Genomic DNA, 144179 nt, shown 5'->3' with positions numbered 1-144179 from the left:
AGTGAGGGGAGGGGGAGAGAAGGGTGAAGCTGGCTGGGGGGGCAAGCATTGAGTTTTGGGTTCGCCAGAATTACAAAAAAAAAACACTCACGCGACGCACAGAGTACACCACATGTCTGATTAATAAGTGCATGCATGAACCATTATGTGTGAGTGTGTGTGTGTGTGTGTAGGAGAGAGAGAGAGAGAGACACGTATCTGACCTACATTGTATTAGTGTGTTCAGATAGCTGTATTCAATCAGTAATAATTAAATAACTGCTATAATAATAGACTATAATAAAGTTAGGGATATATGTACCACAAATATTTACCACCATCCCCTTCATCGCCATCATCACCACCACCACCACCACCATCATCATCATCATCATCACTCACCCAGCGCTTTGAGAAGCTCCTCGAAGTTCTCTGAGCTCTTCATCTTCCAGGTACCAGCGAAGTCAGGGATTTTGCGCTCCATGGTTCAGAGTATAGGATGGCTGGATAGATCAATTTGACTTCTTTTTCAAAACTGATTGTTTTACTCTCCAACTCTGCCCTCTTTTCAATTTTCAAGGTCTCGAGGTGGTCGGTTGGTCCTGTCTCCCTAATCGGTTAAGAGGTGATCTGGATTGGATTTAGACTTTCCGGTCCCGTTAGTTTTGCCCCCTCAGCAGGTTGTGATCGTGTGTCTCTCAACTGTTTGACTGAGGTGGCTATCAGTGCCCTAATCCAACCCTCTCTCTGTCTCTCTCTCGCTGATCCCTATCTCGCCTATGCGTCAGTGCACGTTATGAGCGGTTGCGCTATGAATGGATGGAATGGAAAACTAGCCACTTCCTTTGACCGCTGATAACATGCCCACTTTCACACTTCAGACACGCCCGACCCACGTCTGTCATATCCAGGAGCCAACGGGAATCGCTTATGGTTCCTAAACCCCGCCACGACCACGCCCGGAGAGAACATGTGCGTTCTAGGACCGCCCAGCTAAGCCACTTGCCACGCCTCTTTATCACCGCGCACCTTTAATGTGCCAATGGAGTGACCGCGCCCTAGACGCACGCGCACAAGGGCATAACCTCATGGAAACATTATTTTATGAGGTGCAATATATTATTTAATTTGTGGTGTTTGTCAGACATGTGGTTCGTGGTTGAAGCCATTGTGCTGTATTTGAAACCGGAAAAACTGTTCTGAGTGCCAGTTTCGGATTTAGCCAATTTATCATTGGCATGGATGCAGTGTTGAGTGTCAAGGAAGTCAGGTACCAGTCCGTGTGTTGATGTAGGGGAGATAGAGAGAGACTTGGTGGTTCAATTCTTGGAGATGATCGAGGGCCAGCGATTGGATGGAATGTTGAGAATATTTCCCACAAGTTCACCCCCCCCTTTCTCCTTTCTTCCTCACTCCCTTTCTCTTTTATCTACCCTCTTCCCCCAGCGCCGCAGCGATGTGTCATAAAAATAAAAGAGGTGGTAACGGGATACAGCCACTGGCCTCGACCAGCGGACTATTTAACCGGACTGCGTCAATAAATTTGACTTCGCGTGCAGAAACATACTGAACTCATGAGAGAGCAAGAAAGAGACATGAGAGGTGTTTCATGTGTTTCCCATGCCAATAAAGCCCTTTGAATTGAACTGAGACACACAAACAGACTAACACAAACAGACCCCACAGAGCCTCAGGACAGAAACACAATTAGACCCAACAAAATCACGAGAAAAAATATATATAATTACTTGACACATTAGAAAGAATTAACAAAAAAACTGACCAAATCGAATGCTATTTGGCCCTAAACAGAGGGCAGAATACCTGACCACTGTGACTGACACAAATTTAAGAAAAGCTTTGCCTATGTTAGCTTTGACTCAGTCTTGTTATTGAGAAAGGCCGCCATAGGCCGCCATAGGCAGACCTGACTCTAAAAAAAAACAGGCTATCTGCACACTGCCCACAAGATGAGGAGGAAACTGAGCTGCACTTCCTAACCTCCTGCAAAATGTATGACCATATTAGATACACATATTTCGCTCAGATTACTGAGACCCACAAAGAATTCCAAAACAAATCCAATTTTGAATAAACTCCCTATTGGGTGAAATACCACAGTGTGCCATCACAGCAGCAAGATGCGACCTGTTGCCACAAGAAAAGGGCAACCTGTGAAGAACAAACACCATTGTAAATACAACCCATATATGAAACTCATTTATGTTTATTCATTTCCCCTTTTGTACTATTTGCACATCGTGACAACACTGTATAGAGACATAATATGACTTTTGAAATGTCTCTATTCCTTTGGAACTTTTGTGAGTGAGTTTACTGTTCATTTTTTATTATTTATTTCACTTTTGTTTATTGTCTATTTCACTTGCTTTGGCAATGTAAACATATGTTTCCCATTCCAATAAAGCCCTTTGAATTGAGAGAGAATAGGAGTTGGAGAGGTGGAGAGAAGGGGGGGAGCGGTAGCCTCTCAGTGCCTTTGGTGTACCTCCCGCTGTTTGGTTGGAAGAAAGGGGTGAGAGGGAGGAGAAGAGTGAGGGACGGGGATATTTGGCACAGAGCTCCGGGCGGGGCTCGTGCTGGGTCGGGGGGGCGCGGGGTCGGGCGGAGGGTCCCAATAAAGACACACACTGTATGATGGATGACTGCAGGACAAAGGGGACGTTAACTATTGACTCTTGATGGATGATCCCATCCACTACACTGCACGCTGGATTAACTCGAGGGTAACCGTGGCGACCAGGGGGGCACTTTCCGGAAACCACGCACGCACTTAGAGCCCCACAGACACCACCTCACACATGTCCACATACGTCTGATATAGACACTTTGGCTAAACGCACAGGGAATACTTTAGCATCGCCGCCGAGTTGTAATCTCACCTGCAAATTTACGTTTATATAACTATATGGTAATGTAATACACTTTTTACGCAGAGGCCGTGCGTACAATGAACGCAATCCAACGCCTCGAATAGAGAGTTGTTTCGTTTGAAGTGAACAAAGCGCGCTGCTTGTGTTTCAGCTATTGGCAATGATGGCTGGAGATGAGTATTATTGGACTCACTACGCCACCACATGCATCATCCGCCGCCCCCGACACACGCACACGCACACGCAGACACACACACACCCACACAGACACTGCAGCATGTCCACACAAGTTCCTCCTCTTGTCCAACAGCAGACACGAGTCATTAGCCACACTTATCAGTTCTCTAATCTATCCATACATCTATCTCTCCATTTGTACTTTCTTCTTCTCTTTCTCCGTGTCACACATAACTCTTTCAGGTTTTGCTCGTTGCTGTGCGCTGCACCTATTAACTCTTTGGGTGACATACATTAACCGTGATTAAAACAGAAAACCACATTATTATCAAGATTAAGTTTATAATAATTGTCAAGCATGGTAGTAGCATTTTGTCTCAAGAAGAATACTTGCAATAATTTGAATGCAAAGCCTTATTGCAACTATTATTCTTGGTGGTCATATGAATTCAGACCACAACATTGTCATCCTGTGAGGGATGCGGCTGGTATTGTGCTGTATATTTATGCAGATCATTTGGCCAGTGTGATATTATCCTTAGTGACCTAGTTAGCCTACAGTGTGCATGAATCAAGCCCACAACCCCGCAGTTTCACCAACACATGTTAAAGTGTTGGAACTAAGTTGCCTGCACCGGTTGGCACAGGTAGAATCAGCTATTCATCTTACATCCACAATCCTAACCTTTAGAAATAGGGGGGGACGAAACTGATCTTAGATCAGTGTGTAGGGAAACGTTATCCCAGCAGTGGAACGAGGGGTTGATACAGCCTTGTGAATGTGTGTGTGGGATGTGGCACGTCAGCACGTGATGACAAAGCAGCCCTCAGCATTGATCTGCACTCAACCATGCAATCGTCCTCTCAACCTTTCTCTTATTCTTTCTCCTTCTCTCCCTCCTCTGCTTCTCCTTTACCTCACAAACTTTCTCCCTCCCCTCCTCCCTCCCTCCGTTTCTCTTGCTTTTATTCTTTTGTGCTGGTGTGACACATTCCTCAAGCATTTTGAGGAGAGCGAGGGAGAGGGGGAAGACAGAAGTGGAGAGGAGAAGGGGAGTGAAAGGGAGAAGAGAGAGAGTCAGGAACCAGAGAGCAGGTCATTTGTTAGCTCATTGTTCACCTGTAGAAAAGCGCAGGAGTCAGCAGAGAAAGAGAAAGAATGAGAGATCAAAGGCAAACAGAGAGTAACAGAGATGGAGTGAAAGAGAGACGTATGGAAGGAAGAAGACAGAGATGGACAGGTACTAGAGAGGAATAAAGAGAGCCTGGTAAACAGAGGGATGGTGACAGATGTAAAAGGAGACTCCTCTGATTCTTCTGAGGCGTACGGAAATATTTTCCGCCTCATTGTCAAATTTCTGCTCATTTTTCCCTCTCTCTCTCTCCTCTCTCTCCTCTCTCTATCTATCTATCCCTCCCTCTCTCCCTCCCTAGCTCCCTTCCTCCCCCCTCTCTGCCCCTTCACAGTGTTCTCTCCTTTCTTCTCGCTCCTCTTTATCTTGCCAAGAACAGTATTGGTAAGTGATATCTCCAATCTGTCAACTCATACAACCCCAAGCTGAACCACCCAGACACACACACCTAACATTCACCAACATTCATGCAATAACAATCGGTGCCTTTTACCTGTTCAGAACAACGTTGCCAATGAGGCCTTATAACTATAGGGTTTTTCCAGGTCAGTTTTTCCAGGTCAGGCCACATAGACAGGAACAACTCAAGCCCTATAGGTACAACCGACTGACTGATATTGCTCAGTCTTGACCCCATCATCTCTGGTTCTCTCCTCCCTCCCTCCTTGCACCCTCTCTCATCACCTCCTCTTTTTATTGGGACCCTTTTCTCCTCTCTTTGTCATTATAACTCAAAATCCCTCTCTTATCCTTTCATTTCCACCCTCTCCTCCTTTACTGTTTTCCTTCCCTCCCTCCCTCTCTCCTCCTGTCTCCCTCTCTCATTCAAATCAGGCTCAGTCTTGTGTCAACACTCTCCCCCAATACTCTAACAGATGACCATCCCCTATCTCCACTGTGACTTCCTCTTCTCCCTGGTATCACTTCCTGGTTCCCCCTCAGTCAAATGACACAGGGTTCCACTCCACTAATAGAATGGTTAGAATGGACTTGGCTCATACTGACTTCTATTTACATTCCAGCAGAGAAGGATGTATATGCAGAGTAGACAGTCATCAGGGTCATATAGACGTATGGTTCTGGATAGTCTCTAACAGTTCTATGGTGGTTCTGAAGCTCTCTCTTACTCACAGCCTCCCAAGCTCCTTGAACGACTGAATGGGGAGTGTGTGTCAGGCTGAGCATGTGTGTCTGTGTCTGTGACCGTATGTGTACTGCCAGCCTGCAGTAAAGTCACACGTCTGTGGCGTTCTCCACCTTATCATCCAGTTGACCCCCAGTAAAACCAGTCACCCCGGTAACCCCACCAGAGATGAACTTGACCCTGACCTATATAGCCTTTGACCCCTGACCTTCATTACCGCCTTTATTCTCACAGGAAACTACTGAGAGCCACACACATATATATACACTGAACTCTGAACCCTGAACCCCATTACTTTCCTCTAATTTTAGAGAATGCTTCTGAGAGATGGTTGTCCCTCTATTCCGATTCTGAGAGAGAGAGAGAGAGAGAGAGAGAGAGAGAGAGAGAGAGAGAGAGAGAGAGAGAGAGAGAGAGAGAGAGAGAGAGAGAGAGAGAGAGAGAGAGAGAGAGAGAGAGAGAGAGAGCACGAGATCTGACTTTCCTGTAAATATGTCTGTTTGTTTCTGATAGCTGAGGTTTATCCCACTGTAGCACAAGTAAACTCATTCACCCACACAGCACACACACACAAACACACACGCGCACACACACAAACAGCAGCAGTGACTCTTTAGCTCGTTGGGTTGCTGGCAGGCTGACCCAGCATGTGGGTTTGATTAGAGAAGAGGATGGCAGAGTTTTAAAGACACAAGGAGCAAGAATAAAAGAGAGAGATCGAGGGGGGGTGAAGTTGAGCTGAAATAAAGAGGGGGAGAGCCTACAGATAGAAGACAGACAGTTAGGAAGAAAGTATGAAAGGGCTCCCTAGTGGCGCAGAAGTCTAAGGCACTGTGTATCAGTGCTAGAGGCATCACTACAGACACCCTGGTTCGATTTCAGGCTGTATCACAACCGGACGTGATTGGGAGTGCCATTGGCTGGCACTCAATTGGTCCAGTGTCATCTGGGTTTGGCCGGTCTACGCCGTCATTGTAAATAAGAATTTGTTCTTAACTGGCTTGCCTAGTTAAATAAATAAAAATAAAGAGAGAGAGGAACTATGCTACTGAAAATGAAATGTCAACCTCACTGATCATCAGATGATGATTGAACCATGGTGTGTGTAGAAACCTCACTCTGCCAAACATTTGTGTCGGGGATCAGTGATTTTTTTCTCTATAACTTGAAAAGGTGAGAAAATGTAAAGTAAATCAAGGCCAGACCTTTGTGAAAGACTGTGTGTGTGTGTATGTTTGTGTGTGTGTATCAGTGTACAGGATCTGTGGGTGTGTGTTGAAATCTGTCTCTGCTAAACATTTGTTTCTTGTTTATTCTCCCTCCTGGGTAGAATCTTATCTTACAGGAATTAGTCAGAGAATAATAGAGGATACTGGAGACAGTTCTCTGGGACTTCCCAACCACACAACCACTTACCTCACAGACCATCACACACACACACACACACACACACACACACACACACACACACACACACACACACACACACACACACACACACACACACACACACACACACACACACACACACACACACACACACACACACACACACACACACACAGCTGTATTATTATAATAACAATTATTATAGATGTATTGTGTGTGTGTGAGAGAGACCTGAGCTCCAGATGAGTGGCCAGTTGGGTCCAGATGCCTGCATTACTCACACTCCTTTAATCCTTTCATTATTCCCCCTTTTCCTCCCCCCATCTAATTACCTCCCCCCATCTAATTTCCTCCCCCTGTCTCTTTGTGGTTCAAATTATCACCCGCATTTGTCATGAGCTAGTCTGGACAGAGAGAGAACAGGAGGAGGGCAGGAGGGTGAGCAGGAGGGGGGGCAGGAGGGAGAGCAGGAGGGAGAGCTGGAGGGAGAGCAGGAGGGGGGTAGGAGGGAGAGCAGGAGGGAGATCAGATGGGGGGGCAGGAGGGAGATTAGGAGGGAGAGAAAAAAAGGGGGAGAGCAGAAGGGAGATCAGGAGGGGGAGCAGGGGGGTGAGCAGGAGGGGGGGCAGGAGGGGAGCAGGAGGGGGAGCAGGAGGGTGAGCAGGAGGGGGGGTAGGAGGGGAGCAGGAGGGGGAGCAGGAGGGTGAGCAGGAGGGGGGGCAGGAGGGAGAGCAGGAGGGTGGGTAGGAGGGAGAGCAGGAGAAAGATCAAGAGGGGGAGCAGGATGGTGAGCAGGAGGGGGGGGGGGTAGGAGGGAGAGCTGGAGGGAGAGCAGGGAGAGCAGGAGGGAGATCAGATGGGGGGCAGGAGGGAGATTAGGAGGGAGAGAAGAAAAAGAGGGAGAGCAGAAGGGAGAGGCATTTGGGGAGAGAGGAGGAGGGGTGAATTGAGTGATAGAAGTAGAAGTTGCCCTTTGGGACAGATCTAGGATCAGCTTACTCTCCCCAAATCCTAACCTTATTTGTTAGGGGTAAGTTGGCAAAACTGGCTATAGATCAGTGTCTAGGTGCAACTTCAACTCTACAACTTCCCCCTGGTCCCAGTCATCTTCTCTTTATTTGCTAATCTACAGTTATACGATCCTGTCAGCCAGTTCAGATAGAAGAAAGACAGTTCTGAAGTGCTCTCTGACAATGGCATTGTAAAATTGCATTGTACAAAGTTACAGCTGAATTGCACTCGATTGCATTGTACTCAACAACGAGACAGTGAGGAGGAGGGAAGGATGAAAGGAGAAGAGGAGGAGGGGGGATGAAGGGAGAAGAGGAGGAGGGAGGATGAAGGGAGAAGGGGAGGAGGGGGGATTAAGGGAGAAGAGGAGGAGGAAGATGAAGGGAGAAGAGGAGGAGGGGGAATGAAGGGAGAAGAGGAGGAGGGAGAATGAAGGGAGAAGAGGAGGAGATGGGATGAAGGGAGAAGAGGAGGAGGGGGGATGAAGGGAGAAGAGGAGGAGGGGGGATGAAGGGAGAAGAGGAGGAGGGGGGATGAAGGGAGAAGAGGAGGAGGGAGAATGAAGGGAGAAGAGGAGGAGGGGGATGAAGGGAAAAGAGGAGGAGGGGGATGAAGGGAGAAGAGGAGGAGGGAGAATGAAGGGAGAAGAGGAGGAGGGAGAATGAATGGAGAAGAGGAGGAGGGGGGATTAAGGGAGAAGAGGAGGAGGGAGAATGAAGGGAGAAGAGGAGGAGGGGGATGAAGGGAGAAGAGGAGGAGGGGGATGAAGGGAGAAGAGGAGGAGGGAGAATGAAGGGAGAAGAGGAGGAGGGGGGATGAAGGGAGAAAAGGAGGAGGGAGAATGAAGGGAGAAGAGGAGGAGATGGGATGAAGGGAGAAGAGGAGGAGGGAGAATGAAGGGAGAAGATGAGGAGGAGGGATGAAGGGAGAAGAGGAGGAGGGGGGATGAAGGGAGAAGAGGAGGAGGAGGAATGAAGGGAGAAGAGGAGGGGGGATGAAGGGAGAAGAGGATGAGGGAGAATAAAGGAAGAAGAGGAGATGGGGGATGAAGGGAGAAGAGGAGGAGGGAGAATGAAGGGAGCAGAGGAGGAGATGGGATGAAGGGAGAAGAGGAGGAGGGGGGATGAAGGGAGAAGAGGACGATGGGGGATGAAGAGAGAAGATAAGGAGGGGGGATGAAGGGAGAAGAGGAGGAGGGGTATTAAGGGAGAAAAGGAGCAGGGAGAATGAAGGGAGAAGAGGAGGAGGGGGGATGAAGGGAGAAGAGGAGGAGGGGGGATGAAGGGAGAAAAGGAGGAGGTAGAATGAAGGGAGAAGAGGAGGAGGGGGGATGAAGGGGGAAGAGGAGGAGGGGGGATTAAGGGAGAAGAGGAGGAGGGGGGATGAAGGGAGAAAAGGAGGAGGGAGAATGAAGGGAGAAGTGGAGGAGGGAGATTAAGGGAGAAGAGGAGGAGGGGGGATTAAGGGAGAAGAGGAGGAAGGAAATGAAGGGAGAAGAAGAGGAGGGGGGATGAAGGGAGAAGAGGAGGAGGGAGAATGAAGGGAGAAGAGGAGGAGGGAAATGAAGGGAGAAGAGGACGAGGGGGGATGAAGGGAGAAAAGGAGGAGGGAGAATGAAGGGAGAAGAGGAGGAGGGAGATGAAGGGAGACGAGGAGGAGGGGGGATGAAGGGGGAAGAGTAGGAGGGAGAATGAAGGGAGAAGAGGAGGAGGGGAATGAAGGGAGAAGAGGAGGAGGGGGGATGAAGGGAGAAGAGGAGGAGGGAGATGAAGGGAGAAGAGGAGGAGGGGGGATGAAGGGAGAAGAGGAGGAGGGGGATTAAGGGAGAAGAGGAGGGGGGGGGATGAAGGGAGAAGAGGAGGATGGAGAATGAAGGGAGAAGAGGAGGAGATGGGATGAAGGGAGAAGGGGAGGAGGGGGGGTGAAGGGAAAAGAGGAGGAGGGAGAATGAAGGGAGAAGTGGAGGAGGGATAATGAAGGGAGAAGAGGAGGGGGGATAAAGGGAGAAGAGGAGGGGGAGAATAAAGGGAGAAGAGGAGGAGGGAGAATAAAATGAGAAGAGGAGGAGATGGGATGAAGGGAGAAGAGGAGGAGGGGGGATGAAGGGAGAAGAGGAGGAGATGGGATGAAGGGAGAGGAGGAGGAGGGGGATGAAGGGAGAAGATGAGGAGGATGAAGGGAGAAGAGGAGGAGGGAGAATGAAGGGTGAAGAGGAGGAGGGGGGATGAAGGGAGAAGAGGAGGAGGGGGGATGAAGGGAGAAGAGGAGGAGGGATAATGAAGGTAGAAGAGGAGGAGGGGGGATGAAGGGAGAAGAGGAGGAGGGGGGATGAAGGGAGAAGATGAGGTGGAGGGATGAAGGGAGAAGAGGAGGAGGGAGAATGAAGGGAGAAGAGGAGGAGGGGGGATGAAGGGAGAAAAGGAGGAGGGAGAATAAAAGGAGAAGGGGAGGAGGGATAATGAAGGGAGAAGAGGAGGAGATGGGATGAAGGGAGAAGAGGAGGAGGGGGGATGAAGGGAGAAGAGGAGGAGATGGGATGAAGGGAGAAGAGGAGGATGGGGATGAAGGGAGAAGATGAGGAGGATGAAGGGAGAAGAGGAGGAGGGAGAATGAAGGGAGAAGAGGAGGAGGGGGGATGAAGGGAGAAGAGGAGGAGGGGGGTTTAAGGGAGAAGAGGAGGAGATGGGATGAAGGGAGAAGAGGAGGAGGGGGAATGAAGGGAGGAGATGAGGTGGAGGGATGAAGGGAGAAGAGGAGGAGGGAGAATGAAGGGAGAAGAGGAGGAGGGGGGATGAAGGGAGAAAAGGAGGAGGGAGAATGAAGGGAGAAGAGGAGGAGGGGGGATGAAGGGAGAAGAGGAGGAGGGGGGATGAAGGGAGAAGAGGAGGAGGGGGGGATGAAGGGAGAAGAGGAGGAGGGAGAATGAAGGGAGAAGAGGAGGAGGGTGGATGAAGGGAGAAAAGGAGGAGGGAGAATAAAGGGAGAAGTGGAGGAGGGATAATGAAGGGAGAAGAGGAGGGGGATAAAGGGAGAAGAGGAGGGGGAGAATAAAGGGAGAAGAGGAGGAGGGAGAATAAAAGAAGAAGAGGAGGAGATGGGATGAAGGGAGAAGAGGAGGAGGGAGGATGAAGGGAGAAGAGGAGGAGATGGGATGAAGGGAGAAGAGGAGGAGGGGGAAGAAGGGAGAAGATGAGGAGGATGAAGGGAGAAGAGGAGGAGGGAGAATGAAGGGAGAAGAGGAGGAGGGGGGATGAAGGGAGAAGAGGAGGAGGGGGGATGAAGGGAGAAGAGGAGGAGGGATAATGAAGGTAGAAGAGGAGGAGGGGGGATGAAGGGAGAAGAGGAGGAGGGGGGATGAAGGGAGAAGATGAGGTGGAGGGATGAAGGGAGAAGAGGAGGAGGGAGAATGAAGGGAGAAGAGGAGGAGGGGGGATGAAGGGAGAAAAGGAGGAGGGAGAATAAAAGGAGAAGGGGAGGAGGGATAATGAAGGGAGAAGAGGAGGAGATGGGATGAAGGGAGAAGAGGAGGAGGGGGGATGAAGGGAGAAGAGGAGGAGATGGGATGAAGGGAGAAGAGGAGGATGGGAATGAAGGGAGAAGATGAGGAGGATGAAGGGAGAAGAGGAGGAGGGAGAATGAAGGGAGAAGAGGAGGAGGGGGGATGAAGGGAGAAGAGGAGGAGGGGGGATGAAGGGAGAAGATGAGGTGGAGGGATGAAGGGAGAAGAGGAGGAGGGAGAATGAAGGGAGAAGAGGAGGAGGGGGGATGAAGGGAGAAAAGGAGGAGGGAGAATAAAAGGAGAAGGGGAGGAGGGATAATGAAGGGAGAAGAGGAGGAGATGGGATGAAGGGAGAAGAGGAGGAGGGGGGATGAAGGGAGAAGAGGAGGAGATGGGATGAAGGGAGAAGAGGAGGATGGGGATGAAGGGAGAAGATGAGGAGGATGAAGGGAGAAGAGGAGGAGGGAGAATGAAGGGAGAAGAGGAGGAGGGGGGATGAAGGGGAGAAGAGGAGGAGGGGGGTTTAAGGGAGAAGAGGAGGAGATGGGATGAAGGGAGAAGAGGAGGAGGGGGAATGAAGGGAGGAGATGAGGTGGAGGGATGAAGGGAGAAGAGGAGGAGGGAGAATGAAGGGAGAAGAGGAGGAGGGGGGATGAAGGGAGAAAAGGAGGAGGGAGAGGGATGAAGGGAGAAGAGGAGGAGGGGGAAGAAGGGAGAAGATGAGGAGGATGAAGGGAGAAGAGGAGGAGGGAGAATGAAGGGAGAAGAGGAGGAGGGGGGATGAAGGGAGAAGGGAGGAGGGAGAATGAAGGGAGAAGAGGAGGAGATGAGATGAAGGGAGAAGAGGGGGAGGGGGAATGAAGGGAGGAGATGAGGTGGAGGGATGAAGGGAGAAGAGGAGGAGGGGGGGATGAAGGGAGAAGAGGAGGAGGGAGAATGAAGGGAGAAGAGGAGGAGGGGGGATGAATGGAGAAGAGGAGGAGGGGGGATGAAGGGAGAAGAGGAGGAGGGAGAATGAAGGGAGAAAAGGAGGAGGGGGGATGAATGGAGAAGAGGAGGAGGGGGGGATGAAGGGAGAAGAGGAGGAGGGAGAATGAAGGGAGAAGAGGAGGAGGGGGGATGAAGGGAGAAGAGGAGGAGGGGGGATGAAGGGAGAAGAGGAGGAGGGGGGGATGAAGGGAGAAGAGGAGGAGGGAGAATGAAGGGAGAAGAGGAGGAGTGGGGATGAAGGGAGAAAAGGAGGAGGGAGAATAAAGGGAGAAGTGGAGGAGGGATAATGAAGGGAGAAGAGGAGGGGGATAAAGGGAGAAGAGGAGGGGGAGAATAAAGGGAGAAGAGGAGGAGGGAGAATAAAAGGAGAAGAGGAGGAGATGGGATGAAGGGAGAAGAGGAGGAGGGGGGATGAAGGGAGAAGAGGAGGAGATGGGATGAAGGGAGAAGAGGAGGAGGGGGATGAAGGGAGAAGATGAGGAGGATGAAGGGAGAAGAGGAGGAGGGGGGGTGAAAGGAGAAGAGGAGGAGGGAGAATGAAGGGAGAAGAGGAGGAGATGGGATGACGGGAGAAGAGGAGGAGGGGGAATGAAGGGTGGAGATGAGGTGGAGGGATGAAGGGAGAAGAGGAGGAGGGAGAATGAAGGGAGAAGAGGAGGAGGGGGGATGAAGGGAGAAAAGGAGGAGGGAGAATGAAGGGAGAAGAAAGAGGAGGAGGGAGATGAAGGGAGAAGAGGAGGAGGAGGGATGAAGGGAGAAGAGGAGGAGGGGGGATGAAGGGAGAAGAGGAGGAGGGAGAATGAAGGGAGAAGAGGAGGAGGGGGGATGAAGGGAGAAGAGGAGGAGGGGGGATGAAGGGAGAAGAGGAGGTGGAGGGATGAAGGGAGAAGAGGAGGAGGGAGAATGAAGGGAGAAGAGGAGGAGGGGGGATGAAGGGAGAAAAGGAGGAGGGAGAATGAAGGGAGAAGAGGAGGAGGGAGATGAAGGGAGAAGAGGAGGAGGGGGGATGAAGGGAGAAGAGGAGGAGGGGGGATGAAGAGAGAAGAGGAGGAGGGGGGATGAAGGGAGAAGAGGAGGAGGGAGAATGAAGGGAGAAGAGGAGGAGGGGGATTAAGGGAGAAGCGGAAGAGGAAGAATGAAGGGAGAAGAAGAGGAGGGAGAATGAAGGGAGAAGGGGAGGAGGGAGAATGAAGGGAGAAGAGGAGGATGGAGGATGAAGGGAGAAGAGGAGGAGGGAGAATGAAGGTAGAAGAGGAGGGAAATATAATGAGAGGAAGCGGAGGAGATAGAGAAGACACTGGAGAGAAAGACAAGAACAGAATGTGAGGGGGGGAGAGGTAGAGTGAGCCGAAGAGGAAAACAAGAAAAACAAGCAGTGTTTCTCATGTTCTCACCTCCTTTACATGCAGTGTTTCCCATGTTCTCACCTCCTTTACATGCAGTGTTTCCCATGTTCTCACCTCCTTTACATGCAGTGTTTCCCATGTTCTCACCTCCTTTACATGCAGTGTTTCCCATGTTCTCACCTCCTTTACATGCAGTGTTTCCCATGTTCTCACCTCCTTTACATGCAGTATTTCCCATGTTCTCACCTCCTTTACATGCAGTGTTTCCCATGTTCTCACCTCCTTTACATGCAGTGTTTCCCATGTTCTCACCTCCTTTACATGCAGTGTTTCCCATGTTCTCACCTCCTTTATATGCAGTGTTTCCCATGTTCTCACCTCCTTTACGTGCAGTGTTTCCCATGTTCTCACCTCCTTTACATGCAGTGTTTCCCATGTTCTCACCTCCTTTACATGCAGTGTTTCCTATGTTCTCACCTCCTTTACATGCAGTGTTTCCCATGTTCTCACCTCCTTTACATGCAGTGTTTCCCATGTTCTCACCTCCTTTACATGTTGCAGTTTTCATTACTTTGATTTTTTTCTTTAACTAGAAAAAGGTTCAATAAAAGTGCAGGCCAGTTTTTATCACCTCAACCTCCTCCTCTCCCTGCACCCCTCCTCCCTCCTCCTCTCCCTGCACCCCATCTCCCTCCTCCTCTCCCTGCACCCCTCCTCCCTCCTCCTCTCCCTGCACCCCACTTCTCCCTCACCCCTCCTCCCTCCTCCTCTCCCTGCACCCCTCCACCCTCCTCCTCTCCCTCACCCCTCCTCCCTCCTCCTCTCACTGCACCCCTCCTCCTCTCCCTGAACACCTCCTCCCTCCTCCTCTCCCTGAACACCTCCTCCCTCCTCCCTCCTCCTCTCCCTGCACCCCACCTCTCCCTCACCCCTCCTCCCTCCTCCTCTCCCTGCACCCCTCCTCCCGTCTCCTCTCCCTGCACCCCTCCTCCCTCCTCCTCTCCCTGCACCCCTCCTCCCTCCTCCTCTACCTGCACCCCACCTCTCCCTCACCCCTCCTCCCTCCTCCTCTCCCCGCACCCTTCCTCCCTCCTCCTCTCCTTTCACCCCTCCTCCGCTCCCTGCACCCCTCCTCCCTCCTCCTCTCCCTGCACCCCTCCTCCCTCCTCCTCTCCCTGAACCCCTCCTCCCTCCTCCTCTCCCTGCACCCCTCCTCCCTCCTCCTCTCCTTGCACCCCTCCTCCCTCCTCCTCTCCCTGCACCCCACTTCTCCCTCACCCCTCCTCCCTCCTCCTCTCCCTGCACCCCACCTCTGAAAAGTTATGTGCTTCGCTTCATGAAAGATTCAAGAGTGTTGGTGCATGAATAACAACTGGAGCCCTCACTCCACCTAGTGGTGACAGCATGGTAGTGTAGTGTCCCATGTGTCCCAATGGCTGGAGGTAGCCTTAGAAGCCCATGTTTCTCACCTTTGGAAGGATGGCCCGCCCCACTAAGCTGGGTTGGAGGTAGCCTTAGAAGCCCATGTTTCTCAGCTTTGGAAGGATGGCCCGCCCCACTAAGCTGGGTTGGAGGTAGCCTTAGAAGCCCATGTTTCTCAGCTTTGGAAGGATGGCCCGCCCCACTAAGCTGGGTTGGAGGTATCCTTAGAAGCCCATGTTTCTCAGCTTTGGAAGGATGGCCCGCCCCACTAAGCTGGGTTGGAGGTAGCCTTAGAAGCCCATGTTTCTCAGCTCTGGAAGGATGGCCCGCCCCACTAAGCTGGGTTGGAGGTAGCCTTAGAAGCCCATGTTTCTCAGCTTTGGAAGGATGGCCCGCCCCACTAAGCTGGGTTGGAGGTAGCCTTAGAAGCCCATGTTTCTCAGCTCTGGAAGGATGGCCCGCCCCACTAAGCTGGGTTGGAGGTAGCCTTAGAAGCCCATGTTTCTCAGCTTTGGAAGGATGGCCCGCCCCACTAAGCTGGGCTGGAGGTAGCCTTAGAAGCCCATGTTTCTCACCTTTGGAAGGATGGCCCGCCCCACTAAGCTGGGTTGGAGGTAGCCTTAGAAGCCCATGTTTCTCAGCTCTGGAAGGATGGCCCGCCCCACTAAGCTGGGTTGGAGGTAGCCTTAGAAGCCCATGTTTCTCAGCTTTGCAAGGAAGGCCCGCCCCACTAAGCTGGGTTGGAGGTATCCTTAGAAGCCCATGTTTCTCACCTTTGGAAGGATGGCCCGCCCCACTAAGCTGGGTTGGAGGTAGCCTTAGAAGCCCATGTTTCTCACCTTTGGAAGGATGGCCCGCCCCACTAAGCTGGGCTGGAGGTAGCCTTAGAAGCCCATGTTTCTCACCTTTGGAAGGATGGCCCGCCCCACTAAGCTGGGTTGGAGGTAGCCTTAGAAGCCCATGTTTCTCACCTTTGGAAGGATGGCCCGCCCCACTAAGCTGGGTTGGAGGTAGCCTTAGAAGCCCATGTTTCTCACCTTTGGAAGGATGGCCCGCCCCACTAAGCTGGGTTGGAGGTAGCCTTAGAAGCCCATGTTTCTCAGCTTTGGAAGGATGGCCCGCCCCACTAAGCTGGGTTGGAGGTAGCCTTAGAAGCCCATGTTTCTCAGCTTTGGAAGGATGGCCCGCCCCACTAAGCTGGGTTGGAGGTAGGCTTAGAAGCCCATGTTTCTCAGCTTTGGAAGGATGGCCCGCCCCACTAAGCTGGGTTGGAGGTAGCCTTAGAAGCCCATGTTTCTCAGCTTTGGAAGGATGGCCCGCCCCACTAAGCTGGGTTGGAGGTAGCCTTAGAAGCCCATGTTTCTCAGCTTTGGAAGGATGGCCCGCCCCACTAAGCTGGGTTGGAGGTATCCTTAGAAGCCCATGTTTCTCAGCTCTGGAAGGATGGCCCGCCCCACTAAGCTGGGTTGGAGGTAGCCTTAGAAGCCCATGTTTCTCAGCTCTGGAAGGATGGCCCGCCCCACTAAGCTGGGCTGGAGGTAATGTTATGAAAGATTGTTTTTGTGTGTTTTTTTTCCTGCTCCATTCTCACACAACTGGAGCACCTAAGCATTTCGCTGAACCTTTTATACCTGCTGTAAACTGTGTAAGTGATGAATAAATTATATTTTTTATTTGATCTTGCAGCAGAGGGCTACTCAGAGGGCTACTGCAATTCTACTCATTTTGCCATTTTTTCTTCTTCTTCAGTTTTACAGCTAAATTCCTGCAATGCTACCCATTTGCCATTGGGTGGAGATACATTTTTGCAGTTTTAAAGCTCATTTCCTGCAATTCTACACATTTTGTAATGACTTATGTTAATATAATATTTGAGTGCGAATGACTAACAAAATCCATGGGGGCCACCTGGAGGTAAGAGCCCCTGGGCACGTGTCCTGCATGCCCGTTGGTATTCGGCCAACGTTTAGATAGATGAGTAGGATAACTACCAATCTGTCACGTCCTGACCTTAGAGTTCCTTATTATTTTTTATGTTTGGTTAGGTCAGGGTGTGATGTGGGGTGGGCATTCCGGAGGGCAGTCCGGAGCCTCCAGCGACGATACCCAGATCCCCAGTCCAGCGACGATCCCCAGTCCGGAGCCTCCGGCGACGGTCTGCAGTCCAGAGCCTCCGGCGACGATCTGCAGTCCAGAGCCTCCGGCGACGATCTGCAGTCCAGAGCCTCTGGCGACGATCTGCAGTCCAGAGTCTCCGGCGACGATCTGTAGTCCAGAGCCTCTGGCGACGATCTGCAGTCCAGAGCCTCCGGCGACGATCTGCAGTCCAGAGCCTCCGGCGACGATCTGCAGTCCAGAGCCTCCGGCGACGATCTGCAGTCCAGAGCCTCCGGCGACGATCTGCAGTCCAGAGCCTCCGGCGACGATCTGCAGTCCAGAGCCTCCGGCGACGATCTGTAGTCCAGAGCCTCCGGCGACGATCTGCAGTCCAGAGCCTCCGGCGACGATCTGCAGTCCAGAGCCTCCGGCGACGATCTGCAGTCCAGAGCCTCCGGCGACGATCTGCAGTCCAGAGCCTCCGGCGACGATCTGCAGTCCAGAGCCTCCGGCGACGATCTGCAGTCCAGAGCCTCCGGCGACGATCTGCAGTCCGGAGCCTCCGGCGACGATCTGCAGTCCGGAGCCTCCAGCGGTGGTTCCCAGTTCGGAGCCGCCGCCAAGGGTAGATGCCCACCCGGACCCTCCCCTATAGGTTCAGGTTTGCGGCCAGGAGTCCTCTCCTTTGGGGGGGGTACTGTCACGCCCTGAATTTAGAGAACCGTTTAATTTCTCTATTTGGTGAGGTCAGGGTGTGATGTGGGGTGGGCATTCTATGTTTTGTATTTCTTTGTATTTGGCCAAGTGTGGTTCCCAATCAGAGGCAGCTGTCTATCGTTGTCTCTGATTGGGAATCATACTTAGGTATCCTTTTTTTCCACCTATGTTGTGGGATCTTGTTTTGTACAGCTCTTGTAGCCTACGGAACGGTACGTTCGTTTTGGTTTCACTTTGTTATTTTGTTGCTGGTTCTCATTTAAATAAATATGATGACCACAAATTACGCTGCGCCTTGGTCTCCTTCAAACAACGAACGTTACAGTTACAGAAGTTTCCACCATAAACGGACCAAGCAGCGTGGACAGGATGAATGGACATGGGAGGAAATCCTGAATGGAGAAGGACCCTGGACGCGGGTTGGAGAGTATCACTGTTCAAGGGAGCAGATGGAGGCAGCAAGAGAGGAACGGCGACGATACGAGGAATTAGAACAACAATGGAAGCCCGAGAGGCAGCTCCCCAATTTTTTGGGAGGGGGCACACGGGGATTTGGCAGACCTGAGCCAACTTCCCGTGCTTACCATGGGGAGCGTGTGACCGGTCAGGCACTGTGTTATGTGGTGATGCGCACGGTATCTCCAGTGCGCATTCACAGCCCGGTGCGCTCGTTGCCAGCTCCTCGCATTTGCCGTGCTAGAGTGGGCATTCAGCCAGGACGGATTGTGCCGGCTCAGCGCTCCTGGTCTCCGGTGCGTCTCTTCGGCTCAGGATATCCTGCGCCGGCTCTGCGAACTGTGTCTCCGGTGTGCCTTCACAGACCAGTGCGTCCTGTGCCTGTGCCCAAAAGTAAGCATCCAGCCAGGACGGGTTGTGCCAGCTCTACGCTCGAGACCTCCAGTGCGCCTCCACGGTCCAGTGTATCCGGTGCCTGCTCCACGCACCAGGCTTCCAGTGCATCTCCCCAGTCCGGTGAGACCTGTTCCGGTTCCACGTACCAGGCTTCCAGTGTGTCTCCCCAGCCTGGTAAGCCCTGTGGCAGCTCCACGCACCAGGCTTCCAGTACGTCTCCTCAGTCCGGTGAGACCTGTTCCAGCTCCACGATAATCAATAGCCCGGAGCCTCCAGTAATAATCCATGGCACAAAGCCTCCAGTGATGATCCATGGCCCGGAGCCTGCAGTGAAAATCCAGGGCAAGAAGCCTCCAGTGATGATCCATGGGCCGGAGCCTGTAGTGATGATCCATGGCACGGAGCAGCGACGGTCCCCAGTCCGGAGCCTGCAGCGACGGTCCCCAGTCCGGAGCCTCCAGCGACGGTCCCCAGTCCGGAGCCTCCAGCGACGGTCCCCAGTCTGGAGCCTCCAGCGACGGTCCCGAGTCCGGAGCCTCCAGCGACGGTCCCGAGTCCGGAGCCTCCAGCGACGGTCACGAGTCCGGAGCCTCCAGCGACGGTCCCGAGTCCGGAGCCTTCAGCGAGGGTTTCCAGTCCGGAGCCTCTGGCGACGACCTACGGTCCGGAGGTCCCGGCGACGATCCCTGCACCAGAGGCGCCACCGAAGTGGGGGGAGCCTCAAGCGGAGCGGGGTCTGCGTCCCACACCGGAGCCTCCACTGAGAATTAGATGCCCACCTGGACCCTCCCCTATAGGTTCAGGTTTGCGGCCGGAGTCTGCACCTTTGGGAGTGGGGGGGGGGGTACTGTCACGTCCTGACCTTAGAGTTCCTTATTATTTTCTATGTTTGGTTAGGTCAGGGTGTGACTCGGGTGGGAAAGTCTATGTTTTCTATTTCTTTGTTTTTGGCCGTGTGTTTCCCAATCAGAGGCAGCTGTCTATCCTTGTCTCTGATTGGGGATCATACATAAGTTGTCATTTTCCTTTTGGGGTTTGTGGGATCTTGTTTTCTGTTTAGTGTTTCTGCCTGACAGAACTGTGCGCTTTCGTTTTCACATTTGTTATTTTGTTTGAGTGTTTTTTTTAAATAAAAGTAATCGTGAACACTTACCACGCTGCGCCTTGGTCCACTCTTCATACCACCAACGAGAGCCGTTACACAATCCCCCAAAATGTGTTGACATTGCTAATTGAATGACTAACCAGGTTTACATCCAAACTTTTTATAGGAGTAAAGTACATGTCAGATAAAAAAAGTCACTACAGGCCTAATGGAAACATTACATTTGTCAGTAAACTTTCCAAATGTCCACAAAACAATATAAGCTAGACAAGGTGGGATCTTTTTGAGTTATCAAAATTATGCCAGAAACGGTGGTGGAAACGACTTTATGCACAAATATCATATCACATCATATCGAAGTAAACTCGGAGTCACCTGGTGATGGTGTGTGGTCCGCCCACTACGACTCAGGAATTAGGCTACAGATTAAATAAATGATAATGAACTTCACCGGGATGTGAAAGTGCACCCAATGAGCTTTATGCTTCTTTTCAATAAATATCGAAGGTCTAATTCTGGTGACATGATTGGCTGCCATTTGACAAATAAAAATGATCTTTCTCTTTTGTAATGATCTCATCATGTAGGCTATACTGGATCTGCACGCTGTTCGATAGAGCGCTCGTGCGAAGACCTGGGGCCTGTTGCACAAAAGTAGAATTAAGACATCCGGGATAAATGACTCAGCTGAGCTCAATGAAGCCAAAACATGTGCGTCCAGGCTTAATTGGTTGCACAAAGACCAAGCCAGGATGAGCAGACACGGATTCATTAAGCCAGGTGAAACCAATCCTGGATAGGTGCGCGCTCACGGCTCACTCAAATAGACCCCGCCACAGATCACAGATTAACTGATTTACCATGGCAACTAGAGCCGCGTACTTTTCCCCGTCGGAAGCACAAATCCTCATGGAGGCATACGAGGAGGTAAAAGATATAATTAAGAAGAAAGGCAACACCGCCACAGTGATAAAGCAAAGAGAAAAAGCGTGGCAAAGTATTGCAGACCGCCTGAATGCGTAAGTAGTGCACAATTACACACTCACCGCTCCGCTGAAACATCACAATTACAATTCAAATATTTAATTCACATCTCCAAAAATGCAGTTGTACTGTAATTATGAAACGGTTAAATTTTTAATTGAAATGCACTGCAGATATGAGTGAAATTGTGTAAAGTAACTCCATCACACTGTATAAAGCTATGATAAATTTTTTGATATTTTTACTGAAAACAAGACAAAAATACCAAGTAATTTTTTGCAGTGTGACTCCATTAAATGTGTGTGTGTGTGTGTGTGTGTGTGTGTGTGTGTGTGTGTGTAGATTAAACATGAACGGGCCAAAACGGACATGGCAGCAGGTCAAAATCAAATACAAGAACATTCTGCAGAATGGTATGGTCCCTGACTAATATTTAACAAAGCACAAGCATATATTGTACCCAGAAGGTGCCTGCTCACACATTGTCTGTACTGTTTTAGCAGTGAAAAAGAATACCCACAGACAAGGCACGGGTGGTGGGTCACCAAAGGCTGACCTTACCCCAGCAGAGGACATGGCCTTGGAGCTAAATAAAGGCAGGCCCGTCTTAGAGGGGATCCCTGGGGGAAAGAGACGAGCATAGGTTCCTCCCAAGATGCCACCCGCTTCATTCAAGGTATGTCCTTCCATCTCTACATGGGATACAACCACATTCATATTGAATCAATTTGGACTGTCTGACTTTGGTTTACCTATTGCCTTGCAGTGTCTGGCAGCACTGTGTTCCTGTTAGAGCCACCAGCACAAGCACCAGACGATGCTGATCCAGTGAGTACTCCATCAAAGGCATACTGTAGGCCTGGCATGTCTTGTCTACTAGCTTCAATATGAATCCGATTAAATGTGATAGGGTGAAGGCCCCAGTGCAGCAGCAACAGCACATGATGGAGACGATGATGAGGAGGAGACCATCTCTCTGGATTCCAGAAGGCATGAGGTATCATGTTAAGACTGTGAAAGTACTATTTACTCTACAATGGTGAGGAGTCCTCATCAAAATCAAAAAATCTAATTTCTTTTACAGGACCCAGATGCTATACAGTGGGAAAACCAGCCTGGCAACATAGTGCGTATTAATAAAAGGACACCACATCCTGCCAAATTCCAGCTGCGCTAATTGTATTGTGTTCACAGAGCTCACAAGCTATCAGAAAGTTGTATGGCAACCACCTCCGGCGCCAAATAGAACTGGCAGACATAGACATTCAGTACAAGAAGAAAAAGATGGAAAATCTTGCACTGGAGTCCGAAATAAAAAAGAGGACAATTAGGAAACTGGACCTTGAAATAAAAAAACTTGAGAGGGAGGTGAGATATGCCTTCAATGTACACTGTATGCTAACTGTAACACAAATGTATTAATCATTATTTTTCTTTCCTCCCCCAGCTCCAAGAAGATGACACAGCTCAAAATAAAAATTAGGTATATTCTCGTAAAGTCAAGTGAGCCATGACATATGAGCTCTTATTGTGAGCACACAGGACGGTGGCATCTTTCTAAGGTTTTTTTTTATTTTCCCAGCAATCAGTACAACCAAGTCATCGTTATAAGGCATCGCCCTCTTTTGCCCACCCCCCCAGCACCAGGTGTGGCCACTAGCCTATATGAAGGCCCAAAATTGTGTGTTCCTTTCTGCTCTGACAATGGCATGCCCATTCGTGCGAGATGTGGTGGATGAAGAAGCACTTGTGCTGAGGAGAGCCTTCAGGCGAGAAAGGGTCTTCAGGGACCGGTTGGACCCACTGGCCTTCCCTGATGACCATCTATATGAAAGATACAGGTTTTCTGCAGATGGCATCAGGTATCTATGCAGACTACTGGGTCCCAGGATTAAGCACCGCACTGCACGGAGCCATGCACTGAGTGTGGAGCAAATGGTTTGTGTGGCCTTGCGCTTTTTTGCTAGTGGAGCCTTCCTGTACTCAGTGGGGGATGCAGAACAGCTGAACAAGGCCACAATTTGCCGCACAATAAGGAGTGTGTGTCTGGCTATCAAAGCATTAGCAGATGTCTTCATCTCCTTCCCTGGCCACAGAAGACTCTGTGACATCAAAGAGGAGTTCTATAGGATTGCAGGTAAGAGGATCTACAAATTACAGGACAACTGTTAACACACAGTAGGATACTCATTACTTTGTGTGACAGGTTTCCCCAATGTCATTGGTGCAGTGGACTGCACACACATAAGGATAAAAGCCCCCTCAGGTGCCCATGAGGCCGATTTTGTGAATAGGAAATCCTTTCACAGCATTAATGTTCAGGTGAACATAACTTTTTGATATTGTCCATTGACGAACACTCTGCATTGCCAGTGATGTGCATTGATTGGTGTAATATTCCTCATCTTATGATTTCAGATGGTCTGCAATGCTGACTGTGTGATCAGCAATGTTGTGGCAAAATGGCCTGGCTCAGTCCATGACTCCAGAATCTTTCGGGCCTCTGAAATCTATCAGTGCCTATCACAAGGTAAGCCACACAACCCCTATTTATAACCATCATGGCTGTGTCAAGAATATCACTGTGTTTATGAGGTAGTAATGATGAGATTTTGTGTTGACAGGTGAATTCTCTGGTGTGTTGCTGGGAGACAGGGGGTATGGCTGCCAGCCTTTTCTCCTGACACCTTTCACAGACCCCCAGGAAGCACAGCAGGCCTACAACCATGCCCATGCCAGGACCAGGGCCAGAGTTGAAATGACCTTTGGCCTCCTGAAGGCACGCTTTCACTGCCTTCACAAATTAAGGGTCAGCCCTGTTAGGGCATGTGATATTACTGTGGCTTGTGCTGTCCTCCACAATGTGGCCTGCCTGAGGAAGGAGAGGGCCCCCAGAGTGCCACCAGCCATGGACTGGGACAATCCGGCAATCTTCCCTGATGACGACAGTGGTCGGCTGCTGAGGGACCAATATGTGTTGAATTATTTTAGTTAGTATGTGTGCTTTCAATTTTGGTTAAATATGTCCTGCGGTGGCAGAGGAATTTGGTTTTTTTTGGGTTCGTTTTTTGACGAATTTGGCCTCTTATGATGTTTGTGCGGTATACTGTGTGTAATACAAGGCTGCAGGGAGGCTACTGCATCCATTCATTTGTCTGTTCAGTTGATGTGTATGGATTTGTCCTGCATTTATTTTAGTGTGCAGACATGCAGGGTGTGTTATATACAGACCTTTGAATGTGTATGTATCATTTTGTATAATATGCTTGGATTCTGTGCTTTCCATCTTGTAGAGTCACTGTGACTTCAGTTTCGAAAGGAGCTGATGGTTTACCTGCTTTGTTTTGTCCTTATTCAATAAAGGAACATAATGTTACACATTGTGTTTTTATATTCATATGGAATGTGTATTTGTTTATATGACAGAGTACTAGGGCCACACTGAAGAAAAAGGATAAAGTCATAAATTTATGAGGCTGGTTCTTTCTGCAGAAAAGCTACATATTGTTTTTACAGTTTTGATACTTATGACAATGTGATACTTAATATTCTGGCACATCAGCATGTCTTTGTTTATGAAACCATACTGAAGTACAATTTCACGAAATGCCCCACATCTGTCATTTTAACAACTGTCCTCCTTTAAAACAACTGGTTACAATATTATGACTTGTGTTTTTTTCCCCTCTGTGGCCCTAATATTCTATCATTTTATATATAGCCTTATAGTCTATGGGAAACTGTAAATTATCTAATGATAGCAACATCATCTAAAAATCATTTTTTATCCAAAATCATTGAAATTAATGATCACAAACGTTTAAATAATAACAGTGGGTCTAGTTATATGTGATAACAATGTATAGTGAGCAGTGAAATAACTATTGGTTTCCATTTGTGGTGACTGCTGACTGACATTAGGGATGAGATTAAATAGATCCTGGAATTTAGCCTGGTCTGGAGCAGGCTAGCTCCACAGAATAAATCTCCATGGTAATTTATACCATAACATATCCTCCTGCCCCCTATCCATCTTTAGTGCAACCGGATTACGGATCAATTGAGCCAGGATCACCAAGATATCCTGGCTTAATCCCTTATCCTAGTTTTGTGCAACAGGCCCCTGACCGGCACATTCGCTATATAATGCAAACATTTTTGTTACCAAACCGTCAGTATTGAAAATGTGATGGAAACCCATTAAAAAAATACAGTACCAGTCAACAGTTTGGACACACCTACTCATTCCAGGATTTTTCTTTATTTTTTATTATTTTCTACATTGTAGAATAGTAGTGAAGACATCAACACTATGAAATAACACATATGGAATAATGTAGTAACCAAAAAAGTGTTAAACAAATCAAAATATATTTTATATTTGAGTTTCTTCAAATAGCCACCCTTTCCTTGATGACAGCTTTGCACACTCTTGGCAAAACCCCAAAATGAGTAGGTGTGTCCAAACTTTTGACTGGTACTGTATATTCGGTACATGGGAATTTATATGGAAAATGTATGCTTCTGTGTACTGCATCATCACGCACAGGGTTTTATCTGCAACAAGTCAATTTGATGGAAACACATCTCTGATGGGAAAAGGTGCAGATTGTTTTTATGCTGATGTTAGAATATTCACATGAAAATCTGTCACCAATTGGATGGAAACCTGCTGTCAGTGACTGACGTCAGATAAAAAATAATAAGGAAAAACTGATGATGCACAACCAAATGTCGAAATTGCACCTGATTAATTCTACTATTCTTACTCTCAATATTAAGTTGAGACCCTGACTCAATTCAGGGACTCATGTTTGTACCATGTTTTGTGTTGCTACCATGTTGTGCTGCTGCCATGTTGTGTTGCTACCATGCTGTGTTTTCATGTGTTGTGTCCATGCTATTTAGTCATCTTAGGTCTCTCTTTATGTAGTGTTGTGTTGTCTCTCTTGTCGTGATGTGTGTTTTGTCCTATATTTTATTTGCAGATAAAAAAAAAAAAATCCCAGCCCCCATTCCCTCAGGAGGCCTTTTGCCTTTTGGTAAAAGTTGTCATTGTAAATAAGAATTTGTTCTTAACTGACTTGCCTAGACAATTAAAGGTAAAAAAAATATTTAAAAAAAGCCCTTAGTGACCGCTTATGCCTGGAACCGGCCGTGTATGTGAGTTTATGTTGCTTATCCCTGCAACCGGCCGTGTATGTGAGTTTATGTTGCTTATCCCTGGAACCGGCCGTGTATGTGAGTTTATGTCGCTTATGCCTAGAACCGGCCGCGTATGTGAGTTTATGTCGCTTATGCCTAGAACCGGCCGTGTATGTGAGTTTATGTTGCTTATCCCTGGAACCGGCCGTGTATGTGAGTTTATGTTGCTTATCCCTGCAACCGGCCTTGTATGTGAGTTTATGTTGCTTATCCCTGGAACCGGCCGTGTATGTGAGTTTATGTTGCTTATCCCTGGAACCGGCCTTGTATGTGAGTTTATGTTGCTTATCCCTGGAACCGGCCGTGTATGTGAGTTTATGTTGCTTATCCCTGCAACCGGCCGTGTATGTGAGTTTATGTTGCTTATCGCTGGAACCGGCCGTGTATGTGAGTTTATGTCGCTTATCGCTGGAACCGGCCGTGTATGTGAGTTTATGTTGCTTATCCCTGGAACCGGCCGTGTATGTGAGTTTATGTCGCTTATCCCTGGAACCGGCCGCGTATGTGAGTTTATGTCGCTTATCGCTGGAACCGGCCGTGTATGTGAGTTTATGTCGCTTATCCCTGGAACCGGCCGTGTATGTGAGTTTATGTCGCTTATCGCTGGAACCGGCCGTGTATGTGAGTTTATGTCGCTTATCCCTGGAACCGGCCGTGTATGTGAGTTTATGTCGCTTATCCCTGGAACCGGCCGCGTATGTGAGTTTATGTCGCTTATCCCTGGAACCGGCCGCGTATGTGAGTTTATGTCGCTTATCCCTGGAACCGGCCGCGTATGTGAGTTTATGTCGCTTATCCCTGGAACCGGCCGTGTATGTGAGTTTATGTCGCTTATCGCTGGAACCGGCCACGTATGTGAGTTTATGTCGCTTATCCCTGGAACCGGCCGTGTATGTGAGTTTATGTCGCTTATCCCTGGAACCGGCCGCGTATGTGAGTTTATGTTGCTTATCCCTGGAACCGGCCGCGTATGTGAGTTTATGTCGCTTATGCCTGGAACCGGCCGCGCATGTGAGTTTATGTCGCTTATGCCTAGAACCGGCCATGTATGTGAGTTTATGTCGCTTATGCCTGGAACCGGCCGCGTATGTGAGTTTATGTCGCTTATCCCTGGAACCGGCCGTGTATGTGAGTTTATGTCGCTTATGCCTAGAACCGACCTTGTATGTGAGTTTATGTCGCTTATGCATAAAACCGGCCGTGTATGTGAGTTTATGTCACTTATGCCTAGAACCGGCCGTGTATGTGAGTTTATGTCGCTTATCCCTGCAACCGGCCTTGTATGTGAGTTTATGTCGCTTATCCCTGGAACCGGCCGTGTATGTGAGTTTATGTCGCTTATCGCTGGAACCGGCCGCGTATGTGAGTTTATGTCGCTTATCCCTGGAACCGGCCGTGTATGTGAGTTTATGTCGCTTATCCCTGGAACCGGCCGCGTATGTGAGTTTATGTCGCTTATCCCTGGAACCGGCCGCGTATGTGAGTTTATGTCGCTTATTCCTGGAACCGGCCGCGTATGTGAGTTTATGTCGCTTATCCCTGGAACCGGCCGTGTATGTGAGTTTATGTCGCTTATCGCTGGAACCGGCCACGTATGTGAGTTTATGTCGCTTATCCCTGGAACCGGCCGTGTATGTGAGTTTATGTCGCTTATCCCTGGAACCGGCCGCGTATGTGAGTTTATGTTGCTTATCCCTGGAACCGGCCGCGTATGTGAGTTTATGTCGCTTATGCCTGGAACCGGCCGCGCATGTGAGTTTATGTCGCTTATGCCTAGAACCGGCCATGTATGTGAGTTTATGTCGCTTATGCCTGGAACCGGCCGCGTATGTGAGTTTATGTCGCTTATCCCTGGAACCGGCCGTGTATGTGAGTTTATGTCGCTTATGCCTAGAACCGACCTTGTATGTGAGTTTATGTCGCTTATGCATAAAACCGGCCGTGTATGTGAGTTTATGTCACTTATGCCTAGAACCGGCCGTGTATGTGAGTTTATGTCGCTTATCCCTGCAACCGGCCTTGTATGTGAGTTTATGTCGCTTATCCCTGGAACCGGCCGTGTATGTGAGTTTATGTCGCTTATCCCTTGTATGTGAGTTTATGTCGCTTATCCCTGGAACCGGCCGTGTATGTGAGTTTATGTCGCTTATCCCTGGAACCGGCCGTGTATGTGAGTTTATGTCGCTTATCCCTGGAACCGGCCGTGTATGTGAGTTTATGTCGCTTATCCCTGGAACCGGCCGCGTATGTGAGTTTATGTCGCTTATCCCTGGAATCGGCCGTGTATGTGAGTTTATGTCGCTTATCCCTGGAACCGGCCGTGTATGTGAGTTTATGTCGCTTATCCCTGGAACCGGCCCTCTATGTGAGTTCCCTGGAACCGGCCGTGTATGTGAGTTCCCTGGAACCGGCCCTCTATGTGAGTTCAATTACATAGTGTGCACAGAGTGGAGGCTGGTGGGAGGAGCTATAGGAGGACGGGCTCATTGTAACAGCTAGAATGGAATAAATGGAATAGAGTCAAACGTGTGGTTTCCATACGTTAGATGTGTTTGATACCGTTCCATTTATTCCATTCCAGCCATTATACTGAGCCCGTCCTCCTATAGCTCCTCCCACCAGCCTCCACTGGTGTACATGCGTGTGTCTGTGTTTGTGTGTGCATGCAGAACAAGTTTCACCAGGTGAGCTCCACATATGGCCCTCTATTTCTAGACGTCCCTCACACAGTGCATGTGTGATAGAGAAGCTGGACCTGAGTGGCCTATAGAACAAGGAAAGGGGTCACAGTGGAGTCCTGAATAGCCCAATAGTTGAGAATTGTCGAAACCACAAACAAACTTCCTCTTTCACATTGAGCAGAACTAGGCTAAAAGTGAATACTGCCCACCCTATAGAAACACTGAAGAATGGCCACATTCCATCTCAATACTTTGGAAGTTCTTCCTGACCATGGCCCTGCTCCGATACTTTCACGATGCATCCTTATGTGCTCCTATCCTTGTGATGGAAGTTTTAGAGTACATTTTCTGCAATTCTACACATTTTGCCATAGGGTGGAGATAAGATTTGGCAGTTTTATAACATATTTAATGCATTCTACTAATTTTGCCATGGGGCGGAGAGAAACATTTGCAATTTTACAGCAAATTTCCTTCAATTCTACACATTTTGCAATAGGGTGAAGAGAAATGTTTGCAGTTTTTAATATGATATCTAAGTGAGAGTGCCTAACATAATCAATAGGGCCCCCCGGTCCATGATTACTACAAGTTTAGATAGCTGGACACTAGACTAACTTACCAATCTAAAACATGTTAGCAGACATGGCTAATTGGGTGAATGTCAGTGACACAACAAGAGAAACTGCTGATGCACAACCAGATTTCTAAATGTCACCTTGTGTGTTCTACTATTGTAACTCCTACAACATGGATTGGCTTTTGTAGGCCTGCAAAAAAAAGGAGAAAGAAAAAATAAGTAAGTTGGGACTGAGTTCCTAAAAATATTTTTTCTTTCTCCTTTTTTTTGCAGGCCTACAAAAGCCAATCCATGTTGTAGGCTGATGGGGGTGTATTACATGTTTACATGCTCATAGTAAAGCACTTGCCTGCCAACTCGGAATGTGCTGCTTGTGTGTGACCTCTCAGATAAGGTCATGTGGTTTAACCCCTGCTTTAAGGCCTATGGTGCTGGCTGATGATGCTGGCTGATGATGTTGGCTGATGATTCTGGCTGATGATGCTGCTCTTCAATATTCCACCAAAATCAACCTTTATTGAAAGTGCATATATTCAGCATGGTACAATACACTTTTCAAATGAAGTACAAGGTAATGAAATGCTGACGCCAACATTTGGCTGGGGCCCACAGCCATAGACAGATCCCTGACTGGCACACAGGAACGGGCAACACCGTCCATAACATACATATGACAAAACAAATGCCCAGTCTTTCAACTGTTCAGAATAGATGTCGTGAGAGAACAAAACATGGCAGTCTTTTAACTGTTGTGTGTGAAACGTCATAGCCCTAGTCTGGTACGGGTACCAGTCTGTTTAGCTATCATTCCCCTCCTTGCCACTCTTTTTATGCTAAACATCTTTGGCATATGACACAGAGTACAAGGTACCCAGGCTATCATAGCCCAGGGTCAGACCCAGGGGCAGACCTGAATAGATGGCAGTCTTTTAAATGTTGTTAGTGAAATGTTATAGCCCAGGGCCAGACCTGAATACATGGCAGGTTTAAATGTTGTGAGTGAAACGTTATCGCCTAGTGCCAGACCTGAATACATGCCAGTCTACACCCCCTAGAGTCGATGTCCGCGCCCCCCCGCTGAAATCTAATTAGAATAATAAAAAAATCCCCATCAAAATCCCTCTGTTTAAAGATGTACTATTAAGAAATCACTCCGCCATTTCCTGGTTGATAAAACTCTAATAGTTCACCTAATTTCAGTTTATGACAAAACAAGCAGTCATTGTGTAGAGAATCATAGTACCACCTAAACTGCTGTGAAATGTTTTTTCAATAACCAAAAATATTGCTTGTGTACAAAACTGAAAGTAAAAGACGCAAAAATAGCACACATAGAACAGATCTACCGCTTCTTAGACTTGATCTATAGAGATCAATATAGTTATTGATCTATATAAGATCTATAACTCATATTTCTATGTGAATTTGGTTGGGTTGCCCAAAAAGTTACATATTGTAGCTTTAAGCTAGAGATATGTAGCTTTTTGGATGGTCTGCATCTCAATTCACCACATCCGCCAATGGCGTCCTTCCGCATCTGCGGTGGAAGGTGACCAAGCTACTGTTTGTCAGACCATGACACATGGCGAAAATCGTTCTTCTCACAAAAACGTCTGTAGCGTACGAACGGTTTGGCCAACAAACTAGTATGACCCCTCTATGGAAAGATGAGACTCTCACCAACATGATGGTGTTCTCAGATTTTTACGACCCCCACAAGTCGGTACCACCGATCTGCCAACTTCTGTCTGTAGCTTCGGAACAGTTTGGGCTACACACCAATGAATGGAAGTATATATGGAAGTATACTGAACAAAAATATAAATGCAACATGCAATGATTTCAAAGATTTTTCTGAGTTACAGTTAAATAAGGAAATCAGTCAATTGAAATAAATAACTTAGGCCCTAATCTATGGATTTCACATGACTGGGCAGGGGCGCAGCCATGGGTGGGCCTGGGAGGGCATGTGCCCACCTACTAGGGAGCCAGGCCCAGCCAATCAGAATGAGTTTCTCCCCACAAAAGGGCATTATTACAGACAGAAATACGCCTCATTCTGGCTATGGATACGGAGAACATCAACACAATAACATCAACACACCAGAGGATATAGTTCCACTGGACTTGGTGCTCTGCTGGGAGTTTACCTCATATTTAGATTTTTTTATTCTGCTTTGCCACTAAAATCATAATAAACACTGAGAACAATAAAATGTTGTTTTATTGTTGATTTGTTATGCGTATTACTATTATTAATAATAGGGGAGAGGGGTAGTTAAAAAATGAACCCCAAAATGTTCTCTGAGGATCCATTAAAAGGGGTTCTTTAAAGAACTCATAGCGGTTCACCCACACTTTAAATTTGAAGAACCCCTAAAGGATACTCCAGGAACATTTTATTTTTAGAGTGTAGGACAGACACTTTAAAACAAACTTCCTTTTGATGTATTGTTTGACTATCTGCCCCCCCCTCCCTCCCCATTAACTGTTCAGAAAAGGAGTTGTGAGAGAAACATGAGTATCAATAAAGATGCCAGCCACATTCCTGATACTTTGAAGCTTGAGCCCTTCCCTTTCTCCGTGCTGCCACATCCTGCAGCGTTATTGTCGGGCTTGCTCCCCTCGCGGTTCCCCTCGAAGTGGACCGGCACACACCTGTTCTCCAGCACCTCACATGCCAGGATCAAATGCTTGGTCTCTTCCCGCACGCTGGACACGCCGCAGGTCCCAGTCTCGCTCCTCACTGTTAGAAATGTGAATGGGCTTTGGCTGATGCACAGGTTCCCCTGGTACGTCTTTCCCCCAGAGCTGGAGCAGACCGCGTCCACCCTCTCCCGGTCTTTGGGATGTAGGAAGGACTGCGTGGGTCTTGAGCAGTCATTTTTTTCACGTAGATACTTCTCCCACGCGTTGCGGTCCGTCGTTAACGGGGTATTTGGACGCACATGTCGGTATAGGAACTTTTCATGGCAGTTATTGCATCGGGACCGTTGGCAGGGTTCGACATTACTGTAGCCACTCACCCCCAGGTTGCCCAGCAACAGGCAGATGGAGAGAGAGAGGATGAGAAGTTTAAGGTTCTTCATCCTTCAGAAGTCTTGAAGCTGCAGAGAAACAAATAGCTCAGTGAGTGAAGTTGCTTGTAGGCCCCCCCCTTTATTTTTAAAATCTATTACAGATGCCCCTCTGGATTTAAATATGCACTGGAACTGAATGGGGCCGTCCCTATCTGATCCCTGGCTCCCTGTCACTCTCTGACCCCGTTAACACTCAGAGCTTCTACAACTGTTCTACAACCCATTGGTTATTCAATCAAAATGAAATATATAATGTGAACAGGATCTCTCTTCCTCCCATCTACAATCAAACAGGGTTCCAAAACAGGCCATTGTTTACACGTGCACATTTAATCTGGTCATATTAGTCAGGCAGGCTGTCTGCACTGAGGAAAGTATTCACACAAAGGAAGCGCTTGAGTCTGACTCACACACAGCTCTCTGTGCCTTAGGTCTGCTGGTAAAAGTTGAATCATACTACTATTTACACACGTATCCCTATCTAACACACAGAGATATGGGTATACATTAAGTTGTACATTACCTGAATATGGATCCGTAATGTCTGCTGCAGTGTGTCTCTGTAATGGAACTCTGTTCCAGATTGGTGGAGAATAACTTCAGCCCTCAGCTCACACGTCTCATTCTTTTATTTTCCTTACTGGACTGTAGACGGGTGTGTCCCCATGTGTACGTAACGTCCTGCTGAGTGTCTGCGTCACAGTGTGCATGTCTGCATGTCAGAACGGGTTAGTGTGTGTGTCCACGGAGCTAGTTAAAGGCAGGGGTTTTGCAGTGTTGCCTTTATTCTCTGTTGCTGAAGGGATCAGGTTTCAGCTAAAAATACTGTCCAGTGGGGAGGATGGGTGGGGCTAGCGTATGTAGCATGTAGCGTATGTAGCATGCATGTGTGCGACTAAGATTTGTCAATACATGCTCTTCAAGACCTGAATGAGTTAAATTAGTGTTTGTTAGTGCTGGGCTAGAACAAAAGCCTGTTCACCCTGTATCTCTCCATGGTTGGTGACGCTGATGGTGTTCTTTAGCCATCTAGTGTTCGTCCATTGGTACTAAACACATCTAATGACAGAGTCTGTGGAACAACTAGCCTATGATGATCCAAACGATGAGGGAGAATGAGAGAGGAGCTTATTCTAAAAAGAGCAACCTTTCACTACGTAAGCTTCCTATCGTTCTGTTTTTGTTCCTCTCTTACGTAGTGAAACCATCTGTGTTTCTATAGATGGACACAGGATGGAGGGATTTATGGACTATATCTCTGTTCCTCTCTTATGTAGGTGGAGACCATGTGAACATACTGAACATCCTAAAGACTGTTGAGGACAAAGTAATGGGTTTTAGGCATATGACTCAGACCTCATTTCAAATGTGAATTTGAGTATGTGTTATTTAAATATTTTTTTTCTGTGTATTTTGGTATGTCCAAATACACAACCTAAAACAAATACTTTTATTTGAACGTTTATTTGTAAAAACGAAGTAGTTGACCAAATTGTATTTGAAAGTGTTTTGAAATACTATTTAAATACCTGGGAGTGTATTTGAGTACTTCAAACACAATCCAATATTAAACTACTTGTTTTTTCAAATAAAAGGTTATCTGAATACTTGTTTTGAAAAGTAATTGAAATACCTGAAATAGTGTTATAACCCAGGTCTGATGACTAGGCCTACACATTTTATACATAGGAGTGACGTTGTACAATCATCACATTTCTCAAAAGGAACAGTTCAAATGTTACAGTCCCCCGACCCCTAAAATAAACAAATATCCACCCACAAGTTCTTGACAATATAACAATTTAATAGAAAAACCAAACATTTCACTTTCTCTTGTTTAACATTTCATATACATATATATTCCTATATTTGTGTATCTGTGTGCGCTATATAAACTGCAGCTCACATCATTGTAAAAATCTGGACAGGGAACAACCAAAGTGGTTTAAAACAATAACAAGACAACAGTCATCAAACTGCCATTTCCATCGTGTGACTATTGACACATGATGGGTTTACATACAATTCACATGTTTCGGCATGTCTGTGAATTACGCTCACAGACATGTATACATTACCGGACTTAAAATGAAAGGCCTACACAATACAATTTTTGTATTTCAGAACCTTAAAATTCACAGCCCTCTGTTGCCCAATCAGAATTCTTAATTCCCTGTATAAGAGTGTTATAGTGACTTACTAAACATCACAATCGATTTCAGAAAACAAATGTGTTTGATTTAGATCATATTTATGAATGTCAAACTATCTTGATAAGGATGAACTTTGATTGAATCAACTGCAAAATAAAAAGTGTATTAATTGCCAAACTCACAATCAACATCTACTGCTTATTGGTTATTGGGTCATGTGTTTGGAACATGATTAGGATGACTTGAATTTCAGGCCAAACATCATGGCATGATTCTGTGTCATGTTGAATGAGGAATCTTGTCAGTTCTAAACAAGACCTTTCTGTCCTGAACAAGATGCCCTGATCAATATACATCAAAAACAACCTATCACGAAGTAGCAATGGAGAGGGCTACAAAACAGGGAGAGCCAATCAAAAGGCCAGAAAATAAAAACATCAGTTGGGGAAAATTTCAATCAATCAAATCATTACTATTTACTGTGTATTTCCATATTCAAGAACAATAATCAAGATAAAAACATGTAGGACAACAAAGAATGGCTTTAAAAAATAACATCATTCCTGCTCGTAAATTATTGCTTTCCAATGTATTTTTTCCTTTTCCTTTTCCTAGTGTAAGTAGAAGAGAAAAAAAACACACTTGGGAGGGTGATTGAGGAAGAGCGTGAGAGGAGGAAGAGTGTGCTGGGTAACCCTGGGCAACAGAGGAAGGAATACAAACGAGTGAGAAAGGGACCCTGGGATTGCTGTGCATTCAGGTTGAGATCAATAAAGTTATACAAACACCTCCAGTAGACATATAACTGTATATAAACACTTGACTTATATACTGGGTATATGTAGGAATAGATCAGGTTCTAGTTTCATATCCCCCTCTTCCCTTTACTAGTCATAGACATCTCTCTCCCCCTCTATTCCACCTGAAACCACCATAACCACATTCATAGGTGACATCGTCAATGTACACTGTGTACAAATATAAAAGTGTTTGTACAGTGTTTGTATAAATCTGCCCAAAGTTTAAAAAGCCTGCTTGAGGACAGTGTCCTTTTGAACATGCTAAGGGTCGCTAAGCTAAAACAGCGAGGAGAGCAGATAGAGGATATTCACAGGCTTCAGATCAGAATATTCCCATTATATATTGCCACATATTCCCCCAAAGCTGTAGATCACCTGGATTGCCTGAGACTTCAAGTGAATGATTGGACTGATCTATCCATATGATGTACAGACCAGTGGAGCAGCACAGATCTAAACACACAGCTGACTCTGTTAGTGAAAGGCCATGTTTGTGTGTTACTGGTGAAGCAGTGCCTGCCTCAGGGCCTTGTGCATGCTCAGGTGGGATTGTGTGTTACTGGTGAAGCAGTGCCTGCCTCAGGGCCTTGTGCATGCTCAGGTGGGATTGTGTGTTACTGGTGAAGCAGTGCCTGCCTCAGGGCCTTGTGCATGCTCAGGTGGGATTGTGTGTTACTGGTGAAGCAGTGCCTGCCTCAGGGCCTTGTGCATGCTCAGGTGCGATTGTGTGTTACTGGTGAAGCAGTGCCTGCCTCAGGGCCTTGTGCATGCTCAGGTGCGATTGTGTGTTGCATCTCTACAACTAATCCACTGGCTGTGGAGCTTGGGCAGTGCTGGCTACAGATGTGTCATTTTACATTTGCCCAACTATCATTGAACCCTGAATCTCTTCTCTCTCTCCCCCCCCTTTCACGTGTTTATTGAACCTGCATTTGCCTACCTATACTTGATTTCACTCTTTCTTTTCCCTGATTAACTCGCTCTCTCCATCCTGGCCGTGCAATCATCTGACCGATAATTAGACATGCTCTCTTTGGATCACGAAAGGCAAAGAAAGAGAGCAAAAGTGCACCAAATGAGAGAGGAGACATTTGAGAGACAGAGAGGTAAGTGGAAGAGTGTATGTGGGGTCACACGTCGAAAGAGGGGTAGATGGGAATCTCAAAGTCATCGTTGTTGAAGTTGGCCGGCTGGTCCAGCATGGCGAGAACATCCTAGAGAGAGAGAGAGCGAGAGAGCGAGAGAGATTTAACTTCAAAGCAACATGACAACACATAACAAAAGGTACAGTCAGAAGGAGAAAGACAAAAGAGAGATGGAGACATGGGGAAGAGAAAGGCAGATTGATATAGGTAGAGGGAGAGAGACTTACAGGGAAGATGTCAGGCTGGTTGTTCTGTGCGTGGGGGTGCTGCTCTGCGCTGTTCTGAGCTTGCTGCTGGCCCTGCCACTGGCGCCACACTGCCTCCGCTGCCCTGGAGGGGAACTGCTGCCCCGACCCCAAGCCATCTATAAGAGATAGGACAATGTGCGAGTCAGTATCTAACTACACCAGCATACACAAACACATAAAAACACTCTACTGTAGTTGTTGACACACACACACGCACACTCTCTCAGGGTCACGTACCATATCCGTTGGTATTGAGGCTGGCGCGGGGGTTGATATTTGGGTAGTTAGCCCCCGTGGTGGGGGTCGGAGCGGCAGTGGTGGGCATCACCCCAAATGAGGAGGAAGAGCCCCCCACAAAACTCCCCATGGCAAACTGGGGAGACAGGGCCTTCCCTGCCTGGGGCGCCACCTGCTGGGCGGGTGGTGAAAATCACCATGATAATATTCACACTTTATGAACGTACTAGGTTTCTGTTATGCATTTACTGTTGAAACTGTCTGGGTGTGATACTCAAAACAGAGATTACACAGGGGATAAAAGATGAGGTCCTTTACAACGCTAAGATACAGAGATGCAAGAACCTCAGAGCACTCATCCCCATCACGCCAGCTACAGATGTAGGATTTAAATTTGATAACCCTGTTCAGGGAAAACTGTCCTGCAATGCAGCCAATTTTAAACTTATATTGTATTTGAGGTTTAAAAAAAGCTTCTGACATTTGTAATTTCCACCAAAAAATTATAATCCACAAAATAATTCATATTTCCTGTTGCTGCAGGATTATTTTCCTGTTGTAGAAAAGTCTTAAATTAAGATTCTACAGAATCTTTGGGCAACAACAGAGGATCTAAACTTCAGGCTGTTTGGACAGCTTCTACCTGCAGCTGCCAGCTGTCTCACCTGGTTGTTAAAGGGTGGTCTAGCCCTCGCCGCTGGCCCCGGCCAGCCCACCGCTGCCCCTCCCTGTAGGGGGCTGCTGTTGGAGGGGGGTGCCCCGTTCTGACGGGACATCTGAGCCAGCATCTGGCCTGCGGAGTGGGATGGCTGCACCATCTGAGGGGCCATCCCTACTGACCTGGAATTAGTTCATAACAGGAAATTAGAATCGCTTATTCAGTATACATTGCCCTTAGATCAGTTTAAAACAGTACAACAGAGGCTAGTGGTCATACCTGCTGTATGTGTCGTTGGAGCGGTTGGCAGTGGTGTAGTTGTTGTTGTCCTGAGGGTAGATGGGTACTCCGGGGGCAGAGGTGGAGGGCAGGAACTTGGCCTGGTCTGGGTTGGGGTACATGGAGGGGTGCATCTCTGCCTTGTCCATGGTCTTACTGTGGTCAGTTCCAGCTGCGGTCACGGCCTGGACAGGCATCTGACATGGACAATGGTCAACCAGCGGTCAATACTCACTAAAGGCTTGGAGGTAGGTACAACAAAACAACTTGTCCATGTTACAGCGAACAATAGAACGGTCTCGCCCCCAAGACATCACACATACAGTTGAGATAAGCACAGGATCAAGCAGCAGTGCAGCGCCGCTGGATGGAGGGCATGTTGTGGGGTTAAGGCCCCAGTTAGGTGTGTGTTTTAGTCAGTGCTAGTCTTACCTGTGGAAGTGTAACCTGTCCTGCCTCGTACAGACCATCTCTCCCTCCTCCCCCCAACTCTGCTTGCTGCTGCTGCAACTGCCTGGAAAGGGGGGGAAAGGGAGAGAGACAAAAGAGAGACAAAAGAGAGGGAGAAAAGAGAGGGAGTGGTAGAGAGTGGTAAAGGGAGAAAAGAGAGGGAGTGGTAGAGAGTGGTAAAGGGAGAAAAGAGGGAGTGGTAGAGAGTGGTAAAGGGAGAAAAGAGAGGGAGTGGTAGAGAGTGGTAAAGGGAGAAAAGAGAGGGAGTTGTAGAGAGTGGTAAAGGGAGAAAAGAGGGAGTGGTAGAGAGTGGTAAAGGGAGAAAAGAGAGGGAGTGGTAGAGAGTGGTAAAGGGAGAAAAGAGGGAGTGGTAGAGAGTGGTAAAGGGAGAAAAGAGAGGGAGTGGTAGAGAGTGGTAAAGGGAGAAAAGAGGGAGTGGTAGAGAGTGGTAAAGGGAGAAAAGAGAGGGAGTGATAGAGAGTGGTAAAGGGAGAAAAGAGAGGGAGTTGTAGAGAGTGGTAAAGGGAGAAAAGAGGGAGTGGTAGAGAGTGGTAAAGGGAGAAAAGAGAGGGAGTGGTAGAAAGTGGTAAAGGGAGAAAAGAGGGAGTGGTAGAGAGTGGTAAAGGGAGAAAAGAGAGGGAGTGATAGAGAGTGGTAAAGGGAGAAAAGAGGGGAGTTGTAGAGAGTGGTAAAGGGAGAAAAGAGGGAGTGGTAGAGAGTGGTAAAGGGAGAAAAGAGAGGGAGTGGTAGAAAGTGGTAAAGGGAGAAAAGAGGGAGTGGTAGAGAGTGGTAAAGGGAGAAAAGAGAGGGAGTGATAGAGAGTGGTAAAGGGAGAAAAGAGGGAGTGGTAGAGAGTGGTAAAGGGAGAAAAGAGAGGGAGTGGTAGAAAGTGGTAAAGGGAGAAAAGAGGGAGTGGTAGAGAGTGGTAAAGGGAGAAAAGAGAGGGAGTGGTAGAAAGTGGTAAAGGGAGAAAAGAGGGAGTGGTAGAGAGTGGTAAAGGGAGAAAAGAGAGGGAGTGGTAGAGAGTGGTAAAGGGAGAAAAGAGGGAGTGGTAGAGAGTGGTAAAGGGAGAAAAGAGAGGGAGTGATAGAGAGTGGTAAAGGGAGAAAAGAGAGGGAGTTGTAGAGAGTGGTAAAGGGAGAAAAGAGGGAGTGGTAGAGAGTGGTAAAGGGAGAAAAGAGAGGGAGTGGTAGAGAGTGGTAAAGGGAGAAAAGAGGGAGTGGTAAAGGGAGAAAAGAGAGGGAGTGGTAGAGAGTGGTAAAGGGAGAAAAGAGAGGGAGTGGTAGAGAGTGGTAAAGGGAGAAAAGAGAGGGAGTGGTAGAGAGTGGTAAAGGGAAAAAAGAGAGGGAGTGGTAGAGAGTGGTAAAGGGAGAAAAGAGGGAGTGGTAGAGAGTGGTAAAGGGAGAAAAGAGGGAGTGGTAGAGAGTGGTAAAGGGAGAAAAGAGGGAGTGGTAGAGAGAAAAAAAGAGTGTTAGCAGTGACAACAGAAAATATAATTTTCGTCAAGGCCCTCCACCGCTGTTGGGGAAACCAAAACACCTGCCGACCAACAGCACTTGCCCCACCACCATTCACTATGGTAACCAAGAAGAAAAGAGAAGAGGGGAGGGGGATCGTTACCAACACCTTGGTCATGATGAATATCTTACTGCTGTTGAGGAGGGAGAGGGACGGGGAAATCACCCAAAAACAGAAATGCCCGGTCAAGTCAAGTAACCAGTCAAGACCACAGCCCTTACCAAGGGGTGAACTCTGGACCAGAGAGAACAGGAACATCAAGGGAACAAGAGAGAAATAGAGTTGTAGTCTCCAGTGAAGCAGCAGCAGCCCCAGCTGACCCATGCCAGAGGGGGGGTTGAGGGGGTCTCACCTGGCAGCCACCTGCCCTGGGCTGTGGGACACAGGGGGGAAGTTAGCACTGCTCTCCCCCAGCGAGGGGGGCAAAGACACCCCCGAGGACGAGAGGGGGGTGAGGGTGTCCTGAGTTGAGGTTCTACTGGCCCACAACAAAAACAAGGGGTGAGGAGGAAAGGAAGGGAGAGAAAGATATGGAGGGGAGGTGAACATACTGACAAACACACATCCTGGAAGAGATGACATCACATTTCCTAAGGTGGCTCAACAGATTGGTCAGACAGAGTGGAGATATTCAGATGTTGAGGTGGAAGAGAGTTGTGGTGTCTATGTGTTGTAGGCGTCTCACACTCAGGTGACTTGCGTTGGTGCAGATAATACGTGTGTGTGTACGTGTGTGTATGTGTGTGTGTACCTACATGGTGTTGGTGCAGATGATGTGGTTCTGTGTGTGTATACAGCAGGTACTTGACGTTGGCGTTGGTACAGATGATGTGTGTCTGTGTGTGTATACAGCAGGTACTTGACGTTGGTACAGATGATGTGTGTCTGTGTGTGTATACAGCAGGTACTTGACGTTGGCGTTGGTACAGATGATGTGTGTCTGTGTGTGTATACAGCACGTACTTGACGTTGGCGTTGGTACAGATGATGTGTGTCTGTGTGTGTATACAGCAGGTACTTGACGTTGGCGTTGGTACAGATGATGTGTGTCTGTGTGTGTATACAGCACGTACTTGACGTTGGCGTTGGTACAGATGATGTGTGTCTGTGTGTGTATACAGCACGTACTTGAAGTTGGCGTTGGTACAGATGATGTGTGTCTGTGTGTGTATACAGCACGTACTTGACGTTGGCGTTGGTACAGATGATGTGTGTCTGTGTGTGTATACAGCACGTACTTGACGTTGGCGTTGGTACAGATGATGTGTGTCTGTGTGTGTATACAGCACGTACTTGACGTTGGCGTTGGTACAGATGATGTGTGTCTGTGTGTGTATACAGCAGGTACTTGACGTTGGCGTTGGTACAGATAATGTGTGTCTGTGTGTGTATACAGCAGGTACTTGACGTTGGCGTTGGTACAGATGATGTGTGTCTGTGTGTGTATACAGCACGTACTTGACGTTGGCGTTGGTACAGATAATGTGTGTCTGTGTGTGTATACAGCAGGTACTTGACGTTGGCGTTGGTACAGATGATGTGTGTCTGTGTGTGTATACAGCACGTACTTGACGTTGGCGTTGGTACAGATGATGTACTCTATCTCCTCAGAGAAGGGGTTCTGGAAGGTGAAGGAGCTGGTCCTGATCCAGAGCCAGTCTCTGGTCTTGGACAGGAAGCGGAACATGACGGACAGCACCTGACCCTTCAGCTTGACCACCTGCTGGAAGCTGTCTCTCAGCAGACCCTGGTCCTCAGGGTGGGCCAGCTCCAAGACGTTCTTACCCAGCAGTTCCTGGCAAACACACACACACAGGCGCCAACACACACAACACAGAAAAAGTTAGATCAAGCTTACAGCTGTCACACAGTTTAAACACATTCTGTATCCTGACACACAGTTTAAACACATTCTGTATCCTGACACACAGTTTAAACACATACTGTATCCTGATACAGTTTAAACACATACTGTATCCTGATACACAGTTTAAACACATTCTGTATCCTGACACACAGTTTAAACACATTCTGTATCCTGACACACAGTTTAAACACATACTGTATCCTGACACACAGTTTAAACACATTCTGTATCCTGATACAGTTTAAACACATACTGTATCCTGATACACAGTTTAAACACATTCTGTATCCTGATACACAGTTTAAACACATACTGTATCCTGATACACAGTTGAAACACATTCTGTATCCTGACACACAGTTTAAACACATACTGTATCCTGATACACAGTTTAAACACATTCTGTATCCTGATACACAGTTTAAACACATACTGTATCCTGACACACAGTTTAAACACATTCTGTATCCTGACACACAGTTTAAACACATACTGTATCCTGATACACAGTTTAAACACATTCTGTATCCTGATACACAGTTTAAACACATTCTGTATCCTGACACACAGTTTAAACACATTCTGTATCCTGACACACAGTTTAAACACATTCTGTATCCTGACACACAGTTTAAACACATTCTGTATCCTGATACACAGTTTAAACACATTCTGTATCCTGATACAGATTAAACACATACTGTATCCTGATACACAGTTTAAACACATTCTGTATCCTGATACAGTTTAAACACATTCTGTATTCTGATACACTATGAAATGCGATGCTGTGTGTTTGTCCTACTCTAGCCCCAGGCTGTGAGTGAGGCCTACCTGAGGCTGGTAGCCCACTGTGGCCATGCAGCGGTGGTCTACGAAGGTAAAGAGGCCCTGGCAGTTGTGACGAGAGATGAACTCCACCGGAACGCTGATGCTGTTTATGTCTGTGTCGCTCGGGCAAGAGGTCACCTAGACAACAAGGGGAGAACAAGCGTCTGCAAGATGGTCGTTCCATGAGCCCATCCAAACATTGGACATTAAGTTGTCCCATCTTACCTGAAGTCTACCGATGGCGACTAGACAGTAGCGACTCCCCTGAATATTGTCTGCTTCCTCATCTGTTAGATTCACCCCTGAAATGCGCGCACGCAAACACACACACACATAGGACTCAGTATGCAGCAGTAGTGTATACATTGGATATATGCCGGGACAAAGTGGAGTCGCAATTCAACGGCTCAGGCACCAGACGTATGTGGCAGGGTCTACAGGAAATCACGGACTACAAAAAGAAAACCAGCCACGTCACGGACACCGACATCTTGCTTCCAGACAAACTAAACACCTTCTTTGCCCGCTTTGAGGATAATACGGGCCACTGCGGGCCACTGTCGCGGCCCGCTAACAAGGACTGTGCCACCCCCTCTCCTTCTCCGTGGCCGACGTGAGTAAAACATTTAAATGTGTTAACTCTTGGAAGGCTGCTGGCCCAGATAGCATCCCTAGCCGCGTCCTCAGAGCACGCGCAGACCAGCTGGCTGACCTGTTGACCTGTTCACCGGACGTGCTACCTGTCCCAGACCTGCTGTTTTCAACTCTCTAGAGACAGCAGGAGCGGTAGAGATACTCTCAATGATCGGCTATGAAAAGCCAACTGACATTTACTCCTGAGGTGCTGACTTGTTGCACCCTCGACAACTACTGTGATTATTATTATTTGACCATGCTGGTCATTTATGAACATTTTAACATCTTGGCCATGTTCTGTTATAATCCCCACCCGGCACAGCCAGAAGAGGACTGTCCACCCCTCATAGCCTGGTTCCTCTCTAGGTTTCTTCCTAGGTTTTGGCCTTTCTTGGGAGTTTTTCCTAGCCACCGTGCTTCTACATCTGCATTGCTTGCTGTTTGGGGTTTTAGGCTGGGTTTCTGTACAGCACTTTGATATATCAGCTGATGTAAGAAGGGCTATATAAATACATTTGATTTGATTTGTGTGTTTACAGACATATTCAATTGCTCCCTATCCCAGTCTGCTGTCCTCGCTTCAAGATAGCCACCATTGTTCCTGTACCCAAGAAGGCAAAGATAACTGAACTAAATGACTACCGTCCCGTAGCACTCACTTCTGTCATCATGAAGTGCTTTGAGAGACTAGTCAAGGATCATATCACCTCCATCTTACCAGCCACCCTAGACCCACTTCAGTTTGCATACCGCCCCAACAGGTCCACAGACGATGCAATCGCTATCAAACTGCACACTGCCCCAAGAGGAATACCTATGTAAGAATGCTGTTCATTGACTACAGCTCAGCATTCAACACCATAGTACCCTACAAGCTCATAATTAAGCTTGAGGCCTTGGGTCTCAACCCGGCCCTGTGCAATTGGGTCCTGAACATTCTGACGGGCCGCCCCCAGGTGGTGAAGGTAGGAAACAACATCTCCACTTCGCTGACCCTCAACACTGGGGCCCCATAAGGGTGCGTGCTCAGCCCCCTCCTGTACTCTCTGTTCACCCACGACTGCGTGGCCATGCAGGCCTCCAACTCAATTATCAAGTTTGCAGATGACACAAATGTAGTGGGCTTGATTACCAACAACGACGAGACAGCCTACGGTAAGGGCACTCGGAGTGTGGTGTCAGGAAAATAACCTCTCACTCAACGTCAACAAAACAAAGATGATCGTGGACTTCGGGAAACAGCAGAGGGAGCACTACCCTATCCACATCGAAGGGACAGCAGTGGAGAAGTTTTAAGTTCCTCGGCGTACACGTCACAGACAAACTGAAATGGTCCACCCACACATACAGTGTTGTGAAGAAGGCGCAACAGTGCCTCTTCAACCTCAGGAGGCTGAAGAAACTTGGCTTGTCACCCAAAACCCTGACAAACTTTTACAGATGCACAATCGAGAGCATCCTGTTGGGCTGTATCACAGCCTTATACGGCAACTGCACCACCCTCAACCGCAAGGCTCTCCAGAGGGTGGTGCGGTCTGCAAAACGCATCACCGGGGGCAAACTACCTGCCCTCCATGACACCTACAGCACCCGATGTCACAGGAAGGCCAAAAAGATCATCAAGGACAACAACCACCTGAGCCACTGCCTGTTCACCCTGCTATCATCCAGAAGGTGAGGTCAGTACAGGTGCATCAAAGCTGGGACCGAGAGACTAAAAAACAGCTTCTATCTCAAGGCCATCAGACTGCTAAACAGCAATCACTAACTCAGAGAGGCTCCTGCCTACATTGAGACCCAATCACTGGACAATTTAATAAATGGATCACTAGTCACTTTAAACAATGCCACTTTAAATAATGTCACTTCAATAATGTTTACATATCTTACATTACTCATCTCATATGTATATACTGTATTTTATACCATCTATTGCACCTTGCCTATGCCGTTCGGCCATCGCTCATCCATATAATTATATGTATATATTCTCATTTACCCCTTTAGATTGTGTGTATTAGGTAGTTGTTGGGGAATTGTTAGATTACTTGTTAGATATTGCTGCACTGTCGGAACTAGAAGCACAAGCATTTCGCTACACTCATAATAACATCTGCTAACCATGTGTATGTGACCAATAAAATTTGATTTGATATAAGAGCTAAGCCATAGGTTAGTTAGTTAGTTACCTGTGGGGGGCCAGGACTTGATGTATCCAGTGCAGTGGACCACCACATACTGAGGCTCCCCATCCTTGGGTGGACCCAGACCATTCCTACAGGGAAGAGCACTACCAGTCAAGGCATAGTTCACTATACATTGCATTCGGGAAAGTATTCAGACATCTTGACTTTTTCCACATTTTATTAAGTTAAAGCCTTTTTCCTCATCAATCTACACACAATATCCCACAATGACAAAGCAAAAACAGGTTTTCAGAAATGTTTGCAAATTTATTAAAAAAAACTGAAATATGACATTTACATAAGCAATCAGACCATTTACTCAGTTGTTGAAGCACCTTTGGCAGCAATTAGAGCCCAGAGTCTTCTTTACAAGCTTGGCACACCTGTATGAGGGGAGTTTCTCCCATTCTTCTCTGCAAATCGTCTCAAACCCTATCAGGTTGGATGGGGAGCGTCGCTGACCAGCTCTTTTCATGTTTCTCCAAAGATGTTCGATCGGGTTCAAGTCCGGGCTCTGGCTGGGCCACTCAAGGACATTCAGAAACTTGTCTCGAAGCCACTCCTGCGCGTTGTCTTGGCCGTGTGCTTAGGGTCGTCATCCTGTTGGAAAGTGAACCTTCGCCGCAGTCTGAGCTCTCTGGAGCAGGTTTTCATCAAGGATCTCTCTGTACTTTGCGCCGTTCATCTTTGCCTCGATCCTGACTAGTCTCGTAGCCGTTGAAAAACATGTGTTTTTGTATGCTGCCACCACCATGCTTCACCGTAGGGATGGTGCCAGGTTTCCTCCAGATGTGACGCTTGGCATTCAAACCAAAAAGTTCAATCTTGGTTTCATCAGACCAGACAATCTTGTTTCTCATGGTCTGAGAGTCATTTAAATGCCTTTTGGCAAATTCCAAGCAGGCTGTCATGAGCCTTATACTGAGGAGTGGCTTCTGTCTAGCCACTCTACCATAAAGGACTGATTGGTGGAGTTCTGCAGAGATGGTTGTCCTTCTGGAAGGTTCTCCCATCTCCAAAGATGAACTCTGGAGCTCTATCAGAGTGACCGTTGGGTTCTTCGTCACCTCCCTGACAACGGTCCTTCTCCCCCGATTGCTCAGTTTGTCTGGGCAGCCAGCTCTAGGAAGTGTCTTGGTGGTTCCAAACTTCTTCCATTCAAGAATGATGGAGGCCACTGTGCTCTTGTGGAACTTCAATGCTGCAGAAATATGTTGGTACCTTTCCCCAGATCTGTCTCTGGTACCTCGACACAATCCTGTCTCTGAGCTCTATAGACAATTTCTTCAACAACGTGGCTTGAATTTTGTTCTGTCAACTGTGGGACCTTTTATAGACAGGTGTGTGCCTTTCCAAATCATGTCCAATCAACTGAATTTACCACAGATGGACTCCAATCAAGTTGCAGAAACATCTCAAGGATGATCAATGGAAACAGGATGAACCTGAGCTCAATTTCGAGTCTCATAACAAAGGGTCTGAATACTTATGTAAATAAGGTATTTCTGTTTTTTATTTTAATTAATGTGCAAAAATTTATAAAAACCTGTTTTCGATTTGTCATTATGGTATTGTGTGTAGATTGATGAGGAAAAATGTGTATTTAATACATTTTAAAACAAGGATGTAACATAACAAAATGTGGAAAAAGTCAAGGGGTCTGAATACTTTCCGAATGCACTTTTTACAGTAAAATATATAAGAATTATCTCACCTGTTCCTGCTCCGCAGGAAATTCAATCTGTTCATAGACATGGGCTCCACTGGACACGAACCACATCTACAAACACACACATTTCAGAATACACACTCCCAACACAGGTGCATACAGCCATATACACATGCAAGCTCATCACACACACCTCATCCTACATATGAAGGATCGTCTGGCTCCCATACACATCCTCACGGAGGACTGCTGTCCCTCCTTCTTAACTGTTCCTGTCTTCAGGTCTAACATCCTCCCTGAGAAAGAGAGAGAAAGGTCGTTACTCACAGTCATTAGTGTTGTGTGTGTCTCTCCTCCTGTATTATATCTCTATGCAGTAGAGAGCTGCTCCTGTAGTTCATCTGTACCACCTGTATTATAACTCTCTGTAGTACAGAGCTGCTCCTGTAGTTCATCTGTACCACCTGTATTATAACTCTCTGCAGTAGAGAGCTGCTCCTGTAGTTCATCTGTACCACCTGTATTATAACTCTCTGCAGTAGAGAGCTGGTCCTGTAGTTCATCTGTACCACCTGTATTATAACTCTCTGCAGTAGAGAGCTGGTCCTGTAGTTCATCTGTACCACCTGTATTATAACTCTCTGCAGTAGAGAGCTGCTCCTGTAGTTCATCTATACCACCTGTATTATAACTCTCTGCAGTACAGAGCTGCTCCTGTAGTTCATCTGTACCACCTGTATTATAATTCTCTGTAGTACAGAGCTGCTCCTGTAGTTTATCTGTACCGCCTGTATTATAACTCTCTGCAGTAGAGAGCTGCTCCTGTAGTTCATCTGTACCACCTGTATTATAACTCTCTGTAGTAGAGAGCTGGTCCTGTAGTTCATCTGTACCACCTGTATTATAATTCTCTGTAGTACAGAGCTGGTCCTGTAGTTCATCTGTACCGCCTGTATTATAACTCTCTGCAGTAGAGAGCTGCTCCTGTAGTTCATCTGTACCACCTGTATTATAACTCTCTGTAGTAGAGAGCTGGTCCTGTAGTTCATCTGTACCACCTGTATTATAATTCTCTGTAGTACAGAGCTGGTCCTGTAGTTCATCTGTACCACCTGTATTATAATTCTCTGTAGTACAGAGCTGCTCCTGTAGTTTATCTGTACCGCCTGTATTATAACTCTCTGCAGTAGAGAGCTGCTCCTGTAGTTCATCTGTACCACCTGTATTATAACTCTCTGCAGTAGAGAGCTGGTCCTGTAGTTCATCTGTACCACCTGTATTATAACTCTCTGCAGTAGAGAGCTGCTCCTGTAGTTCATCTGTACCACCTGTATTATAACTCTCTGCAGTAGAGAGCTGCTCCTGTAGTTCATCTATACCACCTGTATTATAACTCTCTGCAGTACAGAGCTGCTCCTGTAGTTCATCTGTACCACCTGTATTATAACTCTCTGTAGTAGAGAGCTGCTCCTGTAGTTCATCTGTACCACCTGTATTATAACTCTCTGCAGTACAGAGCTGCTCCTGTAGTTTATCTGTACCACCTGTGTGTACCTGTATTGTTATTCTCTGCAGTAGAGAGCTGCTCTCGTAGTTTGTCTCCGTCGTCCGGGTGGAGCTGGTCGTAGAGTGAGGAGCCTAGCCAGTCGGACTGTGATTGGTTAAGAACAGGGGTCAGGGAGTCTGACACGTAGACGACCCGTCCACTCTCACACGACACCACAAACAGGAAGCCATCAGCAGCTTCCAGGATCAGGTGTTTCAGCTCCTACAAAAGAGAGGGATGGGGGAGAGAGAGAGGAAAGGAGAGGTAGAGGAGAGAGAGAACGATGGAGGGAGAGATGACATGGAAGATACACTCAGTTATTATTGTGCAACAAACACATATGATAGCATTTTTCCCTTTTCATCCCTCAGCCCCCTCTCCCCCCTTTCCGTCCTCCCTCTCTTTCTCTAACCTGGTCGGTGAGGAAGGATGGTTTGTATGTCCCATCTGCTGCAGTGTTGCCGCTCCCTCTCAGAGACTTCATGTGGGACACGGCCATGCGCAGGATGGTCAGCTTATCTGGTTTCCGTGCCAACGCGCTACAGGTGGGAACCATGTCCGACAGCTCTGTGATGTAAGCAGTCATCTTGTTCCTCCGCCGCCGCTCAATCTCACTGTGGTTCTCCCTGGAGCGAGGGAATGAGGGAGGAGAGGAAGAGAGGAGAGTAGAAAGGACAGAGATGGGGTAGAGATGGGAGAGCAGGGGGAGGAGCGACAGACATGGAGTAGGAAGAGGGACAGGGATGGGGTAGAGATGGGGAGAAATAGGAAGGGCAGAGAGGAAGAGGTAGAGGAGGGACGTGGGAGGAGAGAAAGAGGGAGGGATATAAATGGGAAGAGATGGGCAGGTAGGTGGACAACATGGAGTAGAGTTTAGTGTTGGCGTAACCAAATTATATTTTCAGATTAGCATGAGGTAGGTGGAACAAGCATGGATTGATAAATATAACAAGGAGTGAATGATCCATCAATACGATAGATAAATGTAGAGATCGAGAGAGAGAACCTGGTCTTTCAAAGCGAGACGGAGTGATAGAGGAGAGGAAGTGCTGAAAGAAAAAGACTTCAGAGATCCTGAGAGAGAGAAGCAGAGAGGAAAGGAGGGAGAGAAAGGGGTTGTGCTCAGAAGAAAGGGATTGATAGGAGTGAACAGGTGTCCCTGAGCTCAGGGGTTAGTAGTAGTGACAAGAATCACAGTGGTGTGATAGGGATTCTGGTGGCTCGCGATGTGTGCATGCAGAATATCTGTATTATACACACGCACAAACACGCACCAACAACCTCCTTATTCTACCTGGCAAATCGCTCTTTGTCTCCTCCTCCTCCGTCGTCATCACACCTGGTCAAAGACAGAGAAGAAGATCTGTCATCAAAACAACCAACACAATACAGTCAGATCAGATAGAGAGGGAGAGAGATGAGAGAGCAAGAAAGAGTGAGAGACAGGTGTCAGTCCTACCTGAAGAGCTTGCTTCCATCATCATCATCATCATCATCATCATCATCATCATCGAAGTCTGGCCTGTGAGGAAGTAGACAGAATCCATGTTTGTAAAGTTAACACCAAAGAATGGATCAACAACTTATCGGTGTGATTCTGATTCTGCACCTATGGACAACTTCTACCCTGTGCTGTCATAGCTATAGACCGTCTGTTAATTAAAGTTATGTGACATAGTGATTGACTGATTCATTGGCATTGTATACTATACTCACGCAGCTCGCCTCTTATTGGACCCTTTTGGCACAACAGCACTGCTGCTTGCCTGGGCCCCACTGGCTCCCAAACCCAGAGAATCATCTGGTATGTCTGCCACACACACAAACACACAAATTATGCAACATAACACGATGCTACAAGTGTATCCACTTCAGTAACACAACTGTTTGATTAATTGATTTAGCCATAAACATATCTAACGGGACATATGTTGTTCCAGACAGCCATGTAGTAACACACCTGGGTCAACTAACGTTAATCAACCAATCGTAAGAACTGATTAGACGAATAAAATGAAGGTGTGTGAATGCTGGATTGAACCATGCACCTCTCCACGCCAGAGCGTGTGACCACTGCAGTTGTGAGTATAGCGAGCTAGCTATTGCCTCTCTGGTAATGACACTGGCTATGCGTTAATTTACCTAGCCACAAAGCTAGCTAGCTAACAAATACTGTAGCTACAACTAACTCGCTAGCTATGCCAAGCTGAACAAGCTAACTGTTAGCTGGCCAAAAAAAGCTAATCCTTCGTTCAAAATAACACGTGTTTTGATGAAATATCGACACAAACTAGCTAGCTAGTTAACTAGCTAACTTATCTGAGCATAACCTACGCACGTCTGTCACCTAGCAAGCTAGCTAAAAATTATAACTAGCTAAGCTAACATGGCGAGTTGGCAACATTAACCTCAGGTCATGCCAGCTAAATGTAAGACATGCTATTTGCCAAGGTTGGTAGCTAACTTGCTAACTACGATTTTGCAAGAAAGACAGAAACGCCAATAGCTAGCTAAGTAGCTCGCTAGTTAAATTATTCAAGTCAAATATCCAGTTAGCTTGCTTTCGCTGGCCAGTTAGCTTAGCCCCAGCTGAGCTATCTAGCTCCATAATGCTGTCATCAGACGCAATCGGGAGAAAGTGACAGATTCGGTCAAAGGGCCATGGATCGCCAATTTTCCATCTGCATTATCACATGTAACATTTGAACTTATTCCCACAAGGTTAAAACTTTACTGTACCTGGGTTAGAAGAGTCCATGTCCGGGTTGAATAACATAAACAAACCAAGTTACAGTAAACTGCGGAAATGTCCTCAGTCCACAATCCTATTTCCTCTCAGATTTACCGATTTGAACTATATCAGCAAATAAAGAGGCGACGTCATGACTCGTGTTTCTTCATCATCAGCCAGTGGGGGAAATTACTAAATAAGAACGAAAGTATCTATTTTCCTGTCCCTTTTCCTGTTTTCCCCGTTTAAAAACCATCTAGATCCAAGATGGCGTTCACGGCTAACAGCAATAACTGTATAGGCGCCCAAGTCTGCTCTAGCTATGTAACACTTTTATTCAATCACTAGCAGGATACAAGTGACATCCAATAAGAAGGCAACCCCAATGTTTGACCACTTACACAGAATCACAGGCCAGAACCATCTGTATAATATTTTGGTTGAGTCAAAGCAAGATCTTAACCTTTAAGATTATTTGAGTGATATGTTATACTCACATTATAATGTAATTTTGTATTATAATGTAATAAACCTACTACTCCTATTTCAGAAACGTATTGTATGTGTGTACACTAAAATAAGTGCACAATATACAATCCCTGTGTTTATAGAAGGTTATAGGCCTCAGTACCTAAACCAAGACATAGGAAACCTATAGATACTCCCCCCTTATCCATCAGTGAGGAGAACTTCATCATTTGAGTGTGTAAAACAATAGTGATTCATGATCGTTGTTTTTATTATTAATGATAATACTTAAGCATCATAATACAAACAAACAAATAACACTGTAATTACATGACTGTTGTTTATCCAAAGTGACGGGGAAGAGAGGAAGATTTGTCAAGGTTAGTACAAATGAATGAGGGTTGGAATGGGGATGTGAAAGGCTGTGAGGGGAGGATCTCAGAATGAGGGAGGAGGAGGAGATGGATGAGTAGAAGGAGTGGGGGACATATGGAACAATAAGAAGGAAAAGAAAGAGGGAGAAATGAGGATGAGAGGAGCTGAAGAAAGTAGAAAGGTGAGAGGGTAGGCTATCACCTACATTACAGATAAGGCACTTAACATACAACAACAATTGAAAATATATAATGATAAAAATACAATACTTCCATTGTTCCATTTATCATACTTTTGCATACTGAGCAATTGAGTTGCTAAAACCCAAACTCAAGAAAAATCCTAACTTTTCTGAAACAATGATGTCAAACATGAAACATGACTGTAAACCTGTTTCTCATAGGAATCATACCTCAAATCACTCTACAATAACAAAAAAATACATACCACACACACGGGATAATCTAATCCGGGGCAGTATGGCCTAAAAAATCTGCCCTAAATAAAGCCTAAATTACAATGGCCCTTTCCAGTCTCCTGAGAAGAAATGTCCTGTTCTGACCAACCAATCCAGGCCCCCGATGAATATCCATCATGAGGAATGATATCATCAGTATGGGTCAGGATTTTACTGTATCATTGTGCCCAGAAACAGATTGGACTGGACCAAACCAGACTGGCATTCAACTCTGCAAACATTTGCAGAAAACTTTCGTCCTTACAAGGTCATTGTTGGAAGAAAGAGTACACAATCAAGTGTTTTCAATAGAATAGAACAGTTCGCTCCTGTTGTCAAACATTCTTGGTGAATTGGATTGTTGGTGGGCGCTCAGAGTTGGGAGCTTCATAATCGTTAGCGGAGTTGAATGCATCTCTAGTCGATGACATGCGTCATACCACACTGGAATGAAACCACAACTGGTCTATACTGGTCTTAACCGGTCTAGACTGGAAAACAGTTACAATATTGCTTAAAAAAAAAAAACGGAATTATTGACATTCTATTTGGGATCCTGACTGGCTGGACTGTTGTTGTTCTTTGCCTTTACATTTACAATGGCAATTTTTGTTTTTGCAAAAACTATTGAAATATACTGAAAATAAAGTTCTGCCTGTGTGACCTTGGTAAGATGTCAATGATACTCAGAAGATATACTGAATTAGTCACGCACGTACAGAGCGAAAACATGATAAAACTGTTTGATAAAAAGTATTTTCCTCTCCAATGTCAACGGAGAGTGTCTACAGACAGAGCGTTACCACTGGCACATAAACATGAATCAGCAGAGGAAGGAGAGCATCATTCAGAATCAGCAGAATCTCAATATACCCAAAAAACGATTTAACACTTTGTTTGAAGGACTGCTTATAAGCTGCTTATAAACATGATTACATCGTTTATTAACCAGTTAAACATTATTACAGTTTATGAACCAGTTATTCACATTATTACATTGTTTATTAACCATTCAATAAAGCAGTTTATAAACAGGCCCTCAAATCAAGGTCCATACAGTGCAGTATTTAAACCCATGCTACCAGTGAGGGAGACAACCAGACTCCCTCACTATCTTACTGCATGGCTTCTACAAGCTTAGAGGTGTCCCAAACAACGTCAAACAACGCCCATTCAGATGCTCTACAGGAGCTGAGCAGAAAAAAACATAATTGCATAGAATCATAAAAACCAGGGCTGGCGAATCTGTATGTTCCAAATCAACATTCACACAAGGACACATTCACATGATTGTGTATTTGTGTGTCAGGTTAAATCTTGTTGTGTCTCTTTTCTAAAGTCTGTCTTTCATGGCAACTGGAGTATTGCACATAAAGGGACATGGACAAAACATGCTTATAGCAGGTTGAGCAACAACAAGGTAAGTGAAAAATAAAAGAATAAGGTAAAAGCACCATAATCTGGCTGTAAGGCACATGAGTACAGTAAGAAGAGCCATAGTAGAAGCAGCATCACACTTTCTCCCCTTCCTTCTCTTCTTCCCTTCATTCTCATCATTCTGTCCTCTCTTCCTTTCACATCCTTTTGAACACTCTTTAAGAGGGACTGAAATCACACTGACGTTCCCAATGCTAATCCTTAACTTGTGTGTGTGTTTAGGGGGGGGGGGGGGTATTCTCATGAAACCAGTTTTAAAATGTCTGGAACAAATTGAGTGACAAAATTATGATGCATCTGTAAAAATCAACTATCATTCTGAGGACTAAGATGTCTAGTTCTAGGGGAAAGTGTCATGTAAAACTTTTTTTTTTTAAATACATGTTCATTACTGAAATGTGTCCTGATTAAATTCATGGTAATTTTATAAAAATACATCTTTAGAAAAACCTAACTTATTTAAATAAAACAAAATATGTTGCTGTAGTTTGTTCATAAATTATAAAAATGGTATACTAGTTGAAGTTTACATTAAACTATAATATTTATTACATACAAGCAGTGTCTGTGGATATGTCTCATTACCATTATTTTCAAGTTCCTGTAAAACTCCAGTTTTTAAATAAAAATTTCTTCACCCATGATGCATCATCTAGAGTAGTCCTTAGAAAACAGCTAAAGAGCTCAAATTGGGAAAAAGTCTGATTTTAATTTTATAATAATTGTCATTTAAAAATATTTGTATTTTCAGTGTTATGTTTATCTCAGGCATTTTCATTAGGGGAGCAATGTTAAAAAATATTGATTTATTACTTTTTGGACTTCAAAAACGAATGAGAATTTTGTGAAAATGTTGGTATAATATCTGATAAAAAACTAATAATAATTATGAAATAGATACGTATAGATCCTAATTAGATCCTAATCTGTTACACAATTACCCGTGTGTGTGTGTGTGTGTGTGTGTTATTAATGGACTATAATAACAGGTCCATGCCAATTAATGTAGTATATCCAAAATTGTGTGTGTGATTGAGTGTTTATAATGTAGTACAGTGTATCTAACCACAGGCACAGGTCTACCTGTAGTTCTCAGGCTTTAGGAATGCCTTTCCTTCTCCTTCATCCATTTTCCCTACCACTCTCTCCCTTTCCCCTTCCCTCCATCTCTCCCACTCTGCTGAGTGAGGGATGTGAATTCTTCACACTCTTACTTCCTGGCACACGTTTTCATTACTCCGTCTTGCGGTGGTTGTTGTGAGCGGCGTGACCATTCTGCACCGCGCCTTTCTTCTCCACCCCCTCCTCTTCCTCTCCTGACTCGTCTGTCTCTTCTTTATCGCTCCTCTCGTCCTCCACCTTTTCCTGAAGCGAAAGAAGGGAAAGAAAGAGAGGTGTGTTGAGAAACATGTCATCCGTCCAGAGACGGATGACGGAAAGGAAAAGATTACTTTTCCTTTCCGCAAACTGAACCCAAACCAGACTGCTGCTCTTTATCAGCTGGGCTTTCCAACACATATCAACGTGTGATTTCTGAATAAACTTTCTCTCTCCTCCACCCACCCCTCCTCTCCCAGTCTCTCTCCTCCACCCACCCCTCCTCTCCTAGTCTCTCTCCTCCACCCACCCATCCTCTCCCAGTCTCTCTCCTCCACCCACCCCTCCTCTCCTAGTCTCTCTCCTCCACCCACCCCTCCTCTCCCAGTCTCTCTCCTCCACCCACCCCTCCTCTCCCAGTCTCTCTCCTCCACCCACCCCTCCCAGTCTCTCTCCTCCACCCACCCCTCCTCTCCCAGTCTCTCTATGTCTCTACATCTGTTTCCCACATATTCATTTCTCTCTCACATACAAGAAAAACAATAAAGATAGACTGGGTTGTGTGTTCAGTGTTGTCAGGATGCGTGTGCAGTGCTGTAATGGTTGTATATGTAGTGTTGTCAGGATGTGTGTTCAGTGTTGTCAGGATGTGTGTGTGTGTGTTGTCAGGAGGGGGGTGTGTGTGTAGTGTTGTCAGGATGCGTGTGCAGTGCTGTAATGGTTGTATATGTAGTGTTGTCAGGATGTGTGTTCAGTGTTGTCAGGATGTGTGTTCAGTGTTGTCAGGATGTGTGTGTGTGTTGTCAGGAGGGGTGTGTGTGTGTAGTGTTGTCAGGGTGAGTATGTGTGTAGTGTCAGGGTGTGTGTGTAGTGTTGTCTGGGTGTGTGTGTGTGTAGTGTTGTCAGGGTGTATGTATGTGTGTGTGTGTGTATGTGTGTGTGTGTGTGTGTGTGTGTGTGCAGTGTTGTCAGGGTGTGTGTGTGTAGTGTTGTCAGGGTGTGTGTGTGTGTAGTGTTGTCAGGGTGTGTGTGCAGTGTTGTCAGAGTGTGTGTGCAGTGTTGTCAGGGTGTGTGTGCAGTGTTGTCAGGGTGTGTGTGCAGTGTTGTCAGGGTGTGTAGTGTTGTCAGGGTGTGTGTGTGTAGTGTTGTCAGGGTGTGTAGTGTTGTCAGAGGGTGTGTGTGTAGTGTTGTCAGAGGGTGTGTGTGTGTAGTGTTGTCAGGGTGTGTGTGTGTGTGTAGTGTTGTCAGGGTGTGTAGTGATGTCAGAGGGTGTGTGTGTAGTGTTGTCAGAGGGTGTGTGTGTGTAGTATTGTCAGGGTGGGTGTGTGTGTGTAGTGTTGTCAGGGTGTGTAGTGTTGTCAGAGGGTGTGTCGTGTTGTCAGAGTGTTTGCAGTGTTGTCAGGGTGTGTGTGCAGTGTTGTGTACATACATCGCTGCTCAGGAAGCGGACGGCCATACGAAGAATGAGGATGGCCCAGAAGATATGGAGACACTGCAGCACCATCATAAGGAAATTCAGGAAGTAGTATCCAAAGAACGGAGAGTACATAGTCATTGGATAAATGTACGTAGAATAAATGATGCTGAGAGAGAGAGGAGGGGGGGCAAGAAGAGCGAATAACATCAGTAACAACCAACAGACAATTAACAGACATTTATGATGCTAATCAGAATTTGTTGTTAACTGACTTGCCTAGTTAAATAAAGGTTACATAAATAAAACAATCAGAATGGGTGTGAGAGAGACAGATCGTTGGTGTGTGGTGGGAGTGTTCAGGTGTCATCTCACTAGAAGGGGAAGATATAAAGTCTAGTGAAGATGAAGACGGTAGCGAAGAGGAAGAAGACGTAGTTACTGGTGTTTCTCCATCCAGCATAGATGAATATCTTAGCGGACTATCAGAGAGAGGGAGAGAGAGAAAGGTTGTTGTTGTTAGAAAATAATTGTAATGTCATATTTCTTCCACCAGGTGGCAGTACTAAATCTCTCCATATCTCCACTTCTCCAATATCAGTAGTACTTTGTCCACTTCCTGGTTTATCAAATAAAATGGGACTTCCTTGTGGGTGATTCCCCTGTGGGCCCCACCTACAAACCACATGTGCTAACTGTAAGTTGTATTGGATAACAGCAACTACTAAATCACCATAGTATTATTGTTTATTATCGTATCATGGCAGGGATATTATTATCATGTTATGTTGGTGACCCAGCTCTCCTGTAATTGGTTGTACCTCCAGTAAATAGTCGGAGGAGTCGTGCAGCAGCATGATGAGCGTGCCCGCTCTGATGTAGTTGACACACCAGGAGAAACTGATGAGGAAGATGGTGGCCATATGGTGAACCATCTGCTCCTTAAAGTCCTACAGAGAGGAAGGGAGGGAGAGAAGGAGGGAAAGAGAGAAATGCAGAGGGAGAGAGAGAAGGTTAGAGTTTGTGTTTTGTTACCTTGATAACATTCTGATCCTTCACACACACACCTGTGCACATGCGCACACACACACACACACACACACACACACACACACACACACACACACACACACACACACACACACACACACACACACACACACACACACACACACACACACACACACACTATAGTAAATCATGCCAGAGGGCCATCAGGTGATATTTAGCAGGTACACACTGTCTGTACTGACCTGACCCTAGTGGAGTAGAGTCCACTGACAAACTCCCCTTTAACCTCCGGCTCCACACACACAAACACGTCATATCAGTCTAATGTCCACCTCCTGCAGTTGCCCCCTGGCCCCTGTCCCTATACACACTGACACTTACATCAGTGTCATGACAGTAACCCCTGGTCGTCAGCACAGGGGCAACACCATGGCAACAGCAGGAGAGGGATCGGAAAGACTTGCTTACTGCTTTCAATGAATCACTTGTAGCTAACAGAGTGTGCAGGCTTGGTTAACCACTATCCCTGATCTTGTAAACTGCACTCTCCCATGTATGGAAGAATCTTCGGGTGATCTGCGTGCTGTAATTGATTGACTCTTAAAGTGAATAGGACTGTAAGTAAAGGGATTCTGTACCACCATTTTTAGTGGTTCATTTGTGTACTGTATTCTTGATTGTTACAAGCATAGTGTTTCGTAGAGCAGGCACGGTGCACACTTACTTTACGTTTGACGTCTGACGCCACACTGAAGATTAGAGAGACGTAGAAACCCAGCTCTATCATATAGTACCAATACTGAGACGGCAGGAGAGTCTGGGGGAGAGATGAAAGATTGAGGGATGGAGAAAGAAATAGATGAGGGATGGAGGGAAATAGATGAGGGATGGAGGGAAATAGATGAGAGAGGGAGGGATGGAGAGAGAAATAGATGAGGGATAGAGAGAGAAATAGATGAGGGATGGAGGGAAATAGATGAGGGATGGAGGGAAATAGATGAGGGATGGAGGAAGAAATAGATGAGGTATGGAGGGAAATAGATGAGGGATGGAGAGAGAAATAGATGAGGGATGGAGGGAAATAGATGAGGGATGGAGAGAGAAATAGATGAGGGATGGAGGGAAATAGATGAGGGATGGAGAGAGAAATAGATGAGGGATGGATCGATGGAGAGAAATTGATGAGAGATGGAGGGATGGAGAGAAATTGATGAAAGATGGAGGGATAGGGAGAGAGATGGATGGGGAGATTATAGGGGAGAGAGAGAGAGGAGAGAAAGAGCAAGATAATATCAATAACATACATTGATACTTCCATAATATGATTTCTGAACACAGTCAAACACTGGACATAACATGATATGATTGATTATGATTTATGCCTTCCAATGACTTTCCTATGTTACAATGTTACCACTCGTCAATAACCAGAGGGACATACCAGAATAGGGAAGCCCTGCCACATCTCCTTAAAGTCATACAGCCAGGGTTTCTGAGAGAGGGAGAGAGTTATACATAAATCGGAGAGTTCTAACTTCAGTCAAAGAGAAATACAGCATTGAAACAGAAGAAGTGATACATCATTTTCACACCCTCTTTCCCTCTATATATTAATGTGTCTTTATAATTATCTTCCAGTGTCATTTGTAAGTTCTTTATTAATCATGTTAGAAAAATATCAAATTGTATAACATTTGTTTAGGATACTCAGTTGTCCCTGATATAACCAACACTGTTGTTGACAAGGCTTCTATTCTATCTTAGTATCCTGTAACACATTAATGCTGTCAGTGAACAGGCTCTGTTTCTCCCATCAATGGTTTAACTAGGATCTAAAGTTTAAACTATGAGTCATGACAGAGGTCACTTTAAACGATGAGTTATGACAGAGATCAGATGACACGAGTGACCAATGAGGGTGCAGGGAGATTAGCTTGGAGACAGGCGAGAGTTTTAAAGGTCAAAGGTGAAACAGCAGTACTCACGTCAATGAGGGCAGCCAGACCAGCAATGAAAGCAAGAAGGTAAAAGGTGAATCTCCAACTGCAAGAGAACACACAAAATCATTGGACAACACACACACAGACTTTATACTACAGTGCATTCGGAATGTATTCAGACCCCTTGACTTTTTCCAAATTTTGTTACGCTACAGCCTTATTCTAAAATTGATTGATTATGATTATAGTTTTTTTCCCTCATCAATCTACACACAATACCCCATAATGACAAAGCAAAAACAACTTTTTAGATATTTTTGCAAATGTATTAAAAATACAAAACTTAAATATAATATTTACATAAGTATTCAGACCCTTTTCTCAGTGCTTTGTTGAAGCACCTTTAGCAGCGATTATGGCCTCAAGTCTTCTTGGGTATGACCCTATAAGCTTGGCACACCTGTATTTGGGGAGTTTCTCCCATTCTTCTCTGCAGATCCTCTCAAACTCTGTCAGGTTGGATGGGGAGCGTCGCTGACCAGCTCTTTTCACGTTTTTCCAGAGATGTTCGATCGGGTTCAAGTCCAAGCTCTGGCTGGGCCACTCAAGGACTGTCACGACTTCCGCCGAAGTCGGTCCCTCTCCTTGTTCGGGCGTCGGTCGGCGTCACCGGTCTTCTAGCCATCGCCGATCCACCTTTCATTTTCCATTTGTCTTGTCTTCCCACACACCTGATTTCAAATCCATCATTACATGTTGTGTATTTAACCCTCTGTTCCCCCCATGTCCTTGTCCGGAATTGTTTATTGTAGTGCTTGTGCATGTATTGTTCTGTTTACGATGGTTTTGTTTATTAAACTACGCCATTGTAAATCAGTTTTTGCTCTCCTGCGCCTGACTTCTCTGCCACCAGTACGCACCCCCTACAGAATTCCGGACCAAACTTATGGAGTCAGCAGAATAGGGGTGGAGAAGCGCGTCCGGGAGCACGCAGCAATGCTCCACCATCTTGGCACCGCCATGGACCGTGTTGTCCAGACAATGGACCGCTGGGAGAGACAGGGAGTTCTCCCAGCGCCTCCACCAGCACAACCGGGGTCTACACTACACGCCCCTCCTTCTCCTGGCCCCAGTGGGATTCGTCTCTCCCTTCCCCAGGAATACGATGGGACGGCTGCGAACTGCCAGGGGTTCCTGTAGCAGCTGGACTTATACCTGGCAACCGTCCACCCGGCTCCTTCGGGCCGTGAGAGGGTGTCCACACTCGTCTCGTGCCTCACCGGGAAAGCCCTGGAGTGGGCCAACGCCGTGTGGAGAGAGGGAGATGCGGCGTTGGACCAGTTTGAGGAGTTCACCCGCCCGAGGGTAGAGCGGCAGGTGAACGCCTCTTCCATCTGAGGCAGGGGACGAGGAGCGCCCAGGAGTTTGCCCTGGAGTTTCGGACCCTGGCTGCCAGCGCGGGATGGAACGACAGGGCCCTGATCAACCATTATCGCTGCAGTCTGCGCGAGGACATCCGTCGGGAGTTGGCCTGCAGAGACACCCTCACGTTCGACCAGCTGGTGGACCTGTCCATCCGGCTGGATAACCTGCTGACTACCCGCGGACGTTCAGATCGGGGTCTGTTGGTTCCATCCCCCCGCACGCCCTCTCCGATACCCATGGAGCTGGGAGGGGCGGTGCGCAGGGAGACCGGACGGGGTCACACTGCCGGTCGGTGCCGGGTTGGTTCCTCTGGGTATCGAGGCAGCAGGCTCATGTGTCACCCCAGGTGAGCCGGCACCATTCTCACCCAGAGCCCTCTGTTGCACATATGTTTGTGTCTGCCACTTTTCCTGAGTTTTCCTCGCATTCCCAGCATAAGGCGCTCGTCGATTCAGGCGCGTCTGGGAATTTTATAGATAGATCGTTCGCCCATAGTTTAGGGATCCCCATTGTTCCCGTGGCTGTGCCCTTCCCCGTTCATGCCTTAGATAGTCGACCATTAGGGTCAGGGTTGATTAGGGAGGCCGCTGCTCCTCTGGGCATGGTGACGCAGGGGGGTCACAAGGAGAGAATTAGTCTCTTCTTTATTGACTCTCCTGCATTTCCCGTGGTGTTAGGCCTACCCTGGTTAGCGTGTCATGACCCCACTGTTTCTTGGCCACAGAGGGCTCTCATGTCCCGCTGGGCGTCTGTACGTCCTGTCTGCTGTTCGTGCCCGGTTGATCTATTGGGCCCACACGTCCCCCTCCTCTGGTCATTCTGGGATCGGTCGGACAGTGCGCTGTTTGAGCGGGAGGTACTGGTGGCCTACCTTGGCTACGGACGTGAGGGTTTATGTTTCCTCCTGCTCGGAGTGCGCCCAGTGTAAGGCTCCTAGGCACCTGCCCAGAGGGAAGCTACACTCCTTACCCGTTCCACAACGGCCTTGGTCGCACCTGTCGATGGATTTTCTTACCAATCTTCCTCCCTCACAGGGTAACACCGCGATCCTGGTCGTTGTGGATCAGTTCTCTAAGTCCTGTCGTCTCCTCCCTCTGCCCGGTCTCCCTACGGCCCTACAGACTGCGGAGGCCTTGTTTACGCACGTCTTCCGGCACTACGGGGTGCCTGAGGATATAGTGTCTGATCGAGGTCCCCAGTTCACGTCTAGGGTCTGGAAGGCGTTCATGGAACGTCTGGGGGTCTCGATCGGCCTTACTTCGTGGTTTCACCCCGAGAGTAATGGGCAGGTGGAGTGAGTAGACCAGGATGTGGGCAGGTTTCTGCGGTCCTGGCCGGGGGAGTGGGCGGCGTTTGTGCCCTGGGCCGAGATGGCACAGAACTCGCTTCGCCACTCCTCCACTAACCTCTCTCCCTTCCAGTGCGTACTGGGGTACCATCCGGTTCTGGCGCCTTGGCATCAGAGTCAGACCGAGGCTCCTGCGATGGACAACTGGTTCAGGCGCGTGGAGGAGACATGGGAAGCTGCCCGTGTTCACCTTCAGCGGGCTGTGCTGCGCCAAAAAGCGAAACCTGCCCCTCCGCCTGCCCTGCCGGAAGCTGGGTCCGCGGTTTGTGGGGCCATTTAAAGTCCCGAGGAGAGTGAACGAGGTTTGTTATAGGTTACAGCTTGCCCCAGATTACCGTATTAACCCCTCGTTCCATGTGTCTGTCTGTCCTCAGGCCGGTGGTGGCTGGTCCGCTCCAGGAGTCTGAGGTGCAGGAGGTTCCTCCGCCCCCTCTACAAGGACATTCAGAGACTTGTCCTGACGCCACTCCTGCGTTGTCTAGGCTGTGTGCTCAGAGTCATTGTCCTTTCGGTAAATGACCCTTCACCCCAGGCTGAGGTCCTGAGCAGGTTTTCATCAAGGATCTCTCTGTACTTTGCTCCGTTCATCTTTCCCTCATCTCCAAGTCCCTGCTGCTGAAAAATATCCCCACAGCATGATGCTGCCACCACCATGCTTCACCGTAGGGATGGTGCCAGGTTTCCTCCAGACGTGACGCTTGGCATTCAGGCCAAATAGTTCAACCTTGGTTTCATCAGAACAGATCATTTTTTCCAAACAGGGCTGTCATCTGCCTTTTACTGAGGAGTGGCTTCCGTCTGGCCACTCTACCATAAAGGCCTGATTGGTGGAGTGCTGCAGAGATGGTTCCCTGGGCCGTGGATGTCAATTATGGCAGCCCCCCGCATCTCTCTGACAGAATTCCGGACCAAACTTATGGAGTCAGCAGAATAGGGGTGGAGAAGCGCGTCCGGGAGCACGCAGCAATGCTCCACCATCTTGGCACCGCCATGGACCGTGTTGTCCAGAGGGGTTGGGTTAAATGCGGAAGACACATTTCAGTTGAATGCATTCAGTTGTACAACTCAACTGACTAGGTATCTCCCTTTCTGGAAGGTTCTCCCATAGAGTGACCATCGGGTTCTTGGTCACCTCCCTGACCAAGGACCTTCTCCCCGGTTCTTGGTCACCTCCCTGACCAAGGACCTTCTCCCCCGATTGCTCAGTTTGGCCGGGCGGCCAGCTCTAGGAAGAGTCTTGCTGGTTCCAAACATAGTTCATTTAAGAATGACGGAGGCCACTGTGTTCTTGAGGACCTTCAATGCTGCAGACATTTTTTTGATACCCGTCCCAGATCTGTGCCTCGACACAATCCTGTCTCGGAGCTCTATGGACAATTCCTTCGACCTCATGGCTTGGTTTTTGCTCTGACATGCATTGTGGGACCTTATATAGACAGGTGTGTGCCTTTCCAAATTATGTCCAATCAATACATTTGACCAAATGTGGACTCTAATCAAGTTGTAGAAACATCAAGGATGATCAATGGAAAAAGGATGAACCAGAGCTCAATTTCGAATCTCATAGCAAATGGTCTGAATACTTATGTAAATAAAGTATTTCAGTTTTTTATTTGTAATACATTTGCACAAATTTCTAAAAACCTGTTTTCACTTTGTCATTATGGGGTATTGTATGTAGATTGATGAGGGAAAAAATATATGTAATCCATTTTAGAATAAGGCTGTAATGTAAAAAAAATTGGCAAAAGTGAAGGGGTCTGAATACTTTCCGAATGCACTGTATATGTACAGTAAAGTGAACATACACACATACATACATTCTGCTAAACTGTAGTGGAACAGTCCCGTGCAAATTTCCCAGCACACAATGGGAACAGTCATACAGTAGCCTCCCAGTTCAGTCCTGTCACACAGATAGAGACCAGACCTCCAGTACTGTACAACAACAACAACAACCTGCTGACTACAGATAGAGACCTCCAGTACTGTACAACAACAACAACAACCTGCTGACTACAGATAGAGACCTCCAGTACTGTACAACAACAACCTGCTGACTGCAGATAGAGACCTCCAGTACTGTACAACAACAACCTGCTGACTACAGATAGAGACCTCCAGTACTGTACAACAACAACCTGCTGACTACAGATAGAGACCTCCAGTACTGTACAACAACAACCTGCTGACTGCAGATAGAGACCTCCTGTACTGTACAACAACAACCTGCTGACTACAGATAGAGACCTCCAGTACTGTACAACACAACAACCTGCTGACTGCAGATAGAGACCTCCTGTACTGTACAACAACAACCTGCTGACTACAGATAGAGACCTCCAGTACTGTACAACAACAACAACAACCTGCTGACTACAGATAGAGACCTCCAGTACTGTACAACAACAACAACAACCTGCTGACTACAGATAGAGACCTCCAGTACTGTACAACAACAACAACAACCTGCTGACTACAGATAGAGACCTCCAGTACTGTACAACAACAACAACAACCTGCTGACTACAGATAGAGACCTCCAGTACTGTACAACAACAACAACAACCTGCTGACTACAGATAGAGACCTCCAGTACTGTACAACAACAACAACAACCTGCTGACTACAGATAGTGTAACGGCTGTCAATGTCGTTCTCCTCCTCAGACGAGGAGGAGCATGGATCGGACCAAGATGCGGAGTAGGAGGTATTCATGATTTTAATGGCAAACCAACAAACACTACAAATTTAACAAAACAACAAACGTGACTAACCTGCAACAGTCCTGTGTGGCCCAAACGCTGACACAGGAAACAAACACCCACAAAACACCAGTGAAACCCTGGCTGCCTTAGTATGACTCTCAATCAGAGACAAACGATACACACCTGTCTCTAATTGAGAATCATACCAGGCCGAACACAAAACCCAACATAGAAATACAAAACATAGACTGCCCACCCAACACTCACGCCCTGACCAATAAAGACATACAAAACAAGAGAAAACAGGTCAGGAACGTGACAGATAGAGACCTCCAGTACTGTACAACAACAACCTGCTGACTACAGATAGAGACCTCCAGTCCTGTACAACACAACAACCTGCTGACTACAGATAGAGACCTCCAGTACTGTACAACAACAACCTGCTGACTACAGATAGAGACCTCCAGTCCTGTACAACACAACAACCTGCTGACTACAGATAGAGACCTCCAGTACTGTACAACACAACAACCTGCTGACTACAGATAGAGACCTCCAGTACTGTACAACAACAACCTGCTGACTACAGATAGAGACCTCCAGTCCTGTACAACACAACAACCTGCTGACTACAGATAGACCTCCAGTACTGTACAACACAACAACCTGCTGACTACAGATAGAGACCTCCAGTACTGTACAACACAACAACCTGCTGACTACAGATAGAGACCTCCAGTACTGTACAACAACAACCTGCTGACTACAGATAGAGACCTCCAGTCCTGTACAACAACAACCTGCTGACTACAGATAGAGACCTCCAGTACTGTACAACACAACAACCTGCTGACTACAGATAGAGACCTCCAGTACTGTACAACAACAACCTGCTGACTACAGATAGAGACCTCCAGTCCTGTACAACACAACAACCTGCTGACTACAGATAGAGACCTCCAGTACTGTACAACAACAACATGCTGACTACAGATAGAGACCTCCAGTCCTGTACAACACAACAACCTGCTGACAACAGATAGACCTCCAGTACGGTACAACACAACAACCTGCTGACTACAGATAGAGACCTCCAGTACTGTACAACAACAACCTGCTGACTACAGATAGAGACCTCCAGTACTGTACAACAACAACCTGCTGACTACAGATAGAGACCTCCAGTACTGTACAACAACAACCTGCTGACAACAGATAGAGACCTCCAGTACTGTACAACACAACAACCTGCTGACTACAGATAGAGACCTCCAGTACTGTACAACAACAACCTGCTGACAACATATAGAGACCTCCAGTACTGTACAACAACAACCTGGTGACTGCAGATAGAGACCTCCAGTACTGTACAACAACAACCTGCTGACTGCAGATAGAGACCTCCAGTACGGTACAACACAACAACCTGCTGACTACAGATAGAGACCTCCAGTACTGTACAACACAACAACCTGCTGACTACAGATAGAGACCTCCAGTACTGTACAACACAACAACCTGCTGACTACAGATAGAGACCTCCAGTACTGTACAACACAACAACCTGCTGACTACAGATAGAGACCTCCAGTACTGTACAACAACAACAACCTGCTGACAACAGATAGAGACCTCCAGTACTGTACAACACAACAACCTGCTGACTACAGATAGAGACCTCCAGTACTGTACAACAACAACCTGCTGACTGCAGATAGAGACCTCCAGTACTGTACAACAACAACAACCTGCTGACTGCAGATAGAGACCTCCAGTACTGTACAACAACAACCTGCTGACAACAGATAGAGACCTCCAGTACTGTACAACACAACAACCTGCTGACTACAGATAGAGACCTCCAGTACTGTACAACAACAACCTGCTGACTACAGATAGAGACCTCCAGTACGGTACAACAACAACCTGCTGACTACAGATAGAGACCTCCAGTACTGTACAACAACAACCTGCTGACTACAGATAGAGACCTCCAGTACTGTACAACACAACAACCTGCTGACTACAGATAGAGACCTCCAGTACTGTACAACACAACAACATGCTGACTACAGATAGAGACCTCCAGTACTGTACAACACAACAACATGCTGACTACAGATATAGGAGGTGAAAGAACAGAAGACATAGAGAGAAATAATACACTCAGCAGGGGAATAAGGGACAGAGAGATTAAGTGGAAGGAGAGAGAAGGCTCAGAGAGAGTAGTATACCGCAGTGAGAGACAGAGAGACAAAGTGAGAGAGAGAGGGACAGTGAGGCTATGTGAAGAGAAACACTAGACTGATTCAGGACAGGGATGTTGCAATACACACACAGTGACTCACACCATTAACAACGAACAACGCACGCACGCACGCACGCACGCACGCACGCACGCACGCACGCACGCACGCACGCACGCACGCACGCACGCACGCACGCACACACACACACACACACACACACACACACACACACACACACACACACACACACACACACACACACACACACACACAGAACAGAGAATACCGTCTCAATACAAATCACATCCATAATCTCATGAGAATCATCTGTGTGAATTTGACAATAATGACATAATGATATGCTGGTGCCTCTAGCGATTGTGATATTGCAGGTTGTATCTACACTAGTGATTGTAATATTAACTACAGGTTGTATCTACACTAGTGATTGTGATATTAACTACAGGTTGTTATCTACACTAGTGATTGTGATATTAACTACAGGTTGTCTCTACACTAGTGATTGTGATATTAACTACAGGTTGTTATCTACACTAGTGATTGTGATATTAACTACAGGTTGTCTCTACACTAGTGATTGTGATATTAACTACAGGTTGTTATCTACACTAGTGATTGTGATATTAACTACAGGTTGTATCTACACTAGTGATTGTGATATTAACTACAGGTTATATCTACACTAGTGATTGTGATATTAACTACAGGTTGTTATCTACACTAGTGATTGTGATATTAACTACAGGTTGTTATCTACACTAGTGATTGTGATATTAACTACAGGTTATATCTAGTGATTGTGATTTTAACTACTGGTTATATCTACACTAGTGATTGTGATATTAACTACAGGTTGTTATCTACACTAGTGATTGTGATATTAACTACATGTTGTATCTACACTAGTGATTGTGATATTAACTACAGGTTATATCTACATTAGTGATTGTGATATTAACTACAGGTTATATCTACACTAGTGATTGTGATATTAACTACAGGTTGTTATCTACACTAGTGATTGTAATATTAACTACAGGTTGTCTCTACACTAGTGATTGTGATATTAACTGCAGGTTATATCTACACTAGTGATTGTAATATTAACTACAGGTTGTATCTAGTGATTGTGATATTAACTACAGGTTGTATCTACTGATTGTGATATTAACTACAGGTTATATCTACACTAGTGATTGTGATATTAACTGCAGGTTGTATCTACACTAGTGATTGTGATATTAACTACAGGTTATATCTACACTAGTGATTGTGATATTAACTGCAGGTTATATCTACACTAGTGATTGTGATATTAACTACAGGTTGTATCTAGTGATTGTGATATTAACTACAGGTTGTTATCTACACTAGTGATTGTGATATTAACTACAGGTTGTTATCTACACTAGTGATTGTGATATTAACTACAGGTTGTATCTACACTAGTGATTGTGATATTAACTATAGGTTGTATCTACACTAGTGATTGTGATATTAACTACAGGTTGTATCTACACTTGTGATTGTGATATTAACTACAGGTTATATCTACACTAGTGATTGTGATATTAACTACAGGTTGTATCTAGTGATTGTGATATTAACTACAGGTTGTATCTAGTGATTGTGATATTAACTACAGTTGTATCTACACTAGTGATTGTGATATTAACTACAGGTTGTATCTAGTGATTGTGATATTAACTACAGGTTGCTATCTACACTAGTGATTGTGATATTAACTACAGGTTGTTATCTACACTAGTGATTGTGATATTAACTACAGGTTGTTATCTTTACTAGTGATTGTGATATTAACTATAGGTTGTATCTACACTAGTGATTGTGATATTAACTACAGGTTGTTATCTACACTAGTGATTGTGATATTAACTACAGGTTGTATCTACACTAGTGATTGTGATATTAACTACAGGTTATATCTACACTAGTGATTGTGATATTAACTACAGGTTGTATCTAGTGATTGTGATATTAACTACAGGTTGTATCTAGTGATTGTGATATTAACTACAGTTGTATCTACACTAGTGATTGTGATATTAACTGCAGGTTATATCTACACTAGTGATTGTGATATTAACTACAGGTTGTATCTACACTAGTGATTGCGATATTAACTACAGGTTGTTATCTACACTAGTGATTGTGATATTAACTACAGGTTGTATCTACACTAGTGATTGTGATATTAACTACAGGTTGTATCTACACTAGTGATTGTGATTTTAACTACAGGTTATATCTACACTAGTGATTGTGATATTCATCTCAGAATTAGTATAACACAGCCACTGTCTCAGTCCAATAACAATGACACACACTGTTGGGATATAAATTGATACTGCTGATAGGGCCAAACGCTCTCCTGGGACTGGTGAGGGATGCGAGGGGCGGGCGGCGTATGTGTGTGTGTGTGTGGGGCCCGGGGGGTAGGAGGAGCCTTGATAAAACCAGGCTGGCAATATAATGAGTGTCAGATATACTGTAAATAGACTCATGCTTTAACACTCAGACATGTGCTCACAGGCCAATGTCAGCACGTGTGTGTGTCTGTGCATGTGTGTGTGTCTGTGCATGTGGGTGTGTCTGTGCATGTGGGTGTGTCTGTGCATGTGGGTGTGTTGGAGTGTGTATGCATATGGGTATTTGTGCATGTGTGTGTGTGTACCTGGCCTCTTTGAACTTCTTCAGTAGACTGGGTCGGTCCTGGTTCCTGCGTCTCCTGAACCATCTCTGCACCTGTCTCTCTGAACAACCTGTCTGCTTACACAGACTGTCTATAGAACTCTGTAGGAGGGAGGGAGAGCGGGGGATAGGGGGAGAGAGAACGGGAGGAGGGAGAGAGAGAGAAGGGTAGAAAGGGATACAGTTTAGCATAATGATTTGTGTGGTGCTGTATACAGATGTAGGATCTTAATTTGAGTCAGTTTGTATGGTGCTGTATACAGATGTAGGATCTTAATTTGAATCAGTTTGTATGGTGCTGTATACAGATGTAGGATCTTAATTTGAGTCAGATTGCTACAGCAGGAAAATAATTCTGCAGCAACAGGATATGTTAATTATTATATGGATTATAATTAGAGGTTGATACATTTTTCATTAGGGCAAATCAAGTCTGAAATGACAAACCTTAGAAGCCTTTTTAAAACTCAAATACACTACAAGTTTACATTTCCTGCTGTGCAGAATTTTTTTTTGCAACAAAAGACTGAACAAATTAAGATCTGTAGCAATTGTGTAGTGTTAATGTGTTCATGTGTGTGCGTGCGTACCTGTGTGCATGTGTCTCTGTGCTTGCGTACATTGGTATAGTTTTTAAAATGGTGTTACCTGTGAGGGGTTCTTGGTTGTGTTACAGTAGAATGACTCCAGTGTGGGGTTGTGTGACACTGTGAGCCGAACTTTCTCCTTCACCCCCATGACAGCAGCCAGTGGGGTGGCCACTAACCTGCACACACAGAGAGGGGGGAGAGAGGGATGAGATAAGAGGAAGAGTGAGAGAGGGCATGGTATTGCTGGGTGCAATTGTTCAGTTGGAGGATGTGGGTTTGATATTATCATGAGGGAGGATGGAGAGGTATGAAGAGAGGGAGAGAAAGTGATAGAGAGAGTGACAGAGAAAGGTTACGTCTTGACTGATTGCTATTGCTAAGCTAACACACAACATACAGGTGGGTTCTAAAAATATGAGAGCAGAGGAGGAGAGAGAGAAGGAAAGGACACAGAGGAAGCAGAGATATGATCAGAGTGACTCAGTGGAAACAGACCGAGATTAAATTACAGATTGAAGGTTAAATAATGTAATTAAAGATTAGCGGAGGAGAGGACAAGATGGACAGAGGGAAGAGGGAGCGAGGGAGGGAGGAAAGGAGAAAAAGGGTGGAGCACGTGGAGGAGGGGGGGAGAGGCATAGGAATATAAACACATGTAGACAGATGGGGGAAAGAGAAGAGGTATAAACATGTAGACAGATGGTGAAAGAGAAGAGGTATAAACATGTAGACAGATGGTGAAAGAGAAGAGGTATAAACATACAGACAGATGGTGAAAGAGAAGAGGTATAAACATGTAGACAGATGGGGGAAAGAGAAGAGGTATAAACATGTAGACAGATGGGGGAAAGAGAAGAGGTATAAACATGTAGACAGATGGGGGAAAGAGAAGAAGTATAAACATGTAGACAGACGGGTGAAAGAGAAGAGGTATAAACATGTAGACAGATGGGGGAAAGAGAAGAGGTATAAACATGTAGACAGATGGGGTAAAGAGAAGAGGTATAAACATGTAGACAGATGGGGGAAAGAGAAGAAGTATAAACATACAGACAGATGGTGAAAGAGAAGAGGTATAAACATGTAGACAGATGGTGAAAGAGAAGAGGTATAAACATGTAGACAGATGGTGAAAGAGAAGAGGTATAAACATGTAGACAGATGGGGGAAAGAGAAGAGGTATAAACATGTAGACAGATGGTGAAAGAGAAGAGGTATAAACATGTAGACAGATGGTGAAAGAGAAGAGGTATAAACATGTAGACAGATGGTGAAAGAGAAGAGGTATAAACATGTAGACAGATGGGGGAAAGAGAAGAGGTATAAACATGTAGACAGATGGGTGAAAGAGAAGAGGTATAAACATGTAGACAGATGGGGTAAAGAGAAGAGGTATAAACATGTAGACAGATGGGTGAAAGAGAAGAGGTATAAACATGTAGACAGATGGGTGAAAGAGAAGAGGTATAAACATGTAGACAGATGGGGTAAAGAGAAGAGGTATAAACATGTAGAAAGATGGGTGAAAGAGAAGAGGTATAAACATGTAGACAGATGGGGTAAAGAGAAGAGGTATAAACATGTAGACAGATGGGGTAAAGAGAAGAGGTATAAACATGTAGACAGATGGGGTAAAGAGAAGAGGTATAAACATGTAGACAGATGGGGGAAAGAGAAGAAGTATAAACATACAGACAGATGGTGAAAGAGAAGAGGTATAAACATGTAGACAGATGGTGAAAGAGAAGAGGTATAAACATGTAGACAGATGGTGAAAGAGAAGAGGTATAAACATGTAGAGAGATGGTGAAAGAGAAGAGGTATAAACATGTAGACAGATGGGGGAAAGAGAAGAGATATAAACATGTATACAGATGGTGAAAGAGAAGAGGTATAAACATGTAGACAGATGGTGAAAGAGAAGAGGTATAAACATGTAGACAGATGGGGGAAAGAGAAGAGGTATAAACATGTAGACAGATGGGTGAAAGAGAAGAGGTATAAACATACAGACAGATGGTGAAAGAGAAGAGGTATAAACATGTAGACAGATGGGTGAAAGAGAAGAGGTATAAACATGTAGACAGATGGGTGAAAGAGAAGAGGTATAAACATGTAGACAGATGGTGAAAGAGAAGAGGTATAAACATGTAGACAGATGGTGAAAGAGAAGAGGTATAAACATGTAGACAGATGGGGGAAAGAGAAGAGGTATAAACATGTAGACAGATGGGTGAAAGAGAAGAGGTATAAACATACAGACAGATGGTGAAAGAGAAGAGGTATAAACATGTAGACAGATGGGTGAAAGAGAAGAGGTATAAACATGTAGACAGATGGGTGAAAGAGAAGAGGTATAAACATGTAGACAGATGGGGGAAAGAGAAGAGGTATAAACATACAGACAGATGGTGAAAGAGAAGAGGTATAAACATGTAGACAGATGGGGGAAAGAGAAGAGGTATAAACATGTAGACAGATGGGTGAAAGAGAAGAGGTATAAACATGTAGACAGATGGGTGAAAGAGAAGAGGTATAAACATGTAGACAGATGGGTGAACGAGAAGAGGTATAAACATGTAGACAGATGGGGGAAAGAGAAGAGGTATAAACATGTAGACAGATGGGTGAAAGAGAAGAGGTATAAACATGTAGACAGATGGGGGAAAGAGAAGAGGTATAAACATGTAGACAGATGGGTGAAAGAGAAGAGGTATAAACATGTAGACAGATGGGTGAAAGAGAAGAGGTATAAACATGTAGACAGATGGGTGAAAGAGAAGAGGTATAAACTTGTAGACAGATGGGTGAAAGAGAAGAGGTATAAACATGTAGACAGATGGGTGAAAGAGAAGAGGTATAAACATGTAGACAGATGGGTGAAAGAGAAGAGGTATAAACATGTAGACAGATGGGTGAAAGAGAAGAGGTATAAACATGTAGACAGATGGGGAAAGAGAAGAGGTATAAACATGTAGACAGATGGGGGAAAGAGAAGAGGTATAAACATGTAGACAGATGGGGAAAGAGAAGAGGTATAAACATGTAGACAGATGGTGAAAGAGAAGAGGTATAAACATATAGACAGATGGGTGAAAGAGAAGAGGTATAAACATGTAGACAGATGGGTGAAAGAGAAGAGGTATAAACATGTAGACAGATGGGTGAAAGAGAAGAGGTATAAACATGTAGACAGATGGGGAAAGAGAAGAGGTATAAACATGTAGACAGATGGGTGAAAGAGAAGAGGTATAAACATGTAGACAGATGGTGAAAGAGAAGAGGTATAAACATACAGACAGATGGTGAAAGAGAAGAGGTATAAACATGTAGACAGATGGGGGGAAAGAGAAGAGGTATAAACATGGAGACAGATGGGGAAAAGAGAAGAGGTATAAACATGTAGACAGATGGGTGAAAGAGAAGAGGTATAAACATGTAGACAGACGGGTGAAAGAGAAGAGGTATAAACATGTAGACAGATGGGAGAAAGAGAAGAGGTATAAACATGTAGACAGATGGGGGAAAGAGAAAAGGTATAAACATGTAGACAGACGGGTGAAAGAGAAGAGGTATAAACATGTAGACAGATGGGAGAAAGAGAAGAGGTATAAACATGTAGACAGATGGGTGAAAGAGAAGAGGCATAAACATGTAGACAGATGGGTGAAAGAGAAGAGGTATAAACATGTAGACAGACGGGTGAAAGAGAAGAGGTATAAACATGTAGACAGATGGGGAAAGAGAAGAGGTATAAACATGTAGACAGATGGGGGAAAGAGAAGAGGTATAAACATGTAGACAGATGGGGGAGAGAGAAGAGGTATAAACATGTAGACAGACGGGTGAAAGAGAAGAGGTATAAACATGTAGACAGATGGGAGAAAGAGAAGAGGTATAAACATGTAGACAGATGGGGGAAAGAGAAGAGGTATAAACATGTAGACAGACGGGTGAAAGAGAAGAGGTATAAACATGTAGACAGATGGGAGAAAGAGAAGAGGTATAAACATGTAGACAGATGGGTAAAGAGAAGAGGCATAAACATGTAGACAGATGGGTGAAAGAGAAGAGGTATAAACATGTAGACAGATGGGTGAAAGAGAAGAGGTATAAACATGTAGACAGATGGTGAAAGAGAAGAGGTATAAACATACAGACAGACGGGGGAAAGAGAAGAGGTATAAACATGTAGACAGATGGTGAAAGAGAAGAGGTATAAACATGTAGACAGATGGGGGAAAGAGAAGAGGTATAAACATGTAGACAGACGGGTGAAAGAGAAGAGGTATAAACATGTAGACAGATGGGTAAAGAGAAGAGGCATAAACATGTAGACAGATGGGAGAAAGAGAAGAGGTATAAACATGTAGACAGACGGGTGAAAGAGAAGAGGTATAAACATGTAGACAGATGGGTAAAGAGAAGAGGCATAAACATGTAGACAGATGGGGGAAAGAGAAGAGGTATAAACATGTAGACAGACGGGTGAAAGAGAAGAGGTATAAACATGTAGACAGATGGGTAAAGAGAAGAGGCATAAACATGTAGACAGATGGGTGAAAGAGAAGAGGTATAAACATGTAGACAGATGGGTGAAAGAGAAGAGGCATGAACATGTAGACAGATGGGGAAAAGAGAAGAGGTATAAACATGTAGACAGACGGGTGAAAGAGAAGAGGTATAAACATACAGACAGGTGGGGGAAAGAGAAGAGGTATAAACATGTAGACAGACGGGTGAAAGAGAAGAGGTATAAACATGTAGACAGATGGGAGAAAGAGAAGAGGTATAAACATGTAGACAGATGGGTAAAGAGAAGAGGCATAAACATGTAGACAGATGGGTGAAAGAGAAGAGGTATAAACATACAGACAGACGGGGGAAAGAGAAGAGGTATAAACATGTAGACAGATGGGTGAAAGAGAAGAGGTATAAACATGTAGACAGATGGGGTAAAGAGAAGAGGTATAAACATGTAGACAGATGGGAGAAAGAGAAGAGGTATAAACATGTAGACAGATGGGTAAAGAGAAGAGGTATAAACATGTAGACAGATGGGAGAAAGAGAAGAGGTATAAACATGTAGACAGATGGGTAAAGAGAAGAGGCATAAACATGTAGACAGATGGGTGAAAGAGAAGAGGTATAAACATGTAGACAGATGGGTGAAAGAGAAGAGGTATAAACTTGTAGACAGATGGGTGAAAGAGAAGAGGTATAAACATGTAGACAGATGGGTGAAAGAGAAGAGGTATAAACATGTAGACAGATGGGTGAAAGAGAAGAGGTATAAACATGTAGACAGATGGGTGAAAGAGAAGAGGTATAAACATGTAGACAGATGGGGAAAGAGAAGAGGTATAAACATGTAGACAGATGGGGGAAAGAGAAGAGGTATAAACATGTAGACAGATGGGTGAAAGAGAAGAGGTATAAACATGTAGACAGACGGGTGAAAGAGAAGAGGTATAAACATGTAGACAGATGGGGAAAGAGAAGAGGTATAAACATGTAGACAGATGGGGGAAAGAGAAGAGGTATACACATGTAGACAGATGGGGGAGAGAGAAGAGGTATAAACATGTAGACAGACGGGTGAAAGAGAAGAGGTATAAACATGTAGACAGATGGGAGAAAGAGAAGAGGTATAAACATGTAGACAGATGGGGGAAAGAGAAGAGGTATAAACATGTAGACAGACGGGTGAAAGAGAAGAGGTATAAACATGTAGACAGATGGGAGAAAGAGAAGAGGTATAAACATGTAGACAGATGGGTAAAGAGAAGAGGCATAAACATGTAGACAGATGGGTGAAAGAGAAGAGGTATAAACATGTAGACAGATGGGTGAAAGAGAAGAGGTATAAACATGTAGACAGATGGTGAAAGAGAAGAGGTATAAACATACAGACAGACGGGGGAAAGAGAAGAGGTATAAACATGTAGACAGATGGTGAAAGAGAAGAGGTATAAACATGTAGACAGATGGGGGAAAGAGAAGAGGTATAAACATGTAGACAGACGGGTGAAAGAGAAGAGGTATAAACATGTAGACAGATGGGTAAAGAGAAGAGGCATAAACATGTAGACAGATGGGAGAAAGAGAAGAGGTATAAACATGTAGACAGACGGGTGAAAGAGAAGAGGTATAAACATGTAGACAGATGGGTAAAGAGAAGAGGCATAAACATGTAGACAGATGGGGGAAAGAGAAGAGGTATAAACATGTAGACAGACGGGTGAAAGAGAAGAGGTATAAACATGTAGACAGATGGGTAAAGAGAAGAGGCATAAACATGTAGACAGATGGGTGAAAGAGAAGAGGTATAAACATGTAGACAGATGGGGTAAAGAGAAGAGGTATAAACATGTAGACAGATGGGTGAAAGAGAAGAGGCATGAACATGTAGACAGATGGGGAAAAGAGAAGAGGTATAAACATGTAGACAGACGGGTGAAAGAGAAGAGGTATAAACATACAGACAGGTGGGGGAAAGAGAAGAGGTATAAACATGTAGACAGACGGGTGAAAGAGAAGAGGTATAAACATGTAGACAGATGGGAGAAAGAGAAGAGGTATAAACATGTAGACAGATGGGTAAAGAGAAGAGGCATAAACATGTAGACAGATGGGTGAAAGAGAAGAGGTATAAACATACAGACAGACGGGGGAAAGAGAAGAGGTATAAACATGTAGACAGATGGGTGAAAGAGAAGAGGTATAAACATGTAGACAGATGGGGTAAAGAGAAGAGGTATAAACATGTAGACAGATGGGAGAAAGAGAAGAGGTATAAACATGTAGACAGATGGGTAAAGAGAAGAGGCATAAACATGTAGACAGATGGGTGAAAGAGAAGAGGTATAAACATGTAGACAGATGGGTGAAAGAGAAGAGGTATAAACTTGTAGACAGATGGGTGAAAGAGAAGAGGTATAAACATGTAGACAGATGGGTGAAAGAGAAGAGGTATAAACATGTAGACAGATGGGTGAAAGAGAAGAGGTATAAACATGTAGACAGATGGGTGAAAGAGAAGAGGTATAAACATGTAGACAGATGGGGAAAGAGAAGAGGTATAAACATGTAGACAGATGGGGGAAAGAGAAGAGGTATAAACATGTAGACAGATGGGGAAAGAGAAGAGGTATAAACATGTAGACAGATGGTGAAAGAGAAGAGGTATAAACATATAGACAGATGGGTGAAAGAGAAGAGGTATAAACATGTAGACAGATGGGTGAAAGAGAAGAGGTATAAACATGTAGACAGATGGGTGAAAGAGAAGAGGTATGAACATGTAGACAGATGGGGAAAGAGAAGAGGTATAAACATGTAGACAGATGGGTGAAAGAGAAGAGGTATAAACATGTAGACAGATGGTGAAAGAGAAGAGGTATAAACATACAGACAGATGGTGAAAGAGAAGAGGTATAAACATGTAGACAGATGGGGGGAAAGAGAAGAGGTATAAACATGGAGACAGATGGGGAAAAGAGAAGAGGTATAAACATGTAGACAGATGGGTGAAAGAGAAGAGGTATAAACATGTAGACAGACGGGTGAAAGAGAAGAGGTATAAACATGTAGACAGATGGGAGAAAGAGAAGAGGTATAAACATGTAGACAGATGGGGGAAAGAGAAAAGGTATAAACATGTAGACAGACGGGTGAAAGAGAAGAGGTATAAACATGTAGACAGATGGGAGAAAGAGAAGAGGTATAAACATGTAGACAGATGGGTGAAAGAGAAGAGGCATAAACATGTAGACAGATGGGTGAAAGAGAAGAGGTATAAACATGTAGACAGACGGGTGAAAGAGAAGAGGTATAAACATGTAGACAGATGGGGAAAGAGAAGAGGTATAAACATGTAGACAGATGGGGGAAAGAGAAGAGGTATAAACATGTAGACAGATGGGGGAGAGAGAAGAGGTATAAACATGTAGACAGACGGGTGAAAGAGAAGAGGTATAAACATGTAGACAGATGGGAGAAAGAGAAGAGGTATAAACATGTAGACAGATGGGGGAAAGAGAAGAGGTATAAACATGTAGACAGACGGGTGAAAGAGAAGAGGTATAAACATGTAGACAGATGGGAGAAAGAGAAGAGGTATAAACATGTAGACAGATGGGTAAAGAGAAGAGGCATAAACATGTAGACAGATGGGTGAAAGAGAAGAGGTATAAACATGTAGACAGATGGGTGAAAGAGAAGAGGTATAAACATGTAGACAGATGGTGAAAGAGAAGAGGTATAAACATACAGACAGACGGGGGAAAGAGAAGAGGTATAAACATGTAGACAGATGGTGAAAGAGAAGAGGTATAAACATGTAGACAGATGGGGGAAAGAGAAGAGGTATAAACATGTAGACAGACGGGTGAAAGAGAAGAGGTATAAACATGTAGACAGATGGGTAAAGAGAAGAGGCATAAACATGTAGACAGATGGGAGAAAGAGAAGAGGTATAAACATGTAGACAGACGGGTGAAAGAGAAGAGGTATAAACATGTAGACAGATGGGTAAAGAGAAGAGGCATAAACATGTAGACAGATGGGGGAAAGAGAAGAGGTATAAACATGTAGACAGACGGGTGAAAGAGAAGAGGTATAAACATGTAGACAGATGGGGTAAAGAGAAGAGGTATAAACATGTAGACAGATGGGTGAAAGAGAAGAGGCATGAACATGTAGACAGATGGGGAAAAGAGAAGAGGTATAAACATGTAGACAGACGGGTGAAAGAGAAGAGGTATAAACATACAGACAGGTGGGGGAAAGAGAAGAGGTATAAACATGTAGACAGACGGGTGAAAGAGAAGAGGTATAAACATGTAGACAGATGGGAGAAAGAGAAGAGGTATAAACATGTAGACAGATGGGTAAAGAGAAGAGGCATAAACATGTAGACAGATGGGTGAAAGAGAAGAGGTATAAACATACAGACAGACGGGGGAAAGAGAAGAGGTATAAACATGTAGACAGATGGGTGAAAGAGAAGAGGTATAAACATGTAGACAGATGGGGTAAAGAGAAGAGGTATAAACATGTAGACAGATGGGAGAAAGAGAAGAGGTATAAACATGTAGACAGATGGGTAAAGAGAAGAGGCATAAACATGTAGACAGATGGGTGAAAGAGAAGAGGTATAAACATGTAGACAGATGGGTGAACGAGAAGAGGTATAAACATGTAGACAGATGGGGGAAAGAGAAGAGGTATAAACATGTAGACAGATGGGTGAAAGAGAAGAGGTATAAACATGTAGACAGATGGGGGAAAGAGAAGAGGTATAAACATGTAGACAGATGGGTGAAAGAGAAGAGGTATAAACATGTAGACAGATGGGTGAAAGAGAAGAGGTATAAACATGTAGACAGATGGGTGAAAGAGAAGAGGTATAAACTTGTAGACAGATGGGTGAAAGAGAAGAGGTATAAACATGTAGACAGATGGGTGAAAGAGAAGAGGTATAAACATGTAGACAGATGGGTGAAAGAGAAGAGGTATAAACATGTAGACAGATGGGTGAAAGAGAAGAGGTATAAACATGTAGACAGATGGGGAAAGAGAAGAGGTATAAACATGTAGACAGATGGGGGAAAGAGAAGAGGTATAAACATGTAGACAGATGGGGAAAGAGAAGAGGTATAAACATGTAGACAGATGGTGAAAGAGAAGAGGTATAAACATATAGACAGATGGGTGAAAGAGAAGAGGTATAAACATGTAGACAGATGGGTGAAAGAGAAGAGGTATAAACATGTAGACAGATGGGTGAAAGAGAAGAGGTATAAACATGTAGACAGATGGGGAAAGAGAAGAGGTATAAACATGTAGACAGACGGGTGAAAGAGAAGAGGTATAAACATGTAGACAGATGGGTGAAAGAGAAGAGGTATAAACATGTAGACAGATGGGTGAAAGAGAAGAGGCATGAACATGTAGACAGATGGGGAAAAGAGAAGAGGTATAAACATGTAGACAGATGGGGGGAAAGAGAAGAGGTATAAACATGGAGACAGATGGGGAAAAGAGAAGAGGTATAAACATGTAGACAGACGGGTGAAAGAGAAGAGGTATAAACATGTAGACAGATGGGTGAAAGAGAAGAGGTATAAACATGTAGACAGATGGGAGAAAGAGAAGAGGTATAAACATGTAGACAGATGGGGGAAAGAGAAAAGGTATAAACATGTAGACAGACGGGTGAAAGAGAAGAGGTATAAACATGTAGACAGATGGGAGAAAGAGAAGAGGTATAAACATGTAGACAGATGGGGTAAAGAGAAGAGGTATAAACATGTAGACAGATGGGAGAAAGAGAAGAGGTATAAACATGTAGACAGATGGGTAAAGAGAAGAGGCATAAACATGTAGACAGATGGGTGAAAGAGAAGAGGTATAAACTTGTAGACAGATGGGTGAAAGAGAAGAGGTATAAACATGTAGACAGATGGGTGAAAGAGAAGAGGTATAAACATGTAGACAGATGGGTGAAAGAGAAGAGGTATAAACATGTAGACAGATGGGTGAAAGAGAAGAGGTATAAACATGTAGACAGATGGGGAAAGAGAAGAGGTATAAACATGTAGACAGATGGGGGAAAGAGAAGAGGTATAAACATGTAGACAGATGGGGAAAGAGAAGAGGTATAAACATGTAGACAGATGGTGAAAGAGAAGAGGTATAAACATATAGACAGATGGGTGAAAGAGAAGAGGTATAAACATGTAGACAGATGGGTGAAAGAGAAGAGGTATAAACATGTAGACAGATGGGTGAAAGAGAAGAGGTATAAACATGTAGACAGATGGGGAAAGAGAAGAGGTATAAACATGTAGACAGACGGGTGAAAGAGAAGAGGTATAAACATGTAGACAGATGGGTGAAAGAGAAGAGGTATAAACATGTAGACAGATGGTGAAAGAGAAGAGGTATAAACATACAGACAGATGGTGAAAGAGAAGAGGTATAAACATGTAGACAGATGGGGGGAAAGAGAAGAGGTATAAACATGGAGACAGATGGGGAAAAGAGAAGAGGTATAAACATGTAGACAGATGGGTGAAAGAGAAGAGGTATAAACATGTAGACAGACGGGTGAAAGAGAAGAGGTATAAACATGTAGACAGATGGGAGAAAGAGAAGAGGTATAAACATGTAGACAGATGGGGGAAAGAGAAAAGGTATAAACATGTAGACAGACGGGTGAAAGAGAAGAGGTATAAACATGTAGACAGATGGGAGAAAGAGAAGAGGTATAAACATGTAGACAGATGGGTGAAAGAGAAGAGGCATAAACATGTAGACAGATGGGTGAAAGAGAAGAGGTATAAACATGTAGACAGACGGGTGAAAGAGAAGAGGTATAAACATGTAGACAGATGGGGAAAGAGAAGAGGTATAAACATGTAGACAGATGGGTAAAGAGAAGAGGCATAAACATGTAGACAGATGGGTGAAAGAGAAGAGGTATAAACATGTAGACAGATGGGTGAAAGAGAAGAGGTATAAACATGTAGACAGATGGTGAAAGAGAAGAGGTATAAACATACAGACAGACGGGGGAAAGAGAAGAGGTATAAACATGTAGACAGATGGTGAAAGAGAAGAGGTATAAACATGTAGACAGATGGGGGAAAGAGAAGAGGTATAAACATGTAGACAGACGGGTGAAAGAGAAGAGGTATAAACATGTAGACAGATGGGTAAAGAGAAGAGGCATAAACATGTAGACAGATGGGAGAAAGAGAAGAGGTATAAACATGTAGACAGACGGGTGAAAGAGAAGAGGTATAAACATGTAGACAGATGGGTAAAGAGAAGAGGCATAAACATGTAGACAGATGGGGGAAAGAGAAGAGGTATAAACATGTAGACAGACGGGTGAAAGAGAAGAGGTATAAACATGTAGACAGATGGGTGAAAGAGAAGAGGTATAAACATGTAGACAGATGGGTAAAGAGAAGAGGCATAAACATGTAGACAGATGGGTGAAAGAGAAGAGGTATAAACATGTAGACAGATGGGGTAAAGAGAAGAGGTATAAACATGTAGACAGATGGGTGAAAGAGAAGAGGCATGAACATGTAGACAGATGGGGAAAAGAGAAGAGGTATAAACATGTAGACAGACGGGTGAAAGAGAAGAGGTATAAACATACAGACAGGTGGGGGAAAGAGAAGAGGTATAAACATGTAGACAGACGGGTGAAAGAGAAGAGGTATAAACATGTAGACAGATGGGAGAAAGAGAAGAGGTATAAACATGTAGACAGATGGGTAAAGAGAAGAGGCATAAACATGTAGACAGATGGGTGAAAGAGAAGAGGTATAAACATACAGACAGACGGGGGAAAGAGAAGAGGTATAAACATGTAGACAGATGGGTGAAAGAGAAGAGGTATAAACATGTAGACAGATGGGGTAAAGAGAAGAGGTATAAACATGTAGACAGATGGGAGAAAGAGAAGAGGTATAAACATGTAGACAGATGGGTAAAGAGAAGAGGCATAAACATGTAGACAGATGGGTGAAAGAGAAGAGGTATAAACATGTAGACAGACGGGTGAAAGAGAAGAGGTATAAACATGTAGACAGATGGGAGAAAGAGAAGAGGTATAAACATGTAGACAGATGGGTAAAGAGAAGAGGCATAAACATGTAGACAGATGGGTGAAAGAGAAGAGGTATAAACATGTAGACAGATGGGGTAAAGAGAAGAGGTATAAACATGTAGACAGATGGGTGAAAGAGAAGAGGCATGAACATGTAGACAGATGGGGAAAAGAGAAGAGGTATAAACATGTAGACAGACGGGTGAAAGAGAAGAGGTATAAACATACAGACAGGTGGGTGAAAGAGAAGAGGTATAAACATACAGACAGATGGGGGAAAGAGAAGAGGGTAGACAGATAAAGAGAAGAGGTATAAACATGTAGACAGATGGGGGAAAGAGAAGAGGCATAAACATGTAGACAGATGAGGAAAAGAGAAGAGGTATAAACATGTAGACAGATGGTGAAAGAGAAGAGGTATAAAAATGTAGACAGATGAGGGAAAGAGAAGAGGTATGAACATGTAGACAGATGGGTGAAAGAGAAGAGGTATAAACATGTAGACAGATGGGTGAAAGAGAAGAGGTATAAACATGTAGACAGATGGGTGAAAGAGAAGAGGTATAAACATGTAGACAGATGGGTGAAAGAGAAAAGGTATAAACATGTAGACAGATGGGGAAAAGAGAAGAGGTATAAACATGTAGACAGATGGGTGAAAGAGAAGAGGTATAAACATGTAGACAAATGGGTGAAAGAGAAGAGGTATAAACATGTAGACAGATGGGTGAAAGAGAAGAGGTATAAACATGTAGACAGATGGGTGAAAGAGAAGAGGTATAAACATGTAGACAGATGGGTGAAAGAGAAGAGGTATAAACATGTAGACAGATGGGTGAAAGAGAAGAGGTATAAACATGTAGACAGATGGGTGAAAGAGAAGAGGTATAAACATGTAGACATACAGGTGAAAGAGAAGAAGTATAAACATGTAGACAGATGGGGAAAAGAGAAGAGGTATAAACATGTAGACAGATGGGTGAAAGAGAAGAGGTATAAACATGTAGACAGATGGGTGAAAGAGAAGAGGTATAAACATGTAGACAGACGGGTGAAAGAGAAGAGGTATAAACATGTAGACAGACGGGTGAAAGAGAAGAGGTATAAACATGTAGACAGACGGGGGAAAGAGAAGAGGTATAAACATGTAGACAGATGGGTGAAAGAGAAGAGGTATAAACATGTAGACAGATGGGTGAAAGAGAAGAAGTATAAACATGTAGACAGATGGGGGAAAGAGAAGAGGTATAAACATGTAGACAGATGGGGAAAAGAGAAGAGGTATAAACATGTAGACAGATGGGGGAAAGAGAAGAGGTATAAACATGTAGACAGATGGGGAAAAGAGAAGAGGTATAAACATGTAGACAGATGGGGAAAAGAGAAGAGGTATAAACATGTAGACAGATGGGGGAAAGAGAAGAGGTATAAACATGTAGACAGATGGTGAAAGAGAAGAGGTATAAACATGTAGACAGATGGGGTAAAGAGAAGAGGTATAAACATGTAGACAGATGGTGAAAGAGAAGAGGTATAAACATGTAGACAGATGGTGAAAGAGAAGAGGTATAAACATGTAGACAGATGGTGAAAGAGAAGAGGTAGAAACATGTAGACAGATGGGGAAAAGAGAAGAGGTATAAACATGTAGACAGATGGGTGAAAGAGAAGAGGTATAAACATGTAGACAAATGGGTGAAAGAGAAGAGGTATAAACATGTAGACAGATGGGTGAAAGAGAAGAGGTATAAACATGTAGACAGATGGGTAAAGAGAAGAGGCATAAACATGTAGACAGATGGGTGAAAGAGAAGAGGTATAAACATGTAGACAGATGGGGTAAAGAGAAGAGGTATAAACATGTAGACAGATGGGTGAAAGAGAAGAGGCATGAACATGTAGACAGATGGGGAAAAGAGAAGAGGTATAAACATGTAGACAGACGGGTGAAAGAGAAGAGGTATAAACATACAGACAGGTGGGTGAAAGAGAAGAGGTATAAACATACAGACAGATGGGGGAAAGAGAAGAGGCATAAACATGTAGACAGATGAGGAAAAGAGAAGAGGTATAAACATGTAGACAGATGGGGGAAAGAGAAGAGGCATAAACATGTAGACAGATGAGGAAAAGAGAAGAGGTATAAACATGTAGACAGATGGTGAAAGAGAAGAGGTATAAAAATGTAGACAGATGAGGGAAAGAGAAGAGGTATGAACATGTAGACAGATGGGTGAAAGAGAAGAGGTATAAACATGTAGACAGATGGGTGAAAGAGAAGAGGTATAAACATGTAGACAGATGGGTGAAAGAGAAGAGGTATAAACATGTAGACAGATGGGTGAAAGAGAAAAGGTATAAACATGTAGACAGATGGGGAAAAGAGAAGAGGTATAAACATGTAGACAGATGGGTGAAAGAGAAGAGGTATAAACATGTAGACAAATGGGTGAAAGAGAAGAGGTATAAACATGTAGACAGATGGGTGAAAGAGAAGAGGTATAAACATGTAGACAGATGGGTGAAAGAGAAGAGGTATAAACATGTAGACAGATGGGTGAAAGAGAAGAGGTATAAACATGTAGACAGATGGGTGAAAGAGAAGAGGTATAAACATGTAGACAGATGGGTGAAAGAGAAGAGGTATAAACATGTAGACAGATGGGGGAAAGAGAAGAGGTATAAACATGTAGACAGATGGGTGAAAGAGAAGAGGTATAAACATGTAGACAGATGGGTGAAAGAGAAGAGGTATAAACATGTAGACAGATGGGTGAAAGAGAAGAGGTATAAACATGTAGACAGACGGGTGAAAGAGAAGAGGTATAAACATGTAGACAGACGGGGGAAAGAGAAGAGGTATAAACATGTAGACAGATGGGTGAAAGAGAAGAGGTATAAACATGTAGACAGATGGGTGAAAAGAGAAGAGGTATAAACATGTAGACAGATGGGGGAAAGAGAAGAGGTATAAACATGTAGACAGATGGGGAAAAGAGAAGAGGTATAAACATGTAGACAGATGGGGAAAAGAGAAGAGGTATAAACATGTAGACAGATGGGGGAAAGAGAAGAGGTATAAACATGTAGACAGATGGTGAAAGAGAAGAGGTATAAACATGTAGACAGATGGGGTAAAGAGAAGAGGTATAAACATGTAGACAGATGGTGAAAGAGAAGAGGTATAAACATGTAGACAGATGGTGAAAGAGAAGAGGTATAAACATGTAGACAGATGGTGAAAGAGAAGAGGTAGAAACATGTAGACAGATGGGTGAAAGAGAAGAGGTATAAACATGTAGACAGATGGGTGAAAGAGAAGAGGTATAAACATGTAGACAGATGGGTGAAAGAGAAAAGGTATAAACATGTAGACAGATGGGGAAAAGAGAAGAGGTATAAACATGTAGACAGATGGGTGAAAGAGAAGAGGTATAAACATGTAGACAAATGGGTGAAAGAGAAGAGGTATAAACATGTAGACAGATGGGTGAAAGAGAAGAGGTATAAACATGTAGACAGACGGGTGAAAGAGAAGAGGTATAAACATGTAGACAGATGGGGAAAGAGAAGAGGTATAAACATGTAGACAGATGGGGGAAAGAGAAGAGGTATAAACATGTAGACAGATGGGGGAGAGAGAAGAGGTATAAACATGTAGACAGACGGGTGAAAGAGAAGAGGTATAAACATGTAGACAGATGGGAGAAAGAGAAGAGGTATAAACATGTAGACAGATGGGGGAAAGAGAAGAGGTATAAACATGTAGACAGATGGGTGAAAGAGAAGAGGTATAAACATGTAGACAGATGGGAGAAAGAGAAGAGGTATAAACATGTAGACAGATGGGTGAAAGAGAAGAGGCATAAACATGTAGACAGATGGGTGAAAGAGAAGAGGTATAAACATGTAGACAGATGGGTGAAAGAGAAGAGGTATAAACATGTAGACAGATGGGTGAAAGAGAAGAGGTATAAACATACAGACAGACGGGGGAAAGAGAAGAGGTATAAACATGTAGACAGATGGGTGAAAGAGAAGAGGTATAAACATGTAGACAGATGGGGGAAAGAGAAGAGGTATAAACATGTAGACAGACGGGTGAAAGAGAAGAGGTATAAACATGTAGACAGATGGGTAAAGAGAAGAGGCATAAACATGTAGACAGATGGGAGAAAGAGAAGAGGTATAAACATGTAGACAGACGGGTGAAAGAGAAGAGGTATAAACATGTAGACAGATGGGTAAAGAGAAGAGGCATAAACATGTAGACAGATGGGGGAAAGAGAAGAGGTATAAACATGTAGACAGACGGGTGAAAGAGAAGAGGTATAAACATGTAGACAGATGGGTAAAGAGAAGAGGCATAAACATGTAGACAGATGGGTGAAAGAGAAGAGGTATAAACATGTAGACAGATGGGGTAAAGAGAAGAGGTATAAACATGTAGACAGATGGGTGAAAGAGAAGAGGCATGAACATGTAGACAGATGGGGAAAAGAGAAGAGGTATAAACATGTAGACAGACGGGTGAAAGAGAAGAGGTATAAACATACAGACAGGTGGGGGAAAGAGAAGAGGTATAAACATGTAGACAGACGGGTGAAAGAGAAGAGGTATAAACATGTAGACAGATGGGAGAAAGAGAAGAGGTATAAACATGTAGACAGATGGGTAAAGAGAAGAGGCATAAACATGTAGACAGATGGGTGAAAGAGAAGAGGTATAAACATGTAGACAGACGGGTGAAAGAGAAGAGGTATAAACATGTAGACAGATGGGTGAAAGAGAAGAGGTATAAACATGTAGACAGATGGGGGAAAGAGAAGAGGTATAAACATGTAGACAGATGGGTGAAAGAGAAGAGGTATAAACATGTAGACAGATGGGTGAAAGAGAAGAAGTATAAACATGTAGACAGATGGGGGAAAGAGAAGAGGTATAAACATGTAGACAGATGGGGAAAAGAGAAGAGGTATAAACATGTAGACAGATGGGGGAAAGAGAAGAGGTATAAACATGTAGACAGATGGGGAAAAGAGAAGAGGTATAAACATGTAGACAGATGGGGAAAAGAGAAGAGGTATAAACATGTAGACAGATGGGGGAAAGAGAAGAGGTATAAACATGTAGACAGATGGTGAAAGAGAAGAGGTATAAACATGTAGACAGATGGGGTAAAGAGAAGAGGTATAAACATGTAGACAGATGGTGAAAGAGAAGAGGTATAAACATGTAGACAGATGGTGAAAGAGAAGAGGTATAAACATGTAGACAGATGGTGAAAGAGAAGAGGTAGAAACATGTAGACAGATGGGGAAAAGAGAAGAGGTATAAACATGTAGACAGATGGGTGAAAGAGAAGAGGTATAAACATGTAGACAGATGGGTGAAAGAGAAGAGGTATAAACATGTAGACAGATGGGTGAAAGAGAAGAGGTATAAACATGTAGACAGATGGGTAAAGAGAAGAGGCATAAACATGTAGACAGATGGGTGAAAGAGAAGAGGTATAAACATGTAGACAGATGGGGTAAAGAGAAGAGGTATAAACATGTAGACAGATGGGTGAAAGAGAAGAGGCATGAACATGTAGACAGATGGGGAAAAGAGAAGAGGTATAAACATGTAGACAGACGGGTGAAAGAGAAGAGGTATAAACATACAGACAGGTGGGTGAAAGAGAAGAGGTATAAACATACAGACAGATGGGGGAAAGAGAAGAGGCATAAACATGTAGACAGATGAGGAAAAGAGAAGAGGTATAAACATGTAGACAGATGGGGGAAAGAGAAGAGGCATAAACATGTAGACAGATGAGGAAAAGAGAAGAGGTATAAACATGTAGACAGATGGTGAAAGAGAAGAGGTATAAAAATGTAGACAGATGAGGGAAAGAGAAGAGGTATGAACATGTAGACAGATGGGTGAAAGAGAAGAGGTATAAACATGTAGACAGATGGGTGAAAGAGAAGAGGTATAAACATGTAGACAGATGGGTGAAAGAGAAGAGGTATAAACATGTAGACAGATGGGTGAAAGAGAAAAGGTATAAACATGTAGACAGATGGGGAAAAGAGAAGAGGTATAAACATGTAGACAGATGGGTGAAAGAGAAGAGGTATAAACATGTAGACAAATGGGTGAAAGAGAAGAGGTATAAACATGTAGACAGATGGGTGAAAGAGAAGAGGTATAAACATGTAGACAGATGGGTGAAAGAGAAGAGGTATAAACATGTAGACAGATGGGTGAAAGAGAAGAGGTATAAACATGTAGACAGATGGGTGAAAGAGAAGAGGTATAAACATGTAGACAGATGGGTGAAAGAGAAGAGGTATAAACATGTAGACATACGGGGGAAAGAGAAGAGGTATAAACATGTAGACAGATGGGGAAAAGAGAAGAGGTATAAACATGTAGACAGATGGGTGAAAGAGAAGAGGTATAAACATGTAGACAGATGGGTGAAAGAGAAGAGGTATAAACATGTAGACAGACGGGTGAAAGAGAAGAGGTATAAACATGTAGACAGACGGGGGAAAGAGAAGAGGTATAAACATGTAGACAGATGGGTGAAAGAGAAGAGGTATAAACATGTAGACAGATGGGGGAAAGAGAAGAGGTATAAACATGTAGACAGATGGGGGAAAGAGAAGAGGTATAAACATGTAGACAGATGGGGAAAAGAGAAGAGGTATAAACATGTAGACAGATGGGGGAAAGAGAAGAGGTATAAACATGTAGACAGATGGGGGAAAGAGAAGAGGTATAAACATGTAGACAGATGGGGAAAGAGAAGAGGTATAAACATGTAGACAGATGGGGTAAAGAGAAGAGGTATAAACATGTAGACAGATGGTGAAAGAGAAGAGGTATAAACATGTAGACAGATGGTGAAAGAGAAGAGGTATAAACATGTAGACAGATGGTGAAAGAGAAGAGGTAGAAACATGTAGACAGATGGGTGAAAGAGAAGAGGTATAAACATGTAGACAGATGGGTGAAAGAGAAGAGGTATAAACATGTAGACAGATGGGTGAAAGAGAAAAGGTATAAACATGTAGACAGATGGGGAAAAGAGAAGAGGTATAAACATGTAGACAGATGGGTGAAAGAGAAGAGGTATAAACATGTAGACAAATGGGTGAAAGAGAAGAGGTATAAACATGTAGACAGATGGGTGAAAGAGAAGAGGTATAAACATGTAGACAGATGGGTGAAAGAGAAGAGGTATAAACATGTAGACAGATGGGTGAAGAGAGAAGAGGTATAAACATGTAGACAGATGGGGGAAAGAGAAGAGGTATAAACATGTAGACAGATACGGGGGAAAGAGAAGAGGTATAAACATGTAGACAGATGGGGGAAAGAGAAGAGGTATAAACATGTAGACAGACGGGTGAAAGAGAAGAGGTATAAACATGTAGACAGATGGGTGAAAGAGAAGAGGTATAAACATGTAGACAGATGGGGGAAAGAGAAGAGGTATAAACATGTAGACAGACGGGTGAAAGAGAAGAGGTATAAACATGTAGACAGATGGGTAAAGAGAAGAGGCATAAACATGTAGACAGATGGGAGAAAGAGAAGAGGTATAAACATGTAGACAGACGGGTGAAAGAGAAGAGGTATAAACATGTAGACAGATGGGTAAAGAGAAGAGGCATAAACATGTAGACAGATGGGGGAAAGAGAAGAGGTATAAACATGTAGACAGACGGGTGAAAGAGAAGAGGTATAAACATGTAGACAGATGGGTAAAGAGAAGAGGCATAAACATGTAGACAGATGGGTGAAAGAGAAGAGGTATAAACATGTAGACAGATGGGGTAAAGAGAAGAGGTATAAACATGTAGACAGATGGGTGAAAGAGAAGAGGCATGAACATGTAGACAGATGGGGAAAAGAGAAGAGGTATAAACATGTAGACAGACGGGTGAAAGAGAAGAGGTATAAACATACAGACAGGTGGGGGAAAGAGAAGAGGTATAAACATGTAGACAGACGGGTGAAAGAGAAGAGGTATAAACATGTAGACAGATGGGAGAAAGAGAAGAGGTATAAACATGTAGACAGATGGGTAAAGAGAAGAGGCATAAACATGTAGACAGATGGGTGAAAGAGAAGAGGTATAAACATACAGACAGACGGGGGAAAGAGAAGAGGTATAAACATGTAGACAGATGGGTGAAAGAGAAGAGGTATAAACATGTAGACAGATGGGGTAAAGAGAAGAGGTATAAACATGTAGACAGATGGGAGAAAGAGAAGAGGTATAAACATGTAGACAGATGGGTGAAAGAGAAGAGGTATAAACATGTAGACAGACGGGTGAAAGAGAAGAGGTATAAACATGTAGACAGATGGGAGAAAGAGAAGAGGTATAAACATGTAGACAGATGGGTAAAGAGAAGAGGCATAAACATGTAGACAGATGGGTGAAAGAGAAGAGGTATAAACATGTAGACAGATGGGGTAAAGAGAAGAGGTATAAACATGTAGACAGATGGGTGAAAGAGAAGAGGCATGAACATGTAGACAGATGGGGAAAAGAGAAGAGGTATAAACATGTAGACAGACGGGTGAAAGAGAAGAGGTATAAACATACAGACAGGTGGGTGAAAGAGAAGAGGTATAAACATACAGACAGATGGGGGAAAGAGAAGAGGCATAAACATGTAGACAGATGAGGAAAAGAGAAGAGGTATAAACATGTAGACAGATGGGGGAAAGAGAAGAGGCATAAACATGTAGACAGATGAGGAAAAGAGAAGAGGTATAAACATGTAGACAGATGGTGAAAGAGAAGAGGTATAAAAATGTAGACAGATGAGGGAAAGAGAAGAGGTATGAACATGTAGACAGATGGGTGAAAGAGAAGAGGTATAAACATGTAGACAGATGGGTGAAAGAGAAGAGGTATAAACATGTAGACAGATGGGTGAAAGAGAAGAGGTATAAACATGTAGACAGATGGGTGAAAGAGAAAAGGTATAAACATGTAGACAGATGGGGAAAAGAGAAGAGGTATAAACATGTAGACAGATGGGTGAAAGAGAAGAGGTATAAACATGTAGACAAATGGGTGAAAGAGAAGAGGTATAAACATGTAGACAGATGGGTGAAAGAGAAGAGGTATAAACATGTAGACAGATGGGTGAAAGAGAAGAGGTATAAACATGTAGACAGATGGGTGAAAGAGAAGAGGTATAAACATGTAGACAGATGGGTGAAAGAGAAGAGGTATAAACATGTAGACATACGGGGGAAAGAGAAGAGGTATAAACATGTAGACAGATGGGGAAAAGAGAAGAGGTATAAACATGTAGACAGATGGGTGAAAGAGAAGAGGTATAAACATGTAGACAGATGGGTGAAAGAGAAGAGGTATAAACATGTAGACAGATGGGTGAAAGAGAAGAGGTATAAACATGTAGACAGACGGGTGAAAGAGAAGAGGTATAAACATGTAGACAGACGGGTGAAAGAGAAGAGGTATAAACATGTAGACAGACGGGGGAAAGAGAAGAGGTATAAACATGTAGACAGATGGGTGAAAGAGAAGAGGTATAAACATGTAGACAGATGGGTGAAAGAGAAGAAGTATAAACATGTAGACAGATGGGGGAAAGAGAAGAGGTATAAACATGTAGACAGATGGGGAAAAGAGAAGAGGTATAAACATGTAGACAGATGGGGGAAAGAGAAGAGGTATAAACATGTAGACAGATGGGGAAAAGAGAAGAGGTATAAACATGTAGACAGATGGGGAAAAGAGAAGAGGTATAAACATGTAGACAGATGGGGGAAAGAGAAGAGGTATAAACATGTAGACAGATGGTGAAAGAGAAGAGGTATAAACATGTAGACAGATGGGGTAAAGAGAAGAGGTATAAACATGTAGACAGATGGTGAAAGAGAAGAGGTATAAACATGTAGACAGATGGTGAAAGAGAAGAGGTATAAACATGTAGACAGATGGTGAAAGAGAAGAGGTAGAAACATGTAGACAGATGGGTGAAAGAGAAGAGGTATAAACATGTAGACAGATGGGTGAAAGAGAAGAGGTATAAACATGTAGACAGATGGGTGAAAGAGAAAAGGTATAAACATGTAGACAGATGGGGAAAAGAGAAGAGGTATAAACATGTAGACAGATGGGTGAAAGAGAAGAGGTATAAACATGTAGACAAATGGGTGAAAGAGAAGAGGTATAAACATGTAGACAGATGGGTGAAAGAGAAGAGGTATAAACATGTAGACAGATGGGTGAAAGAGAAGAGGTATAAACATGTAGACAGATGGGTGAAAGAGAAGAGGTATAAACATGTAGACATACGGGGGAAAGAGAAGAGGTATAAACATGTAGACAGATGGTGAAAGAGAAGAGGTATAAACATGTAGACAGATGGGTGAAAGAGAAGAGGTATAAACATGTAGACAGATGGGTGAAAGAGAAGAGGTATAAACATGTAGACAGATGGGAAAAGAGAAGAGGTATAAACATGTAGACAGATGGGTGAAAGAGAAGAGGTATAAACATGTAGACAGATGGGTGAAAGAGAAGAGGTATAAACATGTAGACAGATGGGTGAAAGAGAAGAGGTATAAACATGTAGACAGATGGTGAAAGAGAAGAGGTATAAACATGTAGACAGATGGTGAAAGAGAAGAGGTATAAACATGTAGACAGATGGTGAAAGAGAAGAGGTAGAAACATGTAGACAGATGGGTGAAAGAGAAGAGGTATAAACATGTAGACAGATGGGTGAAAGAGAAGAGGTATAAACATGTAGACAGATGGGTGAAAGAGAAAAGGTATAAACATGTAGACAGATGGGGAAAAGAGAAGAGGTATAAACATGTAGACAGATGGGTGAAAGAGAAGAGGTATAAACATGTAGACAGATGGGTGAAAGAGAAGAGGTATAAACATGTAGACAGATGGGTGAAAGAGAAGAGGTATAAACATGTAGACAGATGGGTGAAAGAGAAGAGGTATAAACATGTAGACAGATGGGTGAAAGAGAAGAGGTATAAACATGTAGACAGATGGGTGAAAGAGAAGAGGTATAAACATGTAGACAGATGGGTGAAAGAGAAGAGGTATAAACATGTAGACATACGGGGGAAAGAGAAGAGGTATAAACATGTAGACAGATGGTGAAAGAGAAGAGGTATAAACATGTAGACAGATGGGTGAAAGAGAAGAGGTATAAACATGTAGACAGATGGGTGAAAGAGAAGAGGTATAAACATGTAGACAGATGGGAAAAGAGAAGAGGTATAAACATGTAGACAGATGGGTGAAAGAGAAGAGGTATAAACATGTAGACAGATGGGTGAAAGAGAAGAGGTATAAACATGTAGACAGATGGGTGAAAGAGAAGAGGTATAAACATGTAGACAGATGGGGAAAAGAGAAGAGGTATAAACATGTAGACAGATGGGGAAAAGAGAAGAGGTATAAACATGTAGACAGATGGGTGAAAGAGAAGAGGTATAAACATGTAGACAGATGGGGGAAAGAGAAGAGGTATAAACATGTAGACAGATGGGGAAAAGAGAAGAGGTATAAACATGTAGACAGATGGGTGAAAGAGAAGAGGTATAAACATGTAGACAGATGGGTGAAAGAGAAGAGGTATAAACATGTAGACAGATGGGTGAAAGAGAAGAGGTATAAACATGTAGACAGATGGGTGAAAGAGAAGAGGTATAAACATGTAGACAGATGGGTGAAAGAGAAGAGGTATAAACATGTAGACAGATGGGTGAAAGAGAAGAGGTATAAACATGTAGACAGATGGGGAAAAGAGAAGAGGTATAAACATGTAGACAGATGGGTGAAAGAGAAGAGGTATAAACATGTAGACAGATGGGTGAAAGAGAAGAGGTATAAACATGTAGACAGATGGGGAAAAGAGAAGAGGTATAAACATGTAGACAGATGGTGAAAGAGAAGAGGTATAAACATGTAGACAGATGGGGTAAAGAGAAGAGGTATAAACATGTAGACAGATGGTGAAAGAGAAGAGGTATAAACATGTAGACAGATGGTGAAAGAGAAGAGGTATAAACATGTAGACAGATGGTGAAAGAGAAGAGGTAGAAACATGTAGACAGATGGGTGAAAGAGAAGAGGTATAAACATGTAGACAGATGGGTGAAAGAGAAGAGGTATAAACATGTAGACAGATGGGTGAAAGAGAAGAGGTATAAACATGTAGACAGATGGGTGAAAGAGAAGAGGTATAAACATGTAGACATACGGGGGAAAGAGAAGAGGTATAAACATGTAGACAGATGGTGAAAGAGAAGAGGTATAAACATGTAGACAGATGGGTGAAAGAGAAGAGGTATAAACATGTAGACAGATGGGTGAAAGAGAAGAGGTATAAACATGTAGACAGATGGGAAAAGAGAAGAGGTATAAACATGTAGACAGATGGGTGAAAGAGAAGAGGTATAAACATGTAGACAGATGGGTGAAAGAGAAGAGGTATAAACATGTAGACAGATGGGTGAAAGAGAAGAGGTATAAACATGTAGACAGATGGTGAAAGAGAAGAGGTATAAACATGTAGACAGATGGTGAAAGAGAAGAGGTATAAACATGTAGACAGATGGTGAAAGAGAAGAGGTAGAAACATGTAGACAGATGGGTGAAAGAGAAGAGGTATAAACATGTAGACAGATGGGTGAAAGAGAAGAGGTATAAACATGTAGACAGATGGGTGAAAGAGAAAAGGTATAAACATGTAGACAGATGGGGAAAAGAGAAGAGGTATAAACATGTAGACAGATGGGTGAAAGAGAAGAGGTATAAACATGTAGACAAATGGGTGAAAGAGAAGAGGTATAAACATGTAGACAGATGGGTGAAAGAGAAGAGGTATAAACATGTAGACAGATGGGTGAAAGAGAAGAGGTATAAACATGTAGACAGATGGGTGAAAGAGAAGAGGTATAAACATGTAGACAGATGGGTGAAAGAGAAGAGGTATAAACATGTAGACAGATGGGTGAAAGAGAAGAGGTATAAACATGTAGACATACGGGGGAAAGAGAAGAGGTATAAACATGTAGACAGATGGTGAAAGAGAAGAGGTATAAACATGTAGACAGATGGGTGAAAGAGAAGAGGTATAAACATGTAGACAGATGGGTGAAAGAGAAGAGGTATAAACATGTAGACAGATGGGAAAAGAGAAGAGGTATAAACATGTAGACAGATGGGTGAAAGAGAAGAGGTATAAACATGTAGACAGATGGGTGAAAGAGAAGAGGTATAAACATGTAGACAGATGGGTGAAAGAGAAGAGGTATAAACATGTAGACAGATGGGGAAAAGAGAAGAGGTATAAACATGTAGACAGATGGGGAAAAGAGAAGAGGTATAAACATGTAGACAGACGGGTGAAAGAGAAGAGGTATAAACATGTAGACAGACGGGGGAAAGAGAAGAGGTATAAACATGTAGACAGATGGGGAAAAGAGAAGAGGTATAAACATGTAGACAGATGGGTGAAAGAGAAGAGGTATAAACATGTAGACAGATGGGTGAAAGAGAAGAGGTATAAACATGTAGAAAGATGGGTGAAAGAGAAGAGGTATAAACATGTAGACAGATGGGTGAAAGAGAAGAGGTATAAACATGTAGACAGATGGGTGAAAGAGAAGAGGTATAAACATGTAGACAGATGGGTGAAAGAGAAGAGGTATAAACATGTAGACAGATGGGGAAAAGAGAAGAGGTATAAACATGTAGACAGATGGGTGAAAGAGAAGAGGTATAAACATGTAGACAGATGGGTGAAAGAGAAGAGGTATAAACATGTAGACAGATGGGGAAAAGAGAAGAGGTATAAACATGTAGACAGATGGTGAAAGAGAAGAGGTATAAACATGTAGACAGATGGGGTAAAGAGAAGAGGTATAAACATGTAGACAGATGGTGAAAGAGAAGAGGTATAAACATGTAGACAGATGGTGAAAGAGAAGAGGTATAAACATGTAGACAGATGGTGAAAGAGAAGAGGTAGAAACATGTAGACAGATGGGTGAAAGAGAAGAGGTATAAACATGTAGACAGACGGGTGAAAGAGAAGAGGTATAAACATGTAGACAGACGGGTGAAAGAGAAGAGGTATAAACATGTAGACAGACGGGGGAAAGAGAAGAGGTATAAACATGTAGACAGATGGGTGAAAGAGAAGAGGTATAAACATGTAGACAGATGGGTGAAAGAGAAGAAGTATAAACATGTAGACAGATGGGGGAAAGAGAAGAGGTATAAACATGTAGACAGATGGTGAAAGAGAAGAGGTATAAACATGTAGACAGATGGGGTAAAGAGAAGAGGTATAAACATGTAGACAGATGGGGAAAAGAGAAGAGGTATAAACATGTAGACAGATGGGGAAAAGAGAAGAGGTATAAACATGTAGACAGATGGGGGAAAGAGAAGAGGTATAAACATGTAGACAGATGGTGAAAGAGAAGAGGTATAAACATGTAGACAGATGGGGTAAAGAGAAGAGGTATAAACATGTAGACAGATGGTGAAAGAGAAGAGGTATAAACATGTAGACAGATGGTGAAAGAGAAGAGGTATAAACATGTAGACAGATGGTGAAAGAGAAGAGGTAGAAACATGTAGACAGATGGGTGAAAGAGAAGAGGTATAAACATGTAGACAGATGGGTGAAAGAGAAGAGGTATAAACATGTAGACAGATGGGGTAAAGAGAAGAGGTATAAACATGTAGACAGATGGGTGAAAGAGAAAAGGTATAAACATGTAGACAGATGGGGAAAAGAGAAGAGGTATAAACATGTAGACAGATGGGTGAAAGAGAAGAGGTATAAACATGTAGACAGATGGGTGAAAGAGAAGAGGTATAAACATGTAGACAGATGGGTGAAAGAGAAGAGGTATAAACATGTAGACAGATGGGGAAAAGAGAAGAGGTATAAACATGTAGACAGATGGGTGAAAGAGAAGAGGTATAAACATGTAGACAGATGGGTGAAAGAGAAGAGGTATAAACATGTAGACAGATGGGGAAAAGAGAAGAGGTATAAACATGTAGACAGATGGTGAAAGAGAAGAGGTATAAACATGTAGACAGATGGGGTAAAGAGAAGAGGTATAAACATGTAGACAGATGGTGAAAGAGAAGAGGTATAAACATGTAGACAGATGGTGAAAGAGAAGAGGTAGAAACATGTAGACAGATGGGAAAAGGGAAGAGGTATAAACATGTAGACAGATGGGTAAAAGAGAAGAGGTATAAACATGTAGACAGATGGGTGAAAGAGAAAAGGTATAAACATGTAGACAGATGGGGAAAAGAGAAGAGGTATAAACATGTAGACAGATGGGTGAAAGAGAAGAGGTATAAACATGTAGACAAATGGGTGAAAGAGAAGAGGTATAAACATGTAGACAGATGGGTGAAAGAGAAGAGGTATAAACATGTAGACAGATGGGTGAAAGAGAAGAGGTATAAACATGTAGACAGATGGGTGAAAGAGAAGAGGTATAAACATGTAGACAGATGGGTGAAAGAGAAGAGGTATAAACATGTAGACAGATGGGTGAAAGAGAAGAGGTATAAACATGTAGACATACGGGGGAAAGAGAAGAGGTATAAACATGTAGACAGATGGGGAAAAGAGAAGAGGTATAAACATGTAGACAGATGGGTGAAAGAGAAGAGGTATAAACATGTAGACAGATGGGTGAAAGAGAAGAGGTATAAACATGTAGACAGATGGGTGAAAGAGAAGAGGTATAAACATGTAGACAGATGGGTGAAAGAGAAGAGGTATAAACATGTAGACAGATGGGGAAAAGAGAAGCGGTATAAACATGTAGACAGATGGGGAAAAGAGAAGAGGTATAAACATGTAGACAGATGGGTGAAAGAGAAGAGGTATAAACATGTAGACAGACGGGGGAAAGAGAAGAGGTATAAACATGTAGACAGATGGGGAAAAGAGAAGAGGTATAAACATGTAGACAGATGGGTGAAAGAGAAGAGGTATAAACATGTAGACAGATGGGTGAAAGAGAAGAGGTATAAACATGTAGACAGATGGGTGAAAGAGAAGAGGTATAAACATGTAGACAGATGGGTGAAAGAGAAGAGGTATAAACATGTAGACAGATGGGTGAAAGAGAAGAGGTATAAACATGTAGACAGATGGGGAAAAGAGAAGAGGTATAAACATGTAGACAGATGGGTGAAAGAGAAGAGGTATAAACATGTAGACAGATGGGTGAAAGAGAAGAGGTATAAACATGTAGACAGATGGGTGAAAGAGAAGAGGTATAAACATGTAGACAGATGGGGAAAAGAGAAGAGGTATAAACATGTAGACAGATGGGTGAAAGAGAAGAGGTATAAACATGTAGACAGATGGGTGAAAGAGAAGAGGTATAAACATGTAGACAGATGGGGAAAAGAGAAGAGGTATAAACATGTAGACAGATGGGTGAAAGAGAAGAGGTATAAACATGTAGACAGATGGGTGAAAGAGAAGAGGTATAAACATGTAGACAGATGGGTGAAAGAGAAGAGGTATAAACATGTAGACAGATGGGGGAAAGAGAAGAGGTATAAACATGTAGACAGATGGTGAAAGAGAAGAGGTATAAACATGTAGACAGATGGTGTAAAGTGAAGAGGTATAAACATGTAGACAGATGGGTGAAATAGAAGAGGTATAAACATGTAGACAGATGGGGAAAAGAGAAGAGGTATAAACATGTAGACAGATGGGTGAAAGAGAAGAGGTATAAACATGTAGACAGATGGGTGAAAGAGAAGAGGTATAAACATGTAGACAGATGGGGAAAAGAGAAGAGGTATAAACATGTAGACAGATGGGTGAAAGAGAAGAGGCATGAACATGTAGACAGATGAGGAAAAGAGAAGAGGTATAAACATGTAGACAGACGGGTGAAAGAGAAGAGGTATAAACATATAGACAGATGGGTGAAAGAGATGAGGTATAAACATGTAGACAGATGGGTAAAGAGAAGAGGCATAAACATGTAGACAGATGGGTGAAAGAGAAGAGGTATAAACATGTAGACAGATGGGGAAAAGAGAAGAGGTATAAACATGTAGACCGATGGTGAAAGAGAAGAGGTATAAACATGTAGACAGACGGGTGAAAGAGAAGAGGTATAAACATGTAGACAGACGGGGGAAAGAGAAGAGGTATAAACATGTAGACAGACGGGGGAAAGAGAAGAGGTATAAACATGTAGACAGATGGGGAAAAGAGAAGAGGTATAAACATGTAGACCGATGGTGAAAGAGAAGAGGTATAAACATGTAGACCGATGGTGAAAGAGAAGAGGTATAAACATGTAGACAGATGGGTGAAAGAGAAGAGGTATAAACATGTAGACAGATGGGTGAAAGAGAAGAGGTATAAACATGTAGACAGATGGGGGAAAGAGAAGAGGTATAAACATGTAGACAGATGGTGAAAGAGAAGAGGTATAAACATGTAGACAGATGGGTGAAAGAGAAGAGGTATAAACATGTAGACAGATGGTGGAAGAGAAGAGGTATAAACATGTAGACAGATGGTGTAAAGTGAAGAGGTATAAACATGTAGACAGATGGGTGAAATAGAAGAGGTATAAACATGTAGACAGATGGGGGAAAGAGAAGAGGTATAAACATGTAGACAGATGGGGGAAAGAGAAGAGGTATAAACATGTAGACAGATGGGGTAAAGAGAAGAGGTATAAACATGTAGACAGATGGGTGAAAGAGAAGAGGTATAAACATGTAGACAGATGGGGAAAAGAGAAGAGGTATAAACATGTAGACAGATGGGTGAAAGAGAAGAGGTATAAACATGTAGACAGATGGGGTAAAGAGAAGAGGTATAAACATGTAGACAGATGGGTGAAAGAGAAGAGGTATAAACATGTAGACAGATGGGGGAAAGAGAAGAGGTATAAACATGTAGACAGATGGGGTAAAGAGAAGAGGTATAAACATGTAGACAGATGGGTGAAAGAGAAGAGGTATAAACATGTAGACAGATGGGGAAAAGAGAAGAGGTATAAACATGTAGACAGATGGGTGAAAGAGAAGAGGTATAAACATGTAGACAGACGGGGGAAAGAGAAGAGGTATAAACATGTAGACAGATGGGGAAAAGAGAAGAGGTATAAACATGTAGACAGATGGGTGAAAGAGAAGAGGTATAAACATGTAGACAAATGGGTGAAAGAGAAGAGGTATAAACATGTAGACAGATGGGTGAAAGAGAAGAGGTATAAACATGTAGACAGATGGGTGAAAGAGAAGAGGTATAAACATGTAGACAGATGGGTGAAAGAGAAGAGGTATAAACATGTAGACAGATGGGTGAAAGAGAAGAGGTATAAACATGTAGACAGATGGGGAAAAGAGAAGAGGTATAAACATGTAGACAGATGGGTGAAAGAGAAGAGGTATAAACATGTAGACAGATGGGTGAAAGAGAAGAGGTATAAACATGTAGACAGATGGGTGAAAGAGAAGAGGTATAAACATGTAGACAGATGGGGGAAAGAGAAGAGGTATAAACATGTAGACAGATGGTGAAAGAGAAGAGGTATAAACATGTAGACAGATGGTGTAAAGTGAAGAGGTATAAACATGTAGACAGATGGGTGAAATAGAAGAGGTATAAACATGTAGACAGATGGGGGAAAGAGAAGAGGTATAAACATGTAGACAGATGGGTGAAAGAGAAGAGGTATAAACATGTAGACAGATGGTGAAAGAGAAGAGGTATAAACATGTAGACAGATGGGGGAAAGAGAAGAGGTATAAACATGTAGACAGATGGGTGAAAGAGAAGAGGTATAAACATGTAGACAGATGGTGAAAGAGAAGAGGTATAAACATGTAGTAAGATGGAGAAAAGAGAAGAGGTATAAACATGTAGACAGACGGGAGAAAGAGAAGAGGCATAAACATGTAGACAGATGGGTGAAAGAGAAGTGGTATAAACATGTAGACAGATGGGTGAAAGAGAAGAGGTATAAACATGTAGACAGATGGGGAAAAGAGAAGAGGTATAAACATGTAGACAGATGGGGGAAAGAGAAGAGGTATAAACATGTAGACAGATGGTGAAAGAGAAGAGGTATAAACATGTAGACAGATGGGGTAAAGAGAAGAGGTATAAACATGTAGACAGATGGTGAAAGAGAAGAGGTATAAACATGTAGACAGATGGTGAAAGAGAAGAGGTATAAACATGTAGACAGATGGGGGAAAGAGAAGAGGTATAAACATGTAGACAGATGGTGAAAGAGAAGAGGTATAAACATGTAGACAGATGGGTGAAAGAGAAGAGGTATAAACATGTAGACAGATGGGTGAAAGAGAAGAGGTATAAACATGTAGACAGATGGGTGAAAGAGAAGAGGTATAAACATGTAGACAGATGGGTGAAAGAGAAGAGGTATAAACATGTAGACAGATGGGTGAAAGAGAAGAGGTATAAACATGTAGACAGATGGGTGAAAGAGAAGAGGTATAAACATGTAGACAGATGGGTGAAAGAGAAGAGGTATAAACATGTAGACAGATGGGTGAAAGAGAAGACGTATAAACATGTAGACAGACGGGGGAAAGAGAAGAGGTATAAACATGTAGACAGATGGGGAAAAGAGAAGAGGTATAAACATGTAGACAGATGGGTGAAAGAGAAGAGGTATAAACATGTAGACAGATGGGTGAAAGAGAAGAGGTATAAACATGTAGACAGATGGGGGAAAGAGAAGAGGTATAAACATGTAGACAGATGGTGAAAGAGAAGAGGTATAAACATGTAGACAGATGGGTGAAAGAGAAGAGGTATAAACATGTAGACAGATGGTGGAAGAGAAGAGGTATAAACATGTAGACAGATGGTGTAAAGTGAAGAGGTATAAACATGTAGACAGATGGGTGAAATAGAAGAGGTATAAACATGTAGACAGATGGGGGAAAGAGAAGAGGTATAAACATGTAGACAGATGGGGGAAATAGAAGAGGTATAAACATGTAGACAGATGGGGGAAAGAGAAGAGGTATAAACATGTAGACAGATGGGTGAAAGAGAAGAGGTATAAACATGTAGACAGATGGGTGAAAGAGAAGAGGTATAAACATGTAGACAGATGGGGGAAAGAGAAGAGGTATAAACATGTAGACAGATGGGTGAAAGAGAAGAGGTATAAACATGTAGACAGATGGGGAAAGAGAAGAGGTATAAACATGTAGACAGATGGTGAAAGAGAAGAGGTATAAACATGTAGACAGATGGGGAAAGAGAAGAGGTATAAACATGTAGACAGATGGGTGAAAGAGAAGAGGTATAAACATGTAGACAGATGGGTGAAAGAGAAGAGGTATAAACATGTAGACAGACGGGGGAAAGAGAAGAGGTATAAACATGTAGACAGATGGGGAAAAGAGAAGAGGTATAAACATGTAGACAGATGGGGGAAAGAGAAGAGGTATAAACATGTAGACAGATGGGGAAAGAGAAGAGGTATAAACATGTAGACAGATGGGTGAAAGAGAAGAGGTATAAACATGTAGACAGATGGGTGAAAGAGAAGAGGTATAAACATGTAGACAGACGGGGGAAAGAGAAGAGGTATAAACATGTAGACAGATGGGGAAAAGAGAAGAGGTATAAACATGTAGACAGATGGGTGAAAGAGAAGAGGTATAAACATGTAGACAGATGGGGGAAAGAGAAGAGGTATAAACATGTAGACAGATGGGTGAAAGAGAAGAGGTATAAACATGTAGACAGATGGGTGAATAGGAAGAGGTATAAACATGTAGACAGATGGGTGAAAGAGAAGAGGTATAAACATGTAGACAGATGGTGAAAGAGAAGAGGTATAAACATGTAGACAGATGGGTGAAAGAGAAGAGGTATAAACATGTAGACAGATGGGTGAATAGGAAGAGGTATAAACATGTAGACAGATGGGTGAAAGAGAAGAGGTATAAACATGTAGACAGATGGTGAAAGAGAAGAGGTATAAACATGTAGACAGATGGGGTGAAAGAGAAGAGGTATAAACATGTAGACAGATGGGTGAAAGAGAAGAGGTATAAACATGTAGACAGATAGGGTGAAAGAGTAGAGAAGAGGTATAAACATGTAGACAGATGGGTGAAAGAGAAAGAGGTATAAACATGTAGACAGATGGGGAAAAGAGAAGAGGTATAAACATGTAGACAGATGGGTGAAAGAGAAGAGGTATAAACATGTAGACAGATGGGTGAAAGAGAAGAGGTATAAACATGTAGACAGATGGGTGAAAGAGAAGAGGTATAAACATGTAGACAGATGGGTGAAAGAGAAGAGGTATAAACATGTAGACAGATGGGTGAAAGAGAAGAGGTATAAACATGTAGACAGATGGGTGAAAGAGAAGAGGTATAAACATGTAGACAGATGGGTGAAAGAGAAGAGGTATAAACATGTAGACAGATGGGTGAAAGAGAAGAGGTATAAACATGTAGACAGATGGGTGAAAGAGAAGAGGTATAAACATGTAGACAGATGGGTGAAAGAGAAGAGGTATAAACATGTAGACAGATGGGTGAAAGAGAAGAGGTATAAACATGTAGACAGATGGGGGAAAGAGAAGAGGTATAAACATGTAGACAGATGGGGAAAAGAGAAGAGGTATAAACATGTAGACAGATGGGTGAAAGAGAAGAGGTATAAACATGTAGACAGATGGGTGAAAGAGAAGAGGTATAAACATGTAGACAGATGGGGGAAAGAGAAGAGGTATAAACATGTAGACAGATGGGGAAAAGAGAAGAGGTATAAACATGTAGACAGATGGGTGAAAGAGAAGAGGTATAAACATGTAGACAAATGGGGGAAAGAGAAGAGGTATAAACATGTAGACAGATGGGTGAAAGAGAAGAGGTATAAACATGTAGACAGATGGTGAAAGAGAAGAGGTATAAACATGTAGACAGATGGGGGAAAGAGAAGAGGTATAAACATGTAGACAGATGGGGAAAAGAGAAGAGGTATAAACATGTAGACAGATGGGTGAAAGAGAAGAGGTATAAACATGTAGACAGATGGGTGAAAGAGAAGAGGTATAAACATGTAGACAGATGGGGGAAAGAGAAGAGGTATAAACATGTAGACAGATGGTGAAAGAGAAGAGGTATAAACATGTAGACAGATGGTGAAAGAGAAGAGGTATAAACATGTAGACAGATGGTGAAAGAGAAGAGGTATAAACATGTAGACAGATGGTGAAAGAGAAGAGGTATAAACATGTAGACAGATGGGTGAAAGAGAAGAGGTATAAACATGTAGACAGATGGGGAAAAGAGAAGAGGTATAAACATGTAGACGGATGGGGGAAAGAGAAGAGGTATAAACATGTAGACAGATGGTGAAAGAGAAGAGGTATAAACATGTAGACAGATGGGGTAAAGAGAAGAGGTATAAACATGTAGACAGATGGTGAAAGAGAAGAGGTATAAACATGTAGACAGATGGTGAAAGAGAAGAGGTATAAACATGTAGACAGATGGTGAAAGAGAAGAGGTAGAAACATGTAGACAGATGGGTGAAAGAGAAGAGGTAGAAACATGTAGACAGACGGGGGAAAGAGAAGAGGTATAAACATGTAGACAGATGGGGAAAAGAGAAGAGGTATAAACATGTAGACAGATGGGTGAAAGAGAAGAGGTATAAACATGTAGACAGATGGGTGAAAGAGAAGAGGTATAAACATGTAGACAAATGGGTGAAAGAGAAGAGGTATAAACATGTAGACAGATGGGTGAAAGAGAAGAGGTATAAACATGTAGACAGATGGGTGAAAGAGAAGAGGTATAAACATGTAGACAGATGGGTGAAAGAGAAGAGGTATAAACATGTAGACAGATGGGAAAAGGGAAGAGGTATAAACATGTAGACAGATGGGTGAAAGAGAAGAGGTATAAACATGTAGACAGATGGGTGAAAGAGAAGAGGTATAAACATGTAGACAGATGGGTGAAAGAGAAGAGGTATAAACATGTAGACAGATGGGTGAAAGAGAAGAGGTATAAACATGTAGACAGACGGGGGAAAGAGAAGAGGTATAAACATGTAGACAGATGGGGAAAAGAGAAGAGGTATAAACATGTAGACAGATGGGTGAAAGAGAAGAGGTATAAACATGTAGACAGATGGGTGAAAGAGAAGAGGTATAAACATGTAGACAGATGGGTGAAAGAGAAGAGGTATAAACATGTAGACAGACGGGGGAAAGAGAAGAGGTATAAACATGTAGACAGATGGGGAAAAGAGAAGAGGTATAAACATGTAGACAGATGGGTGAAAGAGAAGAGGTATAAACATGTAGACAAATGGGTGAAAGAGAAGAGGTATAAACATGTAGACAGATGGGTGAAAGAGAAGAGGTATAAACATGTAGACAGATGGGTGAAAGAGAAGAGGTATAAACATGTAGACAGATGGGTGAAAGAGAAGAGGTATAAACATGTAGACAGATGGGGAAAAGAGAAGAGGTATAAACATGTAGACAGATGGGTGAAAGAGAAGAGGTATAAACATGTAGACAGATGGGTGAAAGAGAAGAGGTATAAACATGTAGACAGATGGGGAAAAGAGAAGAGGTATAAACATGTAGACAGATGGGTGAAAGAGAAGAGGTATAAACATGTAGACAGATGGGTGAAAGAGAAGAGGTATAAACATGTAGACAGATGGGTGAAAGAGAAGAGGTATAAACATGTAGACAGATGGGTGAAAGAGAAGAGGTATAAACATGTAGGCAGATGGGGAAAAGAGAAGAGGTATAAACATGTAGACAGATGGGTGAAAGAGAAGAGGTATAAACATGTAGACAGACGGGGGAAAGAGAAGAGGTATACACATGTAGACAGATGGTGAAAGAGAAGAGGTATAAACATGTAGACAGATGGTGTAAAGTGAAGAGGTATAAACATGTAGACAGATGGGTGAAATAGAAGAGGTATAAACATGTAGACAGATGGGGGAAAGAGAAGAGGTATAAACATGTAGACAGATGGGTGAAAGAGAAGAGGTATAAACATGTAGACAGATGGGGGAAAGAGAAGAGGTATAAACATGTAGACAGATGGGTGAAAGAGAAGAGGTATAAACATGTAGACAGATGGTGAAAGAGAAGAGGTATAAACATGTAGACAGATGGTGAAAGAGAAGAGGTATAAACATGTAGACAGATGGGGGAAAGAGAAGAGGTATAAACATGTAGACAGATGGTGAAAGAGAAGAGGTATAAACATGTAGACAGATGGGGGAAAGAGAAGAGGTATAAACATGTAGACAGATGGGGGAAAGAGAAGAGGTATAAACATGTAGTAAGATGGAGAAAAGAGAAGAGGTATAAACATGTAGACAGACGGGGGAAAGAGAAGAGGCATAAACATACAGACAGATGGGTGAAAGAGAAGAGGTATAAACATGTAGACAGATGGGGAAAGAGAAGAGGTATAAACATGTAGACAGACGGGTGAAAGAGAAGAGGTATAAACATGTAGACAGACGGGTGAAAGAGAAGAGGTATAAACATGTAGACAGATGGGGGAAAGAGAAGAGGTATAAACATGTAGACAGATGGTGAAAGAGAAGAGGTATAAACATGTAGACAGATGGGGGAAAGAGAAGAGGTATAAACATGTAGACAGATGGGGGAAAGAGAAGAGGTATAAACATGTAGACAGATGGTGAAAGAGAAGAGGTATAAACATGTAGACAGATGGGGTAAAGAGAAGAGGTATAAACATGTAGACAGATGGGGGAAAGAGAAGAGGTATAAACATGTAGACAGATGGTGGAAGAGAAGAGGTATAAACATGTAGACAGATGGGTGAAAGAGAAGAGGCATAAACATGTAGACAGATGGGGGAAAGAGAAGAGGTATAAACATGTAGACAGATGGTGAAACAGAAGAGGTATAAACATGTAGACAGATGGGTGAAAGAGAAGAGGTATAAACATGTAGACAGATGGTGAAAGAGAAGAGGTATAAACATGTAGACAGATGGGTGAAAGAGAAGAGGTATAAACATGTAGACAGATGGGTGAAAGAGAAGAGGTATAAACATGTAGACAGATGGGTGAAAGAGAAGAGGTATAAACATGTAGACAGATGGGTGAAAGAGAAGAGGTATAAACATGTAGACAGATGGGTGAAAGAGAAGAGGTATAAACATGTAGACAGATGGGGGAAAGAGAAGAGGTATAAACATGTAGACAGACGGGTGAAAGAGAAGAGGTATAAACATGTAGACAGATGGGGAAAGAGAAGAGGTATAAACATGTAGACAGATGGGGAAAGAGAAGAGGTATAAACATGTAGACAGATGGGTGAAAGAGAAGAGGTATAAACATGTAGACAGATGGGTGAAAGAGAAGAGGTATAAACATGTAGACAGATGGGGAAAGAGAAGAGGTATAAACATGTAGACAGACGGGTGAAAGAGAAGAGGTATAAACATGTAGACAGATGGGGAAAGAGAAGAGGTATAAACATGTAGACAGACGGGTGAAAGAGAAGAGGTATAAACATGTAGACAGATGGGGAAAGAGAAGAGGTATAAACATGTAGACAGATGGGTGAAAGAGAAGAGGTATAAACATGTAGACAGATGGGGAAAGAGAAGAGGTATAAACATGTAGACAGACGGGTGAAAGAGAAGAGGTATAAACATGTAGACAGATGGGGAAAGAGAAGAGGTATAAACATGTAGACAGACGGGTGAAAGAGAAGAGGTATAAACATGTAGACAGATGGGGAAAGAGAAGAGGTATAAACATGTAGACAGATGGGGAAAGAGAAGAGGTATAAACATGTAGACAGATGGGTGAAAGAGAAGAGGTATAAACATGTAGACAGATGGTGAAAGAGAAGAGGTATAAACATGTAGACAGATGGGGGAAAGAGAAGAGGTATAAACATGTAGACAGATGGGGGAAAGAGAAGAGGTATAAACATGTAGACAGACGGGTGAAAGAGAAGAGGTATAAACATGTAGACAGATGGGGAAAGAGAAGAGGTATAAACATGTAGACAGACGGGTGAAAGAGAAGAGGTATAAACATGTAGACAGATGGGGAAAGAGAAGAGGTATAAACATGTAGACAGATGGGTGAAAGAGAAGAGGTATAAACATGTAGACAGATGGGGAAAGAGAAGAGGTATAAACATGTAGACAGATGGGTGAAAGAGAAGAGGTATAAACATGTAGACAGATGGGTGAAAGAGAAGAGGTATAAACATGTAGACAGATGGGTGAAAGAGAAGAGGTATAAACATGTAGACAGATGGGTGAAAGAGAAGAGGTATAAACATGTAGACAGATGGTGAAAGAGAAGAGGTATAAACATGTAGACAGACGGGTGAAAGAGGCAGAGGATTAATCTTATTAGGGGTGACAGCCAGACAGACAGCCAAACAGACAGACAGACAGACAGAACAGACGGACAGACGTACCTCTCGAAGATCTGTCGTATTACAAGGAAGGCTAGGGCGATGGGTAGCACCACCCAAAGGTCGCTGGCCTTGGCGTAGACACGGCCATCTTTGTCTTCCAGGTCAGCCCAACCCAGCCCCTCAGGGAACCACAGCCGCTCATTCCAGAACCACTCGCTCAGACTGGACACCATACTGGGGAGAGAGCGGAGAAGACGCTTAATATACTGACATTTACACACACATGCACAAACGCAAAGATACACACACACACAAACAAACACACACACACACAGCACACCGTTGGCAGCATGCTGCCTCAGGGGGATGGGAGGAAGGAGTGGTTACATCATCCTTTGTGGTTATTTGAATTGCCAGTGAATGAAAGGATGTGACCAGTTGTCCCATGTGTAGCCTACTTTCTGGTCTCTTTTATGACACAATGTCTGTCTAATCCTTCTCTATCTCATCCTAGCCAGACACAGGAAGAATGGAAAGGGTTAAAATCACTAACTGAATGAATGTTTATTTATCCATTTCTCTCACCGCAGTTAAACAACAAGAACCATCCCAATCAGTCTAGAGGAAATGTTCATACCTCAACAATCGACTGAAGTCAAATCCATATTCTAATCTATACCATCTGTTGTGTAAACTCCACATAACACACATTGGGAGAAATCTGCAGGCCAAATGAATAGGAAAGATTGGCACCAACTAATTAGATGTAATGACATTGTGTCACGTTCTGACCTTAGTTCTTTTGTTATTTCTTTGTTTTAGTATGGTCAGGGCGTGAGTTGGGTGGGTTATCTATGTTCGTTTTTCTATGTTGGTTTTTTCGTTTGGCCTGATATGGTTCTCAATCAGAGGCAGGTGTTAGTCGTTGTCTCTGATTGGGAACCATATTTAGGGAGCCTGTTTTCTATTGTGTTTTTGTGGGTGGTTGTTTTCTGTGTCTGTGTGTTCCACACGGAACTGTTTCGGTTTTCGTTCGTTCACTTTATTGTTTTTTATTTCAGTGTTCAGTTTGATCCATTCATCATGAACACTTACAACGCTGCGCATTGCTCGCATTGGTTGTGCAAATCTTCCACATTCAATTACAGATGTAGGATCTTCATTTGATCACCCTGTTGCAGGAGAACTGTCCTGCATTGCAGGAAATGTAACACTTGTTGTGTATTTGAGGTTTAAAAAGGCTTCTGAAGTTTGTAATTTCCATTTAGAAATTTCACACTCAATATTCCCTCACGAAAAATGTATCAATACCTACAAAAATGTAAATTAATTATAATCTACATAATAATCACATTCATGTTGATGTAGGATTATTTTCCTGCTGTAGTGTCACGCCCTGACCTTAGTTATCTTTGTTTTCTTTATTATTTTGGTTAGGTCAGGGTGTGACATGGGGGATGTATGTGTTTTTCCTTGTCTAGGGGTTTTGTATGTTTATGGGGTGGGCACTTGTCTAGGTGTTTGTATGTCTATGGTTGCCTAGATTGGTTCTCAATTAGAGGCAGCTGTTTATTGTTGTCTCTGATTGGGAACCATATTTAGGCAGCCATATTCCGTTGGGTATTTCGTGGGTTATTGTGTCTATGTGTAAATTGCCTGTGTCTGCACTTATTGATTATATAGCGTTACGTTCGTTTGTTATTTTGATAGTGTGTTTAGTGTTCTTCGTTTCGGTAAATAAATAAGAAGAATGTATTTATATCACGCTGCGCCTTGGTCCTCCTCTCTTCCACCATACGACGAACGTGACATGTAGCAAACTGGCTCAAATTAAAGATGGAATCCAAAGGTCGCGGGCAACCTCATGCTGCCCCCACTTGTTGTGTTGTTTTCTCACTTTCAACGAAAACAACGGGGTTGAGCCCTAAGCCACCTTGGACTGGCCTTATGGGAAAGGTGTGTCTTTGCCTGAAATCCCACTCACTCAAACGACCCTTGCTGCGCCATGGCTCTGGAGTGGAAGTCACTAGCTAGCTAACTTGTTTGCAGATAAACTGTTTTGGTTGCAGGGACAAAGTTTTCAGAAAATGTCGACAGCAACAAGCACCATTCTCGGTTCTTGGATCTGAATAAACTTGACCCCAAAAGAGAAAAGCGGTCACCAAAGGTCACCAAGCGCAACATAGCTTCAGCGTGTAAATCAGCTAGAAAGATGTGTCGGCATCGAGTAATTGTCTCTGGCCCCCTCCCAGTTAGGGGGAGTGATGAGCTCTACAGCAGAGTCTCACAACTCAATCGCTGGTTGAAAACTGTTTTCTGCTCCTCCCAAAAGATAGAATTTGTAGATAATTGGCCCTCTTTCTGGGACTCACCCACAAACAGGACCAAGCCTGGCCTGCTGAGGAGTGACGGACGCCATCCTAGCTGGAGGGGTGCTCTCATCTTATCTACCAACATAGACAGGGCTCTAACTCCTCTAGCTCCACAATGAAATAGGGTGCAGGCCAGGCAGCAGTGTGGAGTCTTAGTTGAGTCTGCCACTAGCACAGTCAGTGTAATCAGCTCAGCTATCCCCATTGAGACCGTGTCTGTGCCTCGACCTAGGTCGGGCAAAACTAAGCATGGCGGTGTTCGCCTTAGCAATCTCACTAGGATAAAGACCTCCTCCATTCCTGCCATTATTGAAAGAGATCGTGATAACTCACATCTCAAAATAGGGCTACTTAATGTTAGATCCCTCACTTCAAAGGCAGTTATAGTCAATGAACTAATCACTGATCATAATCTTGATGTGATTGGCCTGACTGAAACATGGCTTAAGCCTGATGAATTTACTGTGTTAAATGAGGCCTCACCTCCTGGTTACACTAGTGACCATATTCCCCGTGCATCCCGCAAAGGCGGAGGTGTTGCTAACATTTACGATAGCAAATTTCAATTTACAAAAAAAAAAATACGTTTTCGTCTTTTGAGCTTCTAGTCATGAAATCTATGCAGCCTACTCAATCACTTTTTATAGCTACTGTTTACAGGCCTCCTGGGCCATATACAGCGTTCCTCACTGAGTTCCCTGAATTCCTATCGGACCTTGTAGTCATAGCAGATAATATTCAAATTTTTGGTGATTTTAATATTCACATGGAAAAGTGCACAGACCCAGTCCAAAAGGCTTTTGGAGCCATCATCGATTCAGTGGGTTTTGTCCAACATGTCTCTGGACCTACTCACTGTCACAGTCATACTCTGGACCTAGTTTTGTCCCAATGTTGTAGATCTTAATGTTTTTCCTCATAATCCTGGACTATCGGACCACCATTTTATTACGTTTGCAATCGCAACAAATAATCTGCTCAGACCCCAACCAAGGAGCATCAAAAGTCGTGCTATAAATTCTCAGACAACACAAAGATTCCTTGATGCCCTTCCAGACTCCCTCTGCCTACCCAAAGACGTCAGAGGACAAAAATCAGTTAACCACCTGAGGAACTCAATTTAACCTTGCGCAATACCCTAGATGCAGTTGCACCCCTAAAAACTAAAAACATTTGTCATAAGAAACTAGCTCCCTGGTATACAGAAAATACCCGAGCTCTGAAGCAAGCTTCCAGAAAATTGGAACGGAAATGGCGCCACACCAAACTGGAAGTCTTCCGACTAGCTTGGAAAGACAGTACCGTGCAGTATCGAAGAGCCCTCACTGCTGCTCGATCATCCTATTTTTCCAACTTAATTGAGGAAAATAAGAACAATCCAAAATTTCTTTTTGATACTGTCGCAAAGCTAACTTAAAAAAGCAGCATTCCCCAAGTGAGGATGGCTTTCACTTCAGCAGTAATAAATTCATGAACTTCTTTGAGGAAAAGATCATGATCATTAGAAAGCAAATTACGGACTCCTCTTTAAATCTGCGTATTCCTCCAAAGCTCAGCTGTCCTGAGTCTGCACAACTCTGCCAGGACCTAGGATCAAGAGAGACACTTAAGTGTTTTAGTACTATATCTCTTGACACAATGATGAAAATAATCATGGCCTCTACACCTTCAAGCTGCATACTGGACCCTATTCCAACTAAACTACTGAAAGAGCTGCTTCCTGTGCTCGGCCCTCCTATGTTGAACATAATAAACAGCTCTCTATCCACCGGATGTCTACCAAACTCACTAAAAGTGGCAGAAATAAAGCCTCTCTTGAAAAAGCCAAACCTTGACCCAGAAAATATAAAAAACTATCGGCCTATATCGAATCTTCCATTCCTCTCAAAAAAAATTGAAAAAGCTGTTGCGCAGCAACTCACTGCCTTCCTGAAGACAAACAATGTATATGAAATGCTTCAGTCTGGTTTTAGACCCCATCATAGCACTGAGACTGCACTTGTGAAGGTGGTAAATGACCTTTTAATGGCGTCAGACCGAGGCTCTGCATCTGTCCTCGTGCTCCTAGACCTTAGTGCTGCCTTTGATACCATCGATCACCACATTCTTTTGGAGAGATTGGAAACCCAAATTGGTCTACACGGACAAGTTCTGGCCCGTCACCTCATGTTTCAGCATGATAATGCACAGCCCCATGTCGCAAGGATCTATACACAATTCCTGGAAGCTGAAAATGTCCCAGTTCTTCCATGGCCTGCATACTCACCAGACATGTACCCAATTGAGCATGTTTGGGATGCTCTGGATGGACGTGTACGACAGCGTGTTCCAGTTCCCGCCAATATCCAGCAACTTCTCACAGCAATTGAAGAGGAGTGGGCCACAGGCCACAATTAACAGCCTGATCAGGAGATGTGTCACGCTGCATGAGGCAAATGGTGGTCACACCAGATACTGACTGGTTTTCTGATCCACGTCCTTACAAAGGTATCTGTGACCAACAGATGCATATCTGTATTCCCAGTCATGTGAAATCCATATTTTAGGGCTTAATGAATTGACTTAAATTGACAAGTTCCTTATATGAACTGTAAAATCTTTGAAATTGTTGCATGTTGCGTTTTTATATTTTTGTTTCAGTATAAATGGAGTGTTTTGGATTTACGTACAGAATAATACAAAATGCTCTGAGACCACGTTGCAAGATGATATCACCTTACTTTCAATCAGTTCTTTTCTTCTTTTTCAAGGCCTGAGGCACTTCTTCAGTTACATTCCTGAAGCCCAAGAAACAAACACTTGGCTTCCTGATTTATGACAGGCGCTTCGTGGTTTCAGAGAGAGAAAAGTAGAGAAGCTTTACTTTGACTGTGATTTGGGTGTGTAGGATGGGGACGGGAGTTGAGTGGGGGACAGTATGAATCATGGCTGAATATTTTGCTGTGAATCATCTATCTGTGCTGAGTCAGAATGTCCTCCCACACACCACTCCCCTATCACCACTCAACCCTGCACCTTAAACCCAGCACCTAAACCCTCTCCAAAATACTACCCTAATCCTCTCTGACGCCACCCTCCTACACCCTACCCAACCCACTCCCCCGATTCTCCTCAGCCCCCAAACCCCTCCCCACTCCCCCTCCCTGATCCTTCCAGGACTTGCCTCATTGAGTAGGTTCCCTCCCCAGCTGACGGAAGCTCTGAGAGGCAGTACGAGGCCTCCCTCCATGCCTACCTCGCTGCCTGCCTCCCTCTTTCCTTCCCTGCCTAACATTACTCCCAGACACAGACAGAGCAGGCCTGGCTCTCTTTCAACTATGCAGCTGGATTTACACACACATTAAAGACTGATATACAGCCAGGGAAGGGAGTGCCGCTGACACCCAACGGTAGCATACACTGAGATAAACTGGGCTTTTCACACTGGTTAACATTGAAACGGATAGGAGCTACCGGCTAATACAGAACTGGCCCTTTGAGCTTCAATAAAAATGTTAGCTAACGCTAGGCTAGCTTTGGATAGCTTAGGTTACGTAGGCGTGGATCCCCATACACCAGTCACACTAACAAGACAGTAAATGAAGTTACAAGTTACAACACTAAGTTACAGCTACAGAAGCCTTCCCTTCTCACACACACTCTCCCCTGAGACACTGTCATTGTTCAGTTAATTCCACATCATAGCAGGTTACTCATCAATACCAGACACATTTCCTGTCACAACTCAGAGAGAGTGCATCTCAATCGTCTTCCCCTCCTCATCTCCTGTCCTTCATCAGGGGTGTATCTCAATACTCTAAAATGCCTTCCTCTCGTCATCTCATCTCCTCTATCAGCACTGATCTGATAGAAGTGGACAGGACAGCTGGACCTCTGCTATAAAGCTTCCACCTATCCAGTCTATTGAGATCAGTGCAGATGATGTTAAAAACAAGAAGTGGTGAGATAGACACATGTTGATGTGTCAAAAGTCGTTTCTCAAACGGGGGCTATAGGATGCAGGTTTTGGCAAAAGCCTGCACCCTGTTGTAGAAACGCTGCAAGGTTGATGACACTGAGTCCTGGGGGGTTGCTGCTGCTATTGAGACAGCATTAGTGCTTTTGTTTCCCCCGTCACTCCTCTGCAGCATAGCATTGCTGCTGGCATCATGGGATTACTGATACGACATCATCCTGCTGAACTCAGAGGCAGCGAGGGAGGGAGGGAGGGAGGGTCCATGTATTCACTGGGAAATCCACCCCTCCACAACAGACAGGAGGCGGGGGGGCTGGACAGGTGAATAACCCTGTTGACTTTCTGTGAGCACACTAGCAGAGATATTGAACTCTTGTACTTTCCATGCCTTTAGGGCACATCACCCAGATTGCCTGCTATTCCAGAAATGTAGAAAGGAACTCCGTAAAATGCTGTCACAACACAAACGAGCAGATGTACACAGAGCAAAGAGGAGGGTAGGACACAGTACACTGCTTACAACTACCGCACACTCCTAAGAAGAATTCCAAATGCCCTAGACAATTTCATTCTCACAGACAATTCTTAAAAGCACCATACAGTGTAGATATAGAAATGCCTCTGTCCTACTGTGTTTTAGCCAGTTGATTCTTGTATAGGTGAGTCTTCTAAGCAGAGTTAACCACAACAGCACAGATACAGGGATCTTCCCTGCTACAAAACAGAGCCACAGTGCAGTCCAAAGGTGATCATAACACATCACACACAGCAGAGAAGCAATAAAGGCCGGACTCACTTCCCTGTGTAATAACCACTGGTCCCAACCTAAAGCAGCCGTACCTGCAGTAAACAGTAGAGTAGGCCTAACTGGGGGTTTCAGTATGCTAACGTATGGTCTAGAGGTCTCTCCATGGGAGGAAGCATAGATTTAATTTAACATTAGAAACATGGTGGTGACATTTCAGTCAATACCAGTGTTCTTGAGTCTAAGAGCGTCAGTGTGTGTGTGTGTGTGTGTGTGTGTGTGTGTGTGTGTGTGTGTGTGTGTGTGTGTGTGTGTGTGTGTGTGTGTGTGTGTGTGTGTGTGTGTGCGCGCCTCGCAACAGATCAAAGAAAAATACTTTTTCAGGTCAGCCAGAGGATCCAGCCTGCTACAGCACTTTTCCTGACAGAAGCCCAACTCCCCTTCCTATTGGCTGACAGGATTATGTGACCGGACTCTGGCCATTTTTCTGAGCCAATCAGACGGAGGATGCCTCTCTGGCTGGGTGGGAGAGTGGAAGTGCTATCTCTCTTCCTCCCTCTGTTTCTGTGGCACTGTCTGACAGGAGAATGTGAGTAGTCAAAGCATACTAACAGTAACATAGAGTTTCTCAACCCCTGGGGGGCAGAGGGAGGGGGGGAGAGAGAGAGAGAGAGAGTGCTTGTTGGTCTATCAGAGGAAACCGGCTATTCATGGTGAGTCATAACGCATATCATACATCCTCTGGCACACAGAGACGACCAGGATAGAGTAGAGAAGAGTAGAGCAGTGTAGAGAAGAGTAGAGAAGTGTAGAGCAATATATATATATGAGAGAGAGAGAGAGACCTGTCTAGTTTCAGTGACCTTAATTGTAATTTGAGATCAGCGTTCATAACTGAGACTTCCATGTTGTAAATCATGCTTCCAGTCAATGGGAGGTTTGCGTGACAGGCAGACCTCAAGTTAGGATTTGGCCTACTGAGATAAAATCTCTTGAACAAGATAGACGTTGTCCAACAGTGGGTCTAAATGATGTCAGGCTAAATGATTTAGAGTCAGTGTAATTTCAACATAAAGTAATACAATCCACAACCAGATTAAAGTCCACATTCTGGTTTGGTTAATCTCAAACTAAAAATGGGATTTCATGACCTCGGATTACAAGGTTTAGAGATCCAGAGCGTGATCCTCTGTATCCTCACCAGTCACACACACACACTGATGTTATATTATTATGACTGCAAACTAACTTTAACGCAGGTCATGCCTGAGACATTTTTAAGTGCAATATTCTGTTCTGTTGGTCTCCCTCTCCTTCTCCAACTGGCAGAGGGAGAGGATGTTTGGACTGTACTCCTTGCTGTGACCCTGTAAAAGAGCACTTTACTGAAATTAGAGGGCCACACACAGACAGACATGCAATAAAATGTACACATAAAAAATAAAAATGATTGAAGGAGTAAAGCCTAATGGATAGATGGAGGGTAGAGAGTTAGGACTCAGATCTTTGATGTGTTAACAGTCAGCTATTGATCCATCAGTGTGTTTAAGATCAGTGACATCATGCTGTCTGTGGGAGCACCTCACTTTTTACCTGTTCTTTTTAATAAGGATGCATTTCCGACAGTCAAAAGTTTAAGATATAGTTTCAAATATTTTTTACCGTTATTTTACCAGGTAAGTTGACTGAGAACACGTTCTCATTTGCAGCAACGACCTGGGGAATAGTTACAGGGGAGAGGAGGGGAATGAATGAGCCAATTGTAAACTGGGGATTATTAGGTGACCGTGATGGTTGAGGGCCAGATTGGGAATTTAGCCAGGACACCGGGGTTAACACCCCTACTCTTACGATAAGTGCCATGGGATCTTTAATGACCTCAGAGAGTCAGGACACCCGTTTAACGTCCCATCCGAAAGACGGCACCCTACACAGAGCAGTGTCCCCAATCACTGCCCTGGGGCATTGGGATCTTTGTTTAGACCAGAGGAAAGAGTGCCTCCTACTGGCCCTCCAACACCACTTCCAGCAGCACCTGGTCTCCCATCCAGGGACTGACCAGGACCAACCCTGCTTAGCTTCAGAAGCAAGCCAGCAGTGGTATGCAGGGTGGTATGCTGCTGTTAAAAGTTATGAAGAGTAAATATGAGGTTTAAGCTAATTAATTTGATCTTATTCATTGCTACATGTCACTCCATATGCTTCCCATTCCTACGTTTCGTTTTTACTGCTTTTACCTTTGCTTTTGTACACCTGCTTCAAACAGCTGAAAATTCAATATTTTGGGTTATTGAAAATATATTTATTTCACAGTGGTTTGGATTGTGCAATGATTATCTACACTTGTTTTGTCACATAAACTGAAATTAGGCGAAGTATTAGAATTTTAGCAACCAGGAAATGGCTGAGCGATTTCGGCATATTGTACGTTTAAGCTTTTTTATTTAAAAATTTGTCAGAAGGAGCAAAACACAATATACCGTTTTCAAATCATCTGTGAACTCGGAAATCTCCGACTTCCGACTTCAGTGCATTCAAAACAACTGATAACTCGGAAAAAAAACAAGCTCCCACTCTGAAAAAAACCCAACTCGGAATTCCAACTCAGGAACTCGGACCGCTTTCTAGAACTCCGACTTTTTGACCTAAAGATCACTGACGTCATGATTTGACTTCATATTTTTCCGAGTTCACAATTGTCTCATCATATATGGAACACCGTTTGGGTCTTTGCATGTCAAAAAAGATACACATCAAATAACACTATTTGACACATTAAATAAGCTTTTAATTTGACACGTCAAATAACACAATTCTATTATAGAATGTTGTGTGTGCTGAATTTGCACGTGTAAGCCAAGCGCCACCACTACTGTAGTAGCACTGTCAAAGCTGTACATAAAAAGTCTGCAAACAAGCACACACCGGCCACGAACGATATGTTTACAATATCGCTTTAATTATAAGGCATTATTTGTTAGACCGCAACGTCTAGGGTAGCTAGCTAGCTTTAGCTTGGTACCTAGCTAGCACCAATACAACCAGCCTGAAAACAATGACAAGTCGAAACTGCAGTCATTTTCATTATTCTTTGCAATGATTTAGGAATCCTTGCGAGTAAGTATTAGCTAGGTAGCCACTTATTGTTCGCCTATTGAAATTGAACTTCAGTTCATGAAAATAAATAGCTAGCCAGCTACTTAACCCTGTTGCCCAAAGCTAACGTTATAAGCAGCCAGCTAGCTTCATCAGAGGTCCAGCTGTCCTGTCCACTTCTATCAGATCAGTGCTAATCAAATGGCTACCCAGATTATTTGCATTTTGGACTGGGTATTTTTGCACCCGTGTGTGTGGCGTTGACCGACACTGTTGCTTTGGGAATAAACTATCCACGTATCTACTACCCTGCTCTCTGCGCCTGACTCCTCCACTCACTACGTCTAGAAGTACATGACAAGTGCGACAAAAACAACAGAGTTACACATAAACACATAGTAGGTTGACTATAAATGTGGTTCAATTCACAGATGTTTTAGAGTCCCACAATAAGAGCTACGACGTTTATGTTCTCTGGGTGTCACTGAGTAGACTGATACCCCATGTCATTGATCCACAATCCATAGGTAAGGCCTTTACAGTGAAATAAGAATGCCCCCAATGCAATGCTAAAGTCTAATATATCCAGTGTAATTTCAACATATTTTTTTCAAATGTACAAATTATAATCTGTTTTTGATTTTATATAACAACATTCCAAACTCGTTAAGCATGATCTATTTAATTATGGCATAATTGACATCGATTTGCGTCACTGTCAATGACATACTTTTATTTTGAAGGCTAACCTCAAAGTCCACTATTGAGGCTAATCCTTATTGTCGCTAGCTTCACATAGATGGGTCCGACCACCATTAATCAAATAAAAACTGTTATAAATTAGGGTCCTTTTAAATTATGACACCTAGCTATATAGTTAATTGTCTAACTATAGCTACTGAAACAGATGATGTCGTTTAGCTATGTTTTTGGGGAAGAACATTGTTTGCATCCATCAGCTAGCTAGCTTTTTTATGACTAGCGTTGTAGGTGCGCGAGACAACTTTACCAGCATCATAGCATACGTATCGATGAATCGTTGTGACATATGACATACGAGTGATAGTGTAATCAATGTGTAATACCTACGTAAAAGCTTTATGAACGCGTTAAATTATTATGTGACGTGAAGTCATATTCATTTACATTTTACATTTAAGTCATTTAGCAGACGCTCTTATCCAGAGCGACTTACAAATTGGTGCATTCACCTTATGATCTTATATTCAGGTCCAACAAGCTTATTTGACACATCAAATAGTGTTATTTGAAGTATATATTTTTTGACACGAAAAGACCCAAACGGCGTTCCTTAATAATAGGATAAACGTACGTGGCTTGCGTAATGACGCGTGTCCAAGTGATCGCGCTTCATTGTGGGCTGCATGCCTAGATAACCGAAAGGTTAGCGCAGCCACAAAGTCAAAATTGGCTATTGTAAAAATTCATGAAAAAAAAAGGCTTTTTTTAGTAATTTAATGTTAGGGTTAGGCATAAGGTTAGCCGTGTGGTTAAAGTTAGGGTTACGGGTAGGATTAGGTTGAAAACCTTCAACACTTGAACAGACAACAGAGTAGAGTGCTGGCTATTGTAGAAACACTGCATATTCAGACGAAACCGTTATTCAGTTTATATCACAATAACAGTCTATTGATGTGATTGAGATAACGGTACTTACTTTGGTCCCAATCCCCTCTCACTGAGGTCCAAGGCGATGTATGAGACTTTGGGTTAGAGCACACAGAAGAGACAGCGGTGGCCTATATGCAATTTTCAGAAAGTTCGAAAATCAGTCCAACCGGAGAAAGTATAGCTCCGTCCTGTTGAATATAATCTGCCTGCTGCGCTCGTGACGGCCCGGGTGTGTCGTTGTTTTAGATTAGGGTCCGACCTGACCACTTCCGCCGTTTATCCACATCTTTCCATCCAGTCAAAAACAATTTTAATAGAAAGAAGGATTGAGATAAAAAGAAAGAGTAGGTGGGAGAAGTTGAGAGACCGCGAGACGAGTAAAGGCGGGGTTTCTTTCTGTGTCGATGGATATCCGCTCTGATTGTCCTGGATATATCTAAACTACAAGCTAGGATACTTTATCTTTCGTTGTGTCCCACGTATTCTTTCTCTTCTCTCTGGGGGATAGGGTGGTTGGCCGGGAATAGGCTAGACCAGCCGAGCTGCTGCGCCTGGAGAACGGACCGATAGAGGGGTGAGACTAGGAGTGAAATAGAAAATAACTGGGAGGAAGAGTCACAGATGACGTTTAGGCACACGAGAACACTTGGCTGACACACACACATCCGCATTTTGTTTCCGGACCCCAATAAACACTTTTACCCTTCTCTCTATAATAATGGTGTGATTAAGGCTATTTACATGACCAACTATTAGTGCGTAAACGACAAAAAAAACAATATAGGCTAACCTAGAAAAACAATAGGGGCCAGGGTTCCCCAACTGGCAGCACACGGGGTGGTTTTATTTAGCTGAGTTTTCATTGTTGCCGCCCAACCATCCGCTCAAGAAAAAATCGTCAGGCAGCTGAATGTAGTTTGGGACCCCTGCAAGAGGCCCTCTAAATACATACAATTATAAACAAATAGTAGTCTAAAAGTAACTTGTTTTATGGGTTTGGACTTTAGACATTATTTGGTGACTTGAATGTAGGCCTATCAGTTGCTGTGTGTGGATAAAATCAGTGAGGCAGCCAAGCCAGTAAAAAAGCCATATTACAACCTATGTTGTGATAATTGCGTTGTTTGCTCTATAACCCATTCGTTCATACCCCAACGTGATATTCAGTAAGGCTGTGACAGCAAAAAGACGTCACACATTGGCGGAATAAATTCAACAACACATACGTTTGTTTCATCATAAAATAGGATCGCAACAGCTGTCTAGTGAAGTCCACAAAGCAAATATTACATGCTGTAATGACCCGGCTGGGTCATAAAGGGAAAAGAGACGGACTCTAGGTGTGCAGGTCAAAACACAGGTTTATTCATAAACTGGGCTATTGTTCCGGCCACAACCCACGCCGCTAAATGCCGAACGTACACAATGTTACCCTGTCGGGTCAAGAGTCACTCTCATAGGAACAGATCAAGGCACGAACAGAAGAGAGAGAACAATGAGACAGTAATCCCTATTTATGCATTTCCAAATCCCGCGGTATTACCCATCATACCCCCCCAACCTTTCCATCTGTCCTGACATATTTAACCCCTGCTAGTAGCCATGAGAACCATAACACACCCACAAACACAGAACACAATACCGGGTCGTTACAATACAATCAGTTTTATCACCTGCAGCAGGGTCAAGCAAGTTCGTGCTTTCGACAGTTTACTAAGTAACTACTGATTTAGAAGCATTGAGTTAGCGCAAGTCAGCACAAAGACAACAGGAACACTGTCTTCACTATTCCAGCACCATTTAAACTTTAACATTGAAACATCAAATCAATAAGGCTATATATGCTTAGTTTAAAACACTAAAAACAAACTTAAAGATACCAAAATAAATTTAGTCCAATCAATAATGCTAAATATCCTGTGCCTGTCCATGGTACTGATTTCTGTGTGTATGTGTGCATGTAAAACAATAAATGTTGAACGCCAATGCCATCCTCCTCTCTTTCATGTTGGCAAAACGGTCTATTTAGTTTAGTTTAGTTTATTAATTCGACCATTTAAAAAAACAAGCACACATAAAACTTGAAAAAGACACACATGCACATGAGTAAAATCATTGTCACGTTCCTGACCGGTTTTCTGTTATTTTGTATGTGTTTGACGGTCAGGGCGTGAGTTTGGGTGGGTAGTCTATGTTTTGTGTTTCTATGTTGGTTAATGGGTGACCTGATATGGTTCTCAATTAGAGGCAGGTGGTTTTCATCTCCTCTGATTGAGAATCATATTTAGGTAGGTGGTGTCACATTGTTTGTTTGTGGGTGGTTGTCTCCTGTGTCTGTGTCAGTGTATGTTACGCCACACGGGACTGTTTCGGTTTGTTTGTTCGTTCGTTCGGTTTTTGTGTAGTCTGTTTTTCCTGTTCGTGCGTTCTTCGTGTTTCATGTAAGTTCTTAAGTTCAGGTCAGTCTACGTCGTTTGTTGTTTTGTTTCTATTCAAGTGTTCGTCGTGTTTTCGGTTTTGTTTAAATAAATATCATGTCTTATCACGACACTGCGTTTTGGTTCAATCCCTGCTCCTCCTCTTCGGATGAAGAGGAGGAGGAACACGTTACAGAACCACCCACCATACCAGAACCAAGCAGCGTGAATTCGAGCAGTGGCCTGCTACACAGGATTATTGGAGTTGGGAGGAAATATTGGACGGAAAAGGTCCATGGGCACAGCCGGGAGAATATCGCCGTCCCAAAGCTGAGCTGGAGGCAGCGAAAGCAGAGAGGCGGCGATATGAGGAGGCAGCAAGGAGACGTGGCTGGAAGCCGGAGAATCAAGCTCAAGACCGGATTTATGAAGGTACGAGGCTAGCAAGGAAGCCCGAGAAGAAACCCCAAAAATGTATTGGGGGGGTGGCTAAGAGGTAGTGGGTCAAGGGCAGGTAGGAGACCTGCGCCCACTTCCCAGGCTAACCGTGGAGAGCGGGAGTACGGGCAGACACCGTGTTACGCAGTAGAGCGCACGGTGTCTCCTGTACGTGTGCATAGCCCGGTGCGGGTTATTCCACCTCCCCGCACTGGTAGGGCTAGATTGAGCATTGAGCCAAGTGCCATGACATATCTGGCTACCAGTACGTCTCCTTGGGCCGGCTTACATGGCACCAGCCTTACGCATGGTGTCCCCGGTTCGCCTACATAGCCCGGTGCGGGTTATTCCACCTCCCCGCACTGGTCGGCGACGGGGAGCATTCAACCAGGTAAGGTTGGGCAGGCTCAATGCTCAAGGGAGCCAGTACGCCTGCACGGTCTGGTATTTCCGGCGCCACCTCCCCGCTCCAGCCCAGTACCACCAGTGCCTACACCACGCACTAGGCTTCCAGTGCGTCTCCAGAGCCCAGTTCCTCCTCCACGCACTAGCGCTGTGGTGCGTGTCTCCAGCCCATTACCACCAGTGCCTACACCACGCACCAAGCCTCCTGTGCGCTTCCAGAGTCCTGTGCGTCCTGTTGCTGCTCCCCGCACTAGCCCTGAGATGCGTGTCCCCAGCCCGGTACCACCAGTTCCGGCACCACGCACTAGGCCTAATGTGCGTATCCAGGGTCCAGTATGCCCTGTTCCTTCTCCCCGCACTAGCCTTCAGGTGCGTGTCCCCAGCCCGGTACCACCAGTTCCGGCACCACGCACCAGACCTACAGTGCGCCTCAGCCGGCCAGAGCTGTCCGTCTACCCAGCGCCATCTGAGCCATCCGTCTACCCAGCGCCATCTGGGCCATCCGTCTACCCAGCGCCATCTGAGCCATCCGTCTACCCAGCGCCATCTGAGCCATCCGTCTACCAAGCGCCATCTGAGCCATCCGTCTGTCCCGAGCCATTAGAGCCGCCCGTCTGTCCAGAGCCGTCAGAGCCGTTCGTCAGTCAGGAGCCGCTAGAGCCATTCGTCAGTCAGGATCTGCCAGAGCCGCCAACCAGACAGGATCTGCCAGAGCCGCCAACCAGACAGGATCTGCCAGAGCCGCCAACCAGACAGGATCTGCCAGAGCCGCCAACCAGACAGGATCTGCCAGAGCCGCCAACCAGACAGGATCTGCCAGAGCCGCCAGCGAGCCATGAGCAGCCAGAGCCGTCAGCGAGCCATGAGCTGCCAGAGCCGTCAGCGAGCATTGAGCAGCCAGAGTCGCCCGCCAGCCATGAGCAGCCAGAGTCGCCAGCCAGCCATGAGCGTCCAGAGCCGTCAGCCAGCCATGAGCGTCCAGAGCCGTCAGCCAGCCATGAGCGTCCAGAGCCGTCAGCCAGCCATGAGCGTCCAGAGCCGTCAGCCAGCCATGAGCGTCCAGAGCCGTCAGCCAGCCATGAGCGTCCAGAGCCGTCAGCCAGCCATGAGCGTCCAGAGCCGTCAGCCAGCCATGAGCGTCCAGAGCCGTCAGCCAGCCATGAGCGTCCAGAGCCGTCAGCCAGCCATGAGCGTCCAGAGCCGTCCGCCAGCCATGAGCGTCCGGAGCTGTCATTCATCCAGAACTGCCTCTCAGTCCAGAGCTGTCTCTCTGTCCGGAGCTGCCCTTCAGTCCGGAGCTACCTCTCTATCCTGAGCTACCTCTCTATCCTGAGCTATCCCTCTGTCCTAAGCTACCTCTCTGTCCTCAGCTACCTTGTCCCGGAGCTGTTCCTTATCTTGGTGTTGCCCCTCAAATTAGGTGGGTGGAATATGAGGGTGGTCATTCTAAGGGGGAGACGTAAGCTGGGATTGACTATGGTGGGGTGGGGACCTCGCCCAGAGCCTGAGCCACCACCGTGGTCAGACGCCCACCCAGACCCTCCCCTAGACTTTTGGTGGTGCGTTCGGAGTACGCACCTTGAGGGGGGGTTATGTCACGTTCCTGACCGGTTTTCTGTTATTTTGTATGTGTTTGACGGTCAGGGCGTGAGTTTGGGTGGGTAGTCTATGTTTTGTGTTTCTATGTTGGTTAATGGGTACCTGATATGGTTCTCAATTAGAGGCAGGTGGTTTTCATCTCCTCTGATTGAGAATCATATTAAGGTAGGTGGTGTCACATTGTTTGTTTGTGGGTGGTTGTCTCCTGTGTCTGTGTCAGTGTATGTTACGCCACACGGGACTGTTTCGGTTTGTTTGTTCGTTCGTTCGGTTTTTGTGTAGTCTGTTTTTCCTGTTCGTGCGTTCTTCGTGTTTCATGTAAGTTCTTACGTTCAGGTCAGTCTACGTCGTTTGTTGTTTTGTTTCTATTCAAGTGTTCGTCGTGTTTTCGGTTTTGTTTAAATAAATATCATGTCTTATCACGACACTGCATTTTGGTTCAATCCCTGCTCCTCCTCTTCGGATGAAGAGGAGGAGGAACACCGTTACAATCATAGAGGATAACCCACAATAAAGTCTGGGACTTATTTCCATTGTGGTCCTCTTGAGACAAGATGGCTGGACAAGATCGAACACAGTATGGCAGTGAAATAATAAAACAATAACAGAGGAGAAGAACATCTATCTCGTTATTCCAGTTACATTTTCAGGGTTATTCATATGGGCACAGAAGACATCAAACATATTTTTACTTTATTTTACAGCTGCCCAGAGAGGACGTTGTTTTTTTTAAAGTAGAAATCAGTACCTCTGTCACACAGTACAGTTTTTGTTTTTGTTGTCATAGGCTACATAGCTAAAATGCTTGCTAGCCTGACTTCCTTGTATGGACAATGAACCAGCTAAGTTCAATCAATCAATCAATCAATCAATCAAATGTATTTATAAAGCCCTTCTTACATCAGCTGATGTCACAAAGTGTTGTACAGAAACCCAGCCTAAAACCTCAAACAGCAAGCAATGCAGGTGTAGAAGCACGGTGGCTAGGAAAAACTCCCTAGAAAGGCCAAAACCTAGGAAGAAACCTAGAGAGGAACCAGGCTATGAGGGGTGGCCAGTCCTCTTCTGGCTGTGCCGGGTGGAGATTATAACAGAACATGGTCAAGATGTTCAAATGTTCATAGATGACCAGCAGGGTCAAAATAATAATAATCACAGTGGTTGTAGAGGGTGCAACCTCAGGAGTAAATGTCAGTTGGCTTTTCATAGCCGATCATTCAGAGTATCTTTACCACACCTGCAGTCTCTAGAGAGTTTAAAACAGCAGGTCTGGGACAAGGTAGCACGTCCGGTGAACAGGTCAGGGTTCCATAGCCGCAGGCAGAACAGTTGAAACTGGAGCAGCAGCATGACCAGGTGGACTGGGGACAGCAAGTAGTCATCAGGCCAGGTAGCCCTGAGGCACAGTCCTAGGGCTCAGGTCCTCCGAGAGAAAGAGAAAGAAAGAGAAAGAAAGAGAGAGAGAGAGAGAGAGAGAATAGGACACAGGATAAGACAGGAGAAATAATCCAGATATAACAGACTGACCCTAGCCCCCCGACACATAAACTATTGCAGCATAAATACTGGAGACTGAGACAGGAGTGGTCAGGAGACACTGTGGCCCCGCCGCATCCGACGATACCACCGGACAGGGCCAAACAGGCAGGATATAACCCCACCCACTTTGCCAAGCACAGCCCCCACACCACTAGAGGGATATCGTCAACCACCAACTTACTATCCTGAGACAAGGCCGAGTATAGCCCACGAAGATCTCCCCCATGGCACGAACCCGGGGGGTGGCGCCAACCCGGACAGGAAGATCACGTCAGTGACTCAACCCACTCAAGTGACGCACCCCTCCTAGGGACGGCATTGAAGAGCACCAGTAAGCCAGTGACTCAGCCCCCGTAATAGGGTTTGAGGCAGAGAATCCCAGTGGAGAGAGGGGAACCGGCCAGGCAGAGACAGCAAGGGAGGTTCCTTGCTCCAGTGCCTTTCCGTTCACCTTCACACTCCTGGCCCTGACTACACTCAATCATAGAACCTACTGAAGAGATGAGTCTTCAATAAAGACTTAAAGTTCGAGACCGAGGCTGCGTCTCTCATATTGATAGGCAGACCATTCCATAAAAATTGAACTCTATAGGAGAAAGCCCTGCCTCCAGCTGTTTGCTTAGAAATTCTAGGGACAGTAAGGAGGCCTGTGTCTTGTGACCGTAGCATACGTGTAGGTATGTACGGCAGGACCAAATCGGAAAGATAGGTAGGAGCAAGCCCATGTAATGCTTTGTAGGTTAGCAGTAAAACCTTAAAATCAGCCTTAACAGGAAGCCAGTGTAGAGAGGCTAGCACTGGAGTAATATGTTTAAATTTAGCTAGTTAATGTGAACCTACTAGACTTAAATCGTCTCATGCCAGTAGCACAACATTCATTTATGGTTCGATTAGAATTGGTGTCATAATCATTGGCCTGTACAGCGAATTAAGTCAAAACCACAAGTCCAAATCCCCATCTCCATCCATGGTTTAGGAAAGCGCCAATTTAGCAAGCTAGCTACTGCAGGACATCAACACACACAGACCAGAATAGACACCTTTTTCTGAAAATGATGTTTTGCAAAGGAAGTGATTTGATTGGTCTGAAGCCAAATCCAAACTGGCCTCTCATGGGGGCGTTTTTCTGTACCAGGACAACCCACAGTTGAGCTCTGCTCAATGCTGATTGGCTAATTATTTTATTTTAAAAAAGGATCAAGGGAGGCCAAACGCTTGCTGGCATCAATTAATCAAATGCTACAGCGGCAACATGTTATACTATTTTGATAGAGATAGGATCAGATACATGGGCTACACATACTGAGACAGAGGGACGATGTTTCCTTTGCTTGGATGATTTTGCCGGTGAGATTCAGCTACTTGCGAAATGAGGAAAATGATGAAAACACAGAGAGCGAGGAAAGCAAAATTATTTTGTCATTTGAATCGATTTATTGGTCAAATATGTGGGGAAGCCTGGTTTCCCTTGGCATCCATGAATACATGCCACTGAGCACACGGACCACACACAAAAAGTACAATCTTTTCTATAGGAATGTAGTGAAGTAAAAGTAAAAGTAGTCAAAAATATAAATAGTAAAGTACAGATACCCCAAAAAACTACTTAAGTAGTACTTTAAAGTATTTTTACTTAAGTACTTTTACACCACTGCCACTGAGACCTATAGGCCAATGTGGCGCACATGTAGGCTATCCCAAAAGTCGTGCGTAATTGGAATAGCATTCTGAATTATGTCACCACTGGTCTCCCATAGCTGAGGGGGACGGGGCAGATGGGGACAAGAGTTAAAACATCACTGACTTCTATGCAACCAGATAGTAAGTGGCTGATCGGGAAATTTGCACGTGAAGCTGAACATCGGGTTCAAAGGGCGAGGTCAGCGGAGTTCTGCGTTTCGGGGAGGATGAGATGAGACCAGACAAGTACAGTGCTGAACATCGCGGTAATTAATGTAAAGTCATCTATATGCTCAAATCACTGTTTATTGGTCGCATACACAGTTTAGCAGATGTTATAGTGGGTGCAGTGAAATGTGTATGTTACTAGCTCCTAACAAAGCAGTAAAATGTCAAACAAGTAGGCTCCACAAATAATAAAACATTATAAATAGATCTTGAAATGTCTGAATGAATCCAGTTAACCCAAATGGCTCTGTAACAGTTATCCAAATGCAATCTATAAGGATATAGACCGGATGAATTTACACAAGATATACTAAGAATGACATGTACAGCCAACACAACACTGTACGTCAGTAGATATATTACAGTGAGCTGCTCTATGTCAAAAATCTAGTATATAAGTAAATATGTGGTGTGCATAAACGGTGTAACCAAAATGCTACAGCAGTAGAAATAATAGAATGAGCTATGTGGAGAATACAGTATTTAAATACACAGTACATAATCCCATGGCAAAATGGATAGAATTGCAGGAATTTAGCTTCCGGACCAGAGTCTGGAATATAAAAATACAGTAGGCCTATATGCAGGGGGAATTTGGAATAGGTGGGACACTTTTTAAATTTATGTTTCCTGTAACATTTTTCGACATCTATCCAAAATATTATCCCAACGCCACATAATACATTTCTGAAATTCTCAAGACGTTTCCTTATCACATACACACAAAAAATATCATATTCACGGGAGACATAACACACACATTTGTGTACGCTGAGTCAAAACCATATTTTCAGTTTATATTGGTAGACTGGGACAGCAGGTCAGGTAAACTAGAACCCATTATTATAGTGTTAATTGTAACCCAATGACAATTACATTTTGTGTGATTAGGAGACATCTGAGGATTTCAGAATGTATCATGTGTTGGGCTAATTTGTTGGCTAGAGGTCTGAAGAGGTTACAGAAGAGGGAAACACAAAAAGGGTCACACTTTTTCTGAATTCACTCAAATAGCAGTACTAATAACAGTACTACAAGAAAACATGAACAGGATATAGTTAAACAACACCAGAGCCCTGTCTAGCCTAAGTACAGGAGGTCCCTAATGTAAACTGGATCTCTTTCCTCCATTGGAAAAGCCAATAAGACTGTCCCACTTCAGCTACTCCATGCTGTCCACTTCAGCTACTCCATGCTGTCCCACTTCAGCTACTCCATGCTGTCCTACTCTAGCTACTCCATGGTGTCCTACTTCAGCTATTCCATGCTGTCCTACTTTAGCTACTCGATGCTGTCCTACTTTAGCTACTCCATAATGTCCCACTTCAGCTACTCCATGCTGTCCTACTTTAGCTACTCCATGCTGTCCCACTTTAGCTACTCCATGCTGTCCTACTTTAGCTACTCCATGCTGTCCCACTTCAGCTACTCCATGCTGTCCTACTTCAGCTACTCCATGCTGTCCCACTTCAGCTACTCCATGCTGTCCCACTTCAGCTACTCCATGCTGTCCCACTTCAGCTACTCCATGCTGTCCCACTTCAGCTACTCCATGCTGTCCTACTCTAGCTACTCCATGGTGTCCTACTTCAGCTATTCCATGCTGTCCTACTTTAGCTACTCGATGCTGTCCTACTTTAGCTACTCCATAATGTCCCACTTCAGCTACTCCATGCTGTCCTACTTTAGCTACTCCATGCTGTCCCACTTTAGCTACTCCATGCTGTCCCACTTTAGCTACTCCATGCTGTCCCACTTCAGCTACTCCATGCTGTCCACTTCAGCTACTCCATGCTGTCCCACTTCAGCTACTCCATGCTGTCCCACTTCAGCTACTCCATGCTGTCCTACTCTAGCTACTCCATGGTGTCCTACTTCAGCTATTCCATGCTGTGCTACTTTAGCTACTCGATGCTGTCCTACTTTAGCTACTCCATAATGTCCCACTTCAGCTACTCCATGCTGTCCTACTTTAGCTACTCCATGCTGTCCCACTTTAGCTACTCCATGCTGTCCCACTTCAGCTACTCCATGCTGTCCCACTTCAGCTACTCCATGCTGTCCACTTCAGCTACTCCATGCTGTCCCACTTCAGCTACTCCATGCTGTCCTACTTTAGCTACTCCATTGTGTCCTACTTCAGCTACTCCATGCTGTCCCTACTTTAGCTACTCGATGCTGTCCTACTTTAGCTACTCCATGCTGTCCTACTTCAGCTACTCCATGCTGTCCTACTTTAGCTACTCCATGCTGTCCTACTTCAGCTACTCCATGCTGTTCTACTTTAGCTACTCCATGCTGTTCTACTTTAGCTACTCCATGCTGTCCCACTTCAGCTACTCCATGCTGTCCCACTTTAGCTACTCCATGCTGTCCTACTTCAGCTACTCCATGCTGTCCCATTTCAGCTACTCCATGCTGTCCCACTTCAGCTACTCCATGCTGTCCCACTTCAGCTACTCCATGCTGTCCTACTTCAGCTACTCCATGCTGTCCCACTTTAGCTACTCCATGCTGTCCCACTTTAGCTACTCCATGCTGTCCTACTTCAGCTACTCCATGCCGTCCTACTTTAGCAACTCCATGCTGTCCTACTTTAGCTCCTCCATGCTGTCCCACTTCAGCTACCCCATGCTGTCCCACTTCAGCTACTCCATGCTGTCCCAACTTAGCTACTCCATGCCTTCCTACTTTAGCTACTCCATGCCGTCCTTCTTTAGCTACTCCATGCTGTCCCACTTCAGCTACTCCATGCTGTCCCACTTCAGCTACTCCATGCCGTCCTACTTTAGCTACTCCATGCCTTCCTACTTTAGCTACTCCATGCCGTCCTTCTTTAGCTACTCCATGCTGTCCCACTTCAGCTACTCCATGCTGTCCCACTTCAGCTACTCCATGCCGTCCTACTTTAGCTACTCCATGCCGTCCTACTTTATCTACTCCATGCTGTCCTACTTTAGCTACTCCATGATGTCCCACTTCAGCTACTACATGCGGTCCTACTTCAGCTACTCCATGCTGTCCCACTTTAGCTACTCCATGCTGTCCAACTTTAGCTACTCCATGCTGTCCTACTTTAGCTACTCCATGATGTCCCACTTCAGCTACTCCATGCTGTCCTACTTCAGCTACTCCATGCTGTCCCACTTCAGCTACTCCATGCTGTACCACTTTAGCTACTCCATGCTGTCCTACTTCAGCTACTCCATGCTGTCCCACTTCAGCTACTCCATGCTGTCCCATTTCAACTACTCCAGGCTGTCCTACTTTAGCTACTCCATGCTCTCCCACTTTAGCTACTCCATGCTGTCCTACTTTAGCTACTCCATGCTGTTCTACTTTAGCTACTCCATGCTGTCCCACTTCAGCTACTCCATGCTGTCCCACTTTAGCTACTCCATGCTGTCCTACTTCAGCTACTCCATGCTGTCCCATTTCAGCTACTCCATGCTGTCCCACTTCAGCTACTCCATGCTGTCCCACTTCAGCTACTCCATGCTGTCCTACTTCAGCTACTCCATGCTGTCCCACTTTAGCTACTCCATGCTGTCCCACTTTAGCTACTCCATGCTGTCCTACTTCAGCTACTCTATGCCGTCCTACTTTAGCAACTCCATGCTGTCCTACTTTAGCTCCTCCATGCTGTCCCACTTCAGCTACCCCATGCTGTCCCACTTCAGCTACTCCATGCTGTCCCAACTTAGCTACTCCATGCCTTCCTACTTTAGCTACTCCATGCCGTCCTTCTTTAGCTACTCCATGCTGTCCCACTTCAGCTACTCCATGCTGTCCTACTTCAGCTACTCCATGCCGTCCTACTTTAGCTACTCCATGCCGTCCTACTTTATCTACTCCATGCTGTCCTACTTTAGCTACTCCATGATGTCCCACTTCAGCTACTCCATGCTGTCCTACTTCAGCTACTCCATGCTGTCCCACTTTAGCTACTCCATGCTGTCCCACTTTAGCTACTCCATGCTGTCCTACTTTAGCTACTCCATGATGTCCCACTTCAGCTACTCCATGCTGTCCTACTTCAGCTACTCCATGCTGTCCCACTTCAGCTACTCCATGCTGTCCCACTTTAGCTACTCCATGCTGTCCTACTTCAGCTACTCCATGCTGTCCCACTTCAGCTACTCCATGCTGTCCCTACTTTAGCTACTCGATGCTGTCCTACTTTAGCTACTCCATGCTGTCCTACTTCAGCTACTCCATGCTGTCCTACTTTAGCTACTCCATGCTGTCCTACTTCAGCTACTCCATGCTGTCCTACTTTAGCTACTCCATGCTGTTCTACTTTAGCTACTCCATGCTGTCCCACTTCAGCTACTCCATGCTGTCCCACTTTAGCTACTCCATGCTGTCCTACTTCAGCTACTCCATGCTGTCCCATTTCAGCTACTCCATGCTGTCCCACTTCAGCTACTCCATGCTGTCCCACTTCAGCTACTCCATGCTGTCCTACTTCAGCTACTCCATGCTGTCCCACTTTAGCTACTCCATGCTGTCCCACTTTAGCTACTCCATGCTGTCCTACTTCAGCTACTCCATGCCGTCCTACTTTAGCAACTCCATGCTGTCCTACTTTAGCTCCTCCATGCTGTCCCACTTCAGCTACCCCATGCTGTCCCACTTCAGCTACTCCATGCTGTCCCAACTTAGCTACTCCATGCCTTCCTACTTTAGCTACTCCATGCCGTCCTTCTTTAGCTACTCCATGCTGTCCCACTTCAGCTACTCCATGCTGTCCCACTTCAGCTACTCCATGCCGTCCTACTTTAGCTACTCCATGCCGTCCTACTTTATCTACTCCATGCTGTCCTACTTTAGCTACTCCATGATGTCCCACTTCAGCTACTCCATGCTGTCCTACTTCAGCTACTCCATGCTGTCCCACTTTAGCTACTCCATGCTGTCCAACTTTAGCTACTCCATGCTGTCCTACTTTAGCTACTCCATGATGTCCCACTTCAGCTACTCCATACTGTCCTACTTCAGCTACTCCATGCTGTCCCACTTCAGCTACTCCATGCTGTACCACCTTAGCTACTCCATGCTGTCCTACTTCAGCTACTCCATGCTGTCCCACTTCAGCTACTCCATGCTGTCCCATTTCAACTACTCCAGGCTGTCCTACTTTAGCTACTCCATGCTCTCCCACTTTAGCTACTCCATGCTGTCCTACTTTAGCTACTCCATGCTGTTCTACTTTAGCTACTCCATGCTGTCCCACTTCAGCTACTCCATGCTGTCCCACTTTAGCTACTCCATGCTGTCCTACTTCAGCTACTCCATGCTGTCCCACTTCAGCTACTCCATGCTGTCCCACTTCAGCTACTCCATGCTGTCCTACTTCAGCTACTCCATGCTGTCCCACTTTAGCTACTCCATGCTGTCCCACTTTAGCTACTCCATGCTGTTCTACTTCAGCTACTCCATGCCGTCCTACTTTAGCAACTCCATGCTGTCCTACTTTAGCTCCTCCATGCTGTCCCACTTCAGCTACCCCATGCTGTCCCACTTCAGCTACTCCATGCTGTCCCAACTTAGCTACTCCATGCCTTCCTACTTTAGCTACTCCATGCCGTCCTTCTTTAGCTACTCCATGCTGTCCCACTTCAGCTACTCCATGCTGTCCTACTTCAGCTACTCCATGCCGTCCTACTTTAGCTACTCCATGCCGTCCTACTTTATCTACTCCATGCTGTCCTACTTTAGCTACTCCATGATGTCCCACTTCAGCTACTCCATGCTGTCCTACTTCAGCTACTCCATGCTGTCCCACTTTAGCTACTCCATGCTGTCCCACTTTAGCTACTCCATGCTGTCCTACTTTAGCTACTCCATGATGTCCCACTTCAGCTACTCCATGCTGTCCTACTTCAGCTACTCCATGCTGTCCCACTTCAGCTACTCCATGCTGTCCCACTTTAGCTACTCCATGCTGTCCCACTTCAGCTACTCCAGGCTGTCCTACTTCAGCTACTCCATGCTGTCCCACTTCAGCTACTCCAGGCTGTCCTACTTCAGCTACTCCATGCTGTCCCACTTCAGCTACTCCATGCTGTCCCAATTTAGCTACTCCATGCTGTTCTACTTTAGCTACTCCATGCTGTCCCACTTCAGCTACTCCATGCTGTCCCACTTTAGCTACTCCATGCTGTCCTACTTCAGCTACTCCATGCTGTCCCATTTCAGCTACTCCATGCTGTCCCACTTCAGCTACTCCATGCTGTCCCACTTCAGCTACTCCATGCTGTCCCACTTTAGCTACTCCATGCTGTCCCACTTTAGCTACTCCATGCTGTCCTACTTCAGCTACTCCATGCTTTCCCACTTTAGCTACTCCATGCTGTCCCACTTTAGCTACTCCATGCTGTCCCACTTTAGCTACTCCATGCTGTCCTACTTCAGCTACTCCATGCTGTCCTACTTTAGCTACTCCATGCTGTCCCACTTTAGCTACTCCATGCTGTCCTACTTCAGCTACTCCATGCTGTCCCATTTCAGCTACTCCATGCTGTCCCACTTCAGCTACTCCATGCTGTCCCACTTCAGCTACTCCATGCTGTCCCACTTTAGCTACTCCATGCTGTCCCACTTTAGCTACTCCATGCTGTCCTACTTCAGCTACTCCATGCTTTCCCACTTTAGCTACTCCATGCTGTCCCACTTTAGCTACTCCATGCTGTCCCACTTTAGCTACTCCATGCTGTCCTACTTCAGCTACTCCATGCTGTCCTACTTTAGCTACTCCATGCTGTCCCACTTTAGCTACTCCATGCTGTCCTACTTTAGCTACTCCATGATGTCCCACTTTAGCTACTCCATGCTGTTCTACTTTAGCTACTCCATGCTGTCCCACTTTAGCTACTCCATGCTGTCCTACTTTAGCTACTCCATGCTGTCCTACTTCAGCTACTCCATGCTGTCCCACTTCAGCTACTCCATGCTGTCCCATTTCAGCTACTCCAGGCTGTCCTACTTTAGCTACTCCATGCTCTCCCACTTTAGCTACTCCATGCTGTCCCACTTCAGCTACTCCATGCTGTCCCACTTCAGCTACTCCAGGCTGTCCTACTTCAGCTACTCCATGCTGTCCCACTTTAGCTACTCCATGCTGTCCTACTTTAGCTACTCCATGCTGTCCCACTTCAGCTACTCCATGCTGTCCCACTTTAGCTACTCCATGCTGTTCTACTTTAGCTACTCCATGCTGTCCCACTTTAGTTACTCCATGCTGTCCTACTTCAGCTACTCCATGCTGTCCTACTTTAGCTACTCCATGCTGTCCTACTTTAGCTACTCCATGCTGTCCCACTTCAGCTACTCCATGCTGTCCTACTTCAGCTACTCCATGCTGTCCCATTTCAGCTACTCCATGCTGTCCCACTTCAGCTACTCCATGCTGTCCCACTTCAGCTACTCCATGCTGTCCTACTTCAGCTACTCCATGCTGTCCCACTTTAGCTACTCCATGCTGTCCCACTTTAGCTACTCCATGCTGTCCTACTTCAGCTACTCCATGCTGTCCCACTTTAGCTACTCCATGCTGTCCCACTTTAGCTACTCCATGCTGTCCCACTTTAGCTACTCCATGCTGTCCTACTTCAGCTACTCCATGCTGTCCCACTTCAGCTACTCCATGCTGTCCCAACTTAGCTACTCCATGCCGTCCTACTTTAGCTACTCCATGCTGTCCTACTTTAGCTACTCCATGCTGTCCCACTTCAGCTACCCCATGCTGTCCCACTTCGGCTACTCCATGATGTCCCAACTTAGCTTCTCCATGCCTTCCTACTTTAGCTACTCCATGCCGTCCTTCTTCAGCTACTCCATGCTGTCCCACTTCAGCTACTCCATGCTGTCCTACTTCAGCTACTCCATGCTGTCCCACTTTAGCTACTCCATGCTGTCCCACTTTAGCTACTCCATGCTGTCCTACTTCAGCTACTCCATGCTGTCCCACTTTAGCTACTCCATGCTGTCCCACTTTAGCTACTCCATGCTGTCCTACTTCAGCTACTCCATGCTGTCCCACTTCAGCTACTCCATGCTGTCCCAACTTAGCTACTCCATGCCGTCCTACTTTAGCTACTCCATGCTGTCCTACTTTAGCTACTCCATGCTGTCCCACTTCAGCTACTCCATGCTGTCCCACTTCAGCTACTCCATGCCGTCCTACTTTAGCTACTCCATTCTGTCCTACTTTAGCTACTCCATGCTGTCCTACTTTAGCTACTCCATGATGTCCCACTTCAGCTACTCCATGCTGTCCTACTTCAGCTACTCCATGCTGTCCCACTTTAGCTACTCCATGCTGTCCCACTTTAGCTACTCCATGCTGTCCTTCTTTAGCTACTCCATGATGTCCCACTTCAGCTACTCCATGCTGTCCTACTTCAGCTACTCCATGCTGTCCCACTTCAGCTACTCCATGCTGTCCCACTTTAGCTACTCCATGCTGTCCCACTTCAGCTACTCCATGCTGTCCCACTTCAGCTACTCCATGCTGTCCCATTTCAGCTACTCCAGGCTGTCCTACTTTAGCTACTCCATGCTCTCCCACTTTAGCTACTCCATGCTGTTCCACTTCAGCTACTCCATGCTGTCCCACTTCAGCTACTCCAGGCTGTCCTACTTCAGCTACTCCATGCTGTCCCACTTTAGCTACTCCATGCTGTCCTACTTTAGCTACTCCATGCTGTCCTACTTTAGCTACTCCATGCTGTCCCACTTCAGCTACTCCATGCTGTCCTACTTTAGCTACTCCATGCTGTCCCACTTCAGCTACTCCATGCTGTCCCACTTTAGCTACTCCATGCTGTCCTACTTCAGCTACTCCATGCTGTCCCACTTCAGCTACTCCATGCTGTCCCACTTTAGCTACTCCATGCTGTCCTACTTTAGCTACTCCATGCTGTCCTACTTTAGCTACATCATGCTGTCCTACTTCAGCTACTCCATGCTGTCCTACTTTAGCTACTCCATGCTGGTCTACTTTAGCTACTCCATGCTGTCCTACTTTAGCTACTCCATGCTGTCATACTTTAGCTACTCCATGCTGGTCTACTTTAGCTACTCCATGCTGTCCTACTTTAGCTACTCCATGCTGTCATACTTTAGCTACTCCATGCTGTCTACTTTAGCTACTCCATGCTGTTCTACTTTAGCTAGCTATGGTTGAAAAACAATTACTGAATTACAAAGTGGAAACATAATATTAGCAACTTTTTAATGTATTTTGATGCACCAGTACATAGTATACACATTTACATCACCATTTGGCACAGTGCATTATTTATGACAGTTTTATACCTGAAACATCAAAACAGACAAAAACGTTTGAAGTTTGCTCTGCCCCCCTTGATGAGGTCACACCAATGAATTGATGTGATTTGGATCATGTGGTTTGTCAGCAAGGATATAGTAACCAAGACCAAGAAATAAACCGTTAGGATTAAGCTGTGCCAGTTGATATGATGTCCCACTCTTTCTAAACTCACCCTAAATGAATGGTGTGTGTAAAGACAGTATGGACTATGTGAATAGAAAAGGTCTGTACAGCAGTAGTTATATAAGATAAGCCATCACTAGAATACAGTATATACAATGCATTCGGAAAGTATTCAGACCCCTTGACTTTTTACACATTTTGTTACATAAGTCTTATTGTAACGGCATTCATCGGAAGAAGGAGAAGACCAAGGTGCAGTGTGATACGTGTTCATATTATTTAATCGAAACTGAACACTATATACAAAATAACAAAAGGAATAACCGAAACAGTTCTGACAGGTGATACAAACACTAAACAGAAAATAACTACCCACAAACACAGGTGGGAACAGGCTACCTAAGTATGGTTCTCAATCAGAGACAACGATTGACAGCTGCCTCTGATTGGGAACCATACCAGGCCAAACACATAGAAGTACAAAACATAGAACAAAACATAGAATGCCCAACCCAACTCACACCCTGACCAAACCAAAATAGAGACATAAACAAGGAACTAAGGTCAGGGCGTGACACTTATTCTAAAATATATATATTTTTAAATTCTCATCAATCAACACACAATACCCCATAATGACAAAGCGAAAACAGGTTTTTAGAAATTACTTATGTAATTATCTTATTTACATAAGCATTCAGACCCTTTGCTATGAGTCTCTAAATTGAGCTCAGGTGCATCCTGTTTCCATTGATCATCCTTGAGATGTTTCTACAACTTGATTGGAGTCCATTTGTAGTAAATTCAATTTATTGGACATGATTTGAAAAGGCACACACCTGTCACAGATGACAATGCATGTCAGAGCAAAAACCAATCCATGAGGTTGAAGGAATTGTCCGTAGAGCTCCGAGACAGGATTATGTCGAAGCACAGATCTGGGGAAGGGTACCAAAAAATGTATGCAGCATTGAAGGTCCCTAAGAACACAGTGGCCTCCATGAATCTTCTGGCCGCCCGGCCAAACTGAGCAATCGGGGAAGAAGGGCCTTGGTCAGGGAGGTGACCAAGAACCCGATGGTCACTCTGACAGAACTCCAGATTTCCTCTGTGGAGATGGGAGAACCTTCCAGAAGGACAACCATCTCTGCAGCACTCCAACAATCAGGCTTTTATAGTAACAGACGGAAGCCACTCCTCAGTAAAAGGCACATGACAGCCCACTTGGAGTTTGCCAAAAGGCACCTAAAGATTCTCAGACCATGAGAAACAAGACTATCTGGTCTGATGAAACCAAGATTTCTTTGGCCTGAATGCCAAGCATCACGTCTGGAGGAAACCTGGCACCATCCCTACGGTGAAGCATGGTGATGGCAGCGTCATGCTGTGGGGATGTTTTTCAGCGGCAGGGACTGGGAGACTAGTCAGGATCGAGAGAAAGATGAACGGAGGAAAGTACAGAGAGATCCTTGATAAAAACCTGCTCCAGAGCGCTCAGGACCTCAGACTGGGGCGAAGGTTCACCTTCCAACAGGACAACAACCCTAAGCACACAGCCAAGACAATGCAGGAGTGGCTTCGGGAGAAGTTTCTGAATGTCCTTGAGTGGCCCAGCCAAAGCCCGGACTTGAACTCGATTGAAATAGCTGTGCAGCGATGCTCCCCATCCAACCTGACAGAGCTTGAGAGGATCTGCAGAGAAGAATGGGATAAACTCCCCAAATACAGGTGTGCCAAGCTTGTAGCGTTATACCCAAGAATACTCGAGGCTGTAATCGCTGCTTAAGGTGCTTCAACAAAGTACTGAATAAAGGGTCTGAATACTTATGTAAATGTAATATTTCCGTTTTTTATTTTTAATACATTTGCAAAAATGTCTAAAAACCTGTTTTTGCGTTGTCATTTTGGGGTATTGTGTGTAGATTGATGAGGGGGAAAAAACAATTTAATACATGTTTGAATAAGGCTGGAATGTAACAAAATGTGGAAAAAGTCAAGGGGTCTGAATAGTTTCCGAATGCACTGTACATGTAAAGTGGGTAAAACAGTATGTAAACATTATTAAAGTGACCAGTGTTCAATGACTCTATGTACAGTAGATAGTGCACCAGTCTCTAAGGGGCAGGGTAGAGTACCGGATGGTAGCTGGCTAGTGACATTGTCTAAGGTTCAGGGCAGGGCACTGCTCATTTTTTCAGTATAACATTTATAATGTTGATTCAGGCGTTAACTCTCTAAGAGTGCAATTAACACTCATTGGTGTAAAAGAACCCCAGTGTTGGTGTTAATTACTAGTGTTGAGTGTGACAGTTTGATTGTGTCAGTTTTACTCAGTGGAGAATAAAACATTCCCATCAAAACCACGTCCATCATTATCATATTTCCCAGCATGCCTACTGCAACTAGATTTTTTTAGGATTGTTTTTGTCACGAACGTCGTAGTGAGGAGACCAAGGCGCAGCGTGATTATAATACATACTTCTTTTAATAAAGAAATACACTGAACAAACGAAACTACAAAAACACGAACGTGACCGCTATAAACAATGAGTGCAGACATGCAACATCACATAGACAATAACCCACAAACCAAACTAGAAAATGGCAACCTAAATAGGATCCCCAATCAGAGACAACGATAAACAGCTGCCTCTGATTGGGAACCAATCTAGGCCACCATAGACCTACATATGTCTAGACTAGACACACACACACCTAGACATACAAAAAACCCTAGACAAGACAAAAACACACATAACACCCTCGTCACACCCTGACCTAACCAATTTTTAATAACTGTGTTTTTGCATTACACTAATTGATTGATTCATCTTATGCTACACAAAGATAAATAACATATATATTTTTTAACTAATCCAATCAGTTAGTTAGATTTATTGAGTTACACCAATATGTGTCTTACAATAAATACATAAATATTATTTTGAAAGAATAGCTGTGAAATAATTTGCATAAAGGAAGGGACCAGGAAGTGTAACAGCGTCAGCACTAGCACAGTAATAATTTAACACTCAAAAGTGTGGACCCGTATAGACACTGGCCAGTGTTGATTTAACACTGGAGAATTTGCTGTGTAGACCTAAGCTACTCATGTAGCTCATACCTTATGTTATTCTGTTATTATATTTATATATTGAAGTTGAGATATGTATTGCAGACAGGTTTAACTACATTATTTAATGCACATTTAGGCTACATATTATTAAGTGAACTCACCACCTCAGACTTCAGTGCAGAGCCAACCTTTGACTGTGATGTGATTACAATCACATAGCCATCATGCAGTAGCTTTCCCAACTATTTATAAACACCATGCACACTTAGGCTCTCATAAAGAATGACTGATAAACTCTCTCACCCTTGAACACATCAACCTAGATAACTACCGGTGGTTTGGGGCAGGGCTATAGCCTACCTACCATATCTACCAGAACCTCTCTTGCGAGAGAACTACCTACCGAGGTGGAGACTGGGATCTGTGCCTGTGTCGCCCTCTACTGGTCAATTACAATCTGTACTGTTCCTTCTCTCTCTCTTTTACATATTTTAACTCTTCCTTCTCCCCTATACCTCTCTCTCACGCGCTTCTCTCTCGCACTCTCCTCTGTCCTGCACTCTTGCACTCTCCTCTCTCCCTCCCCCTCTATCTCCCCCTCTCTCTCTCTTACACAAACACACACACACAATAAATCACGAAAAACGTATTTGATGTATAATACTTTTTATTTTAACTTAAAAAGAGATTGGATCAAAAACAGACTCAATAAATAAGAAATAAATATAATTGTTGTAATAATTCATTCATAATTATAATTACTCTGACAGAGTCTGACAGAAACAGACCCTTTTTTGCTCTAAAAAATTCTAAAATCAGAAACTCGTAACCCCTTTAAACCCTTCATCATTGCTCCCTATTAACAAAAATAATTGATAAATTAGCCAATAAATAAAAAATTGTTAAAATATTAAAACCTCTCAGAAAAGGTGCAGTCCCTCCCACCACATTTATCCTAAAATCTAAGTAGAAATTGAAAATATGTTTGTGATTCTCCCCTTTCTTTATTTCTAATACAATATCCCCTAACGAAGATAATAATTATAATAACAATAATAGTAATAATATTGTGTCATTTTTCAGTGATTTATCTAAAGTACTCTTCTTTTTGCGTTTTTTTGTAATTTCTAAATGTTACTCTTCTTAAACTAAATTATTTACAGGCCATAAGGATCTCTCTCCAAAGTTTCTCTAAACTACTCATTTTGTCTCAATATTTTTTCCTGTTTTCCTTTTTTTATTACGAAATGGAGGCCTTCCTATTTGTATCATGTTATACACATGTAATAGCCATGTAATATGACATGTTATGGTCCAAAGAAGTGATATATCACCATTATTCATCATCTCATCAATGACTTTAGTAAGTACTTCCTGGGTCGTGTAGGTGTGTGATCTTCACTGCCCTACACACTCCAGACAAACTCCTCACAAACCATTTTCAAACTGAGTCCAGTTCAATGGGTACGATTACTGACATATATGTATTTGAAAGTATGTGAGTGTTTGTGTGTGTGAGGACTATAATATGTACATTGGTCAATATCTGTGCCTTGGTCCTTTTAGAGTGCAATGTGTGTGTGCGTGTGTGTGTGGTGTGTGTGTGTGTGCTGTTCCCCGTCGCTCAAAAGAAAGGTAGTAGGTCTGAGGGTGCAATGCACGCTGGGATTCCACCACGGCCGGAGTCTGAAAACTT

The 144179-nt window shown here is 44.3% G+C and overlaps 5 protein-coding genes and 2 long non-coding RNA genes across 18 annotated transcripts in view; 1 reads left to right on the top strand and 6 right to left on the bottom strand.

Moving 5' to 3' along the window:
* Positions 1–823, bottom strand: part of LOC139572691 (cellular retinoic acid-binding protein 2-like) — a 12828-nt gene extending 12005 nt beyond the window's left edge. The window contains exon 1 of the mRNA XM_071395378.1: positions 382–823. Coding sequence (XP_071251479.1) covers positions 382–463 — 82 coding nt within the window. The 5' untranslated portion in view covers positions 464–823. The remainder of the gene's footprint in view (positions 1–381) is intronic.
* Positions 824–20389: 19566 nt separating this feature from the next.
* Positions 20390–24138, top strand: LOC139572690 (putative nuclease HARBI1). 4 transcript variants are annotated; one of them, XM_071395377.1, is made up of 8 exons: positions 20390–20774; positions 21082–21152; positions 21240–21415; positions 21506–21567; positions 21650–21736; positions 21824–22876; positions 23158–23269; positions 23364–24138. In XM_071395377.1, the coding sequence occupies exons 6-8, from the start codon at positions 22808–22810 to the stop codon at positions 23732–23734; spliced, it is 552 nt and encodes a 183-aa protein (XP_071251478.1). In that variant the 5' UTR covers positions 20390–20774; positions 21082–21152; positions 21240–21415; positions 21506–21567; positions 21650–21736; positions 21824–22807; the 3' UTR covers positions 23735–24138. The 4 variants fall into 4 exon arrangements, with proteins under 4 accessions (XP_071251478.1, XP_071251476.1, XP_071251477.1 ...); XM_071395375.1 differs by having other exon boundaries at positions 20390–21152; positions 21824–21865; positions 21934–22876; XM_071395376.1 differs by having other exon boundaries at positions 20390–21152; positions 21824–22107; positions 22187–22876.
* A 5563-nt stretch (positions 24139–29701) lies between these two features.
* On the bottom strand, positions 29702–33087 carry LOC139572689 (uncharacterized). The gene is made up of 2 exons (XR_011674460.1): positions 32809–33087; positions 29702–32312 (listed from the first exon to the last, which is right to left on the bottom strand). It is a non-coding gene; the product is annotated as an uncharacterized lncRNA (long non-coding RNA).
* A 981-nt stretch (positions 33088–34068) lies between these two features.
* On the bottom strand, positions 34069–51545 carry LOC139572686 (aryl hydrocarbon receptor nuclear translocator-like). Of its 7 annotated transcripts, none has more exons than XM_071395364.1 (19): positions 51248–51545; positions 50225–50318; positions 49968–50030; positions 49803–49847; positions 48921–49134; positions 48517–48730; positions 47156–47258; positions 47008–47073; positions 45297–45382; positions 42697–42773; positions 42475–42609; positions 41342–41568; positions 40126–40248; positions 38238–38319; positions 37806–38002; positions 37534–37708; positions 36869–37043; positions 36611–36747; positions 34069–36452 (listed from the first exon to the last, which is right to left on the bottom strand). In XM_071395364.1, exons 1-19 carry the CDS (start codon positions 51282–51284, stop codon positions 36369–36371), a joined length of 2334 nt encoding a protein of 777 aa, XP_071251465.1. In that variant the 5' UTR covers positions 51285–51545; the 3' UTR covers positions 34069–36368. The 7 variants fall into 7 exon arrangements, with proteins under 7 accessions (XP_071251465.1, XP_071251466.1, XP_071251468.1 ...); XM_071395365.1 differs by having other exon boundaries at positions 36869–37040; XM_071395367.1 differs by having other exon boundaries at positions 40126–40146; positions 51248–51544.
* A 415-nt stretch (positions 51546–51960) lies between these two features.
* Positions 51961–122269, bottom strand: LOC139572687 (ceramide synthase 2-like). Its single transcript, XM_071395372.1, has 11 exons — positions 121688–122269; positions 109902–110075; positions 70773–70890; positions 70108–70226; positions 59704–59761; positions 59160–59210; positions 58443–58535; positions 57529–57657; positions 57083–57189; positions 56723–56876; positions 51961–55341 (listed from the first exon to the last, which is right to left on the bottom strand). The coding sequence occupies exons 2-11, from the start codon at positions 110072–110074 to the stop codon at positions 55210–55212; spliced, it is 1134 nt and encodes a 377-aa protein (XP_071251473.1). The 5' UTR covers position 110075; positions 121688–122269; the 3' UTR covers positions 51961–55209.
* LOC139572688 (uncharacterized) lies at positions 59768–67938 on the bottom strand. 2 transcript variants are annotated; one of them, XR_011674459.1, is made up of 3 exons: positions 66981–67938; positions 65539–66843; positions 59768–64616 (listed from the first exon to the last, which is right to left on the bottom strand). It is a non-coding gene; the product is annotated as an uncharacterized lncRNA (long non-coding RNA). The 2 variants fall into 2 exon arrangements; XR_011674458.1 differs by lacking the exon at positions 59768–64616 and having other exon boundaries at positions 65136–66843.
* A 20863-nt stretch (positions 122270–143132) lies between the features above and the next one.
* The window catches only part of LOC139572684 (CUGBP Elav-like family member 3), a 23131-nt gene continuing 22084 nt past the window's right edge, over positions 143133–144179 (bottom strand). The window contains exon 10 of one of the 2 annotated variants that reach the window (XM_071395363.1): positions 143133–144179. This exon is cut by the window's right edge and continues 3 nt beyond it. The gene's annotated coding sequence lies outside the window, so the exon portion shown is untranslated. The other variant, XM_071395361.1, reaches the window with a different exon arrangement.

The sequence above is a fragment of the Salvelinus alpinus genome, chromosome 4, assembly GCF_045679555.1.
Source record: "Salvelinus alpinus chromosome 4, SLU_Salpinus.1, whole genome shotgun sequence".
NCBI classification, from domain to species: Eukaryota; Metazoa; Chordata; class Actinopteri; order Salmoniformes; family Salmonidae; genus Salvelinus; species Salvelinus alpinus.
Note: the sequence above shows the minus strand (reverse complement) of the source record. Positions and strands in the feature narration are given on the sequence as shown.

Bases quoted from the DNA above. Each gene is read 5' to 3' on its own strand.
- LOC139572687 (XM_071395372.1), bottom strand. From the start codon at position 110,074: ATGGTGTCCAGTCTGAGCGAGTGGTTCTGGAATGAGCGGCTGTGGTTC. The intron at 70,227-70,772 runs GTAACACCATTT...TCCCTCCTACAG, and splicing joins CAACCAAGAACCCCTCACAG to AGTTCTATAGACAGTCTGTG. The intron at 55,342-56,722 runs GTATGTACACAA...CTTTCGCTTCAG, and splicing joins TCCGCTTCCTGAGCAGCGAT to GAAAAGGTGGAGGACGAGAG.
- LOC139572690 (XM_071395377.1), top strand. From the start codon at position 22,808: ATGTCTTCATCTCCTTCCCTGGCCACAGAAGACTCTGTGACATCAAAG. The intron at 22,877-23,157 runs GTAAGAGGATCT...TTATGATTTCAG, and splicing joins GGAGTTCTATAGGATTGCAG to ATGGTCTGCAATGCTGACTG. The intron at 23,270-23,363 runs GTAAGCCACACA...TTGTGTTGACAG, and splicing joins CTATCAGTGCCTATCACAAG to GTGAATTCTCTGGTGTGTTG.
- LOC139572686 (XM_071395364.1), bottom strand. From the start codon at position 51,284: ATGTTATTCAACCCGGACATGGACTCTTCTAACCCAG. The intron at 47,074-47,155 runs GTGTGTGTGATG...GTGTGTTTGTAG, and splicing joins TCCTTCATATGTAGGATGAG to ATGTGGTTCGTGTCCAGTGG. The intron at 36,453-36,610 runs GTAAGTCTCTCT...CTCTCTCTCTAG, and splicing joins ACCAGCCTGACATCTTCCCT to GATGTTCTCGCCATGCTGGA.